Below are 144179 nucleotides of genomic sequence, written 5' to 3'. Positions count from 1 at the left end.
ACTTCCTTGGAACAGTCTAGATACCAGGAGTCATGTGGAAGGAAGCCACTAGAAAGAAATTCTTGAAAAGTTCAACACCCATATTTCAGACTAAGGCTGGCAGAGGAAGAAAGATCTGGCCACCCCTTGGAATTAAGGTATAAAACCTAGAGTTCCTGAAAGTACCTTCTGCCAAACATCCCAGAGGATACAGGGGAATCCACATAGTGTAACGAAGCCATGTGAGCACCTTCCAATCCATGTCAATGCAGGAAAGCATGTAGAAGGGGTACCTATTGAAAATAAGGAATTAACATGTTAAAAGCCACTGAATGCAACCCTAGAACGTCATTCAACAATAATTTCACAATTAGCCACACATGGCTTCTTCTTAGCAGAATTATAAACTCCCATCATGCTCCTCCCCCAATCTTCAAAGGATATGAATTCTCAATAACGGCAGACTAAGTTTAGGTCTCAAAGGAACCCTCTATGAAAAGGTTCAGTATATAGAACAGATGCTCAGAAGCATTTTGGCTTTATTCCTAGTTGATCTACATTCCAAGTAGGTAAAGATGACAGATACTTTGACAGACACTTTATCGCTGCATAAATGAACATTACCAAAATTAAAGTATACAAAAGACCTCTAATCTATAATCAGGAATACTCTATTTAAAAAGAGATAACATAAAAAAAAGTTGCTTCCTCCCAAACAGTAAAAGTTAATATTAAGTACCTATAATCTCTTTCGCCTTTGTGTTAAGTAAATTAGAGGATATACTGGGTGCCATGGGATACAGACTCCATTTAAACACAATCTAGGACTGCTGATGTCTTTTCTCCCTCTTAACTGTCAACTTTACCAAAATACCACCAAACCTAGAGCTGAGAAGTCAATCTGCAAAACCAACCCTCCACTTGACTGAAAAGGGAAGAAGTATGGAGTGTGTATAGTCTGGTAAAGAAGAACACATCTACTTTAATTGGATCTTTTTTTTTTTTTTTAAAGATATTTCTTCTATTGACAACTGAGAATGGAAGAATCAGATAAGAGGTCAATTCAAACTTCAGTAATCTTGTAGTAAAAGATTCATTTCTATCATCCCTTCTCGAAGGCTAGTCTTTACTACTTCCATCCAACCTGGGATGCTCCTTCAGCCCCATGTTTCTTCAGCCCTTTCAAGAATTTTTCCATGTGAATGAGTGCTCTCTTTCCAACAAGACAGCAAGATCCTGAAGGGTAAGATCCTTTCATTTCTCTGGATCTCTCCCTCTGCTCTCCAGTGCCCAGGCTGGTATTATGATCCATTGATTGTTTAAAAAAAAAAAACTGCCTCACCTTTACAGAGCACACAGATGCAGGTAGAACTCTCCACACATAGAACCTTTATCTCAAATCAAATGAGACTCTGGATAAGACAGCAACTCCCTCAAGAAGAGAGGTGCTCCTGAGTGGGAGAAGCACTCAAACACCATCCTGGCATTTCTACCCACCTCAAAATTTCAGCTGTGCTCCATATATAAAACACAAAGAAAACCACAGCTTTGTTTTGCATTTCTTCCATGGTGCCAAAGATGATAAACAAAATGAAGTTTCTTCCAAGAAGCTATTAAAAGGACCCAAAAGAGAGAAAGAAGTTTTAAAATATATTTTCAAAAAACAACATATAAATGTATTATCTGAAACGTAACCCCACTAAATTCAAGGTAAATAGAAAAAGACTGAGAAAACTTAGAACAAGTTTAAGTACCCAAGCCAGTATTTGTGGACGTGTGTGTGTGTGTGTGTGTGTGTGTATTACACACGTTCAAACACAGTTTAAAGAATACTGCCAAGTGAACATCTGCGTCTGCATAACACAAGTTAAGAAACAGAACGTTACCAGTGTGGCACACCCCCTCCCTCCCCGTAGTAAGTAACTACTATCTTTTTTTTTTTTTTTTTAGTATTTATTTATTTTTGGCTGCTTTGGGTCTTAGTTGCAGCATGCGGGATCTTTCGTTGAGGCATGCAGGCTTCTCTCTAGTTGTGGCGCGCGGGCTTAGTTGCCCCAGGGCATGTGGGATCTTAGTTCCCTGACCAGGGATCGAAACTGCGTCCCCTGTATTGGAAGGCAGATTCTTAACCACTGGACCACCAGGGAAGTCCCAGAAACTACTATCTTGTGTTAACCATTCCACTGCTTGTCTTTATAGTTTTACTACTTATGTATGTATTCCTCAACAGTATATTGTTTCATTTTGCTTGATTTTAAACTTTCTGAAATCATACTCTATGTATTATACTCTGACTTGCTTCTTACTCAATGTGACATTCCCAAGATTCAACCATGTTGGCGCATGTGGTATTGCCCAACTCCAAAAGGCTTCACTCACATTGTATTCTACACGAATAGCATGCACTGGAGGCATGTGATGTGATGACACCGAACCTATCTTGCCCTAGAAATTCTACCATGATGCTTATTTGTATCAGTCTTTGATATAAAAAAATATTATTCCATATTAGTGGGTCACTCACTATCCGCTTTTATTTTTTTGAACTAAACAAAACAACCTCTTTCCAAGGACAGAAAACCAAGAAATAACAAGGCTATTGTATTAACACCCTTTACCATGCAAGTGATACTATCAGAACACCAGAGCTGATATGCCAGAAAAGGGCTGAACTATAAAAACAGCATCCAGAAGAGACTAGCCAAGTCACCTGATTCCCCCTGAGTCTGGGTTGGTTGTATCTAAGAATGTGTAACTGCATATAGTTAGGGAACAAGGCAAGGAAGCCAAAAGACTTTGATGTCCCATTCCTGAGAGCAATCTTCCAAATATTAGGAAACAACCTAGATGTACTGGGGGTGGGGGGGGAACTCCCCACATGAGTCAGAAGAGCCACTTTCATACATGGAAGAAAGTCCAAAGTGAAGAGAGTTCCCAGGTATTACACCACCTTCATTGACCTGAGGTGGTAGGAGACCAGGCACACCCCTATCTAAGAAGAGGTTAGGGTTTTCCACTCCTGCCTGAGAATCAAGCTTCCCTAGTTTTAAAGCTCTTTTTATAACTTTGTGATATCACGAAGATATTATAAACAATAAAATAGGCCTGAAATGGCAAAAGTCTATTTTAAAAAATATCCCTCAGGTTTCACATTTTCCAACCTATTCAGATAAAACAATGCTATTCCTGTGCAAATAGGTATTTTTACTAACTGAGACTTCCCAGCAAAGTGTGGATACCTACTAAATAAACATTGAAACCTTTCATTCCCCACCCTCGAGCTCAACTGTTCAATACCTGGAAAAGAGAAGGTATCACTGGTGACTTAGTGACTCCAATTGCTGCATTGATAGCTTCCACAACTGCCAGCATCTGGCAGAAATACATCATGTCAGCCACGGTGTGGAACGTGTCATAAAAGGACTCTATGGGACAAATACACATTAAGGGTAAATCAACTGGCAAACTCCAACAGAAGTATTTTGCGAACTAGATAACTCTTTACACGAAAGGAATTTTAGGAAAAGTATAATAAACATCCAGTCAGAGTCAAGTTCACTATTCACCCCTCCATGGGCCTGAATAGTAAATTCTACTGTTTACCAGAAAGTTAACACATAAACCCTGTATGCCCTTCTCAGTTTTAAAAGGCAAGAAAAGACACATACCTAGACTTCACTCAGTTATTATATGCTGAAAAATCTATGTATCAAAGCACAATGATAATTCTTTTCAGATCCATTATCTCATTTATACATATATCAACTGCAACCTAGCCTTTTAAAGTCTCAAAAACTGTACAATCAAATAAATGGGGTCTTCCCTGGTGGCGCAGTGGTTGAGAGTCCACCTACCAATGCAGGGGACATGGGTTCGTGCCGCGGTCTGGGAAGATCCCACATGCCGGGGAGCAGCTGGGCCCATGAGCCATGGCCGCTGAGCCTGCGCGTCCGGAGCCTGTGCTCCACAATGGGAGAGGCCACAACAGTGAGAGGCCCGCGTACCACAAAAAACAAAACAAAACAAAACAAAAAAGAAATGGTATAAACCTAAGAGTATGGAAAGTTTGAGTAAACCATAGTATATCTATTTCATGGAATATTATATAACAATTAAATGATAGTTATTCCTTATATGAGGACAACAAATGTGGTATCAATTTGGAGTGCTCCATAATTTAATATCCTTCACTTTTCATACTGATCCTCACTTGACATCCTGCATTCGTACATTCCTCTTTGCAGTGTTTCTCAGCCAGGGCACCACTGACATTTTGGGCAAGACAATTCTTTGTCCTGCACATTGTAGAAGGTTTAGGATTCTTGCCTCTCTGCCTGTTAAAGTAGTGCCTCTAAGAAATGGCAGAGTTAGGCACCTTACCAACAAAGATGACACTGCAGACACCTCAAAAGAATACAGTTTAAATATCAAATGAATAAAACAAGCCTCTTGCAAAAACTAAAAAACTCTCTAATATTCTCACGAAAATGATCCACTTTACAATCCTGCTACAAAGTCAAACGCAAAAAAATGAAGAATGGTATATAGTGTTATTGCATAATTTTGCTGGAAAAATTCCACCAATAAGTAAGTTCAAAATTTGACCAATTCTTTTCTTTGAGGAAGTAATGCAAAATTACAATTTAAATTTTTCTATATATAAGATAAAAAATTTATTCATAATTTTAAATGTCCCTTGTCAAGACAAAATCCCAATCAAATCTTTTTGTTGTCATTTACAATGAAATTCTGGTATCCTTTTTCAGGGGATTCACTTATTAATTTCTTGGACAAATTATCTTTGAAAAATGAGGTTCTCCATTACTTTGAACTAGAAAGTTGTGACTTAAGATTCAGCATATGGTAAATAAAAATAAGATCGTGTTGCTTTGCCTCTGATTTTACGGGAAATTCATCCTGTTTCAATTCAGGAATAGAAATCTGATTTCTAAAATGACTTATAAAGAATATTAATAACATTAACATGCTTATAATACTTTTTTAAAAACAAGATGCAAAATTGTACGCACAGTATGACTATAATTTTTAACTGCAGGAGAAAAAAAAGACTAAAAGGAAACATATGGAAATATTAACAGTGATGGACAATGGCTTATTCACCTCCCCTTCCATCCCACCGCACCTCCTCTCTGGTTTTCTCCCATTTTCCAAACGTTCGTAAATCAGCCCAATTACTTTTATGATTCGAAAAAACTTTTTAAAAGTTCTAAAAGGCACTCATATGTTAATGGATATAGATTTAAATAGTGGTACTATAAAATAGTATACTCTTTCTGGGCAGTATAAATCAAAATCCTTAAAAGCAATCTGCCCCTAACACATTGTAAAGCAACTATACTCCAATAAAAATTCATTTTAAATAAATAAATAAGATAAAATAAAAATAATCTGCCCTTTAATCTCGTAATTCCACTTTAGGAACTGTTCCTATGAAAGTTATATGGGTTTAGAAAGATATACAACAAGGTGCCAAGAATCTGTTGCTCTGATAGATGGGATTATGGTAGGGCTTTTGTTTTGTTTTATTTAAGTCTTTAATTATTAACACATTTTTATAATTAGAAAAATTTTTTAATTTATTTAATAAAGAAGTATTAATAGAGAGAGGCAACAGTTTCTACATAAGCCTAAGAGTTTGCTATTTCCTTAGCATGAGAAGTTTAGCACATACATGTTTACGTGAAAAAAACAAGTACATGTGTAGAATCTGCCATTCACCAACATCCTTTATTCAAAAAGAGATAATTGCAAAGGGCAAACTATGACCCTGGGTACCAGGCCCAGGTCCTTATTACACCTTTGAGGACTGATAAGAGAAGAATTACACCAGCAGCTCCATTCCAGCAGGTGGTTTAGGATGGGGCTCAGAGCCAAAATAGAAATTACAAATCCAGGCAGCTTAAACACATGACCCAGATAACTTAGCAGCTTTTGGAGTGGATCCCCTAACAGCTAGCAGGCTTGAACATTCAGAATCGATCCAACTATGTTAGGTTAAATAAATAATTTATGAATTTGAATGTACCTAGTCATTCCATGGGACTTGCGATAAATTCATACTAGTAAGAGCTACAGATCTGAGAACAACTGTCTGAGACTTCCTTTGTTTCTTTAAATAACTCACCTGTAGACCTCTGGTTACACATGACTGTAAGATACTAGGCATTTGGGAAGTTTTTCACTAGCCTGCTACTGTGCTTTGCAGAATTCCAAGGTATTAAGAAGGCGGGAAAAACAACACGCACTTCTTTCACAAGATTCTGGAGCTAATTGCAATTCACCTTTACAAAACTCAGATGGGAAAAATTTAGGACTGAAGAGTAAAATAGTCTACAGGATTTTTTTCTCTTTTTAAATAGTTTATATTTTCCATTATGCTCATATTTTTCCTCATATTTACTTTATAAAATAAGGAAAAAATTTTAAATGATCCTTTCAAACCATTTGAAAATGGTGCCTTTTCTTCCAATCATTTCACATTTATTGGTTCAGTTTTTTTTCTCCTTTTTATATTGGTGTGATCAAACTGGAAAAACAAATTTATGTTACCTTTTTAGCCCATCATAAGTATTCTTCCGTATTATTACAACCTCTTTAAATACTTTATATTTGCTTTACAACATTCCACTGAGTGAACAATCTAAACCAATCCTTCATTGCTGGACATTTAGGTAGTTTGTAATTTGTCACTAATACAAATAATGTCATAATGTATATCTTTTTGAAAAAGCTTTTCTTGTGGTTTCAATTATTTCTTTAGAACGTATTTCCAGAAATGAAATAACCAAGTTCAAGGATATGAACAGTTAAGGTTCTCAATGCACCCTGCAAAATGATTTTCCCAAAGAGCTGTTGTACTTATGGACCCTCCCAGTAGCCACTGTTGTGTTTATTTTAGCATATGTTGTCTTGAATTAAGTGTCTTTTACAACTTTGCAAAATTGATACATAAAAAATAATATTTTTCATTTCCTTCACCATTACTGAGTTAAACATTTTGCTGTGTGCTGAATTAGTTTTATTTCCTCTTATGAACTGCCTGTACATGACCTTTATTTATCTACTGGGTGGAGTTTTCACATTCTAAAATCAATTTGTACAAGTTCTTTATATGTAAAACAAGCAACAACCCTTGCCGATATTTGTTGCAATTTTCCACCAACCCTGCCCATCCCCATTTTGCTCAACTCAATATGCTTTTAATCTTTAATGTTTTAATCTTTAATCTTTAATGTTTTGGCTGGATATTTTTACATATATAGAAATTTAGGCATTTTATGTAGTCAAGTACATTGACCTTTTTCTTCATGATTTCTTCTATCACTTTTAAGGTTAGAACGTCCTAACCCTCCACATATGATTTTATAAAAATTTACTTTATCTTCTATTATTACTTAACTTTTTGATATATGGCTCCTAAATCCTTTGGGGGGATTTATTTTTGTATACAGTGTGAGAAGAGTCAAACAGATTATCTGCCTCCCAAACCTAACCAATTTTTAGAAACATTTCCCATCTAATAAAAAAAAAATGATTGGAAAATACTTTCCTTTCCACTGATTCATGATTCCTTTTTTTATCATATCCATAATCTGGAGATATATATATATATATATATATATAAAAAATGTAAGACCTATTTCTGAGCCACCTATTCTTATGCTAGTGCTATACTATTTTAATTACATTCTTTCATGCCAGGTAGAGAAAGTCCTCTCCCATTACTCTTTCTTCCCTCAAATTTTATTATCCATTTATTGTTCACAATAAAATTTCAGAATACTTTAGATCACATTCTCAAAAATGTTCTGTTGTCATTTACTTTGGCCAGAATTCTGTTAAACATACAAATTAATTTAGCAAGAACTAGTATCTATTTTTTTAATATAAATTTTTATTTATTTATTTTTTGCTGAGTTGAGTCTTTGTTGCTGTGTGTGTGCTTTCTCTAGTTGCGGCAAGTGGGGGCTACTCTTCGTTGCAGTGCATGGGCTTCTCATTGCAATGGCTTCTCTTGTTGCGGAGCATGGGTTCTAGGCACGCAGGCTTCAGTAGTTGTGGCACAGGGGCTCAGTAGTTGCAGCTCACGGGCTCTAGAGAGCAGGCTCACTAGTTGTGGCGCACGGGCTTAGTTGCTCTGCCGCATGTGGGATCTTCCCGGACCAGGGCTCGAACCCATGTCCCCTGCCTCGGCAGGCAGATTCTTAACCACTGCGCCACCAGGGAAGCCCCAAGAACTAATATCTTTATGATAGTCTTTTCATTCAGTTTTACAATAGTCCATTTAGTCTACTTAGGCTCCAAAGGGGTGAGATCCCTTAAGGACTTGTATAACTTTGACACGGTGAGTATCACATCAATTTATTTAGTTATAAATGAACTATCAAGCCGTGAATAAGAAAGGGATGTCAGCCCAAGATGTACCCCTGGCTAGCTGTGTGGATGTGGACCATTTCTTTGACAATCTCCAAGCCTGTTTTCTCATCTGTTAAATGGACAGAACATCCAGTCTGCCTGTTTCACAAGGCCAAGGGAAGTGGAAGATGTGAGCATACAATGCAAGGCATGAAGTGCTACACAAATATGGTGGGGGGTTAGGGGGTGGGAGTGGTGGTATTGTTAATACCAAAGGCAGAGACTGTTACTTTTGGTGAACAGGGGGACAAACTACTGAAAAAAGAAAACTAGCCTTGAAATTTTGCACTTGCCTTTTCCCAAGATAAGGAACCGCACAGTCATGTTGACAAATATCCAGGAGAATCCCAAGAACTGCACTAGATTATACATGAACAGGTATCCTTTCTTCAAGCTTGCAAGAGCTGAAAAGCAAAGCAAGGTGGTAAGCTGTTAAAAGCAGTAGTCACAGCAGGAGATGGGTATGTGGGGCATACTTGAATGACTTCATCCCTCTTTACTACTTGGGTGCCCTAAGCTCCCCCAAAAATACCTGGCCCAGGTCTGCACCAACCTGGGCTCCTGGTCCCATTGAAAAACAGATAAGGAAAAATTATAAGGAACATTGTAGTCCAAGGTATGTGTTCAGCAGTCTTTCCCCTCACAGCATTGAAGAGTAAGTATACAGACTTAACAAATCCAAGAGGGAAAAAGAAAAATTACTTCTGTCAAAGAATGACTGACTAGCTAAGGAGGCATTAAAAGGAAATAAAGCTATACTCAGCTCTTGCTCTTGTCATCTTAATATAATCTACAGTTTCTTCTTTTCTAGAATGTTTTTAGGTCATGCAGGTCAAACTAGCTCAAAGAGATAGAAACTGTAATAAAAATTTCTGATATTTGCTCATATATCCATCTAAACAAGCATTAACTGAACACCTACAATATACAAGATACTGTGAGTAGCACTACTGAGATTCAAGGATGGTTAAGACATGATGCTGCCCTCAAAGAATTTACAATCTAAAAACCATGTTACAAGATTGAGAGTGACAGGTAATGTCTTGTGAAAATTTCAAGGTGAGAAAAATGACTTTAGGCTGGAGAAGCATGTATCAGGCAAGTCTGCATGGATGAGATGGTATCTGATCTGGGCTTTGAAAGATGGCAGAATGAGGATATAACCAAAGGAGGAAAATTACAAACCAAGAGGCAGGAAGGAGAATAAGGGACATTAATTTTGTCTGCAGCCTAAGGGTTTGTGAAGACAGAGCCAACTATGGAATTAAGGAAGGAGTAAGGAGCTTAGACAGAGTCATGGTTGAGTCAAAGGAGTAGGGCAAAGAAAAGGATAATTCTTGAGAACTACAGAGTTCAGGTGTTGCTGCTACGTATGTATTCCTACCCACATATTTTTGTAGCTACATATCAGTGTTGCTACAGAGATATTCTGCATAGACACTTGGCTGATGCTCAAATAATCACAATTAGTGTGGTCAATCAAAAATAGCCTTATCCTAGGGGGCTTCCCAGGTGGCGCAGTGGTTGAGAGTCCGCCTGCCGATGCAGGGGACACGGGTTCGTGCCCCGGTCTGGGAGGATCCCACATGCCGCGCAGCGGCTGGGCCCGTGAGCCATGGCTGTTGAGCCTGCGCGTCCGGAGCCTGTGCTCCGCAACGGGAGAGGCCACAACAGTGAGAGGCCCGCGTACCGCCAAAAAAATAGCCTTATCCTAAGGAGCCAAAAAAGTCAGACTCGTAGAAACATTTAACTAATTAAATTTTTTTTCTTCAAAACTACAAAAATTTATTACACTTCCCCATATAAAGAACTTCTTTCATCAGGAAACTACGAATTTTGATAAAACTGTTAAAGCTTTTTCTAAGATCCTAAAAAATCCATATATAAGAATTTTTACATATTTCAGAAGTTTATCCCTATAAAACACCAAAAAATTAACTCAGATCTCAAGGTGGCCTTTTTATATTGTTATTCTTCAGCTCCACTAATCCTCTCCCCTCCTCTGCTTTTCTAAAGCAGAAAATTCCTCTAAATTAGTGGTTATTCAGTTTTTTTAAAAAGCAATAAAATGTCTTTTTCAAAAGAAACTTTATTCAGAACCCTAATACATAAAACACAAAAGCCAAGCTGCTCTGATTGAAGTAGACCTGCTTGCTTGGTCTATCCCTCCAAAGCATCTCTGGAAACCCCTGGGGTACCATGGAACATAGTTTGAAAACCACTGCTCTAAAACTTTCCCCTTTCCTACTTATGGCATGTCAAATAAGTGCCACTAAAACTGAAAAAGTTCAATTTAGGACATACTTCGAACCCTTATTTTATTCTACTTTTCAGCATTAGTTTTGTATAGACCTGCATGGTCCTCCTACTAGAACAGAAGCTGTTTGAGCACAGGTGCTCTGATGGAGTCACTGTCTCCACATCTCAAGGGCCTAGTGCAATGCTTTCCATATGCCACAAATGTAAGATGGCTGCTGAACTTAATCTACGACACCCAGATGATAATACACTTACAGAGCTGCTTGCTTGGGCAGAAACAGAAATAGAACTGGATTTTTAAAAGGTTAATGAACAGCAGGACTATACAGAATACTTTCCATCTTTAAGGTTGACAACCAGAGCCATTATGATCTCAGTTGGGACAAGAACACCAGGCTGGAAGAAGTGCAATCATGGACCTATGCAATAATCTCCACAGCTCTGCAGGAATTGCTGCCACCTAGCACCCACCTATTAGGCCAGTCCAGGAGACTGACTTTCTTCCATTCTGCTTTACTAACCTTGGTGTACTCAGATGATGTTAGGCTCCCAACAGAAGGAAAACCTTAAAAGTAAGATTTTTGATGTGGGTGCGCACAGCTTAAGCACTGGACCTTAAGGATTTCTCATAAACTCCCCTACACAATGCGAGCACTCCTGTCATATCACACTCATCTATACCCCCATCTCTGTCACAAGTTAACTGGTAACTACCACAACAGCAGGGGCAACTTACTTTCAGGGGAGCCTTGGCTTTCAATTCTGAGTTTATTTAGGCGTTCTTCTTCCTAGAATTCAGACAGAAGTTTTCCAAGAACACAAGTTAGACTACAGTATAGCACAGGGAACTACATTCAATATCCTGTGATAAACCATACTGGAAAGGAATATGAAAAAGAATATATATATGTATAACTGAGTCACTTTACTATATAGCAGTAATTAACACAACATTGTATTTCAACTATACTTCAATAAAAAATAAATTAAAAAAAAAAAGAACACAAGTTAGAATTCCCAGATGCTTGCAGAAGTCCACATGCTGGATAAGTGATCTGGCTCCCTCAAAGCCACCTCCTTGCTTCCTTGGGGAAAATGTCCTAGCTCATGGTGCCAAAAAGCCTGACTCCTGACTGGGTAGCACTGGTATCACAGAATGCCCCTCCAATGCTCACAGAATTAAACCAATCAGCTGGCTTCCAAACTACAAAGTGGGCAGCCTTAAAATCCTGGAGCTGGAAAAGACATCCAGAAAATTTGTTATGGCTGGAGAAACAAAATAGAAATTTAAGGTGGGAAATAGATTGCTATTTTATCTTTAAGACCTCTATAATATAATTTTCCAGAAGCTAAAATCACATCTCCAACATCAGTGTGAACTTACACTAGGTTAATATAGATATAGATAGATTTATATGGAAATATTTATAGATAAGTGTATATGCATGGGCTAGTATACACACATAGATTTCCTTGTTTTATCAGCTGAGAGGGCCTAAAAGCAATGACACCCCAGAGGCAATGAGCGCACCTAGCACCCAGGGAATATACGAGATAAACCTGGCTCAGCTTATAGTGCCAGAAATTAAGGATTCATTTCTTTAGGGAAAAAAAAAAAAAAGGCCCATGATGATGGAGCTGTGTCAAAGGGACACAAGAGCCAACTGCAAGAGCTTCCAGTGGCCAAAGCTAGAACAATTTGAGCAACAAAATAAACAACATAGTATTGGATTATAACCCAAACTATAAAACAAATATTCATGAGTCCATACTGATATAAATAAATGACTGAAGAAATAAATGAGAGAGAACAGAAATAAATGAGAGAGAACAGAAAAATCTCCTATGCAGAAGAATTCCAAATAAAGTATACAGACACTCCACCCCAAGAATGTGAAGTATAACTCCTGACTCCTTAAGCGTGGACTATGCATAGTGACTTCCTTCCAAGGAGAACAGTAAAGGAAGGAGAGGAGTAACATTACAGTAGAGAAACCTTACAGTGGAGAAACCTGCCCAAAATTACCTCAACCAGATGATCAAGATTAATATCAACACTGATAGGTCATATTGATAGTACCTATTCTTGATATGACATGATAAGAATGGCACTTTACCTCTGTGGGCTTCCTCCCCAAAACCCATCGCCCTAGGCTAATCATGAGAAAAACGTCAAACAAATCCCAATTGAGGGACAGTCTACAAAATACATGACCAGTACTTCTATAAAACCACATCTCCAGGTCTTTCAGGGAATTTATAACTTTTTCCTTAGTCTATCAGATTCTGATAGATATCTGAGGTGGCCCAAATAACTTGGGTTCCTCATGACTTCTGTCTAGATCCTAAGGTCCTTACTGACCTTGGCTCTGAGCTCCATTTCAGCATCAGACTCGTCCAGCCAACGATCAAAGTCAGGGGCCAAAAACAGTGGGCGCTTCTCCTGCTTGGTGAGTCTCTCCCACCACTGGCTCACCTTCTTCTGTACCGTGATGTTCACCTGCCTCTGGGTCAGTTTGTAAACCAGCTAGGAGAGAAAGCAAGAACGTGAGAATGCCCTTCCACATCCCCCGCTCCTTCCCCTGTAACTGTACAAACCACTGTGGCCATACAGAGAAGCTGCACTGTATACTTACTCCCCTTCCTTCTTTGTTCCTAAAAGTCCTGAAGCAAAAAGAACATCTAGACCAAGGCTGGTACAAGGAAGAACTGGTAAAAACAGCCAAGTCTTTCTCTGGTTCCCCCCATGAATGACACAGGAGGAAAGCAAGATAAGAAAGGCAGATAGTTCTTGGTTATCCTAGCAGAAACTGGCATGAACGTCCTACCAGATCTACATCATGCAAGGCACTACAACCAATCACCTTCTCAAGTGCACCATTACCTTCCAAATTTTCCTCCCATGAAGATGACTCAATTCAAATGGTCAATGGTTTCTGGCATTGTTTTAGAAAGGCCTGCCTCAAGGCCAGAACTGTACTGTGTCAGTTACAACTTTTTCACAGGGAATCTTTCACTACAGAGTCTTCTCAACTAAACTCAAATTCTTAGGGGCTGTTCCAGCTCATTATTCTTCTATATGGCCTCTCCCTTTGCCTCCAAAGCAAGCCCCAGACAGATTCTCTACCCCTTAAACCACTGCTGACTATTAAGAATCTCAGAGCTGGAAGGAACCATAGAGATCACTTAACCCAATCCTTCACGTAACACATGAGGAAACTGAAACTCAAAGAAGTGAGGAGAATTATTCACGCCACTAATAAATGGCAGAGCCCAGATCCGACTCAGGTTCTCCAACTTTCCTCTTCCTCTGAAGCTAAAACCTGGGCTCTATTCCAAACAAAAGTATATTCTACTTTGGTTTATCTTCTTCTTCCCCACAATCTTTGCTCCCCATTTCACAAAACTACGAGTATTTATTTCTTAAAATGGACAGGGAAGTGAGGAAGGAAAGAACATACCTCTGGCTTCACAAGGTCTAAGAACTCCAGGTGAAATTCATAAACATTGTCTCCTTTGGCACCATGCCCCTGAGCTATAAAGAAAGAAATGTGGGTTACTGTGAACTTGTGCAGAGCGAGGCCATTCAAATGTTAGCTTAGTGCAGTTCTTTCAGGGGTATGCAAATATTAATGGGTCCTGCAAATGAGTGGGGGCTTGTGAGCAGAGCTACTCAACAGCTAGATAAGCTAAATACTGGACAAAAGTTTATCTCCTTATGTCTTTCTGGTGAGCAGTTCCAGAGTATTTACTTAATCTTCGAATGCGGCCTCAGTGATGCCCAGTACAAATAACAGGCAGGAAAAAGAACACAGAAAGCAAAGCCCAAGGTAACACATAGATATAAATTTAACTTTCACATTTACTTTGGCTCTGAATCCACAGCAGAGAAAAATCAAGTAGGTGTATTATCTTGACTGCGGTTAAGGAAAGCCACAGGATACATAGAAATGCTGGACTGTCTCAAAGAAAGCTGTAAATTTAACACCTTCCAACCAGGGGTAGACGATGGAGCAGCTGACTGTTCCTTTAGCACATCCCAAATGGAACAAAAAAGAAAAATAACATTTTCTCAGCTCATTCCTGAGAGGACAAACGGAAGTCGGAGGGAAGTCCTCAGGGTGACCATCATGCCATCCCTGTGCCTTGACATGGCTCCTTTCCCCAAAGCAAGCAGGTGCTGTGCCTAGGAGCCAGTGACTGCGGGACATCCCTGTCCTCTAACTCTCTCACTTGGTTCCCTCCTGCGATTATCTTTCTTCATCTGGCCATATGTGGTATGACTTGCCTAATACGTGCTACAGGTGGCTATCATTCTCTAAGACCATAAATTCCTTAAGGTAGGACAGTCTGTAAGCTTCATGTGCGGCAAGATACACTTTTATCCTTTTGTTCCCCCTCAAAATCTGAGCTGCTACCACCATTGCTCTCACCTGGAAAAGGAGATTCAAAAGCCAGGTTATGCTTTCAGGCAAGTATATTAAGGTAGATGGAGTCTCATGTAAAGCAGAAACTCTTCAATCTCCCATAATCGCAGTCACGTACTAATGACATTCCAAGGAACCAGAACAGAGAGAGAGCAGGGAGAATCCCACCCTATTATCACTGTTACCCTACTGGGTAACAATGAATCCAGACCTACCCTCTTAGGCACAGCAGAAAGTTTGCTGGTGAACTGAGGAGGAAGGAGATGGAGGCAGATTCACAGAATCAAAGACTGTCAAGAGCTGGAAAGCTTTTAGATGTCATCGAGAGTGCAGTGCTTATTAAACTGGTCTGTACATATATCAGGGAGCCACAAAGTCTCATTAAGAAATTTTCTATTTGGGGGATTTTGTTATAATATTTTTAAAAAGAGGCATATTCTGGGTCATCTAGATGGCTACCTTATAATCAAGTACTACCACAGGAGTTCAGTGTTTGCAACTGTGTTCACAGCTGCAATGGAGCTAAATATCACTTAGAGTGACCATATTTAATCCATAACACGTATCTTAATCTAGGGTCTATGGCCCTGGAGGATCCTGTGGACGTGTGTTCAGGTGTCCATGGATCCTCAAGTTTGAGAGACACTGATTATAACCCAATACCCTCATTTTATAGGTCCAGAGAAGTGAATAAGTTGTCCGAGGTGGTCACAGATTTAGAGCTAGAAGATATAAATCTATTTTCTAGCCCATGATACCTTTTCTCTATATCTACTGCCTCTCCCAGGGGAAAACAGGATATTAAACAAATTATTGACTTTTCTAATCATACATCTCAAAACATTCTAGCTTATCCCACAAGTATCAGAGTGGTGAGCATCAACAGAAAGTGAATAAAATAAACAGATAAAAATAAAAAGCAACCACCACTATGTCTCTTTAACTGTGTAGAGGACTGAGAACATTTGCCCGGATACTGACCTTTGAAATGCAGCACATTTTCAGTGATGCTGATGGCAGGATTCTGTAGAAAGAGACCAAGGATGCAAGAAGGGCATTTTAATGAGAAAAATGGAATTAAAACCAGGGGCTTACTTCCCTCCATCCATCTGCCTTCTTGGGCACTCAACCTCCTGCCCTGTGCTTCCCCCAGAGAATATATTTGGTCATTTATCCACATCTCTGTGCATCTCTATGTCTATCTGTACCCATCTGAGATTGCAGGCTCCTGCAAGAAGGACCCTAAACTGCTCTGCTGTGCAGAACAATCAGATACTGAGTCAGTCCATTGTGCTCATGGTAAATGGTACATGGTGCCGTGTGAGGTGCTACGGAGGAATACACAGATCTCTAAGACTCAGTCCCTCAGCTGTGGAGGCAGAGAATCTAGTAGAACAGATGAGTCATTTCCTGTGAGAAGAAACGATATAGTATCAAGTAACATATGCTCAAGACCAAAAGAGTAGTAAAAAGCAGTTAAGTGTTACAGTCATTAAGAAGAGAGCACAATGGGAATAGAATGGCTGGGGAGAGCCTCACCAAGGAGTGAGACCCATGCTGCAACATGAAAAATAAATTAATTCCTACAGGTTAAGGCAAGGGCTGCGGATTACAGGCGGTTGGATGAAAATGAAACATGCAGTGCCTCAGCCTCAGGCTCCACACTCTTAACCCCTATCCAAACCAAGACTAGAAGAGATGGAAATTCTCCAAATTGTTCATTTATTCCCAGAAGTCGCTACATGCCTTTTAGCAGCATAATTTAAAGTGAAACAACTGAACTCTTTTTTCAGCGGATGAGAAACAGTTTATCTCCTAACTCCCAGCTCAAAATTATAAGCAAGCAGCAGCCTGTTTCCAGTGCCATAGCTAGTTCATTTATTTTTCTCCGGTAGGCTCCACTGGCTGTGTTCCATCATGCATCAAAGGAAACCAACAAGACAGACAGAAGGTGAAGGGGGTGGTTTATACTAAAAGGCAGTGGGAGCCTAGATGCTCTATTCATAGCCAAGAGCATTAGGAAAAGGGGGAGCATGAAGGCTGGGTTGGGGGAGCATTTGAGCCAAGCTTTAGGTTAAGAACTTCCCAGGTGACAGTACAGACTTCAGGCTGAGAAGCTTACCCAAAGGGGCTAACAATCTAGATGATCTTCTCTGTGCCAGGAAGATGGAATTACGGAACCTCATCAAAACAGGCTACACTTTCAGGGGCATGGTTCCTCTATAAGGGAAACAGGGTTTTGGTATGAATATTATCATGAAAGCTAGAGTTCTGGCAAGTCTTGGTGGTACACTTCCTACCTAGGTCACTTCTTGCCCCACTCTGTGTTCCCCATATCTTAAATCACTTGGAAGGAAAAAAGGAGTTTGGGGGGCCCAGTTTATTCTCCTCAGACACAGATGTGTGAAACCAAGGTTTAAGCATCGAGCCACAGCACAGGGCCTGGATTTCACTAAGCATTCTGTGAGCCAGATTTCAGATGCTAACTCCTACCCAGCAGTACACTGGGCATGTCAGGTCCAGCTTCTCCAAAGGTGGTAATAGTTAAGGAATACATTTCAGTGAAAAAAAAGAAAGAAAGAATACCAGGAGATTCCTTGTCCTCTTTGCCCACTTTCCCGCAATGGTAACATTTTACAAAACTATAGTATAATATCACAATCAGGATATTGACATTGATACAGTCAACCTATCTTGTTTGAATTTTCCCAGTTTGACTTGTATTCATTTGTGTGTGTAAATTCTATACAATTTTATTACACGTATACATTCATCTACTCAACATCACAGTCAAGATACTGAACAGTTCCAGATCCCTTATGGTGCCCTTTTATAACCACACCCACCTCCTGCCCCCCTCTCTCAGCCCCCAAACTGGTCTTCTTTATTTCTTTTTGACTATCATTATGGACTTGTGGATTTCCTTTTTGATCCACTCTGCCAAAATCCAATATTATTCTTATTCTTTTTGGTGTTCAAATTCTTACAAATTTGGTCACAAATTGTCAAAAATTTGAAATCCCTTCAAACCAGCTCCTGTATTATTCTGATATGACCTTGTAGGCTTTGAGGATGTTGTACTTTCTCTGGCACAGACCTGGAATAATTGGCCGTTTCTTCAAGGGGCCTCATAGTTCCTCTACTGTGGAATGGTAATTTAGAAGCCATGATCTGGGCACATTGAGGTATACTCAATGCTCATCTTCAGTGTCTAGCTAGGACTTTAAAAAATCATGTTGTCATAACGAAATGCCCAATTCAAAATTATGGGACTTCCCTGGCGGTCCAGCAGTTAAGACTCCGTGCTTCCAACGCCAGGGACGCAGGTTCGATCCCTGGTCGGAGAACTAAGATCCCACATGCCGCATGGTGCAGCCAAAAAAAAAATTACATTATAGGGCTTCTCCTTATCTTGTTATTTAATATTTGTATTTTCTTATGGTGAATATCTTGGTTCCTAATAACATTAACACACTTACTTCTTTGATCCTAAAGGTTTCAGAATTACATCAATATTTTTACTAACAAAAAAACCTATAAAGTACAATATTTATTTGCAGTTCTTTTTGTCCTTAGAGTATATCTACTAAAGAACCAGAGTACTGTGTTCAAATGTTACTTGTACTAAGTTATTTATCTGTATGGTTATGTTATCAATTTGATATATAGTTAGGTCCTTTTGATTGTATTTAGTTTCAAGATTTTTCATTTTATCCTTTTTTATTGAATTTTAGTTTTTAATATGTAAAACATTTACATCATTCAAAAGTCAAACTTTACAGACAGGTATCTTCAGAAGTCCTATTTCCAAACCCATCCCCCTCCACCACATTCCCACTCACCACCCGTACGTAACCACTTCAGGGGCACCTGGTTTATCTTTCCTGTGTGTGTGTATATGTTTGGGAAAATAAATAAATATATTCAGACATTCTTATTTCCCCTTCTTTCTACACAAAAGATAGCACAGAATATACATTCTTAGGCACCTTGCTTTTTTCACCTAAATCAATCCTTACCAGTTCATAGAGATCTTACTCCTTCTTTTTTTTTTTTTTCACTCATTCTTTTTGGGTGTATATGACAGTACACATTCTCTTTAATCCCCTTTTTGGATCCAAATTCTACTTATACTTAAAAACACAGCTCAAGGTCCACATCCTTGGCCACAGTGATCTATTCTCTGAACTCCAAGACCACTGATTTCTTTGCTCATCCCTTCCCTCCACCAAGAAAAACTTCTTTAAAAGTTATCTATAATTGGGTGGTGGTGCAGTGGTTGAGAGTCTACCTGCCGATGCAGGGGACACGGGTGCGTGCCCCAGTCCAGGAAGATCCCACATGCCGCGGAGCGGCTGGGCCCATGAGCCATGACCGCTGAGCCTGCGCGTCCGGAGCCTGTGCTCCGCAACGGGAGAGGCCACAACAGTGAGAGGCCTGGGTACCGCAAAAAAAAAAAAAAAGTTAGCTACAATCATCTGTTCTTCCCTACCACAAATACTCTGAAATCTACTCTGATCTAGCCTCCATCCACACCACTCCACTGAAACTATTATTACCAAGATCATCAATAACCTCCACATTGCCAAATCCAATAGACACACAATCTCATCTTATTCAACCTCTAAGCAGCACTGGACAGAGCAGACCACACCCCACTGAAATATCCCTCTTTCCTGGCTTCGAGGACACTACAGGACACTGCATTGGATTTAATGCCTCATAGGCTACTCCTTCTCAATCTCCTCTGCTGGTGCTTTCTGCTCGGCTCAACTTCTAAATGTTTAAGTGTCTCAGGACGCAGTCCTGGGCTGCTTCTCATCTCTATCAGTTTGGGGGGTTTTTTTGTTTTTATTTAGGCTGCACTGGGTCTTAGTTGCGGCATGCAGGATCTTCACTGTGGCATGTGGACTCTTTGTTGCAGCATGCAGACTTCTTAGCTGCAGCATGCACGTGGTATCTAGTTCCCTGACCAGGGATCGAACCCAGGCCCCCTGCATTGGGAGCGCAGAGTCTAACCCACTGGACCGCCAGGGAAGTCCCTCTCTATCAGTTTTTAATATCTATAAGTTTTCTGATATAAATTGGCATCTTGGGCCAAACTGAACCCACAATATTTTATATGGCCTACAGAGAATATTTTTTATTTATTAATTTTAATTCACCACAAAGTACTTTGCACCTTGGAATTTTGCAGTAGCTGTTCCCTCTCCCTATAATATTCAGTCCCCATAATTTTGCACGGCTTCTTAACATTTACATATCTGCTCAAATGTCACCTCCTCCAAGAGACCTTCCCTGACTACCCAATCTGAAATAGTTCTCGTGATTCCTTCTCATATTTTTTTTCTTGCTTTACTTTCTTCATAACATTCATGGTTATCTGAAACTATCTGATGAATTTATCTGCTTCTATTGCCAGTCTTCCTCCACTGCCACCGCCACTCAGCATATAAACTTCATGAGAGCAGGGACCTTGTCTGCCGTGCTCATGCCCAAGTCCCAGAGTCTAGAAGACTACCAAGCACACAGTAAGCATTTATATATTTGTTGAATAAGTATAAAACTATGAGGTTTTTTCATTTTAAAAAAATCTGGATTTTCAGCTTCTTCTTCAAAAATTAGAAGAATTAGATGCCAACCTCAGATCTGCATTCTTGAATGACAATAGCTACCCCCTTAATATGAGCCCTATCCTCTCCAATTAGCCACTTTCCTCACCCAGCTCATTTCACTAACATTCACTGAACACTCACTATATGCCAATTATTTTTCAAAGTATTCCACATTACTATCACACACACATACAAAAACCCTATAAAATAGGTACTATTTACACAACAATTTTACATACAAAGAAACGGAGGTTAACAGAGATTATGTACCTAGTTTAGATTACAAAATCAGCAAGGGGCAAAACCAAGATTCAAACCAAGGCAAACAGCCCCAGGCTCCTAACCATGACACGTTTTGGGCATTGATTTGGTAATCTCTGATCCATACTCTCTTCCTGGTGATCTCATCCTGCCTCAGGGGTTTTAAATACTAAAACTTATTAACTGACAACTCCAAAATGAAATTAATATCTCATTAATTCTAAAATGTACATTTTTCTCACATTTAATATCTCTAAAATCAGGATACTTATTAAAATTGACAGCAGCACCTTACACTTGCTTGGGCAAAGTAGCAACCATGACATGGTTGTCACTGTCTAGCATATGGGAGCTTGGCTGTTATTCCAGATGGCATGACTACACAGCTGCAACTCAATATTTCAGTCAAACCACTTAAAAGCCATTTCAGGAAGTAGTATGACTCCTGGTTTGTGTCTCAAGAATGTGCCAGCATCAAAACTTATAAATAGGTATGGATGGCTTGAACGAAAAACGAGATAACAGTAGAGCGTTCTTTCAGAGATGCTGCATTTAGTGCTCTTAATGGTACAGAGGATGATACTATATGGAAAAACATGGACAGTGACATCTCTGAGTAGAAATATGATTCAGAAGACTGGATTCTGGGACTTCCCTGGTGGTCCAGTGGGTAAGACTCTGAGCTCCCAACGCAGGGGGCCCAGGTTTGATCCTTGGCTGAGGAACTAGATACCTCATGCATGCCACAACTAAGAAGTCCGCATGCCGCAACTGAAGATCCCACATGCCGCAACGAAGATCCTGCATGCCACAACTAAGACCTGGCAGAGCCAAAATAAACATTAAAAAAAAAAGAGTGGATTCTGAAATATGATGATGGTTTAGAACACCTCCACCAATTTTTCTGCTTATATTTTCATATTTATGTGTACAAGAGTGAGATTATACAGATAAAATGATAGATTTTATGATTTTTCTAATTTATTTATTTATTTTTGGCTGCGTTGGGTCTTTGTTGCTGCGCACAGGCTTTCTCTAATTGCAGCAAGCAGGGGCTACTCTTCATTGTGGTGCACGGGCTTCTCATTGAGGTGGCTTCTCTTGTTGCGGAGCACAGGCTCTAGGTGCGCGGGCTTCAGTAGTTATGGTACACGGGCTTAGTTACTCCGCGGCATGTGAGATCTTCCCAGCCCAGGACTTAAGCCCATGTCCCCTGCATTGGCAGGCAGATTCTTAACCACTGCACCACCAGGGAAGCCCAACCACTATTCTAGAATTGGAGTTTATCATTCCCACTGTATTTCTTTACCCATGTACAACATGTTGGGTATTCATTACAATATAAACTTTTATTTTACATGTTACATAAATGGTTTCATATATATAATATGAATATATATAATTCTTCAACTTGCTTTTTTTTTTTTCTTTTGCGGTACGCGGGCCTCTCACTGTTGTGGCCTCTCCCTTTGCGGAGCACAGGCTCCAGACGCGCAGGCTCAGCGGCCATGGCTCACGGGCCCAGCCGCTCCGCAACATGTGGGATCTTCCCGGACCAGGGCACGAACCCGTGTCCCCTGCATCGGCAGGCGGACTCTCAACCACTGCGCCACCAGGGAAGCCCCTTGCTTTTTATTTGATATATTTCTAAACTTTATCCATAGATACAGCTGGTTCTGTTTCATTTATTTTAGCTGTTGTACAGTGTACTGTTGTATAAATATACCACAGTTTATCCATTCTCCTGTTGATAAGTACTGAGGTTGTTTTCAATTTTTTTTTGCCGTAATGAACATACTGTCTCCTTGGGCATATAAGGAAGAGCTCAGTAATATGTGCCACAAATATCTGCCTCAAGCTTGTCTTAAATCTGTCATCTTTTTTTTTAGGGTTTATGTTTTTGTGTCTTAACACATTCTTCCCTGTTCCAGTATCATAAAGACAGTCTCCTATATTTTCTTTTAGTAGTTTTGCTTTATGCATTTAGTTCATTAGCCCACCTGAAATTGACTTTTGTGTACGGCATAAGGCAAGATCTTACTTTATCTTTTTGCCATTTAGATTACCAATTGTCCCACTATAATCTCCTGAATGGTTCATCCTTTCCCCTATTAATTTGTAAAGCCACCACTGTTGTTCAATAAGTTTTCATATATGGATAAATCTGCTAACAGCCTCTATTCTGTTCTATTGCTCTTTGTGCTTCTCTCTCATCTAAGGTTTAGTATCACAATAATAATCCCTTACACTTGAATAGCACACTAGAATTCACAAAGCACTTTCAAATCCATTATCGAATTTAAGCCTCAAAACAACCCTGTGAATTAGGTGTTATTATTCACATTTATTTGCATGAAAAGACACAGGCTTATAAAGGTTAGGTGAATAATCCACGGACACCAGATATTAAGTGGAAGAGCAAGGACCCAATCTCATGCCTTCAGTTACCACTCTTTCCACCAGACTCTCTATTAGGTAAGGTCAAAAACAGTATCTTTCAAACAGCTCCCAAACAGAGCTATGCACACTGCCCTCATATAACTGAAACAAACAAAAACCTTGATAAATGAACAAATGCTTTAACAACTATGGTTGTTGGCACAAATCTGTCCTTCATGCTTATCCTGAAAACAAACTCTATTCTGAAAGTAACCCTGCCCTAGCCCCACTGTCTGCAGCTTCAAAGACAGAGTAGAGATGTGAAAACCTGATGGTTCTCTGTGTCTCAGAAAGGGAAAGGAGCAGGGCTGATGCCCCCAAACTGGAATTCAGCATCAAAACTCATTTACACATATGCTTCAAAGAGCAGGGGAGGATAGAGAGCTGTCCAACAACCCAGTACCTAGCTTAAGGTGAGACAAAAGTAGGTGCTCCACAAACGGTTTTCATTAAACAAGTAAACGAATTGCTTCATCCCAAGCCAGAATCACCAGTTTCATAGGCCCTGAGAACAATTAATTGGGAAATTTTTTAAAAGGAGCAGCTCCTGACATTCAAAAGCTGGCCTGGCACTCCCAGCTAGAACACGTTATTCTGTTATTTATTGGACATAAACAATCTCACAGAATACCTTGATAAAATGAGGCAAAGGCCATTTCATAATTTTGTGTAAGCACAGATAAAAACATGGCCACAATGCCACTCACAAAATACGAGACACCCTTCCTTTCTTGGCCAAAATAAGTGACTGCCACTTCTCTACCAATTAGTTTTATTCTTGTTCTGGTGTCTCTTTCCTATATATAAGATTTATTCAGATACCCAACCATAGAATTGCCCGCTTTCTGACAGCATCTAATCTAAAGTGAATCCTTGCTTCCTTAGTCTGTCCCCCAATCACCAAAGTCCAAATTCTATAATCAATTTTGAGCAAACCCATGGAGTATGCTCTCCCTTGCTGATATGAGCACTAAACACAACTTGTTTAACTAGAGGTGTGTTCCTGGAACTCTTTGGCTGTAGGGCATTGACACGTACAACAAGTTGGACAATCTGAAAGTCTATGCCGTCCTCTTTCTGGCAAGTTCTCCCAGTCTCAGTTTGACAAGAATACTTCACCTTATTTCTGGAAGTCACCTCTAACTAACGAAAAGAGAGGTACCAAATTCCTTTAACACCAGGGACCTGGTCCAGTATTCAACTCCGACTCTACAAATAAACATACTCATGCACAAAACTTTTTGTTAGTATATAATATGCTTCCTCCTAGATAGAATGCCGTTGGAAAGCTGAGTCTGTCTGACTCATTTTTATAAATCTGTAGTATTTCACACATGGTAGGGGGTTTCTTTTATGAATGGTATTAACATGTTACTTTAAAACTAATGGTAGTTGAAATGGATGCCTCAGAATTACAGATGGGAAATCCGAGAAAAACCAAAAACTCAATTGAGGAAAAAGATTTATTTTTTCCCAAAGAATAAAAAAAGGATTTCTCTCTCCAAAAGAAAATTCCATTTTTCCCTCCACCGTTACATTTCTTTAACTATAATATATTCCAATCACATACTTTTATGTTTTAAAATATACCAAATATGATTAACACATGTGTTCATGTTTCTTAACTAAAAGGTTTAGATCTTTCAGGAAAAATTTAAGTATGATGCATTCTTTCATTTGCCCAACTAATTTCCATTTTTTCCACCAACACCACCCCACTTCCCCTAAAAACATCTTTTCTGTTTGTAGCTTCAAAAGTATCCCAGAATATTACATCCTTATTACAACTAGAGGGCCTGAGTTTATTTAATTGGTCTACACAATGTTTAACTGAATACTTGAGAGATTGCCATGACACAAGTTCTGTACTTTTCTTATTGACTGATGTTAGAGTCCTCTCTAGAAGGACACTTTGATCCCCATCTACAAAGATTTTGTTTGTTTTTTCCTTTTTTATTAAAACACCGTGGAGCAGAGTAGAGGGACACAGCAAAGAACATTTATACATCCTCTGACGCAAAAGTGTAATTCAGCCTGGTTTAACACATTAAATGACACAGGCTATTTAAAGGCATTCTGGTCAGTATTGTCTTAAGTTTCAATGGGAAAACAAGTTTATATTCCAGAAGAAAAGATTAAATTCAACAAATTCAAGTCCACACTCAAAGAGCACCTACACCTTGCAAGACAGTATATACCAGATGGGCTGACAGATCCCAACATAAACGCCTGACTCCGAGGCAGAGAGAGTTACGGGGAACGAAGGAGGTTACAAAGTGCCATAAATGTCAAGGAGAGTAGGGAGTAAGAATGTAGAAAGAACATTCCAGACTGAAAACTCCAGTTCCTCAAAAACGGGAATCCTGGATGGTTTGGACCGAGACAAAGGGGTACACAGGTCCTGAGAGCTCCACCATTTAGGAGGCCTCAGCTTGTTCTCATGAGGGCCAATGAGATCAAGCATAAATACTCAACATAACTTAATTTTGTAGTTATCTATGCAACTCAGCAAACCTGAGCTCACAGTCTTCAGAACAGGGTGGGGGTGGAAATCACTTCTTCGGGGTCTTATGGACTTTAGAACTAAAATTAACAAGAATTATTTCCATCACTTAATGATTGGGAGGTGGGTGTGACCCCTCCAAGGCAGCGGCGGGCCTCGTGAAGGTCCGAGGGGACCCGCTAGACCTCTCTGGCCAGCGCTAGACGTCCAGCCACGGCCCGGCAAGCCACTGTCACACTGCACCCCGGACCCAAAGACATCCCACGCCTCGAAGAGCTTCGGCAAACACGAACTCCGACGGCCAGGCCTTCCGGGCCAGGCTTGGGCTCCACCAGGCCGCAGACTGCGAACAAAGAGGAGGCCCGGAGTAGCCTCCGAGGCCCGCGCGGGGCTCACGCAGCACCCGAGGTACCTGAAGCCTTCAGGGGGTCGCGCCCAGGGTCTGCCTCCATGTGGGCCAGCTTTTGCTCGGGCCTGGACGCCGAGAGCGCACCGAGTCCTGGATCCCGTTGGCGCGCTACTGGCTCGCCGGTACGCACCCGGACAAAGGGGACTGGGGTCCCAGCGGTTCCCAGGAGCCGAGACCCGCGCACGTCCCGCCGCCCTGCCTTTACCTGCACGTCACTCAGCTCCACGCGCAGATACAGCTCGCGGTGCCGCTGAGCCCAGTAGACGTGCGGCGTCAGCACCTGATTCTCCATGACCACACTGACCAGGGCGCGGGGAGACTAGGCTCGCTGCCTCAGGCAGGTCGTGCGCGGCTGGAGCTGGCCGAACACAGGCCGCAAGACCACCTCGCTCCGGAGTGCCTGCAGCCCGCAGCCTCTATACGACCCACGCTCGCGGGACGCGCCTGCGCAGTGGCGAGCAAAGGAGGCAGCGGCGCGGGCTCCGGGCTTCAGGGCGAGCCGGGTGGGGGCGGGGCGGGGCGGGGCGGAGGCGGGAGGGGGCGGGCCCAGGAGCGTGTGACGCCCCTGCTTGCTGCTGCCGCCTCTGGAGTCGACAGGTGCTGTTCAGTTACCTCTCTTCTTCTGGAGGACGGTTAAAAATAAGCGTAAAAATTAAAAAACGCTGGAGACTGATGAGGAACCGATCAGCATGGAGAACGGGCTTGGATTGGTGTATCTGGAAGGTTCCTCCCATTTGTCATTCATTAATTCAACATTACTGAGCACCTGCTGTGTGCCCGGGCTTCAAAGCTAAGCACCAGAGCTTCAGGAGTAAGACACAGCACCTGCCGTCCTGGAACCCGTAGTCTATTAGAAGACGCAAGCAATTACAGACATAATAAGGATGATGACGGTTATAGGGGAAGCGGTGTGGGAGAGAATGGAAGAGTGTTCTAAGAGGGGAGAGTAAGCGTAAAGGCCAGAGATTTCCAGCGCTATTCCATAGAACTTCATACGATGATGGAAATACTCCATTCTGCGCTGTCCATGACGGTAGCCACTAGCCATATGGGGCTTCTGAGTACGTGAAATGTGGCTAAAGAAACTGAGAAACTGAATTTTTTGTTTCACTTACTTCTAATTAATTTAAATAGTCACAAATTAATAGCTATTCTATGGGACAGCACAAGAGACTTGTCTTCTTTGAAAAGGAAACCCAAACTATAGACAACACTAATTTATGTCTAATTTAAACTATCTCGTCTGTATCCACTTTCATCTCCAAGTCTGCTTTCAGTGAAGAATTTAATAGGAAGCAACATTACTGTGAAAACCAGAAATCTGGGACAAAAATGAACCTTATTATTCAGTTCTGTTAGCACCCATTTATTTAGCAAAGTTCTGAGCCCAGGGATCCAGAGATGAAATGATGCCAGCTCTCAGAAAACATTTAGCTCAGGGGGTAGGTCATATAAAATATAGAGGGTTTTAATATGGGGAATATACTGAGCTCAGAAAGAGGCAGGAAGGTAGGAGCTAAGGGTTGTAGGAACCAGTGGCAGACATTTGAGAGCAAATCCTTGAGAGCTGGACAGTGAAATGGAGGAGGAATTTGATAGAGGAAGAAGCAGAGGTAGGGCAGTGGATGCACAGGGCAGGAGACCAAAGATGAAGAGATATGAAATGTTCTGCATACTGGGGGTTAAGGGCATGGAGGGGAGAGCTTGCCCTGGGTCTGGTAAGACAGATAGGGAGTGGATTAAGAAAGTCTTTGTTTCAATGAGGTGTTTGTACTATATTCCACAGATATATGAGAGTCAAGGAAGTTTGTTACAGGAGATCAGGAAAATCAAATATGTGCTGGGCAAAACAACCTCTCAGTGAGGAGAAACTGGTAGTAGGCAAACCAGTTGGAGGTGATGCAATCTGCCTGTTATGAGATAATGAAAACGGTAACCCTGATAGCCTTGAATTTTAAAAATAATAATTTTTTGAAATGATAAAATTATTTTTATTACATTGCTTTTACTACAATATAGATGCTATATAGGGCACTTTAAAAAAATTGAAGTATAACTTATGTATAGGAACCAGGCAAATTTCAAATATTCCACTTAAGCTGAATTTTTGCATGTTTATACCTGTGTAATTAATTACTATCTAGATCAAGATCCGGAACATTTCCAGCATCCTACGGATCCTCTCATGTCAGTGTACCTTTGCCTCCCATCCCCTACACCCCAATAATTACTATCCTGACTTCAATCACCATAGAGTAGTTTTTGTCTATTCTTGAATTTCGTGTAAATGGAATCTACCAGTATGTACACTTTGTGTCTGGTTTCTTTCATTCAACATAATGTATTTGAGATTTATCTATATTGTGTGAATCACCAGTTCATTTTTTTTTGGTTTTGTTTGTTTTATTTCACAGAATGAATGTATCACAAATTATCCATTCTCCTGATGATGGACATTGCATTGTTTTCAGTTTTTAGCTAGGAACATTTATGTACTTGTCTTTTGGTGGATATATGTGCTTAATTTTCTTGGGTAAATACCTAGGAATGGAATTGCTAGGTCATAGAATATGTATGTTGAGCTTCTGTAGATACTGTTAGTCAGTCTTACAAAGTGTTTTGATCAATTTACACTCCCACAAGCAATATTTAAAAGTTCTAGTTGCTCCATTTCCTTGGTATTTTCAGTCTTTTAAATTTTAGTCATCCTGGTGGCTGTGTAATAAAGAAAAATAATTTCAGTTTAGCATATTTGAGCCCTGAAATTTATCAGCTGATCTCTATCCAAGGCGAATTGAGTCCAAGTCTATTGGTAAGCAAGGAGACTGAATGACATTTTGCCTCAGATGCTCCATAAGAAAAGTCCAATGGAAGGGGGTTTATCCAGCCTGGTTCAACCACCACTAACCTACTGGATGACTTCTCTGGGCCTGAGTTTCCATATCCATCAAATGAGAGAGTTGGACTCACTCCCCTCCAATGTTCTTATCAGTTATTCCTAAATTTTCCTGTGAGGACAGCTATTGTGGAACTCTCTCTCTATGAGAAATCCAGTTAAAAAAAAAAAAAAAGATATTGAAATGGAGAAGGGAAAGAGTAACATCCAGGTAAACTATAAAACTAAAAGATGGCAGAGGGTCTAAAAAGGTAGAGCACAAGTAGCCCTGCCAAGCTGAAACAGGTAGGGCTGATGGTTTTATGATAATGCCAGTCAAATTAAAATGCAAATGAAGCACTGTCTTTGTGTTCTCCCTTCCAGATGCAGCCTTCCCAGCCTCGTGTGGCCCAGGGTCACCTCTCCTTTCTCTGGCCATCAGAAGCATTTGCTGAGTGTTTCCTCTGGATGAAGCACATGCTCAGTGCATAAGTCTGTACTCCTGCCTTTGGCAAGTGATCATACACATTCTCCTTGTTCACCTTTTTACAGAATCTTTTATTCCTGGAAGAAGTTTTGGAAAATGAGCTGTAGAATTTGGCTGTTTTGTGCCTCACCCAGGATCACCCAGCCAGATATCCTTAACCAAAATCAGGTTACTATCTAGATGGCACAAAGCTGAGAGTGGAGAGAGACTGACAGATCAGCCCAGGCATCTACTGGGGAATTCAGGCAGCCAGCTCATATCCCTGTAACCTCCTAACTATGCCAGGAGAATGGTGAGCATTGCAGCCAGTCATTGCCAGAAAAATCTTCCCCTCAGCCTGTCAATACACAGTTCAGAATAATATGCAGAGATGGCCCCTTCCTTGAGCGCAGGGAGTAGCCTTTCCACCCTATCCAGTTTGACCTACCTGATAATTCTTGGCTTTCAAATACATGATTGCCAGGTACAGACAGTTGGCATGCTACCACTTATGTAAAAATAGTGGAGTAGTGGGAGGAATAATACATTTGTACATAAGCATTTGTTTATGTATCATAAAATATTACTGGACAGTATATGCAAGAAACCAATAACATCAGTTTCTTGTGGGGAAGGAAACTGGGTGACTGGAAGACCAGCATAGCAGAATATTTTTTACTATATACCCTTTTATTCAAAAACTTAAATACACAAAAGAAAATTAGCTGAAAAGCTCTTTTTTGTTATGGCAGCTTGGTTTATACTATGCCTCCAAAAGGTATAAAATATGAAGGAAGTGGAAAAACAAACTCTAGCCCATCGTACCCTGTAATCAACTGCTATTAATGTGTACATTACATGCTTGGGATCTGTTTCCTCAACTAGATTATAAATCTCCCTGGAACACAGATTGCTTCCTTTTGGTATCCTGTAGCATCGAGTACAATGTCTCAGAAAGTAGATGCTTAAAATATGCATGTTGATGATAATGCCCAGTGCTAGAAAAGTTTTAGTGAAATTGGCACATTCATGCTGAATGTAACTAAGGGCAATGTGAATTTGTGGAATCATTTTGGAATGCAGTTTTGCAATATGTAACAAGATAAATGGAGATGTTTATGCTGATTGGCCTTGTAATTCCCCTTTGGAGATTTTATTCTAAGAAAATAATTTCAAGGAAGGAAGATGTATATATGAAGATGTTCATGATGTTACATGTTGAAACATTGGGACTTACTCAGGAATGACCAAATGTACTGTGGTATAACAACTCAATGGAAAACTGTACAGCTGTGCAAAATGATGAATAGGAAACTAGCAATATTGAAAATGTTTATGATAAGAAATACAAAAATTTTGATTACAACTCTATATAGTGCTAAGATACTGGGGAGTAACTTGTCTTTTTGTTTTCTTCCTTTATAACCCTTGATCCTTCCCTACATAGGGAGCTAGCATGAGGCAACCATGCTTTCTGGGAGTTATAACTCTGGGATTAGAAAACAGACATCAGATTCCTCTCTTTTAAGCTCAGTTGCACATTCAAGACAGAAAATATTTGGAATAATATGCAGACTAAATAAAAATTATCCAAGCATAGGAGGGAAGAAAAAGTCATTTTACAGATGAGAGAAATAAAACTTAGAGAGGCCCAATATTAATCTGTTAGTAAGGAGAGGAGCCAGGATGTGAACCCAGGTCTGCCTGACTCCAGGAATCCGTGCTCTGATCCATGAGTACCTGAGCAAAATTACCACTGCCTGAAGATCGTGGAATGGTAGATGCAGAAGGACTGGGAGACAGGTTGGTCTCTGATGAGGCCCCATGTGAAAAGATGTCAGGTTCTCTAAAACATGAGGTCGGAACTGGATGAGGACCTGATTACCTCAAATAGGCACTGATTTCAAGATGCAGCCCAGGGTACCCTGGGAAGAGTTCTCACTTGTCCACCCTAGCTTTCACTCACACTTACCTGCCTGCTGTCCTTTATGTCAAAATATGATTGTTTCATGATGCTTTGCGATTTTTTTCAGTCTACAGCAGGGACGGATTTGTATCAACCCCACCATGCTATTTATTCAGACCACATGTGCTAGATAACTTGTCTTTTCCTGAGGAGTCACTAGAGTGTAGGGCAGCATAATATAGCTAAGTAGGCTTTGTCAAGCACACAGTTTGCTTGTGTTTGGCAAGGCCCAGGCCTGACTGATTCAGCCAGTAAAGATACAAGGAGCCAGTTTAGGGACTTCCATGGTGGTCCAGTGGTTAAGATTCCGCCCTTCCAATGCAGAGGTGAGGGTTCAATCCCTGGTTGGGGAATTAAGATCCCACATGCCACGAAAAACAAAAAACCAAGGAGCCAGTTTAGCCTCAGACAGTTTATTACTTACATGTATAACAAAGGGAAGAATGCATCAAGGTGCCAGTGGTCCTTGTCTCATGTATGAAAAAGGACACTACTGAAGCAAAAGAAGGGGCCAGGTGACTGCAATGTACGTTCTGGGATAACTGGCTTCTGAGGAGCCAGTTCTAGGCTGCAGCCAGTTCTAGGTTTTTATATTCTCAGCTCTATTCTGACGGGGGTGGGGTAGAAAGCCCACACCTCATCAGAACCTAGGAGGGTTCTGAGAGAACACTCCTGGCTGTCACAGGGGAGAACCCCAGGGGAGATTGCCTCAAGGTCTTCATAAGACTGTTCCTTTCCAGTTCTGGAAAGATCACAAAGCCTTCTGCTACAACTCAGATAACCGTTGGTTCCAGCCTTTGCCTAGGAGGCCTATGTGGATACATGCAAGGTGGCCAAGGTGCGTGATGGAGATGTTCCCCCCACAGATTTCTCAGGGTTAGAGGCTTTTTAACCCTGCCATAGAAAGAGAAAATAACACTGAAAACAAAGAAATCTGAATTCAAATCTAGTTCAGTCTGTCATTAGACATATGATTTCAGCACATCATTTACCTCTCTGGAGCTTGTTTTTTTCTTTTTTTTTTGGTGTTTTGTTTTCCCCTGAGGTTTGCTGTTAACCTCTCTCTTTTTTTTAATTTTTATTTTTTATTGCAGTATAGTTGATTAACAATGTTGTGTTCATTTCAGGTGTACAGCAAAATGATTCAGTTATACATATACATGTTTCGATTCTTTTTCAAATTCTTTTCCCATTTAGGTTATTACAAAATATTGAGCAGAGTTCCCTGTGCTATACAGTAGGTCCTTGTCAATTATCTATTGGAGCTTGTTTTTTGAAATCCATAAAATTATATTTTTTCTTTGCTTTTGGGGAGGTCTTTTTCCTCTTATTCAAATATAAACTGCACAAAGTCAGGAATTTTGCCTACTTTATTCACTGTTGTAGCACCAGTGCTTGGAACAGTGACAGGCACGTGGCAGAGATTCAGTAAACATTTGGATGAATGAAATGAAGTGCAAGATGTTTCATTGTATTTTGTTAGCATGTGCATCTGCATTCAAAGCCTTAAAACCTACTTTCGGGTGTTATTTTTTGTTTGGGGGTTTGTTTGGTATTTTTGCACAAAAGTCATAGAGGAATCCCAGTGAAAACATGACTGTACTTTTAGAGGAACTCAACTCAAAAAAAAAAGCCTGAGCAAAGACTCATTTAACCTCAGAGTGAATAATTGCATACTGAGGAGTAGAACATGGCACCCAGATGGATCTTTTATTACAATAAAGCCTAATTACACACACCTCTGATAAATGGGTCCTTGTAATAATATAAAATAGGGAAGGCCCAGCTTGTCCACTGTTTTGTTCTACACCTTCCACTTTCCCAGTCATCTCCCAAGTCTCCCCTTTTCTCTTTCTCTCAGCCAATGTATGGTGTAGAATAGGAAATACATTGCGGGTCAAGAGACCTGCCTCTGGTCCTGATAATAGCAAACCACTCACTTCCCTACCCTGGGCCCCAGTTCCTTCATCTTTAGGTGTTTGTATGACACACGTGGTTTTCCTTAAGTGCAATTAAGTGACGTTATTACATCTCTTTCACAGATAAAGAAACCATGGCTCAAAGAGACTGACCTGCTAAAGGTCATTAATTAGTACTAGAGCCAAGCTTTCTGACTCCAAGTTCAGGTTTCTTTCCACCATAACAATGAGACACCCAGAAAATCCCCAAGGTCCTGGTCCTTCCCTCTCAATGTCATCTCCATGAAGGGGCAGGGATTTTTGCCTGGCTTGCTCCGTGTTCTAATCTCAGTGTCTACAGCTCTGCCTGGCACATAGGAGGCACTCAATATATATTTGTCGAAGGAAAGAAATAGATGACTACGGACGTGCCACAGTTCGTCCTGTGATTTCCAGCAAGTTACTGCCCCTTTCTGGATTTCTTCTCTGTCCCCCACCCCCGCCCAGTTTCCTTCCCGCGCCTCGTTCGCTCCTCCGGCCACTAGACGGCACTGTCGTAAGGGAACCCCGCCGAGCAGAGAGCTGCGCTCTTCTTGGGTCCGTTGCGCCTCCCCCCGTTGAAGGGCAGCGCGCAAGAAACCGGAAGTGCTGGAGCCGCCGCCGCCGCCTTTAAGTGCCGCGTTCACCGCTTCGGTTACCGCCGGCGCCGTAGCCAAGGAGGCCGCTGCCCCCTGGTCGGGAGTGGAGGCCGCGCGGCATGAAGCGGCGCAGGCCCGGTCCTTAGCGCGCGTCAGGACGGTCCGGGCGGGGCCGGGGGGGGAAGGTGCAGTATCCGCCCCCTCTCCTTCCCCTTCGCCCGCGAGGCCTGCGCCTCAGCCCACTCGGGCCTCTCCGCCTCACGGAGGAACCGCCCGGCGCATTCTCCCGGTTAGCCCGCTCTGCGGTTTACCCGGCGCGCCGCCCTGCGCGGGCCACAGCCGGTGGCGGGACCCCACTTGCCGGAAGAGGAAGCCCAGGCTCTCAGATTCCGAGTCAGCCAACGTTCACTGGGCTCCCCCTGAGCGCTGGGTGCTGGCCTCTGGACTTCCACGTCCGTTATCTTAATTGAGCCTTGCTGGGGTTGGGAGCCGGGTATTGTCCGGGCTTACAGATGAGAAACGGAAGCCCACAGAGGCGAAGGGATTTGTCTAAAGTCCGACTGTGGCAGATCGGATTCGGACTGAGATTTTCTGGTTTCCCAGCTCGTGTTTTCTACTGCCCCACTTTAGGTCGATTCCCTCCTTGTTTACTGGCCTCTTCTCATTCTATTTCACCTACCTGGCACAGGATAGGTGCTTTTCTTTCCTTTTTTTTTTTTCCCAAACCTCTCCCCTCACACACTTTTCTTCTAAGCCTTGGCATCCCCCCAGTCCCCTTTCTTAATATTCGCTGCTACACCTCTCCTCTTCTTCCGCATTCTAGCTTTCAAGATTGTTGCCCACTTTGTGATAATGAACCTCTCAACTAGCTGACGAGTGAAATAGCTAGGTTTCAACGAGGCTTGGGGTGTTTAAGTGGACAGACTGGCGCCTGGATTAAAAATTAAGGAATGACATTTGAGTGGGTCCAAATTCAAAAGTCCTGAGGCTATTTTCTAACCTTACATGCTCTTCTCTGAATGAGGGGCTTAGTGAATGGGGAGGTGTCTTGACATCGTAGTCCGTTGTTGCTATGTTAGCACAACTTTTTTCCCTCCATTTGCCACTGAGCCACATCTCTCTCCATCACCTATCTGGGCTCTGAGAGCCCAGAATTAAAACCGATAACAAAGTGACAGGTATAATCACAGACCCTGCTTTTCTTCTTTTACTAAGCCAGAATTTCAACAAACTTAACACTTCCGTTTCTAGAGAAGTTACCTAGTTCAGTTATTTTCAGAGTATATGTGGAAAGGAAATAAGCAAAAATGGAATGCACTGAAAATGGGTAGTACATTCTTTATCTTGTGAAAATCTTGATGTTAACTGGAAGTTAGTTCTCTCCGCAAAAATGACCCTGTAGTTCTTACTGGTTATTCTGTTGAGTCTATTCTGTCTCCAGTCAGCTGAACATGTATTCTGTAAAATAATACAAATTAGTTATTATGTAAAAGGCAGAAGAACAGGACCAGGCACATAGAAATAAATTTTATTATTAATCATCTGTCATTTTTGAAGATTTGCAGCAGCCACTGAGTAACCTCACATCTGTATGCCTTTTATACTTTTAAATGTTCTTCCATAATTTACCTTTTAATGTGTATCCGGATGTCAGGATTTACACTACCGTTTGGATATTCTTTGGAGTAAATTGGGCTATACATTTCTGAAATAAAATCAGTTTATAATTTTCATAATTAAAGTGCAGATACAAAGTAATTCAGGCATTGTATGTTATATCAAAAAGAATATGCATCAGTTTCAAGTACTATTTGAGACTTTAGGCTTAATCTTTTTGGGCACATATGATCCATTTTAATAATGATCAACAGCTTTATATCTTATTTCATTATCCTGGTGAGCAGGATTGGATGGTGAGAAAAGGAAAGACTCCTGTGAGAAGAGAGCAGGATGAGCAGAGGGATCTATGCTTGAAGTTGAGTCACTTCAAAAAGATCTCTTTGAATGTGGAAGAGATCTGAACAGATGAAAATACAATCAGGTAGGCACCAGGGAAGGGCCTTAAGTGAAGAGGTAGGTGGGGCAGTGAAATAAATGCACTGTGCTAAGAACATGTACTGACCTATTTTCTAATTTTTGCAATTAGAAAACTCGGGTCACATATTTTGAGAATGTATTTGTATGTAAGGTGTTACGGAAATCTGGAAATTAAATCAGTTAGTTACACGTTTGTGTAAATTACTAAAATTATGTAATATCAGGTCTAGCCTAGGAAATGCAGGATATACATTGACCATAAAATACAGAATAGTGTCATTTGAACTGTAAAGTGTGTGTGTGTGTGTGTGTGTGTGTGTGTGTGTGTGTAGAGAGAGTCAGAAATAGTCCAGGGACCTAGTACAGTTTAGGAATACCAGATGGTTTTGCTTAAGTGCAAGGTAATGGCAACTTTTATGTAAGAGACTTGTCAAAATAATGACTCAAGAAGCTGGGCAGTAAGCTTGGGAAGTCTGTCTGAGCTTCCCTGTTCCATCCCCAAGCTCTATTGTTTCAAGTAGTGGTTTGGAGATGAAGTTTCAAGTTTAACGCAAGGGGAGTTGAGAAGAATGAGCCCAGTTTGTATATCTCCTTGTCTCACCTGTCCCTTACTCTGTTAGGAATCAAACTAGATCCATTGACACATTTGATAGAAAACAGACCCCCACCAGCTTTTAGATGGGCAAACAACCATTACTGTCATGTACTGCTACTTAATATCAATATGCTGAATACCATGTGAGCTAAATGACTTTTCCTCTGTTGAGCTGTTTGGATTTTAATCATTGGAGGTAAATGCCCAGTTGTAATAATATTACAAGTTGTATACTATAGAACTCTCCAGTAGATTTTCTGGCTGCTCTTGCTACTGTTATATTGAAAACGGTAGTGTATTTCACTGTAGCCTGAAAAAAAACACAATATCGTGGCCGTGGCCTCACAGTTCTGTTCCTTTCGAATGCCGTACAGCACACCTGATGGACTAATTCACAACCCATACCTGCTAATGACTTTTTCTCTGTGGTTGGTAGTTTTTACCACGAACTCCTGTTAACCTGTGAAATTAAGGTTTAAAACAGACATCATGTTAAATATACAGCCATGTATTGATTTTTGTTGTAGAAGTAGTTAATAATTACGTGAATTGGTTACACAAATGCAATCTAGTTTATCTCCTAAGTCCACATGTTTCGGACATTTATTAGTTCAAAAAGAGCAGGTTGCCCCAGAATTTTTGTTTATGTTGCTCCTTTTTGGTAGCGTTATGAATAATGCATGTCAGAATATCATACAGTGGCTTATAATAACACTTCTTGTTATTTTCTCTGATACTTTGCACCTGTTACATTTAAATATTGAAATAGATAAAGGAAAAAATTATCCTCTTCTGGATTTGTAAAATGAAAGAAACATCATTAGTAGATAAAATCTTAATACTGTTTTTGGGTTGAAGTGGTAAATTGGGTTTGAACTTTTATCAAAATATTGATATTACAAACATTAAATGTTTTGTGCATAAACTACAACTAAAGCCACTTTTTTCTCATTTAATCATAGAAGTTTTATAATCTGTAGTAATAGTCACATAAATTCCTTATAGTATAGAGTTACATAGGGGATCATCAGATAGTGATGTCTAGGCAAGAGCAAAAGACAAAGAAAAAATGTACCAGCCAGTTAGGTCTTTTGTTGTTTGGAGTCTCATTTAAAAGGAAACAGTATTTATATTATCTTGGGTAAGCTCCCTAGAAAGGTTATTAGAAGTACATTGTTTGCCACAATTTTATAACTGTTCTAATTGGTCGTGATTATTTCTGTTCTCTGAAGAAGTCCACATTTATCAAATGAGTTACTTTTTTTAAGTGCAAAAACACTTAACTCCCTTGGCACATTTAGCTTCACTATTGACATGCTCTTTGAAGGAACATAGCAGCCAACTGGCATATGGCCCGTTTCCTTCCAATGTGGGAAAGAAAAAGGAATTTTGGCAAGAGATACTTAAGGAGAGCCTTTTATAAAAGTTCCCCAAGAGATTTATAGTCAACTGTGAAATAGACATGACCTCAATTTTTTTTTAATCTCATTTTTAAAGAAAAGGGGGAGCTATTGCTTTTCTTACGAAGTTTAATTGCAACTGTACTGAAAAGCATTTTTCCCCCTTTTTGGGGGTGTTGGGGGGCCCTATCAGACTGTCATTCTGATTAATATAAGAGAAGGCAGACCTGTGAACTTCATGTGCCTTATTTTTCTAGGAAAATGCAACATGGCAGCAGCGATGGAAACAGAACAGCTTGGTGTTGAGATCTTTGAAACTGCAGAGTGTGAGGAGAATATTGAATCACAGGATCGGCCTAAATTGGAGCCGTTTTATGTTGAACGATACTCCTGGAGTCAGCTTAAAAAGCTGCTTGCTGATACCAGAAAATATCATGGCTACATGATGGCTAAGGCACCACATGATTTTATGTTTGTGAAGAGGAATGATCCAGATGGGCCTCATTCGGACAGGATCTATTACCTTGGTGAGTATGAAGTCATAGTTTCTGAAAGGAAATGCTTTCTTAATTCAAACAGGCTAGATGCAATTGGTACTCAAATTTTGGTGAATAAATAAGTGAATGAATCAGTGATGGTTCCACCAAAGGAAAAAAAAATAATTAAAAGAACTTCAGTTTTGGTGCTGTTTTCATTTTGTTTTGTCCCATTAACTTGATTTTCATTTGCACATAACAGATCATGAATTGATCATGATCTTACTTTCAAAGTAAAGATGCTAGATATTACTTCTTCCTAAAGCTAGTTCAAAATGCCTTTCCTTAGGAATGGTCAGATTAGGAACACAAATAATAAAAACAGTAGTTCCCACTCTCAACAGCTACTGCTTTCGTTTTTTTAAACCAAGGCTGGTTTTGGTCTCTTCTTCCTGAGCCCATTCACTCCAGGTTTAAGGTCTGTCTTCATTAAATGCACAATACCACTGATGGACATTTTTGTTTTTTTGTTTATGCACCTTAAATGCTTTACTAAGATGTTGTAGTAAAAGGAATAGGTAGTAAATTCTGAGCAACTATCATGCTTAGGCACAGCTTAGTATTGACTAACCTAGCACATATATAGACACAGGGCAGTGGATAAAGAGCTAGTCTTGGAATCAGAAGCCTAAGCTCTGGTATCCGCTCTTTGCTGACTCGTTTACCCTGTGGGTCTCAATTTCCTCATCTATCAAATGAGGGTTAATGTCTATCTCATGGGATTGTCTTAAGTATTAAACATTTTACATGAAAACATTTCCAACTTAAACCAATATTAAGAAACACAATACTGTTCTTGTACAGCCAAACCAAGTTTTATTGTACTATGGCTAGTTTGAGGAAGGAAACTAAAAAGGGAAAGAAAAAAAATTTGTAGACCCCATTCCCATCCCCCAAGCAGCTGTCTTCATTACAGTATTATTATTTTTTTTTTACAGTATTATTTTTTAGGATTGGAAATAATAGTTGTAAATTATAGTATGCTGCCTAGCATTCACCAGCTGGTAATTATTATTTGTATTAGCTTAAGTCCCAAAGGCCTATTCATTAATTGTCGCTCATTGAACACATTTATTGAGAGATGATGCTAAAATATTTAGGTAAGTCATCTAAGTAGGAAATATATATATATATCTTTCTCAAGAAACTTATGCTATGGTTTTTTTCGGAGGCAGAAAGTCAGACTTTCCTCAGATTGGAGAAGCAATATAAGAAAAGCCCATCCATACTTGCTAAATCAGGCAGCTTGGTTGGAAGAGAGTTTGGGCACAATTAGGGGAGGAACCCTTATATTTAGTATAATAGTTAAAAATAATAGCCATACCATCCATAATTCTTAACTATAAACAAATGTCTCACAAAAATGTTTATGAATTAACCATTAAAACTGCTTAAAGAAAGGGATTTCACTCCCAGTACAATAGTTGAAATGGAATCACAAGCCCATAAATTTTGGAGTTTCCTTCCTGTAGTCACGCTATTTTATTTTCCTAACCCAGAGCCTGAAGGCAATGAATGGTTGTTAGAATAAGGAAGAAAGGATGTGAGAGATGGGAACACTGGAGGAACTGAGGCCTGAGTTGAGTCCCACAGCTAGGGGTTGGGTGGGAAAGGAAGGGCTGAATAGCCAGAGATGTGTTTGAGGGCCGACCTGCTAATGTGCCTTTGTTTATTAAGTTTTTAAAAATAGGTTTTCTCCCCTCCTCCAAAGCTGTTTGACAATTTTTTTTTTTAAAGAGATATTCTCTGCATGAGTCCACATTAGTAATTGTAGATTCAATTTTTTTTAAGCAACTCCAGAGTATTCCATTATATAATTGTGCCATCTTTTACTTAACCAGGCCTCTAATAATGGGCATTTAGGTTTTTCTATTTTGGTATTAACAAAAAATGAGGGAGCAGATATCACTGTATTAGATCATTTTTGTACATATGTGAATTTACTTAATAGGACTAATTCCAAAGAGTGGAATTATTGGGACAAAAGGTGTACAGATTCTGAATTTGTATTGATATTGCCAAATTGCCCCTCCATTGAGGTTATAGAGTTTACATCCCTGCCAGCATTGTCTCAGAGTATTTCTCTACACCTGTACCAATAGTGAGTAATAAAACTTCTTTTTATCTTTCCCAGTCTGATTGGTGAACAGCAGTTCCTCACTGTAATTTTTTTAAATTATTATTGTTTTTTAATTGACATATAACATTATATTAGTTTCATGTGTACAACATAATGATCCGATATTTATATACATAGTGAAATGATCACTACAGTAAGTCTAGTTAACATCTGTCACCATACATAGTTATAGTTAATAAAAAATTTTCTTGTGATGAGAACGTTTAAGATTTATTCTCTTAGCAACTTTCAAATATGCAATATAGTATTGCTGTACATTATATCCCCATATTTCATTGTAGTTTTAATTTTCTTATGAGTGAGGTTGAGCATCCTTTCCCATATTTACAAGGCGTTTGTATTTCTTTTTCTGTGACTGATCTGTTTGTAATCATTGTCTATTTTTTATTGGGTTGTGGGTACTTTTCTTATTGACATAAAGCACTTTTTTGTACAAGAAGGGAATTAACCCATTGTAGTATTTTTCCCTGAGATTTAATGTCTTTTGCCTTTAGTGCCTTTTGCCCTTCTGTAGAAATCTGATTTTTTGTTTTTGGTAGTTAAATTTTTACTTTTTATGTAGTTTTGCATCACATCTAGAAAGGCTTTCTCAGCTCCAAATTATATTTTTTGAAATCTTTTTTACTTTGGACTTCGTTTTGTTCCATTGATCTGTCTGTCAAATCAAGTGCCAATGTTATGCTGCTGTTACTATTATTATTTTTATCATAACTTTAGATGTTTTACTATTTTATAGTACTAGTCACCCTTCATCACTCTTTTTCATACTTTTCTTGATTATTTTTGTTTGCTTGTTTTTCTGTGAGAACTTAAAATTAGATTAGAGCTCCTTTCTCCCAATCCTATTTATACTGTTTTAGGATTACATTATATTTATAGATGAAGTTAGGAAAATTGACAATCTTTATAAAATATTGAGCTTTTCAAGAAAGTTGTATGCCATTTCATTTGCTCAAGTCTTTTATATCCATCTGCATATCAATATTTTTCCATGTAAATCTGTTGTTTCAGAAATTTTAATATACTTCGGACACCAATAAATAGCAGTGTGTCAACAGGAAAGAAACAATGGGAAAAGGTCATTTTGTGTTTAACCAGAACTGGTGTGTGTGTGTGTACATAGAATGCATTGGAAATTTTTATTGGTCAAGGTTGAAGCCAAGGAAGGCATTATGGAACAAGGAGCAGTTTTAAGAGGAGCATTTGAAGTGATTGTGGATGGCTCTCATTTGAGGGTAGATGAGAACCAGCTTTTTCATATTTGCAGGTTGAAAGCTCTTAGAAGGAAAAGGCTTAAGGAGGATATGATCATATTTTGTAAGATTATGAATGGTATGGATAAGTGACTACAGTCTTAAGAATTATGTAACAAAGTAACTCTGGAATGTACAAAATAGATCTAAGGCAAAACTAAGTGCTGAAGTAAATATCAGCTGATACCTGACTTTTTACTCCAAAAGGCAACAAACTAAGAAAGGTTTAAGAAAAGTTTAGGATAATAAAAGGATAAAGGAATCTGTGGGTATTTGGAGAGTCATCCCCCACCTTTGCAAGGGTTAGCATGGAAGTTACCATGCCCTTCCACAGACTGCTTTCTCTGCCATTATCAGAAACACAAGGCTGAGGATTTGTTCCACTAGAGAGAGTTTTTGTTCTTCCTGTGTGATTTATTTTCTCTTTCCTTCACTCTCCCCTAGCTTTTTTGGAAGTGATACCTTTCTAGCACCTTTTAGAGTAGAAGGACTTTGTTTTACTTTGAGTTTTCTTTGGTTCACCTCTTCATAACCATGTTGTATTTCTATTACTTCTCTTTGGTATGTAGTTTATTCTACACTGCTGTGATCTTCCCATTCAGTTATTGTATGATTTCACAGAATAGACCTATCTTCTACATAGTGTAGACCTCTTTCTTTCACAATTCTCGAATAAAGGATAAAGAGACTTTTAACAAATCAGATATCAGATTCTGTGTTGTTTTAATATGAATGTACTTTCATTTGAAACTTATTAGTGATTATAGTGGTAGAACATTTATAGTGAAGAAAAACTCAAATTGTTAGACCTATGTATATTTCTAAGTAAATACTTTAAATGATTCATAAAAAGAAGAAGCTTGATAGTCTGAAGTTGTCACAAAGTACCCCCATTTGGAATCTAATGAGTCTATTGCCAACTTGTAAGACACTAACAATTAAAAAAAAAAAAAACTAAAAGTGACACTTATCCTTACATCATCTTATACACTTTTATGTTTATTTTGAGAGGGACTAAAATTTGAATATCAAAAGGAAACCTGAGGATTTTTCTGGGAGCCTGAAGAAAATTACTGTGGCATATGGCATGTGCATCTCCTACTTGTTAACATTCATTATAGGTCCCATAGAGTACAAAATTTTGCAGTATATAGGAGGCATTATATACTTACTGCTATAATTGTGGTAGATTGCTATTTTTTAAAATAACAAAAAATGATTGTTTCCTTTTATAGCTATGTCTGGTGAGAACAGAGAAAATACACTGTTTTATTCTGAAATTCCCAAAACCATCAACAGAGCAGCAGTCTTAATGCTCTCTTGGAAGCCTCTTTTGGATCTTTTTCAGGTAGGGTTAAACATTGTTATTCCTATGATTTTGTGTATGTTTCTAGATATTACATTTGTTTAGGGACAGAAATTCAATTGGGGTTTTATATTTGAAGTAGATATGAATCAAAAGGAATTAAAACATTTTTATGTTTTTGCATGTATGACCATGAAATTTCATTAAATTCTCAATATCTGAAACTAGGGATAGTAGATATTACAATTCAGATTTTTTTTTTTTTTTTTTTTGGCCGCCCAGTACGGCGCAGCATGTGGGATCTTAGTTCCCCGACCAGGAATCAACCTGTGTCCCCTGCAGTGGAAGGGTGGAGTCTTACCCAATGGTCCCTGGACCGCCAGGGAAGTCCCCAGATTGTTTTTTGGCTACCTTTCTCCCTGTTTAACTATCATTCTCATCTACAAACTTGCTAGTTATGTAATTCTCACATTTTGGTGGAAGAGTTATTCACATAAAAGAAGTAATGTATATTTCCAGAAAGCTTTTTATTCAAATCTTTAAATTGAATTTTTAGTTCTAATATTTAGTAACAGTACTAATGTAAGGGTTAAATAAAGGTACTAAGTTCAGTTTTTTTTTTCTAAATAGCATAATTCAATTTATGTAAAATCAAAGGTTAGGTTTTTTTTTTTCTTCAATATTTTGTCTTTAGACAATATGTAAATGGTTCAAAACATCTCAAAAACAAGATGATAGTTTGGGTGTGATTGTTTTCCTTTTTAGTTCTCATTTATTATTTTTACATTGAGTATTGAATAGAATATTTGGACTAGGAACTAAAATGTGATATTTCTCTTAGGAAGTAAAACAAAACAAAACAAAACCTTCCATGACAATCATTTTGACTGCAACTATTTATCAGGGATGTTGTTTCTTACATTGGTTTGTGACTTTCCTTTAAAACAAAAAAATTCCTTATTCTAAGAACAGTGTGTAGAACTGAAATAATGGTAGTTTTCTCATGGAAAAGGTTGCAAATTAGTGAGTCAGAGTTGTTTTTTTTTTTAAGCTTTATTATGGAAAATTTCAAACCATACAAAAGTAGAATCCTATGCAAACTAGTTTTAACAATTTTCAAATCTTTGCCATCAGTGTTTCACTGTAGCCTTACCAGTCTTCCCTCACAATCCCTATCCCCACTTCTCAGATTATTATTATTATTTTTTAGAGAGTTGGCATTCTTATTTATTTATTTATTTGGTTGCACCAGGTCTTAGTTGCAGCTCGCCAGCTCCTTAGTTGCAGCACATGGACTCCTTAGTTGCAGCAGGTGGGCTCCTTAGTTGTGGCTCCAGGACTCCTCAGTTGCGGCTTGCCGGCTCCTTAGTTGTGGCATGCGAACTCTTAGTTGCAGCATGCATGTGAGATCTAGTTCCCTGACCAGGGATTGAACCTGGGCCCCCTGCATTAGGAGTGCAGTGTCTTATCCACTGCACCACCGGGGAAGTCCCACATCTCGGATTATTTTTAAAGAGTTCCCAAATAGGTCATTTCATTCCTAAATAAGTCAGTATGTATCTCTAAAGAATATAGATTCTTTTTAGATATCATCACATCTTAAAAAATCATTGATCATTTCTTCATATAAAATATTCAAATTTCCCTGATTTTTAAATTTCTCTTTTTTTACACTTGATTTGTTAAATCAGAATCTAAGTAAGGTTCATATATTACAATTGATTGATAGGTTTCTTAAGTTTCTCTTACTTTTAATATATTGCTTTCCTTTCCATCCATTTTTTCCCCACTGCAGTTTATCTATTGAAGAAAGAGGGTCTGTTTTGCTGATTGTATTCCTGTGGTGTTATTTGATATGTTCTTCAGTCTCCTGTATTCTCTGTAAATATAAATAGGTAGTCAGATCTCAAAGCTTCATCAGACCCAGGTTTCCTCTTTTTTTCTCCCCCAATAATACTTTACAGATCAAAAGAATTGAAAGCAGGGCCTTGAACAAATAATTCTATACCCATATCCATAGCAGCACTATTCACAATAGGCAAAAGGCGGAAGTAACCCAAGTGTCCATGGACAGATGAATAAACAAAATGTGTCATATGTTGGGTTGGCCAAAAAGTTCATTCAGGTTTTTCCAGAACATCTTTTTTTTAATATATTTATTTATTTATTATTAATTTTATTTTGGCTGTGTTGGGTCTTCGTTGCTGCACGCAGGCTTTCTCTAGTTGCAGTGAGTGGGGGCTACTCTTCGTTGCAGTGCGTGGGCTTCTCATTGCGGTGGCTTCTCTTGTTGCAGAGCATGGGCTCTAGGCGTGTGGGCTTCAGGAGTTGTGGCACGTGGGCTCAGTAGTTGTGGCTTGTGGGCTCTAGAGTGCAGGCTTGGTAGTTGTGGCTCATGGGCTTAGTTGCTCCGCGGCATGTGGGATCTTCCCGGACCAGGGCTCAAACCCATGTCCCCTGCAGTGGCAGGCGGATGCTTAACCACTGTGCCACCAGGGAATTCCCTCCAAAACATCTTATGGAAAAATCTGAACTAACTTTTTGGCCAACCCAATACATGTGATGGAATATTCCTTCTTAAAAAAGAAGGAAATTGTGACACGTGCTGCAACATTGATGAACTATGAAGATATCATGATAAGTAAAATAAGCCAGTCACAAAAGACAAATACTGTCTGATTCCACTTATATGGGGTGCCTAAAGTAGTCAAATAGACTCCTAGAATGGTAGTTGACAGAGGCTAGGAGAAGGAAAAATGAGGAGTTGCTGTTTAATTAGTTTAATGGGTATAGGGTTTCAGTTTTGCAAAATGGGAGAGTTCTGGAGATGGGTTGCACAACCATGTGAGTATAGTTAACAGTAGTGAATGGTACACTTAAAAATTGTTAAGATAGTAAGTTTTATGTTATATATTTTACCACAATTAACAAAATAATATTTCATAGACGTTGTATGCCTCCATCAAAAGTCGTATAGAGCCTTATTTATCTTCTTGCAATGATAGCACTCTTTGATCATTACCTAGATCCATTATAAAACAGTGAAATTTTATCATTCCTTCTTCATTTATTAACTGAAAAACTTCTATAAAGAGAAAACTGCTATTCAACAACTATTCAGTTATTCTGAGTTCTAGTTCACAATAGAAAGGCAGGATGTTTCTTGTCCTTTATTTCCCATTTTTCAAATAATCTGTGTTCTACAGTCTTATATATGTGATCAGTTAGGGGTTTTGGAGGAGTTTTTGTATCTTTATAAACTTACAGTGTAAGCCTGTTTGGTATCTTTTGATCCATTGACAGTTATTATTCTTATTGTACAAATGTCTTATTTTTGGCTGTTGGAATCCCTTTCAACTTGACATGTCAAATCCTTTTGACGTGACCCTGGTAATAGATGATAGCGCTGTTGCTTTCTGCTGTGAAGATGTGTTATGATCATCTTTCACATTGCTTATCCCATGCTTAGAATCAGCCATTTCTCTCTAGTTCCTTTAGGGGAAAGTGGTGTTAAGAGACCATGATCTGGGTACTAGAGATGCTTATTATTATTGGGTTGTTAATCGTTTCTAGGTCTTTTTATTGGGCAAACTAGGGAATACATACATTGTGTGTGTGGGTGTGGGTGTGTGTGTGTGTTTGAAATGTACAGATCACCATGAAGTCATATCAATTCAGATAAGATATAAGGTCAGACTGATATATCCAGTTAAGATATTGCACTACAGGATTTTTCTTTAACCTCATTTATCCTACATACGAATTTTCTTTCTCTGGTGCCAAAGGTTCTGTTTTAAACAACAGTATGATTACTCATTTGCTTTACTCCATACTACACACAAAACAGTTTTAAAATAACAAATGAATCAGTGCTGATTACTTAACAGTAACTTGGAATTTGTCTTCTCTGTGTGGTCATGCTATCAGTTCTATACAATTAGATTCATTTGCTTCATTTTGTTTTCAAGTGTTAGGAATTCCTTTGTTTTTAATTTAATTTTTGTAGAAAATAGTTATATGGTTCCAAAGTCAGATCTACAAAACCAGAAGTATTCAGAGAAGCTCCTCATCTCCTCTACCCTATTTCTCCCCTTCTCCTTCTAGATAATCTTTGTGTTTTTAAATGGCTTATCCTTCTTTTTTAAAAAATATAAGTGACTACATAGATATTCCTATCCCCCATTAGATAAATAGTAACATACAGTATACATTTTCTCCACCTTGCAATTTTCAAATAACAATGTATCCTTCAAATCACTCCGTAAGAATATATAGTGAGTCCTCCATATCCACAGGTTCAGCATCCTTGGATGCAGAACTAAGCTGCATCCTTGGATGCAGCTGTACTAAGCCATTTTATAGTCTGAGGGACTTGAGCATCCACAGATTTTGGTATCCATGGGGGTGGGGGGTGTCCTAGAACCAATCCCTCACAGATTCTGAGGGACAACTGTATACATAATCTTTATTTCTTTTTACATCTGTGTTGTGTTGTACAGACAAATCATGTTCAACCAGTTCCCTCTTGATAGACATTTTAGTTATTTTCAATCTTTGTATTACAGATAGTAGTGCAGTAAAATGGCTTGGGCTTTTTACATTTTTGCCAGTGTAACTTTAAGCTAGATTCTTAGAACTGAAGTCACTGGACCAAAATGTATATGGTTTTGTAATTTTGCTAGATATTATCAAATTTTCTTCCATAGGAGCTGTGCCATTTTGAATTTCCATCAGTAAGGTATAAGTGTGCCTGTTTTCCCAGAGACTCTCCAACACAGTATGTGGTCAGACATTTGGATTTTTTTGCCAATCTGATAGATAGAAATGGTATACCAGTGTAGTTTAATTTGCTTTTCTTTTATAGGCAAAGTTAATCATCTTTTATCTCTAACCCATTTTTCTGTGGAGTGATTGGTCTTTTTCTTCATTTTTAGGAGCCTTTTATATACTGGAGATATTAATAACCCTTTGTCTGTGATATAGTTTCAGATATTTTCCTGAAGTTGTAATTTCTATTTTTACTTTATGGTGTGTGCGTGTGTGTGTGCGCACGCCATGTGGAAGATTTTTGTGTAATAAAATTTATCCATCTTTTTGGTATTGTTTCAAGAATTTGTGTCTTCTGTCATAGGACAGTTTTTCTACACCCAAGTTATAAAAGAGTTTATCCATGTTTTCATCCAGTGCTTTATATGGTTTCTTACATGGTTTCATTTTTTAAAGCTTTATTGAGGTATAATTGGCATATAAAAAGCTGCAGATATTAAAGTGTACAATTTGATAGATTTGGATGTATATATGATGTACCTGTGAAACCCTTACCTCAGTCATTACCCTCAAAAGTTTCCTTGTACTGGCTTGTATTCTCCCCTACCCACCCATTCAGGGATACAGGCAACCAATGTACCAGTCTTGCACAGTCCTTCATAAGATTTATCCCTAAGTATTTCATATTTCTTTATTCTATTGTAAATGGCTTTGTTTTCTAATTTCAGTTTCTGGTTGATCATTGCTAGTATTTTTTTTTAACTTTCTAAGTGCTTTCTCACTTTTGTTTTTTTTAATTGTAGTTGATTTACAATGTTGTGTTAGTTTCTGGTGTACAGCAGTGATATATATATATATATATATATATATATATATATATTCTTTTTAGATTCTTTTCCTTTAGAGTTTATTACAAGATACTGAATGTAGTTCCCTGTGCTGTACAGCAGGACCTTGTTGTTTATCTATTTTATATATAGTAGCTTGTATCTGCTAATCCCAAACTCCTAATTTATCCCTCCCCCACCTTTCCCCTTTGGTAACCATAAGTTTATTTTCTACGTCTGTGAGTCTGTTTCTGTTTTGTAAATAAGCTCATTTGTATCATTTTTTTTTATATTCCATGTATAAGTGATATCATTTATTTGTCTTTCTCTGTACTTCACTAGTGTGATCATCTCTCAGTCCATTCATGTTGCTGCAAGTGGCATTATTTCATTCTTTTTTTTATGGCTGAGTGGTATTCCATTCTGTGATGTATGTATATCACATCTTCTTTATCCATTCATCTGTTAATGGACATTGAGGTTGCTTCTATGTCTTGGCTATTGTAAATAGTGCTGCTGTGAACAGGGTTTTTCTTTTTTAATTTGTTAATACGGTAAAACAAAACATCACTTGATTGTTGCGTGTTAAACCAATCTTGCATTCCTAGGATAAAGCCCACTTGGTTCTAACTTATTATCCTTTTAAATATTGTTGGATTCAATTTGCTAATATTTTGTTTAGATTTTTTTATATCTATGTTCATGAGGAGTATTGGTCTGTAGTGTTCTTTTCTTGAAATTTGTCTGATTTTGGTAATAGTGTTATGCTAGCCACAGAATAAGTTGGGAGTTATTTCCTCCTTTTTAATTTTCTAGAAATTGTTTGGTAGAATTCACCAGTGATGCCATCTGGACCTGTAATTTTCTTTGTGGAAAGGTTTTTAACTACAAATTCAATTTCTTCCTTAGATGTAGTGCTATTCATATTATGTATTTCTTTTTGAGAAAACTTTGGTTGTTTGTGTCTATTAAGAAATGTTTCCATTTCATGTAAGTAATCAAATTTATTGGCATAAGTTTCATAATATTCCCTAATCTTTTCAATGTCTGTAAAATTTTTGGTGTTGTCCCTCTCTTATTCCTGATATTTTGTGTAATTTGTGTCTTCTCCACTCCCAGCCTTTTTTTTTCCTGATCAGTCTGGCTAAGGGTTTATCAGTTTGGTTTCATTTATTTTTCTCTGTCGTTTTGTTTTTTTCTCTTTCATCATTTTATGCTCTAAACTTTATTAATTCTTTTCTTATGCTTACTTTGGATTTTGTTTGTTTTCCTTTTTCTAGTTTCATAAGGTGGTAGCTGAGGTCACTAGTCTGAGACCTTTCTTCTTTTCTTATATAGGCACTTAATGTTATAAATTTCCCTTTAAGTACCACATTAGCTGTAGCACATACGTTTTGATATGTTGTGTTTCCATTTTCATTTAGTTCAAAATACTTCCTATTTCCCTTTAACCCATAAGTTATTTAGAAGTGTACTATATAGTTTCCAAATATTAGCATATTTTTCAGAAATTTGATTTCTAATTTAATTCCACTGTGATCCAAGAACATACTTTGTATGACTTAAATCTTTTCAATTTTTTAAAGTCTTGTTTTATGGCCCTGAATGTAGTCCATCCTTGTATGTATTCTGTGTTCACTTGAAAAGCATATATGTTCTGTTTTTGTTAGGTCTATAAATGACCATTAGATCAAATTGGTTTATTGTATTGTTAAAGTCTTCTATGTCTTTACTGATTTTCTATTTGTTCTATCAGTTATTGAGAGAGAATGTTGAAATCTCCAACCATAATTGTAGATTTGACTGTTTCTCATTGCAGTTCTATTAGTTTTTCCTTTAGTATATATTTTGAAGCTATGTTATTAGGGGTATAAGTGGATAGGATTGTTATATCCTATTCGTAAATCTACTGCTTTCTTAGTTTGAAATGACCTTCTTTATTTCAAGTAATATTCTTTACTCTGAAGTTTACTTTGATGTTAATATAGTCCCTCTAGCTTCCTTTTGATTACTGTTAGCATAGAATAAGCTTTTCCATTAAAAAAATTTTTTTACTGGCTTTGTTGAGATATAATTCAAATACCATACAATTCACTCAAAGTATACAATTCAATAGTTTTTAAGTGTATTCAAAGGGTTGTGTCACCATCATCACCATCTAATTTTAGAACTTTCTGTCATCTGCAAAAGAAACCCATTAGCAGTCATTCCCCATCCTTTCACCCTCTGTACCCCCAGGCCAAGGCAACCACTAATCTACTTTGAGTCTCTATAGATTTGCCTATTCTGAACATTTCATACACATGGAATTGTATAATATGTGGGCCTTAATGACTGGTTTCTTTCTCTTAGCACAGTATTTTCTGGATTCATTCACACTATAGCAGGTAATAATGCTTCATTTATTTTTATGACTGAATAATATTCCATTGTATGGCTAGACTACATCTTATTTATCCATCAGTTTATGGATAAAGTTGGGTTGTTTCAGCTTTGGAGCTTATATGAATAATGCTGCTTTTAACATTCAAATGCAAGATTTTGTATAGATTTGTTTTCAGTTCTCTTGGGTATATATCTAGGAGTGGAATTACTGGGTTATGTGGTAACTCTGTGTTTACATTTTTAAGGAACTACTAAATTGCTTTCCATAGCAGCTGCATCATTTTACATTCCCACCAGCTATGTATAAGGGTTCTAATTTCCTACATTCTCACCAACACTTGTTGTTGTCCGTCATTTTGATTATAGCCATCCTAACGGATGTGAAGTGATATCTCATTGTTATTTAATTTGCATTTCCCTAATGACCAGTAATGCTGACCATTTTTTCATGTGTTTATGGGCCATTTGTATACCTTCTTTAAAGAAATGTCTGGGGAGGGCTTCCCTGGTGGCGTAGTGGTTAAGAATCCGCCTGCCAGTGCAGGGGACACGGGTTCAAGCCCTGGTCCGGGAAGATCCCACATGCCGTGGAGCAGCTAAGCCCGTGCACCACAACTACTGAGCCTGCGCTGTAGAACCTGCAAGCCACAACTACTGAGCCCACGTGCCACAACTACTGAAGCCCGCACACTTAGAGCCCATGCTCCACAACAAGAGAAGCCACAACAATGAGAAGCCCAAGCACTGCAACGAAGGGTAGCCCCAGCTTGCTGCAACTAGAAGGAAGCCCACATGCAGCAACAAAGACCCAAAGCAGCCAAAAATAAATATAATTAATTAATTAATTTTTTAAAAAAGAAAAGAAATGTCTGGGGAATTCCCTGGTTATCCAGTGGTTAGGACAATGCACTTCCACTGCAGGGAGCCCGGGTTCGATCCCTGCTCGGGGAACTAAGGTCCGGCAAGCTGCATGACGAGGCCTAAAAAAGGTCTGTGCAAGTCCTTTGCCATTTCAAATTGGGTCTTTTTAATGTTGAATTGTAAGAGTTCTTTATGTATTCTAGATACTGGACTTTCTTTTCTCCCATTCTGTGGGTTGTCTTTTTATCTTTTTCTTTAATTGCAGTAATCATTAATTTATTAGTAGAAAATCAGTCATAATTACCTTTGGCAAGTATTTAGTACTATAATCATTAATTTAAATCTATACATTTAAACACATTTTGATCTCTCCTTTATCGAGATAAGACATTTTTGTTACTTCCCCTTTTTTCTATTCTTCATTTACCTTACTCTGAAGTTCTTATACCTTCATTTTAAAAAATTGTGGACATGATACACATAATATAAAATGTATCATCTTAACCATTTTTGAGTGTACATTAGTACATCAGTGGCATTAAGTACATTCACATTGTCGCAAGCATCACCACCATCCATCCACAGAGCTCTTTTTGTCTTGCAAAACTGGAATACTGTACTCATTAAACAATAACTTCCCATTACCTCTCTGCCAAGCCCCTGGCAACCACCATTCTACTTTCTGTTCCTATGAGTATGACTACTCCAGGTGCCTCATAGAAGTAGAATCATACAGTATTTGTCCTTTTGTGACTGGCTTATTTCACTTAGCATAATGTCCTTAAGGTTTATCCGTGTTGTAGCATATGTCAGAATGCTAAATATTATTCTATTGTATGTATATACCTCATCTTGTTTGTGTATTCATCCATTAATAGACACTTGAATTGCTTCTACCTTTTGGCTATTATAAATAATGCTCCTATGAAGATGGGTATACAAATATCTTTTCATGTCCCTGCTTTCGATTCTTTTAGGTATATACTCAGAGGTGGAATTGCTGGATCATATGATAGTTCCATTTTTATATTTTTGAGGAACTGCCATACTGTTTTCCATGCACCATTTTACATTCACACTAGCAGTGCACAGGAGTTCCAGTTTCTCCACATCCTTGCCAGCACTTACTATTTTCTGGCTTTTTAATAGGAGCCATCCTAATGAGTATGAGGTAGTGTCTCATTGTGGTTCGATTTGCTTTTCCCTACTGATTAGTGATATTGAACATCTTTTCATGTACTTATTGGCCATTTGTATATCTTCTTTGGAGAAATGTCTAATCAAGTCTTTTGCCCACTTTGTTAACCAGGTTGTTAGCAGTTTTTGTTGTTTACTTTCTTGATAATGTCCTGTTGTTTGAATAGGGACCACCAAAAGGATATGTCCAAGTCCTAAAAGTGTCTGTGAATGTGATCTTGTTTAGAAATAGGGTCTTTGCAGATGTAATTAAGTATCTAAAGATGAAATAATTCTGGATTTAGGGTGGGCCCTAAATGCAATCATTGATTGCAAACTACTGAGTAGAGTTTCCTGTGCTATACAGTAGGTCCTTATTAGTTAACTGTTTTATATATAGTAGTGTGTATATTTCAATCCCAATCTCCCAGTTTATCCCTCCCCACCCCCCTTACCCCCTGGTCACCATAAGTTTGTTTTCTATGTCTGTAACTCTGTTTCTGTTTTGTAGATAAGTTCATTGGTACCCCCTTTTTTTTTAGATTCCACATATAAGCGATACCATATGATATTTGCCTTTGACTTACTTAACTCAGTATAACAATCTCTAGGTCCATCCATGTTGCTGCAAATGGCATTATTTTGTTCTTTTTTATGGCTGAGTAATATTCCATTGTATATATGTACCACATCTTCTTTATCCATTCCTCTGTTGATGGACATTTAAGTTGCTTCCATGTCCTGGCTATTGTAAATAGTGCTGCAGTGAGCACTGGGGTGCATGTATCTTTTTGAATTATGGTTTTTTCCGGATATATAAACTCGGCTACTTTTATTTTTTTTATTTTTTAAATATTTATTTATTTTTTTTTTACTTTGGCTGCACTGGGTCTTTGTTGCGACGTACGGATGCGGGCTTAGTTGCCCCACGGCATGTGTGGATCTTAGCTCCCTGACCAGGGATCTAACCTGCGTCCCCTGCATTGGAAGGTGGATTCTTAACCCCTGGACCACCAGGGAAGTCCCTGAACTTGGCTACTTTCAAAGTATTAGTCCTTTGGGAGTTGCCTGGCAGTCTGGTGGTTGGGACTCTGTGCTTCCACTGTGGGGGGCCGGTGTTTGATCCCTGGTCAGGGAACTAAGATCCCGCAAGCCATGGCACGGCCAAATAAAATAAAATAACATAACATAACATAAAATAGTGTTAGTCCTTGGTAGCAGAAACCATGTCTGTTTCCCTTATTTACCATTCCTTTATTTATCCCCTTATTTATCATAAAGAACTCTTAGTGAGGGAAGATGTGGATGTAAATTTTTAAAACTAGCACTTATTAGATTTTTATATATATATATATTTAAATTTTATATATGTGTCAAATAATATTTTTAGTTTGGGAAGGTCCTTCTTCATCATCAATCATTGATTACAAATATTCTTTGAGGGAGATTTTAACAGATGCTTTAGGTAGGAAAGCAAAAATCAGATTCTGCTCTCAAGTTGTTTTTTTTTAATCTATTTCTAGTCAGAAATACTGAAAAAAAGTGAAAAACAAAACCATAGCCAAATGAGTAAAAGAGATAGTAACTCATATAAATTTCAAAGAAGAGATCACTACACCATAGTGCATCAGGAAACTTTCCTGGCCAATGTTGAATTAGGGCTAAGGTTTTGGGATATCAGTAAAACTTGGATGGATAGAAAGAAAAATGGCCTCGGGTCGGGGGGGGCGGTGATGGAACAAAGGCCAGGAGCAGAACACCGCATATTGGGTTTTACCTCAGTGGTGTGACAAGCCTGACCTAAGGTTTTATTAAAGCAGAATTAGTGGATTAGTGGAAAGGTACTAATGACAGCTGATATTTGAGAACTTTACTCTGTGCCAATCATTGTGCTAAACATTTTACATATTTTTATCTAAGTTAAATTTCACAAAGCTGAAGTAGATGATTTATTACTACTTCGAAAGTGAAGAAAGTTACTTTTGAAGAAATTAAACTACTTGCCCAAAGTCAGACTTCTAATGAGAGTCAAAGCCTAGATTCAAACTGCTTGACTTCAGAGTCTGCTCTTAAGTGCATGCAGAACTGCTATATTACATTTAAGTTGTAGAAGATCTTGAATGCCAAGCCAAGGTGATGAGACTTAATTCTTGCTCTCTAATGTATACAGTAATCGTCTAGGGACCCTTTACCAAGAAATTTTTCAGCAGACTTCCTGAAATTAATCTGTTTAAAGTTGCTGGCAAATTTTGGGATCACTCAAAATGTAAACCCAGTAATATTGGAGATGCTAGAATTTCAGTGCTAAAAGCAAAAAGCCACCTTTCAGAAGACTGGAATGTGAGACTTTCTTTCTGTATTAGGCAACACTGGACTATGGAATGTATTCTCGAGAAGAAGAACTATTGAGAGAAAGAAAACGAATCGGAACAGTTGGAATTGCTTCTTATGATTATCACCAAGGAAGTGGAACATTTCTATTTCAAGCTGGTAGTGGAATTTATCACGTAAAAGATGGAGGGCCACAAGGATTTACTGTAAGTTGATGTTACTACTTGATAAATCTGTTTTTGGGTCCTGAGGTTATTTGTGTCCAAATCAGAAAGGTAATTAAACAAACTAAAAAATTCTTTTCACTAATTGTGTACTACTAATTTAGTAGTAAAGAAAACAAGAAATATGGGTATTAATTTCCAATTTTAAGAATTAATAATTTTTTCAGTGACATTAGTATACAATTTTTAAAATGCTAAAAACACTTGCTGTGTAGGAAGAATTAATAAAGGGCATCAGTGCCATTTTTTGAGTAAGTGCTGAGGTGGATTTTCGAAGATAATGATATCACAGGGCAATCCCTCTGTGGTTCCCCTAAAAGCTTGATTCATCTCAGTAAATGGTTTTAAATGTTTGATTTTATTCTAGGCAATTTTAATGTGATATCAGAACTATTCTTCTGATAGAATTGTGATGATTCTAGCTTTCATTACATTTTTATGAGCAAATTATTTTATACTGGTAAAATTAATTAGAAATATTTAATAAGTGAAATAGTCAAATAAGTGTTTAATAAAAGCATGTAACAAACGAAATTACTCTGTTTAAACAGATTTGGACAACAGAATTTATGAAGTGCTCTTATTTTGTCTTTATTTCTGCTCCTGTTATGCTTATTAATTCATAGAAAAAAAATGAGTCCTCTCTTATAAGTTAAGGCATATGAAAGTACATTTTTCTGGAGAGCAGTTATTATAGTTGATATTGTACTTGGGATTATTATTCGTTTTATAGGAAGGGCGCTGGTAAACAAATATGTATCAGCCTGATACTTGCCTTTAAATGTTGTTTACTTTTCTAGCAACAACCCTTACGGCCCAATCTAGTGGAGACTAGTTGTCCCAACATTCGGATGGATCCAAAATTATGCCCAGCGGATCCAGACTGGATTGCTTTTATACATAGCAATGATATATGGATATCCAACATTGTAACGAGAGAAGAAAGGAGGCTTACGTATGTGCACAACGGTAATTCAAGTTCTTCAAATCTACTTTCCTGAAAAGTATTTTTAAAATTTAATTTGCTTTTGCTTACATTTTCCAATTGAAACTTCCTGGGTGATCTTTATATTTTAAACTTAAATCTTTAAAATGAAAAAAGACAAAAGTACAGTGGATAACTGGTATGTACCACCTATATAATGCTCCCTTGTTTTAAGGGTCATTTTCAGACAGCACAACAGTAGCACCTCTGATCTGGTTGTTCTTTTAGCCTAATAAGACCAGCAGAATTTTCCCCAAAACTGTTCTTTTTTTTTTTTTTTTTAATTTGTATTTTTGGTTGTGTAGAGTCTTAGTTGTGGCACACGGGATCTTCGTTGCAGCATGGGGATCTTTCATTGCGGTGCTCGGGCTCTTTGTTGCGGTGCACAGGCTTCTCTCTAGTTGTGGCGTGCGGGTTCCCTCTCTAGTTGTGGTGAGCAGGCTCCAAAGCGCGTGGGATCTGTAGTTTGCGGCTCACGGGCTCAGTTGCCCTGTGGCATGTGGGATCTTAGTTCCCCGACCACAGATCGAACCTGCGTCTCCTGCACTGAAAGGCAGATTCTTTACCACTGGACCACCAGGGAAGTCCCAAAACTGTTCTGATTAAAATAAAATTTAATTTTAAAAATTAATCTTGTTTTTAGGGAAACAAACAGAAAAATCTAGTACACACTATAAGAACTACTTAAAGATTTGTCTCCCCTTTTTGCAGAGCCTGCTTAGTTATTTTGTCCTAATAGGAAAAATAAAACTTTCTGTATTGTGGAAATATTTAATTTTTATTCAAGTGACTATAATAATGCTAAGCAGTACTGAAAGCACAGAAAAGATGTGTATGTTTTTCTCCAAAGCTTTTATACAAATGAAAGATGGGAAATAGTGTACTGCTTTTTTTTTTTTTGAACATGTGAAATAGACCATTTTTTTAAATTTCTAATTAATTTTTGGAGGGCTGCATTGGATCTTTGTTCCTGTGCGCGGGCTTTCTCTAGTTTTAGCGAGCAGGGTCTACTCTTCGCTGCGGTAACTTGCAGAGCACGGGCTCTAGGCGTGCAGGTTTCAGTAGTCTTGGCTCATGGGCTCTAGAGCGCAGGCTCAGTAGTAGTGGCGCACGGGCTTAGTTGCTCCGCAGCATGTGGGATCTTCCTGGACCAGGGATCGAACCCGTGTCCCCTGCATTGGCAGGCGGATTCTTAACCACTGCGCCACCAGGGAAGCCCTAGATAAAAAGGTAGGTAGAGGGTAAGCAACATCACTCTTACCCCTCTTATTCACAGTAGGTTTCCACGTGAAAGTCCCCTTTGGGGTGGGTGTAGTCGGTTGGCATGTGCATTTGTTTATTCTCTGCCTCCTATAATAGAGGAATTTAAAGGTAACTTAATACCAACCTCTACTCTCAAAGGACATATCTCATTGGGAGAACAAGATGATACCATTTATTCATCTAATTAATCTTAGTAATTGAGGTCTGTAGTAAGTGATAGGGAGATATAAATGAGCGATACATAGTCTCACATCTAAAGGAGAACAAAATACAAAGCAGTATGGAAGGTATAACTTTGGAGTAGTTGAAAGATCCAAGGAAACTGAGTGCTGGTTTTGGCTATATCATTAATTCCAAAATTCAGGAACTCTGAAAACTGAGGTTAGTTTTCATTAGGTTGGTGCTAAAACTCATTTGGTGGCAAAACCTGACCTGAACTGACCTGAGGATATTTATAATCTTAATCCTACTTAGTGTGCCTATTCCTAAATTTGCTGCAGGAATATTAGTATATTTGATTACAGGGTATTTGATTACCCTGCTGGAGAGTGACATAATTATGCGTAGATGTATGAATATGAAAAAATCCCCCTAATTCTGAGTTCGAAACACTTCTGGACTCAAAATTTTTGGATAAGGGGTCATTGGTTCATATTGCACATTTGTTTCAGACAACATACAGAAAATACAGATAAGAGAACATAATACAGTGAAACCTGCCTATAAAATTAAAATCACTGCGAGATATTACTACACACCCGTTAGAACACCAAATGTTGGAGAGGAATTTTCATACATTGCTAGTAAGAGTATAGAATAATACAGATACTTTGGAAAACTGTGTGGCAGTTTCTTATAAATTTAAAGATAAATTTTTTACAGTACCCAGCCATTCCAGTCCTAGGTCTTTATTCAAGAGAAAGGAAAACACATGTCCACATAGATTCTTACACAAGAATAATCATAGCATCTTTATTCATAATAGCAACTAGAAGCTGCTCAGATGTCCATTCACAGATGAATGGATAAAAGAACTGTGGTATACAATGAAATACCACTCAGCAACAAACATACTGTGTTTGTTGCTGAGTGTATACTGTATGATTTCACTTACATGAAATTCTGGAATATTCAAAACTAACCTATGGTGATAGAAATCAGATCAGTGGTTGCTTCTGAGGCAGGAATGGACATTGACTGGGAAGGGGCATGAGAAAACATTCTGGGGTGTTGGAAATATTCTGTGTCTTGATAGCGTGTGGTTATGCAAGTATATGCATTTTTCAGAGTAAACAGTACACTTAAGATTTTGTAAATTATAAAGCAATTCTTTTTAAAAAGGTTGTTCATAGTCTCACTATTTGGAGAGGACCACATTTTGATTTATATCCTGACACTTTAAAAAATATGTATTTGTATTACACTTTTATAAATGGAATCAGTATACATGTCATTTAGTAATATGCTTTTTTAAATTCAAGTATATTGTAAACATTTTCCCATGTCATGAAATCTTACATAATTATGGCTTTGTAGTTTTTTAGATTGACTGATTGATTTCGGCTGCGCCAGGTCTTAGTTGCGGCGTGCATGCATGTGGGATCTAGTTACCTGACCAGGGCTTAAACCCAGGCTCCCTGCATTAGGAGTGTGGAGCCCTACCCACTGGACCACCAGGGAAATCCCTAGATTTTGTTTTTAAAGCAAGAGTTCCCTTCAGACTATTTGCTGGAAACCTAGGTGTAAAACAGATAAAAGCTCATCTGCTTTGGTTAAATAAGAGGAAGGGGAGGGAGGAGAAATGGTGAATTACATGATCTGTTAGACCCCATTCTCGGTCTAAAGATGTGCTTCTCTGTGTAGGAGAGTAAAAAGTCACCATGACCCTTTACATGTATTCTTTTTCCCATGGTCCTAGCTAAATGGGAAAATAATAACTAACATTTATGGAACACATACTATGGCTCAGGCTTTTTTCTAAGTACTTTATGTAAAATAACTCATTTAATCCTCATAACAACCATATAAGGTAGGTTCTTATTCCCATTTATAAATGGGTACTGCAGTGGAACGTGATCAGGTGCTTTGTCCAGGGTCAGTCATTTAGTAAATGATGGAACTCAGTTTTGAATTCAGTCCATTTAGCTCCACAGTTCACCACTATACTATAGCTGCCTTTCAGAATAAATGGAATCATTCTGCTTTGTACCTATGAAAAGATAGAGAACTTCTGTGATAATTTTGCTTTTATGTTTGTCTAGAGCTAGCCAACATGGAAGAGGATCCAAGATCAGCTGGAGTTGCTACCTTTGTTCTTCAAGAAGAATTTGATAGATATTCTGGTTATTGGTGGTGTCCAGAAGCTGAAACAAGTAAGAGGCTTCAAAATAATATATTACAGGTCAATTAAAGTATTATGAGATTCAACTACCAATTAGTTAACTGCACAGATTCTTAAAATAGATTCTGAAGTGATGAAGATTGGATCCTACCAGTAGTTATTTAGAATATTCAGGCTATATCTCACCATAATGAGTTCTCATAAAAAACAGGTGTATTGTGGTTCAGTACCCCAAGTCCTTCAACTCTCCTTGCCAGTTTTTCATCTAGAAGCTGGTTGGTGGCAACATTGGTGGCAAAATAAAAAATACCACCCCTTAATGGGAGTTGCTATAAAAAACATAGGATTGACTAGAGTCTGCATGAACAGATGGCCAAATTAGTGTATGAATGGATCAGAAAAAAAGAGCACAAATTCCTCCTTTTTCTTGGTGTATTCACAAGGATTTTACTAGCTGAGAAACAGCTCTCTAAAGCAGTAGCTTTCAAACTTTTTGACTGTGATCTGGTTAGAAATTTGTTTTACATTCTAGCTTAATACATTGTACATATACTCTATACATAAAAGGCAGCATGTTTTATGTGTAAACTGTTTTTCGCTATGGGAGATATAATACTAGAGGGAATGGTCGATTATGATTACTTTCTGGCATAATTCTCCTAAATTTTCAATATTTAATTTCCTTTTAAGCTCCCAGTGGCAGTAAAATTCTTAGAATTCTGTATGAAGAAAATGATGAATCCGAAGTGGAAATTATTCATGTTACATCCCCTATGTTGGAAACAAGGAGGGCAGATTCATTCCGTTATCCTAAAACAGGTACTGTATTCCATTGGCATTTATATTCACTCATTCCTGCTTTTCAAACAAGATTCTTTCTGCATTCATCCAAAGGTATGGTCAACATGGATATTTTACAGATTTAGTAAGGATGGATTGTTTAAGTGTCTCTGAAGCAGGTTTTTTAATTACAGGCTGATCCTTTTTAATTATTTCAAAGGTGAGGAAGTGCACAAAACTGATTATTTCAAGAAATGAATAAAGAAGTACTTTTGCTAGGAAATAAAGATTTTTAAGGGATTATGTTCTTAATAAATTAGTAATTTTTTCCCATATTGCTATTTACAGCATTTCAATTGTGAAATGATACGAATTCCCCTTCATTACGAACTAACTCTTGATGTTTTTCAGCTTTTTTTTATAGCCATATTAAAAATTATGAATTGAAAAGGAGTTTTGAGATTCTTATGCAATAAAGTCCTGACTATATGCAACATTCCTCATTTGACTAAAGTATAAAAAGGATTGATCTGGCAAAATTCGTTTGAATAATTTTGGATATGCATTACTATTCATTTATGTCTCTTTCTAAAGGCACAGCAAATCCAAAAGTCACTTTTAAGATGTCGGAAATACTGATTGATGCTGAAGGAAGGGTAAGTATAAAATGTTAACTTTTTGTATCATTTGACTAGTCTGTCAGTAGAGATTTTAGATATGCTTTTTTATTTTTTGGACTTGTTGAACTTGCTGAGACATCTACAGATCATGATTTCAGGTTGACCTAATTTTCTACTTTGAAAACTTTCTGCTGGTTCCCAAGATAGGAATATAGGGATATGCATATTTACCACTCCTTTCCAGTATTTTTCCTCTTTGCCTGTGTTAATTCTCCAGATCAGTATTTCTTAAATAGTGGTTACTAACTGGTGAGTCACCTTCTGTGTTGAATAGATGTCTACAGTAGATTAAATATCCCTCATTTCTTTAATACTGCTACTTTCCATTTGGACAGATGCTTATAAGCTAAATGCACACAAAATTAATTTAAAAACAGTCTTCTCTGTTAGACTTTTTTAACAACTTTATTGAAGTATAATTACATATATATATATATATATACACACATACACACACACACACACAGTTTAAATATTTATTTATTTATTTGGCTGCACAGGTTCTTTTTAGTTGTGGCACGTGGGGTCTTCGTTGCCGCGTGCAGGATCTTTTTTAATTGTGGCATGTGGGATCTAGTTCCCTGACCAGGGATCGAACCTGGGCCCCCTACACTGTGAGTGCAGAGTCTTAACCACTGGACCGCCAGGGAAGTCCCTGAAATATAATTCACATACAATACAATTCACTCATTTAAAGTTTAAAATGGCCTTTAGTATATTCACAGAATTGTGCGGCCATCACCACAGTCAATTTTAGAACATTTTCATTACCCCTGAAAGAAACTCACATCCCTTAATCATCACCCCCAAACCTTTCCATGCCCCACAACCCTGGGCAACCACTAATCTACTTTGTATCTATGGATTTGCCTATTCTGGACATTTCTTATAAATGAAATCATACAGTATCTAGTCTGAGTTCTTTCACTTAGCATCATGTTTTCAAGCACTAATCATGTTGGCACCACGTAACAGCATTTCACTGCTTTTTATCGCCCAAAAATATTCCATTGTGTGGATATACCACATTTTATTTATCCTAGCCATCCTAGTGGATTTGAAGTTGCACCTTACTGTGGTTTTTTTTTTTTAATTAATTAATTTATTTATTGGCTGTGTTGGTTCTTCCTTGCTGCGTGTGGGCTTTTCTCTAGTTGCAGCGAGCAGGGGCCACTCCCCGTTGCGGTGCGTGGGCTTCTCACCGGAGTGGCTTCTCTTGTTGCAGAGCACGGACTCTAGGCGCACAGGCTTCAATAGTTGCGGCAGTGGGCTCAGTAGTTGTGGCTCACGGGCTTTGTTGTTCTGTGGCATGTGGGATCTTCCCGGACCAGGGCTCGAACCCGTGTCCCCTGGCAGGGGGACTCTTAACCACTGTGCCACCAAGGAAGCCCCCTTACTGTGGTTTTGATTTACATTTTTCTGATACATTTTTCTGATGGCTAATGATGTTGAGCATCTTTTCATGTGCTTATTGGCCATTTGTATATCTTCTTTGGAGAACTGTCTATTCAGATCCTTTGTCCATTTTTTTAAAAGTATATTTAAAATTGTGTTAGACTATTAAGGGAAAAAAGTTTGCTTACTCAGGACCATTTCACTAATATATTACAAAAATAGTATTTTAAGCTAAAATAAAAGGAACTACAGACTATTAGTTTTCTTAGATACTAGAGTCTATAAAGTGATTAAAATCTGATTTAACCAGTTATTATCATAAACTCACGGGAAAAGACGTTTAGACTATGCTGATTCTTGTAGTTAGAACTTTTTAGGTGTAAGAGCACCAGTATAGGTAACCCATGACTTACTGCTGGTTTTGTTAATCCTGTGTACCTAAGACTGAAAAAGTATGCTGTTAAAGATAGTGATTTAAGTAGACCAATAAGCTAGTTACTTATCTCAGTTTTCTATAACTAGATTCCTTTTTTCTTTTTTAATAGCTTATAGATGTCATAGATAAGGAACTAATTCAGCCTTTTGAGATTCTGTTTGAAGGAGTTGAATATATTGCCAGAGCTGGATGGACTCCAGAGGGAAAATAGTGCGTATGTTAAATTGCCACTTCTTTACAAATAATTTAGGACCCAGAACTGTCTGTGCTGTTAGGTTTTCCTTTCCGTTGGAGCTGCCTTCACATGTAAATTTGAAGTGTAGATAGTTCTGCACAAAGAATTTTTCCTGAACTAAGTGGACTTGTAATCCTATAATCATAGGTGCATTGCATTTTAATTCTGTCTCTTAGCCAGTCACAGTTTCACAGTGTTATTTGTGGTTAAATTGTATGACTTTTAGGCTCACATATAAGTATGTATTTTTTTAATTGAATAATTAAGCAGAAACATTTGTAGAGCCTTATGTGAAGATGATTACATGTAGTTCCTGTGTCTAATGTGGACAACAGGAGTTTCACGAGGCATTTATCGACATTAAAGGGAGAAAACAATTTCAAAGGCCATCTGTGATTTTGGAAATTTAAAGAAAACTACTTTTAAAAACTCTACTCAAGCTTAACTTTTAAAAATAAGTGTAGAATAAGCTAATACTTTTAATTAGCCGTTTGTAAGTGATAATTTAACATATACTAAAGCAATACTTTCATTGTGATTATAGAAATAACTGATGGGTGCTAGGGGAAAGATTAGTGGAATATTCATTTTCTGAAGAGTGTGCTTTATTTTGTGCTTTTCTTTTGTTTATTTAAATAGTGCGTGGGCTATCCTACTAGATCGCTCCCAAACTCGCCTACAGATAGTGTTGATCTCACCTGAATTATTTATCCCAGTAGAAGATGATGCCATGGAAAGACAGAGACTCATCGAGTCAGTACCTGACTCTGTGACGCCACTGATTATCTATGAAGAAACAACAGACATCTGGATAAATGTATGCATGTTTTCTTGTACTTGGTTTGAATATTTTCTCAGAATGCTAAAGCAAATGAAGCTCGATAGGAAACTATCCAAATGAATTTTTTGAGTTCAAAGTAACCTTGAATGTTATTTGCTTAGTTTGAACATTTTCAGATTGGAATGTTGGTTCCAGAATGGGTAATGGTTTGTACATAAAAGGTAGATGCCACTGAAATGACATCTCCCTGGCTGCAGAATTGCCCTTGTTTCTGGACACATCAGATAATGAAAACACAGCCTCATTAGTGCCTCTGAGAGGACCACAAGAATCCTGTCTAGAAAAGACTTGCTCTTTTAACTCTTTTAAGTTGGCAAACTATACCAAAATATAACAGTTTAGGATTGAATTTTTCATTTTCCAGTTTAGTGGAAAAAACTTAAACAAGATACAAAATAAATAAAGCCAGCTCACTCCCTGGCTGAATATAGGCTTCATATGATTCACCTAAAACAGATGAACATCTGTTTTCCCTTGAACTGTTAGAATATTTCTCTCTGGAAAAGAAAAGTAAAAGACATTTTTCCTCATCACTTCTGTAATAAGATTTATATCATTAAACTTCGTGCCGTGTTTCAAAGAATTTCAGAGATGGTGAGTAAGAAACAGCTTTTGGTCATATTTTTCTTTTTTCTCCATTTGGAAACATTTATTTCTCAATAGATGAAGTCTTTGACTAAAGTAAGAGAAACGTGAAAGGCCTAGGCAAAATCTCTAATTGTACATATACCATACACCCTAGCCTGACATTTATATTTCAGAGTATGTTTATCAAGTAATTCTTCTTTCTCTGGCTTAATTGAATTGTTTATGTAGTATTTTCATTAATGTGTATAGTAAATTAAGCTATTCATTTTACAGATCCATGACATCTTTCATGTTTTTCCCCAAAGTCATGAAGATGAAATTGAATTTATTTTTGCCTCTGAATGCAAAACAGGTTTTCGTCATTTATATAAAATCACATCCATTTTAAAGGAGAGCAAATACAAACGATCCAGTGGTGGGCTGCCTGCCCCAAGTAAGAAATCCTTTTTTATTTAAAAAGAGGAAAACGTTGGGGGCAGAAGGTGGGAGGGGCAGGGTAATGTAATGTCTTTTTTGTGTACTTTATAAGCATAGGACAAAGTTCTTGATGGATACATAATAAACTGTTAATAGTGGGTAATCTCTGGGTATTGGGATTATTTACTTTTACTTTCTGTTTTTGCCTTAACTATACATTTTGTTTAAAGTGAGCTCATATAATTTTTAGATTAAAAAGCTAGTTTTAAAATGTTACGAAGTTATTAGATATTTGTGCATACTAGATTTTTTTTATACTGTCTGCATCTACACTGAAGTTGATTTATAGGCATAGCTCTTCAGATTGATATAATTATGTTTCCCAAAGTGAAATTAAATATTATGTCAACTGAAGTTAGTTTCTTTTTAAAAAGTGATGGTTTTCCTTCTGGGAAATGTAATACAGAATGTGTAAGCCTAGGAAAAATGAAATGGTACATTGAATACTCCTGTGTTTTTAAAAAATTGAGTTATGGTTTTCTACTTTAATAATATAGAGTTTGTTTTGGAATAGTAGACATTTAATGATGTTATGTTACATGCTTTACTGCCATTTGTAACTTAACAGACTCAACATAGCCATTTTTAAAAAACTGTAGTAAAATATACAAACCAAAATTTATCATTTTAACTTTTAAGTGTGCGGTTTCATGGAATTAAGTGTATTCATATTGTTCTGCAACCATCACCACCATCCATCTCCAGAACTTTTTTCATCTTCCAAAACTGAAACTATCCAATAAATAATACCCGATTTAGTGGAAAATAAGTAACTTCTCATTCCTTCCTCCCCTCAGCCCCTGGCAACCACTTTCTGTCTCTATGAATTTGACTACTCTAGATACCTCATATAAGTGGAATCATACAGGTCTGTCCTTTTATGACTGGCTTATTTCATTTAGCATAGTGTCTTCAAGGTTCAGCCAGGTTGTAGCATGTGTCAAAATGTCCTTCCTTTTTAAGGTTGAATAATATTCCATTGTATACAGAAACACATTTTGTTTATCCATTCACCTATCCATGAACAGATGGGTTGCTTCTACCTTTTGACTGTTGTGAATAATGCTGTAATGAGCATGGGTGGATAGACATCTGTTTCAGACCCTGCTTTCGATTCTTTTGGGTATATACCCAGAAGCGAAATTGCTGGATATGGTAACTCTTTTTGTAATTTTTTAAGGAACCACCATACTCTTTTCCATAGCAGCTGCACCTTAGTACATTCCCATTAGAAGTGCACAGAAGTTCAAATTTCTCCACATCTTCGCTAACACTTGTTATTTTCTGGGTGTAGTTTTTTTTGTTTGTTTTGGTTTCATTTTTGTTTTGTGGGGGTTTTTTTGCTAAGAGCCATCCTAGTGGGTGTGAAATGGTATGTCATTGTGCTTTTGATTTGCATTTTCCTAATGATTAGTAACATTATCATGTTGCTTAGCCATTTGTATATCTTCTTTAGAGAACTGTCTATTTGAATCCTCTGCCGACTTTTTAGTGGGTTGTTTGTTTTTTCAACATGGCCTTTTTTTTTAATATATATATAAATTTATTTATTTATTTTTGGCTGCGTTGGGTCTTCGTTGCTGCGTGCAGGCTTTCTCTAGTTGCGGTGAGCAAGGGCTACTCTTCGTTGCAGTGCGCGGGCTTCTTACTGCAGTGGCTTCTCTTGTTGCAGAGCACAGGCTCTAGGCATGCGGGCTAAAGTAGTTGGGGCATGCGGGCTCAGTAATTGTGGCTCATGGGCTCTAGTAGTTGTGGCGCACGGGCTTAGTTGCTCCGTGGCACGTGGGATCTTCCTGGACCAGGGCTCGAACCCATGTCCCCTGCATTGGCAGGTGGATTCTTAACCACTGCACCATCAGGGAAGCCCTCAACATGGTCTTTTAAATATCATTCTTACTTGGGAAACAGTGAGCTACATCGTAGGACAGCAAAGTAAATACTGCCTATGACTTTGCTTCTTCTCTTAGCCTAATTTTTTTTTAATCAGACAGGAGCTTATATATCCAAGATGGAGATTTCTTCCCTAAGAACCTTAGTTTAACTTGGCCCTTAGCATGAAATTGCCCCTACCAGTTCCTCTGTTGTTCAGAAATTAAATCTACTTATGGAATTCTGGAAAGTTTAGTGATGAAGACTGGTCAAAGAGCTTGAATAGTAGTTAATTAACTAAAACAACATTCTTGGGACAGTGATAAAAAGATGATAACTTAAAATTTTATACTCCTGTTGAAGAATAAGAACTGTCACCTTAGCTAACATTCTTCTCAGAACACCTAGCTTCTTTTCCCTCTCAGTGTCTATTTCTGGGCCCCTCAGTTCGTCTACCTCTTCTTTCCGTTTCCCTCTTTTATACTTAGTCTTTCTTGCTCCAGATCTTCCTCCTTTTCTTGATGTCTATTTTATTTTCTTCTTCCCTCCTTTCTTCCATGAATGTCTATAATGTGTAACAATTAGTATTTTTTTAAATATTTATTTATTTATTTGGTTGCACTGGGTCTTAATTGCGGCAGGTGGGCTCCTTAGTTGTGGCATGCATGTGGGATCTGGTTCCCTGAGCAGGGATCAAACCCGGACCCCCTACATTGGGAGCACGGAGTCTTAACCACTGCGCCACTAGGGAAGTCCCAATTAGTATTTATTATATGTTAAATAATATTTATTTTCTGGTGATAAAATTTAAAGTACTAAGTTGAATTTTTGTATCTAAGAAAAAGAAAAGGAGTCTATTTTTTTTTTAACTTGAGTAGGACTCTACTTAAGATCCTGTATCATTTCACCATCTCAGCTTGTCCTCAGCTGTCACTCCCCAGAGCCAGAGCTGGTAGCAGCTAGGCATAGAGCAGTGGTTCCATTTTTTTAACTTTCTCCTTAGGCCACTGAGAGAGCCTCATCTACCAAGACAGAATCTTATTAAGATAAATGAGACATGTTGGTATGGACTATGGTAATACCCAATTTGTTTTTGGCAAATGAAAAACAGTTGTATTAAAATTTTCCTTTCTGGCTTCTTAGGTAGTTTGTTCCATTTCTGGAAGAAATGCCTTATTGACCCATTAGATTTTTTTATCTTTCTAACCAAGGGTCTAGGAATGCAAGTGCTTTTGAGTTCTTTTCTGTCTGCCGTAACAATCTATTTTGCTGTTTTCACTTTATTTACATGGATTATTCCATTATTATTATGAAGACTCATAACTTGGAATTTTTTTTAACTTTAGACTTTATTATAAGGTGAAATTCACATAACATTAACCATTTTAAAGTGAACATTTAAAATGAACTGTGGCATTTAGTACATTTACAGAGTTGTGCAACTACCTACCACCTCTATCTAGTTCCAAAACATTTTCATTACTCCAGACATAACTTTGAATTTTTCAGTGTTAACTTTTTGGAAAAAAGAGTTTAGAATACTATTTTTCATTGTTTCATTTGCTTGTAGTCTGGTGTAGAGTGCTGAATTATGATTATGTTTATCTTCAGGTGATTTCAAGTGCCCTGTCAAAGAGGAAATAGCAATTACCAGCGGTGAATGGGAAGTTCTTGGCCGGCATGGATCTAATGTATGTTCTTTTATTCTACTGATATATTTAGTCAACATCAGCTGTGTGTATGCAGTACTAAAAATCAGTAGTGCAACTTCCTATGACCCCAGTATTTTGAAAATATTTTTAGGGCCTAAAAGAACCCAGTTTGTTGGAAAAGAAGAGTCTTAGTTTAAATTATAAATCTTACCCATTTTATAACCCTAGTATTAGATGTAACTAAAGGTCACCATTTTCAAATACAGTGTTGCTACTTAATAAGGAAAGGGCTGGTCCATGCTTTTCGAGTCTAGCAAAAGTGAGTTATGATATAGTTTGAAAATTATTTCTAAATCTCTTATAGACTACTTGCGTCATTTCTACATTAGAAAATGCATTTACTACTTCTGAAGTAGTGATGCTATTTCATTCACCTGTTTATCTTATCTCACAAATTTGAAGTTTCATCTACCACCTGCAGAATTTGATGAACATTTATACAGAGCGTAGATTGATAAGGAAGAGGAGGGAAATCCACCCTCTGTTTCACTCTCGGTATATGGCTTTCTGTAGTAATTCAATGAATTCTAATTTTATTTCTTTTGCCTTTTATAGTACCTTGTGTTTGTTTCAACTTTCAGTTAGGTGGTCAGTTTCATGAGATCTCTAAGAAAGCCATCCTTTATGTGTGATACGTACAGTTAAGTTGATGTATGCTACCAGGATTTAGTGAAGGCCTGTGATTTCCTCAAATTGATTCGGAGATTTACTGAAGGATTATATATACTGGCTACTATAGAAGTCACTCGTAGTCCCCAAGGTGATTAAGGAGAAAGAATGAAGATCCAGGTCCCAGGTTTGTTTTTGTTGGTAAAAACTTTAGAATATAATAGGCGACCTTTAAAGTCTTGTTTCCACTTGAGAGTGTCACATGACCTTTTGGTTATATATTCAATATATTTTTTTCTCTTTGGGGACCTTGGATGTTATTGTCACCTGAGAAAAATCTTACAGTGTAATTCTAAGTTCTGATAATAAAAATTTACACTAATGTAAACTTCATGCTGTGTAATGGTTGGACAATACTGAGGGAATCCCCAAAATTGTATTTATGCAGATCTGAACCTTATTTGGGCAACCTAAGTGTCTTTCTACTACTTGCCATAATGTACATCAATTTTCTTCTTTATGTCATGCTTATTTATGTGATGTGGTTGTGTCTCTCTTTCTTACTCTTCTATTTTCTGTCTATTCTTGCTTTACTTTTTTTAAGTTACCTTTCCCTTCTTTACTTTTGCCAGTGACCTGTTCACACCCAAAGATTTCTAATGACCGTGATGAGTAAATCTTTGAGGCTTTTAAACCCACGTGCCCCTTAGGGTTCTCAAAGTGTGTTCTCTGGACCACAGAGGATCAGCATCACCTGGGAACTTTTTGGAACTACAAATTCTTGGCCCCCCTCGACCCCCAGACCTCCTGAATCAAAAAGTCTGGGGGTGGGACCCAGCAATTTGTTTCACAAGCCCCTCAGGCGATTCTGATATTCATGTGACGCTGAAACCCTCAGGTGTTTCATGTAAAGTTGCTACATGAAACAAAGAAAAGGGGAGTGAGGAATTAACCAGTTATTTATGCAGTTTTGAGAGGCCTGATTTCCAACTGCTAGGTCAAGAGCAGAACCAGTCCTGACGTTTTGCACAGATTAACACATACCTGTGAAGCTTCATGAATGTTTGTTCTGCCACTTCCTATCCTTTGTATTCTTTCTGTCTATGTCATATAGGTCTACTTAATGTCAACTGTGTTTATTTCTCTATCCATGCATGCTAAGAAAATGTTTATAATGACTAAGAGGAAACTTCTTGGAGAAAATGTGGCATTTAAAAATACTTGCTTTTAGAAATGTACTTGTGTTTTCTTTGCTGTATAAAACAGTTTGAATTTTTAAAATAAATTTATTTTATTTATTTATTTTTGGCTGTGTTGGGTTTTCGTTGCTGCACGCGGGCTTTCTCTAGTTGCGGTGAGCGGGGGCTGCTGTTTGTTGGGGTGCATAGACTTCTCACTGCAGTGCCTTCTCTTGTTGTGGAGCACGGGCTCTAGGTGCGCGGGCTCAGTAGTTGTGGCTCACGGGCTCTAGAACGCAGGCTCAGTAGTTGTGGTGCACAGGCTTAGTTGCTACACGGCATATGGGATCTTCCTGGACCAGGGATCGAACCCATGTCCCCTGCATTAGCAAGCAGATTCTTTTTTTTTTTGACTGTTTATTTTTTTTAACATCTTTATTGGAGTATAATTGCTTTACAATGGTGTGTTAGTTTCTGCTTTATAACAAAGTGAATCAGCTATACACGTACCTATATCCCCATATGTCTTCCCTCTTGCGTCTCCCTCCCACCCTCCCTATCCCACCCCTCTAGGTGGTCACAAAGCACCGAGCTGATCTCCCTGTGCTATGTGGCTGCTTCCCACTAGCTATCTATTTTGCATTTGGTAGTGTATATATGTCAGTGCCACTCTCTCACTTCATCCCAGCTTACCCTTCCCCCTCCCTGTGTCCTCAAGTCTATTCTCTACGTCTGCGTCTCTATTCCTGTCCTGGCAGGCGATTCTTAACCACTGCGCCACCATGGAAGCCCACACAGTTTGAATTTTACTAAACATCATTTGAGTAGGCTGCTAGAAGATTTTGAAAAGGAACAATAAAAGCCATTTATTTAGAATCTTACTGTAATTTAGGAAGAATATTAAGTGAATTCAGCTATGAGTGTACTTGCAGTTATTTGAGTTCTGAATGAAGGCTTAAAAGATCCTTCATACTTATTTATAAACTGTAAGTATTGAAACTGATTGAGTGATTGAGTTCAGTTATTCCCCAACCCAATAGATAAGAAATTTTTACAAATTTGTACAAAAAACTAAAGAAGCACTGCCTAAGATAATGCTGCACTGAGAAATAGGATGCTAAAATTAAACTCTTTTAAGTGTGCATGAATGGTTGACCTGAGCTGTAATATAGGTATTTTTTTCTCTGTAAAGGATTGTCATTTTAATGAAATAATTTTTGTATTTTAAGAAAAGTACACATTCTAACCATATAGGAAACTACCAGTAGCATGCAACTTGGGTATCCTTTTACCTTCTGGACAGGATCTATTCTTAGCTATAAGACATGAGCAAAACCAACTCAAGCTTATTAACATTGGTGACAGATTTTTTAAAGAGGCACAAGGCAAAGGGTGGCTCAAATGATTTGAATAAAATTGGATATTGTTTGTTAACTTACTGGTCTTGCCAAGGTCATACTAGCACTGATTTTTTTGTTGTTATTTTGACAGATCCAGGTTGATGAAGTCAGAAAGCTGGTATATTTTGAAGGCACCAAAGACTCTCCTTTAGAACATCACCTGTACGTGGTCAGTTATGTAAATCCTGGAGAGGTGACAAGGCTGACCGACCGTGGCTATTCCCACTCTTGCTGCATCAGCCGGGTATTAAGTCCCTGTTTGAAAAGGGTTTCCTGTCATATAAAAAACCCTCTATTCGGGCTTCCCTGGTGGCACAGTGGTTGAGGGTCCGCCTGCCGATGCAGGGGACACGGATTCGTGCCCCGGTCCGGGAAGATCCCACATGCCGCGGAGCGGCTGGGCCCGTGAGCCATGGCCCCTGAGCCTGCGCGTCCGGAGCCTGCACATCCGGAGCCTGTGCTCCGCAACGGGAGAGGCCACAACAGTGAGAGGCCCACATACCGCAAAAAAAAAACAAAAAAACCCAACCCTCTATTCATGTAATACTCCTTTTCAGTAATGTGAAAATTGGTGAAGTTGGCCTGCAAAAACCTTATACTTAACTTTAGAATTGTATATGTGTATAAATGGTCAGACTCTTACCATACTCCAGCTGTAGCATTAGTGCACGTGTAGCAACAGATAACCTTTTTTACTTTTCCCTGGGGAAAAGTAATTGTTTTTCCTTTCTCTAGCATTGTGACTTCTTTATAAGTAAGTATAGTAACCAGAAGAATCCACACTGTGTGTCCCTTTACAAGCTCTCAAGTCCTGAAGATGACCCAACCTGCAAAACAAAGGAATTTTGGGCCACCATTTTGGATTCAGCAGGTACTCATTTCCCTGAGCCTGATCTTAAGTAGGATTAGTACATTAGGGCACTAAACCTGTGTCATATGTCCACATTTCCTGAACAGAGTCTTCCCGTCTCTTACCACCACCTGTCCCTGAGCTGCTGGGTTCCTGATTGATCCCATCCCTCCTAGTCTATCAATTATCAAATAAGACTGGTTACCTCCTACTCCAGGCAGGAGCAAGTCTGGAAAGCCTTTTTGAAAATAAGATTAAAATAGTCAAGATACCAGCTAGGAAGTGATTTATTCACATGTTTGGATGAGTTCCCAGATAAACAACTGAATTTGAAGATAATATATACTGAACTAGTAAGACACTTGGGAAGGGAAGCTGCAGCTTTAAGGAATACCCAGCTGGTCACTTTCTTAAACTTCTACAGCACTTGTAATGGCCATCTTAATAAAAGATAGAACATTCATTCTGTATGCGAGTGAAGAGCACTGTGAATTACCTATTTTTAAAATGCTTGATTTCTTAAACATGAAGAATGGACTAATTTTTTATATCTTTTAATTCATTTTGTCCCCAAATCCTTTTTTCCTGTTAGGTATTTTCACTCATAAATACCTCCTAAGGGATTAAGAAATTAGTGCAAATCCACAAGGTATAAGTATGTTCTGATGTCCACAATCAGGATTTGTAATATGGTGATGATCTCTGCTTAAACTGTAACATCATCCAGTATACACAGATTTAGTATAGGTCTGTATCGCTTTGGAAAACCAATTAATTAAGTTAATTTGTGGTTTCAGTTTCCCATCAGGTATATGGCTTAACCATCAATAAGTTACACAAACCGAGCACAAAGTATTTGTGTTCTGCATGTAAATACCTCCTGGGCTCCAAGGATTATTCATAATACTTTGTGTCTGCTTCTCAAGTGGATAATTTGATATGTTCATTAGATTTCCTTTTTTAAAGATAACTTTGTGCTTGATTTCTTGCTTATCATCTGAAGGGGGGGAATGGTTAGTTATTTGTGTATAGGGTGGTGGGTTTATAGTATCTTTTCCTTGCTCTCAGATTGCTGAGCTCCCATAAGAACTCCTTATACAGACTGTGTTACCTCCTCTCAGGTCCTCTTCCTGACTATACCCCTCCAGAAATTTTTTCTTTTGAAAGCACTACTGGATTTACATTGTATGGGATGCTATACAAACCTCATGATCTACAACCTGGAAAGAAATACCCGACTGTGCTGTTTATATATGGTGGTCCTCAGGTGGGCATATTTACATACATATATGTGTGTGTGTGTGTTTTTTCATTTTCTTTTTCTTTTTTTTAGGTGATTTGTTTTTTAAATGTCTGGTCAATTGTTTCAGTTAAGATTTGAACATTGCTGAGCCTCTGCTATTATTGACTCTGGCTTATGCTCTAATTATCCAATTTAGGAGTTCAGGAAGCTGGGTTTTGTTAGATAGCTAACTCGAAAATCAGTGTCAATTTCTTCTTTTTTCTTTTGGCCACACCATGCGGTTTGTGGGATCTTAGTTCCCCGACTAGGGATCAAACCCAGGCCCTCACCAGTGAAAGCACAGTCTTAACCACTGGACCGCCAAGGGAATTCCCTCAATGTCAGTTTCTTAATTTACAGTGAGGACTATAACTGTCATGGAGAATGTAGTATGTCAGTAGGTAAATATGTTGTTTTGTAGGTAGAGAACTTGTTTTGGAAATGATTTTAAATAATTAAATGTCTTGGTAAATAAAGAGTCTTAACAGATATTTTTGAAAGCCTTGGTAGCCTAATGAATTCCATCTCTTCATTCTAAGGCCACATCTCTCAAGAAAGCTATAATACTTTTATCAGCTAGTTAAGGCAACTGCTATACTACTATTCAGCACTGTAAGAAGTTTACACCTTGATTTTCTTGTTTCCACCTTAAGTATTAGCATGTGAATATTAAGCAAATTTTACTGTCAGAGTAAAGTATTTTGGATAGGTGAGTTGGTAAATTGGTAATTTTTTTAATGTTTAATCTTGGTTATATATCTTACATTGAGACCCTGTAGAAATTAGAATATAATTACAATGTTTTTCTAATAGAACTCTCTTGGACTCAGTAAATATCCTTTATAATTATACCCAGTTATTCAGATCTGGAAATGTATCTAGATGTAAGGTTATCCAAAAAATAAAAGTAACTACATAAGCCATAACATCTCAGCAATAACCGTCATATATCAAGTTAAATCACTTTGCCATTGTTTAGTGTGTTTTACGAACAAAACGTGATTCACATTTGTATAATTGTCATCTACACATAAATTATGAAAGAATTAAATTAGACTTCTCTTAAAAACTTTGAACTAAATCTTTGTACATTTAAAAAAAGGTGTAATACAGGGCTTCCCTGGTGGCACAGTGGTTGAGGGTCCGCCTGCCGATGCAGGGGACACGGGTTTGTGCCCCCATCCGGGAGGATCCCACATGCCGCGGAGCGGCTAGGCCCGTGAGCCATGGCTGCTGAGCCTGCGCGTCCAGAGCCTGTGCTCCGCAACGGGAGAGGCCACAACAGTGAGAGGCCCATGTACTGCAAAATAAATAAAAATAAATAAAAGGTGTAATACAAAGAAATTCAGGAGACAAATTACAGGACACGCTCAGAAACTTTACATGTTTTGTTATATTATTTTGATATTATGACTAAGTAAGAAGGGTGTTTCTCCTTCCCAATGAAGAAATGATATATAAGATATGTGGAAAACACACTATAAAAACTAGCTGGTTATTTATATTTTTAATACTAAAGGACTCCTTATATTAGTAATTAAGTTTAAAAAGTCTAAACCATATGAAAAGGTAGTATCACTAAGCATTAGGGAAATGCAAATCAAAACCACAATGAGATACCACCTCACACCCCTTAGGATAGCTATTATCAAAAAAAAAAGGAAAATAATAAATATTGGTGAGGGTGTAGAAAAATTGGAACTCTAATATGTTGCTGATGGGAACGTAAAATGATGCAGCTGCTATGGAAAACAATATGGCAGTACTTCAAAAAGTTAAACATAGAATTATAATCTGATCCAGCAATTCCATTTCAGGATGTATACCCAAAAGAATTGAAAGCAAAAACTCAAACAGATACTTGTACACCAGTGTTGATTGCAACATTATTCATAATAGCCAAAAGGTGGAAGCAACCCCAGTGTCCGTTGATAGATGAATGGGTAAACAAAATGTGGTATGTAGAGGAATATTATGCAGCCTTTTAAAAAAAAAAAGGAAATTCTGACTCATACTACAGCATGGATGAACATTGAGCTCACTATGCTAAGTAAAATAAGCCAGGCACAGAAGGATAAATATTATATTTTTCCACTTGTATGAGGTACCTAGAAGAAGTAAATTCATAGAGACAGAAAGTAGAATAGAGGTTGTCAGGGACTGGGGAGGGATAGGGAATTATTGTTTAATAGGTTTGAAGTTTCTGTTTGGGATGATGAAAAAGTTCTGGAAATGGATAGTGATGATGGTTGCACAGCAGTGTGAATGTACTTAATACCACTGAATTATATACACTTAAAATGGTTAAAATGCATGTTTTACCATAATAAAGTCCTCGCCATGCAGTAAAAACAAAATTCTTTAATTGTTTGGAGTACTTTATGAATACAACTGCATTTTTTTGCACTTATAGAACAGTTTCTTTCTCAAAGTGTTCTTTGGAAGCATTCAGATTTGGTGAGGCCACAGGAGAATCTGCTATTCAGTTTGCAGGGAGATTTCCCCATAACACTTTGCATGATAGAATGCATTTGGCACTTCAACCCACTGGGAGGTCATTCATCCTTGTGTTTGATGACCATGTGGATTAGTTACGAAGAGGCTCCATAATGTAAGATCAAATCTTTCTAATAGCACACAATAACCTTGCAAAATTTGATTAAATCACATAAGTGGTCCAAACCTTTTTTTTCTTGGTGTATATTCAGGTCAAAGTGGGAATCTTTTTTTTTTTTTTGCGGTACGCGGGCCTGTCACCGCTGTGGCCTCTCCCGTCGCAGAGCACAGACTCCGGACGCGCGGGCCCAGCGGACACGGCCACGGGCCCAGCCGCTCCGCGGCATGCGGGATCCTCCTGGACCGGGGCACAAACCCGTGTCCCCTGCATCGGCAGGCAGACTCCCAACCACTGCGCCACCAGGGAATCCCCCAAAGTGGGAATCTTTTGAATAACAACAATGCCACAATTCATAACGTGAGGTGAATTACTTCATCGCTAAATGCAGCAACGTCTGTAGTCGGACAAAAGTGAAACCAAGGAAAGCAACAAATATTTCCCATTAAAGTCATCAAGGCTTAGTTCTTTAAACTTTTCATTGATAACAGTAGTGTGTTTAAAAATGTTTATTTAAAAAAAAATGTTTATTTAGCAAATATTTATGATACTTCCTATGTGCCAGACACTGTTCTGCAAACATAAATGCACAAGAGAGCAAGTTAAAATAGCAGAACACAGGTTTTGAAGAATTGATACTGAAGAAAACTTCTGAATTCTTAGTGCTAAAGGGCATTATGTTTAAGTACCTCCTTCTAAGAAGAAGCAGGCCTGGAGGCTGCAAAGGCAGACACACTGGCTCTGGGGGAGAATGTTGTATCAGGCAATTGAGGCCATCTTCTGTGATTGACAGCAGGCAAAGAAGTGAGTTATTTTTCTTATATGTTCATATATGTGTTCCTTGCCTAATACTTCTTTTTTCAGCTCCCTCCCTTTAAAAACAAGCACTTTTGCCCACCAAACCCCTCCTCCCGAGGTAGACAGGGAAAACATCACTCTCTTGTCTCTGTTTTTCATTCATTCAGCAAATAGTTACTGAGTTCCTATTATGTACCAGGCACTATTCTAGGCAGTGAGGATACCACAGTGAACAAGTCAGACTAATGTCCCACCCTCATGGAGATTAATGAGGAAAATAATAAACAAGCAGACATATAAATTATATAACTTCATATAATGGAAGTGTTATGAATAATTGTTGGGAAAGAGGATGGCAAAGTGACTAAAATGAGGGTTCTGACTGGAAGGTCAGGGAAGCTCTCTGAGGTTGCAGAGGATGAGAAGGGATGAGCCATGTTAAAGATCTGAGGGCAGAGCATTGTAGACAGAGGGAACAGTAAATGTTAATGTGTCCTGGGGTTAGAACCAACTTGATATAGTTAGTGGTAAGGTTAGAGTGCAGTGCTCAAGGGGGGAAATGGTATGAGATGAGGTCACAGAAATAGCCAAGAGCTAGATAATGTAGTGTCTCAAAGGCAGTGGTAAGGAGTTTAGATCTTACTCTGATCTAAACCCCCTGCCATTAGGAGGACCAAAGCTATAAAGTCATACCTGATTTACATTTTTAAACATCATCCTGTTGCTGTGAGAACAGACTATACGGAGGACAAGTATAGAAACAGAAAGACCAGTTTGACAGTTGTTGCAGTGGCGCTAAACATCCGAAAGTTCAAAAGGAGAAGGTTCTTTATACCGCCACTGCCAGTCTAGCCCATTCAATGCTCAGTAGGTATTTATTGAGTGAAGACAGCATCGATGTTTATTTTAACTCCTGGCTGGCTTGGTTTTCCGATTGGTTTCAGCCAGAGAACACTTCCTCAATTTTGCCAGAACCTTTTTTTGTTTGTTTATTATCTACCTTAGTATCCACCAAACCTTGAACTTCTGTAACTTTCTGCCCATTAATTAAAGTCTTCTTTTCACCAGAGAGTATATTTCTGGTAAAGCCCAAACTACATTTAATTTCTCAGTCATTTTGAAGTATAGTTTCTAGGGCAATAAAGATATTTAAGAATTATTCTACCTTTTGCACTGATTTGTGTAGCAGGAAAAAAGAAGCTGACTGGTCATAGTAATTCATTAAAATACTTCAGTTTTCCCTCTACTGGTCAGAGACAATCCCAGAAGAGACAGGTAGGGAGAAAAAATGATCTTATTCTGTCATTTGAATGATACAATTCTTCCTCAGGGTAGAAGTAATCATTTTAGTAATTTTTTCTATGGGGTAGGTTAAATCACTTACCTTGTATGTAGTTAGTATCTAGGTTATAATTTTAAAGTCTGTAGTTACTCAGTAATTCCTCAGAACTTTGAGTGTGAAGTTAAGAAAGAAAAGAAGTAACATGAACATGAAAAGATTTAATTTAAAAGTAAATAAGGGGACTTCCCTGGTGGTGCAGTGGTTAAGAATCCGCCTGCCAGTGCAGGGGACATGGGTTCAAGTCCTGGTCCGGGAAGATCCCACATGCTGCAGAGCACCTAAGCCCATGTGCCACAACTACTGAGCCTGTGCGTTAGAGCCCACGAGCCACAACTACTGAGCCCGCGTGCCACAACTAGTGAAGCCCACACACCTAGAGCCCGTGCTCTGCAACAAGAGAAGCCACTGCAGTGAGAAGCCCGCACACCACAACTAAGAGTAGCCCCCGCTCGCTGCAACTAGAGAAAACCCAGGCACAGCAACGAAGGCCCAACACAGCCAAAAATAAATAAAATAAGTTAATTTAAAAAATAAAAATAAATCAGGGAGGGCTTCCCTGGTGGCGCAGTGGTTGAGAGTCCGCCTGCTAATGCAGGGGACACGGGTTCGTGCCCCGGTCCAGGAAGATCCCACATGCTGCGGAGAGGCTGGGCCCGTGAGCCATGGCCGCTGAGCCTGCACGTCTGGAGCCTGTGCTCCGCAACGGGAGAGGCCGCAACGGGAGAGGCCCGCGTACCGCAAAAAAATAAATAAATAAATAAATAAATAAATCAGGGAGAGGGGGAGGAGGGGAATTGCTAATCAATGGGCATAAAAAATTCTTAATTATGCAAGATGAATAAATTCTAGAGATCTGCTGTCCAACATTGTCCTATGATTAACAATACTGTATTGTACACTTAAAATTTTAAGAGGGTCCATTTCATGTTGTGTTCTTGCCACAAGAAAATAATTTCATTTTCTAGGCAAAATAATGTTAAAAATTTAAGCTTTCTATTTTTTGCAGCATCCTGCCTCTCTTATGCTTTTGTATGCTGCCATATAATAAATTTCACTGAAGTTGTATTTCTTCCTCAGGTGCAGTTGGTGAATAATCGGTTTAAAGGAATCAAGTATTTCCGATTGAATACCCTAGCCTCTCTGGGTTACGTGGTTGTAGTGATAGACAACAGGGGATCCTGTCACCGAGGGCTTAAATTTGAAGGCGCCTTTAAATATAAAATGGTGTGTGAACATACAAACATTTTTCTTTTAAAGACATTTACAATTTTTGGTGCATTGTTTAGTGTGAAATCCCAGAGAAGGAGTTGGGGGAAGGCACTGTGAGTGTGTGTGCACGTGTGTGCATGTGAGCATGTGTTATGGTTTGGGGGTGGGAGGGAAGGTACAACTTGATATTCACTAGGCTATTCATGTCTACCTATATGTAAATTTGGGGAGCTGAGATAGAACCACTTTTATATAGAAACCCCCTCTCTTTCTATTTTTTATGTCCAGTTTAGCCACAAGCCAGTCCATTTAGTTTTCAGCATCCTGTACACTATTAGGAATAATTGAGATTTGTTCTGTCCTCTGTGAAGAGAGAAACCAACTGGTTAGTGCCTTCCTTGTGACAAGCCTCTTTCTCTCTACAGGAAGCTTTAAATGCTACCTTTTAGAGATGCCCCATGTCCTTTCTGCTGCTTTGGGAAATGATGAGAATCCGATGTTCCTTTTGCACAGTAAGGCAGTTACTGTGTTTGCCAGTGTATTGGACATGCTGAGTAAGACATGGGGATTTTCTCCCACAGCCAGTTCTTTGACCTTATGTTGTATTCTCATGTAAGTTTTTGTTTTTATTTTTGTTTTTGGCTCAGTGAAGTGAGATTGTGTGCACTGGCAGGCCTAGTAATACAGACAGGGTGGTGGCGATAGGAATTAGGACTATACAGGACTTTAAAGAAATTGTATGTTCAGTTCCTAGAGGTAGGTGATAGGGAAATAGGATAATGCGTCAAGAGTGATTCCCTCTGCTTTATTACATTAAGTTTTAAAAAGGAGAGGTAATATTAGTCAACCACTTAAGGGGGCTAATTTTTTATCTTTGGGTGTAGGAAGGCTTGTTACAAGGAAGATGCTGACCTCTTAGCAGACAACAGAACAAATGGAAATGGGAGATACCCATACGGCAAGGGACATTTTGGGTCACAGTAGGAAAGAACTCTATGACTAAGGGGTAACTAAACTCTAGGACAGGCTAGCAACAGAAGCTATAGGCTCCTATCTCTAGAGTTAAAAATTTTTTTTTCGAGCAACAGAATTTCCATTGATAATGAGTTCTTATCTAAAAAAACTACAGTAAACTACTGTAAAACTACTTACAGTTTAGTAAGAACATCTATCAGCTTTAAAAGCACTCTTATAATAAGATTTTTATTTATCAGAATCAGTGAAATGCTCTCCATTTTTTACAGGGTCAAATAGAAATTGACGATCAGGTGGAAGGACTCCAATATCTAGCCTCTCAATATGATTTCATTGACTTAGATCGTGTGGGCATCCATGGCTGGTCCTATGGAGGATACCTCTCCCTGATGGCATTAATGCAGAGGTCAGATATATTCAGGGTATGTGATTTCCTATGTACTTCTTTTTGCAATAAGCGTAGAATTTTCTATAAATTGAGATATGAGGAAATGCAAATTTTCTGAAGGTTTACAGAGTTGACAGTACTGTGAAATGTTAGGGTTTGTGTGTTTAATAGCCGTGTGAAATAATAGATATATCTTGTCAACTCGTGAGATATGTTTACGTATCTTTATCTACATTTATCTATATAAAATAATTGTCAACTTGATCAGTTACTGGCTATTTATAGACATATGCCAAAGATTATGGGAGATAGTCATGATTAGTAAAACACACATTCATATTGGGTTGTTCTTATTTGTGTAATTGTTGGACTACAACCTCTGAGGGCAGGGATCTGTCTGCCCTATGCTGTATCCTCAGCTGCCAAGCACAATGCTTGGCACATAGTCGGTCCTAAGTAAATCTGTACTGAATGAATAAACTATGAAATATGTAAACAATGATTCCAATTCTATAAACAGCTTCTTAGAAAAATATGTTACAAGAAAATATAAAATGATGCTAACAGTTGTTAAGGGAATGGGAATTATGAGTGGCATTTTTCTTTTTAATATTTCAATAACATTTTATTTTACAGTGAAAATTTTTTATTTTTTAAGAATAAAAACTATAGGGTTTTTGTTCTTACATGTATATTCAGATAATCTTTATTTATAATAACCACAAAATGAACTCTGAATACTGCCATAATTTTCCCAGGCTTGCAGCTGTCAAGAAAGTAATTACAGTATTTAAATCAATATTTAAATATAAAACTGTGTGTGGGAGACTTAAAATGAGGCAAGTATTTAGTGCTTAAATATATTTCATTCATTGTTTTAAATTCTGTACTGCCAACAGAAGCTAAAAAAAAAAAAAAAAAAAAAGACTGCTTTTTCCTATATAAAGCTGACACTTGTCCCATATTTTTTTCCCCAGGAGCAGGAATAAATTTACACTGAGGCATTCATATGTTCTAGTTCAGCCTCCCCTTTTAACAGAGGCCCATGTTTATATTTCATCTAGCCCAGGTTAAGGATTTGGTGTGTGGCACATCTGTGGAACATGAAGCTAACTGACTCACAAAGTATCAAATTCTTGACCTTCGCACTCCCCTTTGATTTTCTGAGTTGCCTGAGACCATGTATGCTCCAGTCATGGGGCTAAAGCCTAAGGATAATTTTAGCCTGTAAATTTGCAGTTACAGACTCTCAGTGCTAGCCATTCTTTTCTGGACCACACTTGACTGTCACTGTTATCTTATGCAGGTTGCTATTGCTGGGGCCCCAGTCACTCTGTGGATCTTCTATGATACAGGCTACACGGAACGTTATATGGGTCACCCTGACCAGAATGAACAGGGCTATTACTTAGGATCTGTGGCCATGCAAGCAGAAAAATTCCCCTCTGAGTAAGCTTAAGCTTTAAAATTAAAATTATAAATTTAAAATTGTATCTTTAAAAATTGTCTTTAATAATGAAAACTATAAGCATGACAAAACCAAAGCTAATATTTTATAGAGTACTAGAAGACATAGCTGTTTGTCAAAGCTTAATTATAGGCCAGTTCATATAATTTGGGTTTTTTTTACAAGTTATATTTGAAGCAGTTGCTTAAGTGATAAAAGAAGCTTAATTAAGTACACAACTGTTTCAAGGTGGAAAAAATTCCATTTCTGCTTACGTATATTTTGCAAGTAACATATGATTTTTCTTTTTCTAGGGACATGCTATAATTATTGATGTGTGCTAATATCTTGATAGGAAATAGAACACGATTTAATTAAAATATTTTTTCTTGGGGGGCTTCCCTGGTGGCGCAGTGGTTGAGGGTCCGCCTGCCGATGCGGGGGACGTGGGTTCGTGCTCCGGTCCGGGGGGATCCCACGTGCCGCGAAGCGGCTGGGCCGGAGCCTGTGCTCCGCAGCGGGAGAGGCCACGGCAGTGAGAAGCCCGTGTACCGCAAAAAAGAAAAAAAAAAATATTTTTTCTTTACATGTAGCATCTGGTTAATATATTACTAATTTAATATTGAAATGCTGAATCCTTTTTTTAAATAAATTTATTTATTTATTTATTTTTTTATTTTGGCTGCCCTGGGTCTTCGTTGGTGCGCGCGGGCTTTCTCTAGTTGTGCAGAGCGGGGGCTACTCTTCGTTGCGGTGCGCGCGCTTCTCATTGCGGTGGCTTCTCTTGTTGCGGAGCACGGGCTCTAGGCATGTGGGCTTCAGTAGTTGTGGCACGTGGGCTCAGTAGTTGCGGTTTGCGGGCTCTAGAGTGCAGGCTCAGTAGTTGTGGCACACGGGCTTAGTTGCTGCATGGCATGTGGGATCTTCCCGTACCAGGGCTCAAACCCATGTCCCCTGCATTGGCAGGCGGATTCCTAACCACTGCATCACCAGGGAAGTCCCAAAATGTTGAATCCTTATTCTAATATTACAGTATAAGGAAGTTAACGTAGTTAGTTGTGATTAGTTTTAAGGAGTTAAGTGGTTTTCCCAAATACTCTTATTTTGCCTAATCCTCTGATATTTCCATTTTTCCAGACCAAATCGTTTACTACTCTTACATGGGTTCTTGGATGAGAATGTCCATTTTGCACACACCAGTATATTACTGAGTTTTTTAGTGAGGGCTGGAAAGCCATATGATTTACAGGTGAGTTCTTTTACATTTTCTGATTAAAATAGCCATGATTAGTGATTGGTTACTTTGAAATATAATAAAGTATGGAGTAAGGTTGAATTTTCAGCTGTGGCCACTCTCTGCTTAAGAGAACTAAAATAATAGGCATAGTTAGTAGTGCCTCTAGTTAGATAAAAATTAAGATCCTGTGGAAGTCAGGATGAAAATTGTCCTATCAGATTACATGACTTGCGTATCTGTATCTGCTTTCAGTTTGTAATCATGGGCAAGATGACAGGAGTCCATTCACTATCCTCCTTTGCTTTTCTTCTTCCTCTTGGAAGGGTAAAGAAATGCTAGTTGATTTCATTGTTATAAAGGATTTTTAGGACCTGATTACAAGGTCTTTTAATTTTCTTCCGTTTTATATTGACATTGGAACAGAAACCAACAAGTTACTTACCTCCATTGCTCCATTACTCAAAAAAAAGCTTTTAAGAGAAATTTTTCCTCCTTTCTTCCTCGTTTCTACTCCTTACACAGATTGTTCTCATAAGAAATGAAAAATATTACTTTTCCCTTTTTTGTGTTTCAGTTGACATTTATGTAGGTAAACTATGAGATATTTGTCTATAGCAGCAGTTTTCAAGCGTTTTGGTCTCAGGACCCTTTTATATACCAAAAAGCTTTTGTTTATGTGAGTTATGTCTATCAGTATTTCTCATATAAGATATTAAGACTAAGAAAATTTTAAAATATTCATTTATTTATTTAAAATTAACAATAATAAACTATTACATGTTAACACAGATCACATTTTTAATGGAGGAGAAAATTTTTCAAGACAAAACAATTTACTGAGAAAGTTAGCACTGTTTTACATTTTTCTAAATCCCTTTAATCTCTGGCTTAATAAGAAATACATCTAGATTCTCGTATCTACTTCCACATACAATCTGTTGTGAAATGTTGTTTTGGCTAAAGTAAATGAAGAAATTTTGGCCTCACAAAATATGTAGTTAAGAAATGGGAGTAATATTTTAGCTTTTTCAGATGATCATGGATATTCTTCTTTGTTGCTACACCAAAACTGAACAAATGGTAGTTTCTTAAAGGTTAGTCTTAGTGTGGAATCTGAAACCATATCTGTAAACTTTTCATACTCTGCTACATTACAATCTGTTGGATCTCGTACTTCAAATGGATCTTTTACCCATGCATTGGTCATCTGGAAAATATTGGTTCACTTCTAAGTGTTGATCCACTTAATCATACAATATTTTTTAAATCATATACATTGATATTACCACTGATCTCAACAGAAAATTTTCCAAGTATTGAGAAGCTCATGAGCTAGGAGTGGTAGATGCAAGTTTTCCAAAACTCTAATTTTCATTTAAAAGCTCAAAATTTATCATTGGCAACAAATACTGTCAATGTTGTCCTTGAAGTGACTGGCTCACATCATTTTTAGAAAATGTTTGCCAGATAGCCAAGTCTGAATCACCATAGTTGTCATTCTTTCAAGTGAAAAATGGAGTTCCATTTAAAAACTCAGTTGTAGGGACTTCCCTGGCTATCTAGTGGTTAAGACTCCGTTCTTCCACTGCAGGGGGCGTGGGTTCGATACCTGGTCAGGGAACTAAGATCCCGCATGCTGTGCGGCGGGGCCAAAAGAAAAAACAAAACAAAACTCAGTTGTACAAGTCCTTTTCCTTGAGACATCGTGTAGCAGAAGTGCTTTATGCCTTCTTCCCATCTTATCACCACAGAATATAAAAAGACCTCTGCTTAAGGGTTGCAACTTAACAAAATTCTAATTTTTACTACTACTTAAGGGAAACTGGCATTTTTTCTTGTTTACTACAAGTGTATGTCACTGCCTTGATTCATGCTAAGGCACCAGCACTTTTACCCACCATTGCCTTTCATTATCAGTGCAAATGCCAACACAGTGAATAAAGGCAAATAATATCTTATTTTTGATCTGAAAGTAAATATGACCTTGTGTATCCCTGGAAAGAGTTCTGAGGACCCCAGAAGTCTGCAAACCACACTTGGAGAACCACTGATCCTTCTGTAAGCTTAGTGGTACATAGGGAATTATAAAAAGAGAAGGCCCTTTAGATAGGATATATGTGTATAATATCTTGGAGAAGCTCTGCTCCATGTTATTAATTCTGTTGAAAATCTCTGGAAAGCTTTGGAAGGAGATGTATTCCTAAATTCTTATTTTGTGTATTTTGATTTTGTTGTTGTTGTTTTTAAGATCTATCCTCAGGAGAGACACAGCATAAGAGTTCCTGAATCTGGAGAACATTATGAACTGCATCTTTTGCACTACCTTCAAGAAAACCTTGGATCACGTATTGCTGCTCTGAAAGTGATATAACTTTGACCTGTGTAGAACTCTGGTATACACTGGCTGTTTAACCAGATGAGGAGGTTTAATCAGTAGAGAATTGATCATCACATTTTGGTACCTGCCACATAACATCTACTTCTGAAAGTATATTTGGTGCCATGCAGGTGTTTACAGCTTGTAGATAGTAATCTAATACCTTAACCATACACAAAATTAAATGATACATATTTCTAAGGGACCCAGCAATACCATGAGAATTACTGAAAGAAATAAGACATTAGTACCATGTATCCATACTACCTTATTTTCATTTTTAATAGCATTATGAAACCTCATGGACTTAATTAGTGTATTTTTACAGTACACTTCTGAATTTGTTAAAATATGATATTAGTGATTGGTTTGGTTCAATTCCAGAATCTCTGACTAGTTACAGATTTGATAGCACTTAAATGTAATTGAATAGCTTATACTACATTGCTTGGGGTGTATCCAGCATGTTATGAACTAATCACTATTAAACCTATGGCTTAACCGGTCATTAATGATTTTTCAAGGATAACTTAGTAGCCTCCTAAAGACACTTAATTTTGTTTCATTCAGACTCTGACCAGTTTTTAACCAATTTAAACTGTATCTAGTATAAATAGTTCTCTTTGATGATATGACCGAGTGAGTTTTTCCTTTCACATAAAGGCAAGTAACTGTATATGTAGCATGGATTTAATTAGTCTTATAATATTGATAATTACAGACAGGAAAATTTTAATCAAATGATTAGAGCTTAAATATTTGCAGGCAATTTCTTTCACTTTAGGAAAAGAAAAAAGTACACATTCACTTGTATTTTTCAGAAAATTTAGTGGTGCCAGTTTCCATTGGGTATTTCCTCATTGAAATATTCCAGAGTTTTAGGGCAGTGGAGGGGAATTTTGGTGGGGTGGGGGAGACCAGAGTGTGGAGAACGGCAGGGAGAGGAGAAGGCAAGGGTCTGCTTAAGATCTAAGCAGAAGTATAATTTGACAAAAAATACTCATGAAAAAGTTTAGGAATTGAAATTTAAACTCCTAGAATATTAGTTAAGGAAACCAGATTAAGAAATCACACTCTTGCCAACACAGGTACAGACTAACATTATTCAGGGGAGGAAAAGTTCCTTAGAGTTACTTTTACAATTCTAATTCTAATTTTTTTAATTTTCTTCTTAATTTTGGAAACCTTACAAATTGAAGCTTTCTTTAACCTTTTTAAATTATTTGAATATTATTTAGATATTGTGAGCTTAAAGAGTTTCCAGACAACCTCTTTACCATAAACTGATCCCCAGCAAGGCATGGCTCTCTTTTGCAATGTTCAAAGCTTACAAGTGAGTTCTTGAATGACCGTGACATTTTTCTGGTTTAGCCCTAGCAGTTGACTATTAAGGGAGCTCATAGTGCCGATTGGGATCTGCCATCTTAGAATCTTAGGGTGTTAGATGGGTCACATTGGAGCCAGTGGCAGAGAAGGCACCTATGAGTTTGACAAGCCTCAGTGTTTGGAAAGTACTTCTAAACAACACTCCAAAAAAAAAATTACTCTCTTCTTTCTCACCACTACAGAGAGAGTAGATTTCTGCCCTAGAGAGCACAGCCTCCATTAGTAAGGATGGTGACTGTGCATGAGATGTGGACTTCATCACTAAGGGCCGCATGGGAGGTGGGGGAGGTCCAGAGATGGCAGGGTGACCTGGTGGTGCTGTCTGTGGAGGGGGATTGGGTTTTGCTGTTTTTGTATTTATACTGTATAATAGGTACCACACTTTTCCCTGTGTCTGTATATGTATTGATTTTCTTGTTATGATATTTTCCCATGCCAATATTTGTTTATATTTTTTTCAATGTTAAATTAAATTGATTTGGGTAACTTTTCTTCCCCAAGAAAGTATTTTCCCCCATGACTTAAGTATGTATCTGATTACTGAAGATGGTTTTTGTCTAGGGACTAGTGGCATCTGACCATCTAACCTTATATAATATGCAAAGTAGAAATGCTATACAGTGGCTTTTATACAGCTACTCATTTGAAACCTCTTACCCAACAAGGCTGTTTCTTCAAAATGGCATCTCATATTTTATCAAAACAAACCTTAAAGAACCTCATGGACTCTTGAATTCACAGGTGTTTTCCTTTTGCATCTTGCCTTCTGCTTTCCTCCCATCACAAGGAATGCTTCTGTTATAATTCCCAGTCAGTTAAATGCCATTCTCCTTCCATAGGGGGAAAAATACCTGACTGAATTCGCTTACAGAAAGACAGCTCAACTGAATTTGATTTTAAAATCAATTTTAAAGTCAATTTTAAAGTCAATTCAAGCAATCAGTAGAAATCTCACTAAAACTATTTGTACCCTGTGTTTGGGTAACAAACTAAAAGGCAAGAGTATAGCAGCATTTTTAGTGAGAACCAAAAAGCACTAGCTTAAACATCAAAGGGGAGTTTTGCAGGTTTGATAATTGGGTGCACTTGAACAACCATCAGTAGTTATGGTTGCTTCTGCGTTGTTGAGCAGTGGGACTCAAAATCTAAGATTCATCTGGGATGCTTATGAAAAGAAATGCAATCTTGAACCTCACTCTTAGAAATTTGGATTTTATTGATTTAAGTGGAGACCAGGAATCTGCATTTCTAACAAGCTTCCCAGGTGACTCTAAAGCAAGTCATTTGGGGGCTACTTTAAGAAACTCTTCTGCAGAGAATGAGTTGGATTAAGAAAATAATAGGTGATTTCTACACTGGACTGTTTGACAAGAACCTAAAACAATAGTCAAGATAGCTGCTCATCTGTGATGACTGTTGGCCCTTTTTTCACTCTGAAAAAAGCAGAAGGTATCATTAACTATATATCCCCTTGGTCTGGAGATTAATTTTGGAGTGAAGGTTTTTCTGTCTATGCCATTCCTGGCTTGTTTCCAAAGCCTCATACAAGAGGATGAAGTCACAATGCATGCATTATTTTTCAGAAGAATGAGATATAGATATTGATGCTTACTTTGCTTGTTTTACTTCTTACAGAAGGTGTATCCCACCTCTCTGTGACAGTGTTCTCTCTTTAGGTGGAATGATTCCTATGAGATCTCTCATTATTACAGAATTGTAAAACTTTCAAGCTGTTTCATCTTTGGTATAATCTGGTGTTCTCATTATTTAGAGGAGGAAACCTCCATATAGAGAGAGGAGAAAATATACCCATGGTCACACAGCCAGTTAGTGTTTGGTTGGTGCTAGACTCCATCCAGATATCCTAACTCATGGTAGTTAAATGATATGTAGAAAAGGCAAATTTTTAAAGAAGTATTTATTAATATATTCCTATGAAACATTTTAAAGATAACGTAAAATGGTTAATTTTTCCATTCTAAAGTAAATGCTAAGCATGCTTATTAATGAAGCAGTACTTCTAATTAGTATATGACATTCTGAAGTTAATTAAAATTGTTAACACTAAATGTGTCTTCCTTGGTGTAGTGGGGAGTTTGGGGATTGGGATATAGAGTGCTTGCTTAAGCCTGGGAGCCCAAATTATAGCTGTTTAAAGTAAGCAATGAGACATGGCCATATCTAAAGTAAGATATGTAAGGTGAGTGTCCATTCCCAGCAGACATAAAGGAATAAGGAAACGTTCTTGACTCCCACCTTCCGAACCCCAACCAGCCTCACCTAATCCATCTTGCAGCCTGAAATATGGAGACATGTTAGTGCAAGGTGCTGGCTCGTGCTTTTCTTATTTCGTCAAGAGACAGTTCTAGGTAATCATTTGAGAAGTCCCTCAGAGAGAGAAAAAGTATGTTTGTTTTTACATAGCCCAAATACAAATTTATGTTGTATTCAGCACAGTTGGAGTTCAGGTCTTTAATTTTAGAACATAAAGTGCCTGCTGTTTTAAGCATTGACTTATATAAAAAGAACTGCATGTCTCACTCCAGTAAGTTTATGGGTTTTCTTATTTTCAGCTACATGGCTTTTAATCATGTAAAGTGAAACATTAGTTTTGTTGCATTTTATTACAGGTTCTTTGTTGCAATAAAGATGCTGCTAAAATAATTGATGTAAATGTCCCTTTTTCCCCATTCCCCCATTTGTACAATCTTTGCCTTGATTAGTGGCAACTGTGAGTGGTTAATACACACGAACAAGGTCATGTGCTTGCAGTGGCCAGCGGAGACTGCAAGGTGGTTACATGGAGTTTCTAGTATAAACACTAACTAAAAATGCATCCAAAGCCAGAGGGAGGTGTGCAGAGACCTGCTTTGTACCTGTAAGTGGTTCCCGACAGCCAGCGTTGGTACTGCAAGGGTGGGTGGTGCTTGGAGCCAATGATTAACATAACCTCCCTGAGCAGCTAGGAGTTTGTCTGGAATGCCTCTTGGAGTTGACAGTGGTTTCTGCATGCTCCCCAGGAAATTTCAAGGGAGTTCAGTGTAATACTTTCTTCAGAGATTTCTTTGACAATTCTCTGGTCTTTTGAAGCTGTACTAGAGAAAGGGTAGGGGAAAGAAGCAGATGAACCCCTCTAAAACTAGTAAATTTGGGTTTGTCTAATAATCCAGAACAGACCCTCAATCTGGATTCTGTAATCCTCTAAAGTGGTATGCAGAATATTGCATGAATGAGTAGAGGTGCGTTCTGGGGAGAAGGGCTTTGGCATTATCAGATTCTCAAAGGGGTAATGATTTTTAAAAAAAACACTGCTATGTTATGTATTAGGGTCTTAAACTTTTAATTTGTATACAAAAATTCTTAGAAATAAAGATTATCTTTAAACAGGTTACTGCTATAGACCTATCCTTTTTACCTCATAACACATTAAAAAAAAAACATCTCTGTGACTCTGGGATAAACTGAGGTACACTGGGTTAACCTGTTGAGGTTGCTTGTCGCCAGAAGTGACCAGCCAGACTCGCCCAAACTGTAAAGAGATTAATACCTCAGCACACATATAATTCATTTATGGCACTCCAGATGGGAACATTTTATAGACTACTTTGGTCTCTTTAATTTAGCCAGGATTTATTGCTAATCAAAAATCAGCTTTCAGCTTTCAACCTGGCCATAAGCATCCTGCAAAGACTGTGCTGGCGGTACACACTTCCCAGTGGCTCTCGGGCTCCAGAGCCCTGTCAGAGCAAGTGTATGGTTTCGAGGCCTCTGGACGTCCCTCTAGCGTGACCTTACCCACGCAGTGGTGATGAGAAACAGGGATTGATCCCTTGGTGCTTTGGAGGGGAGCAGAGTCGAAACAACTGTAGTATGAGGATCCCATAACCACGACTTTATTTTGGGCTTGGAGTGGTTTGGGGAATCACCAGGATTTAAATAAGTTAATCAGCCTAGTTCCACGAATCTGGTACCCTGGCCCTGCCACCCTGGAAGAGGTTGAACTCCCATTGAAATGGATTAGATGGGATTCAGCTCTGACATAGGCAATGAGATTTTTGAGTTTGTGTGCTCCTTACTGAAAGATAACACGTTCTAAATTGGCTCCCAAACTTAAGTTCTTGAAATAGAAGTTCGGAAACAATTAAGATAGTTGTCCTTAGCCAGTTTCAGGAATCCACCCCCAACCCCACCCCCATCTTCACTAGAAAGGCACTCTGCAGAAGGGCAGAGTTTAACATTCTACTCACAGGTAACAATTATTTGCAGGAAGGTCCTCTGGCTGGGTAGGTTCTGGAAAACACAGTGCTCTTCTGTGAAATGGACTCTCCGTGTTGGCTTGGTTTCTGGGCATATGTATGGTCGTAGTTATATCCCTCAGCATGTGTGTGAGTGCCACTGTCTGTAGTTTCTTGGGTACTTAATGATGTGTTGCCTAGCCAGTTAATTGTTTTTCGTTGTCTCAACCGTCTATTCCTCCTTATTCCTGTCGCTGCTCCTACCTCAGTCTAGGACCTGTAATGTCATGCTGGGCTGCAGTAGAAGGTGAAGATTAAGAATTCCAAGTGACTTCAAAGAAGCAGTTCACAACTGTCATTCAGCAAATATTTAGTAACAATCATGTGCTAGGCCTGTGTAGGCCATGAGGAAACAAAGATGAAGAGGACACAGCCCTTGCCCTCAAGAGGTTCTCAGGACCAACTTCACCTCCCACCTCACTAGCACACCCGGTAGGACACCGACTTTTTTTTTTTTTTTCTTTAATGCTTTCATTTTATTTATTTTTTTATACAGCAGGTTCTTATTAGTCATCAACTTTATACACATCAGTGTATACATGTCAATCCCAATCACCCAATTCATCCCACCCCCAGCACCCCGCGGCTTTCTCCCCTTGATGTCCATACGTTTGTTCTGTACATCTGTGTCTCAACTTCTGCCCTGCAAACCGGTTCATCTGTACCATTTTTCTAGGTTCCCCATATATGCATTAATATACGATATTTGTTTTTCTCTTTCTGACTTGCTTCACTCTGTATGATAGTCTCTAGATCCATCCACGTTTCGACAAATGACCCAATTTCGTTCCTTTTTATGGCTGAGTAATATTCCATTGTATATATGTACCACATCTTCTTTATCCATTTGTCTGTCGATGGGCATTTAGGTTGCTTCCATGACCTGGCTATTGTAAATAGTGCTACAATGAACATTGGGGTGCAATATGTCTTTTTGAATTATGGTTTTCTCTGGGCATATGCCCAGTAATGGGATTGCTGGATCATATGGTAGTTCTATTTTTAGTTTTTTAAGGAACCTCCATACTGTTCTCCATAGTGGCTGTATCAGTTTACATTCCCACCAACAGTGCAAGAGGGTTCCCTTTTCTCCACACCCTCTCCAGCATTTGTTCTTTGTAGATTTTCTGTTGATGCCCATTCTAACCCACTCACTTTCTTAAAGGCATGATAAATTAGCACTTTCCTACGCCAGTCCCTAATCAAATTCAAGTTGTACCGGACATTCAAGGCCCTGTGTCACCTGACCCAGCCTCACTTTCCCTCTGGGCTCTTCATTCACGCACAAGCATCCTGAAGTTTTCCTCTTTCAATTAGCAGAACGCATGCTTTGAGGCCAGACCCAGGTTCCTCTTGGCACCCTACAGAGCTTATATGGGAATCTACCCCACCTGATGTAGGTGATATTGCAAAATGGTACCAGCATCAGCTTTGGAGCCTGGCTTCAACCCTTATGTCTGCTACTTGATAGCTTTATGGGCTTGTGCATGTTTGTTTACATAACACTCTGATCCTCTGTTTCCTTAGGTGAGAAATGGGAATAATAACAGAACCCTCCTCAGTGGGTTATTGTGAGGATGAAATTTGTTTAATATACTATAAAGCACTTGGTGCCTGGCATGCAATAAAAGTGCTCAATAAAGATTATCTTAGATTTAGCACTTTATTTCATACCATACTGTTTGCCACTGATTTTGTTTCTGCCATTAGATTACAGACTGTGAGAGTAGGCACTGTATTATACTTGGTTAATTCTCCCCATCATGCCTATTATAGTCAGATATGTAGGAATCACTTATTAGGTACTTGAATACCAAAAACACTTTTAAATGAAAAAAATATTTTGACCTCCCCGACTTAGGATTATCTGATTGATAGGTTTAGGTTCCTGAGCACCCACCTACCGATTCACTTGTAAGACTGAAAGAAACAAAATTCTCCCCAGATTTAAGCTTTTAGGATTCCTTCTCTGAAATGTCATTGGAATTTTTATTCTTCGTTCCCCACTGAGGCTTTAGGTCTGGAGGAGTGGTGTTTCTCAGCCCTGGTTGCTGTCACAGTTGCTGGGAGAGCTTATTAAAACACTAATGGGGACTTCCTGGTGGTCCAGTGGGTAAGACTCCACACTCCCAATGCAGGAGGGCCGGGTTGAATCCCTGGTTGGGGAACTAGATCCCGCATGCATGCTGCAACTAAGAGTCCACACGCCACAACTAAAGATCCCGCATGCCACACGAAGACCCGGTGCAACCAAAATAAATAAGTAAATATTTTTTAAAAATACAAATAAAAATGCTGATGTCTGAGTCCTTCCTGGGATCAGTTACATCAGCTTGGTGCGTGGGGAGGAGGTGGGCCATATTTTACTAATTTTTGATAAGCTCCTTAGGTGATTCTAATGTACAACCAGAGTAATGTACAACCTTTGAGGTAGAGCAATGAAAGACTGCATTCATGGAATGTAAGGGCCAGAATGGATTCTTAGAAATCATCTCATCTACTGCTTTACTTCACAGATGGAAAGCTGAGGCCCAGAGCTGGTAAGTGATTATACTGGAGCCATCCCAGCTGCTTAAAGAGAATCCACACTTGAGCCCAGGTCTTCTAGCTCTGTATTCACCTCCCAGAGCAATGTTCTCCCGAACCAGAGCTTAACGGAGAAATTTGCCAAAGTGAGGAAGCCGAGGCTGTGCTGCCTGGATGGCCCTGGCAGAGGTGGAGGGAGTAGAAGAGGCTATAGGGTCCCAGGCACCCCCACCCTTCTTTCATCCAGAGCAGCAACTTAGCTTTTCACTTATATGTGATTGGGGAAACTTGTTCTGCCGTTTAAAAGAAGAGGTCAAAAATCAGTGACTCCTCCCATCATTTTAGAGATGAGACTGAATCCCAGAGAGGACCGCAAAGCCACATAACTCTCAAGTGGCAGAGTTGGTACCAAAAATCAGGCCAATTCCTGGAGGTACAGGCAGGTAAAGTGGCTTCCACAAAGGCACAGAACCAGTTGGTAGCTGAGCGGAGACACTTGAATGCAGTCTCTAGGACTCCTACTAAATTTCCTAAAATCTCTGGGACTTCCCTGGCGGTCCAGTGGTTAAGACTTCACCTTCCAATGCAGGGGATGTGGGTTTGATCCCTGGTTGAGGAGCTAAGATCCCACATGCCTCGCAGCTACAAAGCAAAACATAAAACAGAAGCAATATTGTAACAGATTCAATAAAGACTTTAAAAATGGTCCACTTCAAAAAAATCTTTAAAAAATAAATTTCCTAAAATCTCAGATATTACCGTTGTTAAGATCTTCATATCAGAAATACAAAACTGAATAAGAATACATCTTAAAATCAAGGAAATATGGTATTTGCCTGAAATCTGAGTTCCTTCAAGGACCAAGCTCATGCTGAGCTCAGAAAGCCTGTACTGGGTGGGTCTTGGATATGAATCTCCCTGAACTTGCCCAGAGAAAGAAGGGGGAGCATGAGAAAGACTAGAGTATTTGAAATCTGATAGACTTGGGTTCAATTCCAGCAGTTGTGCTCTTGAGCAAGCCCTTTGCTTCTCTGACCTTGGACTCTAAAGTGGGGTTCTAATACCTTCTTCATAGAGTTGCGGTGAGGCCAATGTGTTGGAAGTGATTTATGAAGTCCTGATATTGATCTGACCTCATCTCCTCCAAGGAGTGCAGGGCTGCCAGTGGGAGCAGTCTGCTCTCCAAGACCTGAGCTGTTAGGCCCAAGCCCTGGGGAGAAGATGGATGCTGGGCAGGGAGAGGAACATGACTCAACCCCAGGGATCTTGGAAGAATAGCAGGTTCCGGGACATGAGTAAGGAGGGTGGGTACAGAAGCCTCCCATCGGGGTGACCAGACTCTGCCTTGACCTCAGATACTTCCCATCTGCCTGACCCAAGGCAGATCTTCCAGAATTACACATTACTTTGGATGAAGGCATAATTAACTGTAAGGCCCTTGTTAGGATAACATGTTTTACCTGTGAACAGGTGACACATTTCCCTCTGAATACCAGCTGCTAACATCTGTATGGTGAGTGCCCCACTGCTTATATTTCCTCATGACAGCATCATGTTCAATTTGATTTTCACAGTAAGCTATGAGACATCAGTTAGGCAGTGTTATTATTCCCCTATGGGTTTTTATTTTCTCCAGAGAAAGAAATGAGGGTTCAGAGAGGTTGTGTGCCCTGCCCAAGGTCACAGTGCAGAAGCAGAATGCTAATCCTGGCTTCACTCATCCTTGAGCAAAAGCAACATGAGTTGAGCAGCTGCCATGGCCTGGCTCACGCTGAAGGATTCAGGGATCTGGGGATGCTCAGAGAAGTCAGACACATTCTCTACTCTCAGAGGGTTCTCAATCCAGAAGTGGAGATAGATGTGTAAACCAAAGAGGGTCAGTACAAAGAGAGAGATGTTGAGTGCTGAGTCCTGTGTGAGTCCCCGGGAGGCAGGGCAGGACAGTAGTTAGGACTGTGGGCTTTGACCCAGAGAGTCTGTCCTCTTGACTCTCACTGAACCACTTCCTACTGTGTGGCCTTGGGCAAGTTACTTACCTCTCTGTGCTTCAGTTTCCTCTTCTGGAACATAGAATTAATAATGGTACTACTTCAAAGAGTTGCTGTGAGCTCCAGTATGAAAAACACATGCAAAACTCCTAATATCTGACATACAGCACTCAACAAACGAGCAATTGTTTTCTCTGGGTAGAGGAAAAGCGATGGTCAGGGAAGGCAGCACAAAGGAGACAGCTTTTGGATTAGGTGTTAAGAAATGAGTTTCTCCAGGTGGGGGAAAGTCATTCAAGGCAAGGAATACACACAGACATGAGGGGATAAAGGTGCAGAGCTGGCACACTGGGTGGCAGGAAACTGAGTGTGGGCTGGGCAGGGATATGAGAGGAAAAGGTGGGAGTGCTGGGATAGAGTGTGAGGGCCTTGTACGGTGAGAGTCGAGGCATACTCGACATCTGCCCCCCGCCCCCGCTCTTCTGGCTTCACCTCGACAGGCTTAGTTTGAGAGACCAGAGGAGAGGGTGGGTCATGGAATAGATACACTTTCATGTGGAAAGTGAGGAGAAAAAAGGCTGTAGGGTAGGACAGGCCCAGGGGGAGGACTCTGGCACCCAGTGCTGGGGGAGGACACAGTCTCCAGTAGGGAGGGTGCAGCTGCCAAAGATGGGTGGACAATGTGACCAGCATCACCTACCTTCAGTCCTCCTGAAGGCAGTGCTCCCATCCTGCCGTGGTCAGTGTGTCCAGCTGCAGGCAGAGCATCCAGAGACCTCGGGAGAGAGCAGGTCTCAGCCCACTGTGCCGGGTGTGCAGGGGCCCTCATAAAAGGGGACCAGAAAGAGCCACCCGAATCTCAGGCTTGCTGGGGCAAGGTGGCCTTGAGCAGAAGTGGGTGTTGAACAGCGGTGGTTCCGGCAGGAATTAGCTGTTCGGCTCAGCAAGGTGGTGTAGAGAGCTGTGGAGGAACGATGGTTCAGGGCTGGAGGGCATCCATCTAAACAATATAGAGACCTGCATCACCTTTTTTTTTTAAGTTTTAATTTTATCATGGTTACAGAGGCACATAGCTTAAGGAGTCAAGTTCTAAAACAAATCTCTAAATAACATGTTTGTAATATTACTCTATGATTTTTTTTCAGTTTTTATTCATTATCTAGTGGTACCCTACTGTGAAAGACTAGAATTTAGCTGTTTTCCCTCCCATTTCCACCAAACACACACACTCCCCACCCCCCCATCTTTTCAAGAGTAGTTCTATTGTAACTTTACATAGATTAATATTCAGTGTTTACATCATTATAACTACGTAAATGTATTCAGAGATGAGTCATGTAATAAGTTTTGAATCATTTTCATTCATGCAGAACTTTCTGTTTTATCTAGTTAATTATCTTTTTAAAAAAATATATGTATTTACCTCAGTCCCAAACTCAACCTTTCCACTGATTTTTCTGTTTTGTATAATTATTAGTATCTCCAATGCTTTTTTTTTTTTTTTTGCGGTACACAGGCCTCTCACTGATATGGCCTCTCCCGTTGCAGAGCACAGGCTCCAGATGCGCAGGCCCAGCGGCCATGGCTTACGGGCCCAGCCGCTCCGTGGGACGTGGGATCCTCCCGGACCGGGGCACGAACCCGCGTCCCCTGCATCGGCAGGTGGACTCTCAACCACTGCGCCACCAGGGAAGCCCTTCCAGTGCTTTTATTAAGTACATTTTCATTGCCAATATACATTCCAGATATTTAATGAGTTTAATAGTTCCCCAACCAGGGATCAAACACGCACCCCACCCTGCAGTGGAAGTGTGGAGTCTTAACCGCTGGACCACGAGGAAAGTACCTGTAGTGTTGATTCTTTAGGGAAATATGTTCTGATTTCCAGGCAATTGGTTTATAAATGTACTGTAGGCATGACTCTCTGTGTAATTCCAGTTTCTGCCCTCAAGGAGCTTCCAGTGTCATTTGAGACACACGACTGAGACAAATGAATCATGTAAATGAAGAAACCACTGTACAAGGCAGAAATAATCCAGTGCCTATTGAGTGGTACAACCGGATTGGTGAGGACTGGAAGGCAACCTTGAAGGAGCTGAGACTCAAGTAGAGTTTTAACGATTGTATGTATTTTTCTATTGTGGTAAAATATACATAACATAAAATTTACCATTTCAGCCATTTTTAGGTGTACAGTTCAGTGCATTCACATTGTTGTGCAACCATCACCACTGTTTATTTCCAGAACTTTTTCATCATCCTTAACTGAAATTTTTATGTATTTTTTTCCTAAGTTACATTTACTTATTTCTGTTTACAAAAATAATATGTGTTCGGGCTTCCCTGGTGGCGCAGTGGTTGAGAGTCTGCCTGCTGATGCAGGGGACACGGGTTCGTGCCCCGGTCCGGGAAGATCCTACGTGCCGCGGAGCGGCTGGGCCCGTGAGCCATGGCTGCTGAGCCTGCGCGTCCGGAGCCTCTGCTCCGCAACAGGAGAGGCCACAACAGTGAGAGGCCCGCGTACCGAAAAAAAATAATAATAATAATATGTATTCAATGTAGACAATTTTTTTTTGTACTTTATATTCTTTCCTTTATATACCCTTCCAGAGCCTCTCTTCCATTACCATTCTGTTTTGGTATGAGGAAGGGTTTTGGGTTTTTTTTTTGTTTTTGTTGTTTTGTTTTCTTTTTTTTTTTTTTGGCCATGCTACATGGCTTGCGGGATCTTTGTTCCCTCACCAGGGATTGAACCTGCACCCTTGGCAGTGAAAGCACGGAGTCCTAACCGCTGGACCGCCAGGGAATTCCCTCAATGTAGACAATTTGGGGGAAAAAAAAAAAAGCACAAAGAAGAAAATTTAAATATCCAATAATTCCACAAAACCATTAGCATTTGTTGTTAAGAAAGGGGTGAAAAGTCATCTCAGGGTGAGAAAAGACCCATCCCCCTGGCTCAGAGGATTTGAACAGCGGTATAGTGTGGGAGATGGTTTTGAATATGAAGGGTGAAAATATTCTAAACATATCTACCTTTTGTATCTTCCTCAAAGGGGGATGAATGACCAGGAAAAGGCAATAAATAAAAGCTAGAGAAACATAACAAATACATTCATTAAAAAAAAAAAGAGGGGGGTGGTGAATGAAAGAGGCAGCAAGTGGTTCCAATAGTGAACCCAACCCAGTAAAGACTCTAGCAGCTGTTCTGGTTATCTAGTAATAAAAAACAAACACCCCCAAACTTAGTGGTGTAAAACAACAACAAAGCCATGCGTTATTATTACTGTTGCTCACAGTGCTGGGGGTTAACTGGTGTCAGGGTCTCCTACGTGGTTGCAGTCAGACAGGGGCTGGGGCTGTGCACTGGGAAGGTTTCCTCACACATTTGGCTCCTGGGCTGGAACAGCTGGGGCTCCTCCACCACCTCTATCTCCACGGAGTCTCCCCACATGGTCCCTTCTCTCCAGCATGGCAGCGTTAAAGTGGCCAGACTTCTTACGTGGTGGCTCAGGGATCCAGAGCCATGTGTCTCCCAGAGAAAGCCAGGTGGGAGGTGCGGCTTCTTTTACGACATACCTCAGAAGCCATGCAGTCCCACCTCCATGACATTCAGTCCTTTAGAAATGAGTCACTTACGCCAGCCTCTGTCCAAAGGGAGGGGAAATAGACTCTACTTGAAGGGAGGAATGTCAAAGAACCTGTGCACCCTCCGTATCTGTGGGCTCCGTATCTGCAGATTCAACCAACCACGGATGAAAATTAAAAAAAAAAAAAAAAATCCAGAAAGTTCCAAAAAGCAAAACTCCAATTTGGCATGCATTAGCACCTATTTACATAGCATTTATATTTTACTTAAAGCTATTTTTAGGGTAATCCCTGGTGGTCCAGTGGTTAGGACTCTTGTGCTTTCACTGCCAAGGGTGCAGGTTCAATTCCTGGTCAGGGAACTAAGATCCTGCAAGCTGCGCGGCCAAAAAAAACAAAACAAAACAGTTTATTGTTTTGCATTTACATTGTATTAGGTATTATAAGTAATCTAGAAATATTTTAAAGTGTATGGGGAGGTTGTATGTACTTTATATGCAAATACTATGCCATTTTATATGAGACTTGAGCATCCACTGATTTTGGTATCCCGGGGGGTCCTGGAACTGATATCCCACAGATACCGAGGGATGAGGGGCGGCTGTACTTTAAAATCACTACAGTGGTAGATTCTGATATCTATTCAAGAATGATGTGAATGCCACAGATCCCCACAGCTCATCCTACAGAGCGAGTGGTTCATAAATTCTTGATTTAGGGTCATAGAGTCTACTGAGGTCTTAGAGATTACTCAGACAAACGCTTGCCAACACTATTTGATGCTCAAACCCCTTTCACAGTAATATGCTATTTGAGAACTCCCTTAGTGATTTAAAACACTCACCATTTTTGCATGGTATATGATAAAAGAGTAACTTTTTTAAAAAAAACATTCATTTAAAAAACATTCACCGAGCTCTTACTATATGCTGTGTGCTGTGCTGGATCCCAGGAAAACAAGAGTAAGCAAGATACACATGGTTCCTGCCACAAGGAACTTACTGTAGGACAGTAGAGCCAGACAATTTAATGAAGTATATTATAATAAAGTGTGTTAGATGCTCTGACAGAAGTACCAACTCACTAAATAATTTCTCTGGTTCTGATCTCTCTGTTCAGATCAAAATGGCATTTCTAGGGTTTTAACATTTTTCACTTGGTTGCCAGGCCAGGCAGACACGTCACACTCAAGATGTTAAAAGAGCAAATTGTCTCCCCTCTTCTCTGTCTGGCTCTTCCCTCTGTTCTCTTTATTTGATAATGTCCCATCCACCTGGTCAAACTAATAAAAACAGCAGTCTTCTAGCCTTTTCCCAGTTTCTAGACCCCTATGTTGACCTGTTCCCAAGATGTTACCTCTCTATTAGACTATCTCAAAGAAGTTATTTTAAGAAAAAGAATTATAACAGTATATTGTTAATTGAGGACAATTTTAACATTTAATTAAACTGAGTTAAAAAACACTCTACCCTATTTAAGAAGTGATGGGTGCTGATTTTAGTCAGCAAACAAAACTAAATGGGGACCAAATGCAAGTTGAAATTTCATCCTATGTTGTAGGATAAAAAATAGACAAAAATTGCTTTCATTTTATGATTGTATTTTGTGCTAAAGTGAAAAAAAAAACCTAAAAATTTTGAGTTTTATTTCTGAAATGTGAAATATAAGATTTTAGGATCTATTGCAGGGGTCCCAAACCCCCGGGCCGTGGACTGTTAAGAACCGGGCTGCACAGCGGGAGGTGAGCAGCTGGCAAGCCAGCGAAGCTTCAATTGCTGCTCCCCATCGCTCCCCATCGCTCAGATTCGTCCATGGACAAATTTTCTTCTGTGAAACCGGTCCGTGGTGCCAAAAAGGTTGGGGACCACCTATCTATTGGGAGGTACTTGTCAACAAATAACATATTACAGATACAATCGGTCTGACTTTCTGGTAAATAAAAACCCAGATTAGATTGAATTATCATTAGACTTTATTTTTTTAAACACTGGCTTTTGACATATGAGTCACTAATGACTTTGTTGTTGTTGTTGTTTTTAACATTTATTTATTTGGCTGCACCAGGTCTTAGTTGCGGCAGGCAGGCCCTTTAGTTGCAGCATGTGAACTCTTAGCTGCAGCAGGCATGTGGGATCTAGTTCCCTGACCAGGGATCGAAACCCGGGCCCCCTGCATGGGGAGCGTGGAACCCTATCCACTGTTCCACCAGGGAGGTCCCTCACTAATGGCTTTTGATTAGAAGACTATAACATTCTTTTCTGATGATGATCAACCACAGGTAAATTTGCAAAATTATTATTCTTTCCTCAGCATTAGAGTTTTGTAGTTTAGCCATCAGTACTCCTCATGCTTCCTGTCATAGATCTCGTGGTCCAACGTGGCTATTAATTAAACAACCTATAAATAACTAAGACTGAAAAAAATTTAAGCTGTTTAATGGTAGAAACCGTGACAGTGTCCATCGGCCCTCCACCCATGAACCCCCCCGCACCACACATGCACCTGGAGGTGTTCCATGGTACCATTTGAAAGGGGAAAATAATAGAATACTTTATTTATTTATTTTTAATATATTTGTTTATTTGTTTTTGGCTGCGTTGGGTCTTCGTTGCTGCGCGTGGGCTTTCTCTAGTTGTGGAGAGTGGGGGCTACTCTTCATTGCGGTGCTTGGGCTTCTCATTGTGGTGGCTTCTCTTGTTGTGGAGCACGGGCTCTAGGTGCGTGGGCTTCAGTAGTTGTGGCACACGGGCTTAGTTGCTTCACGGCATGTGGGATCTTCCCGGACCAGGGTTTGAACCCATGTCCCCTGCATTGGCAGATGGATTCTTAACCATTGTGCCACCAGGGAAGCCCTAGTGATTGATTTAAAAAGAAAGAAATTAAGACCAGTGCCATATCCACTTTTAATGGTATGAACTCTTTGGAACTCCTGGTTGGAAATGTGCATCATCCCCCAGCCCTCTTATTTTTCTCAGTGATGCAGCTGAGGCTCAGGGAGAGGAAGGAAGTTGTCCAAGGTCCCAGAGCAAGTGTGTAACAGAGGAAGGACGAGAACCATGGCTCTTATTCCTTACACTGGGTTTGGCTGGCCTGAGCCTGTCATACCTCACACCTGCTCCCCGCCCATAGCCTGTGTGCTAAGATATGAATGCAGAGAAATTAATTGGATTTGTGTGTGTGGCTTATGGAATTAGTGACACTCTTTATGTGGTGACAGATTGTTTGTTCATTTATCCATTCGATTGATCAACTGCTTTCTAGGCAACATGCAAGGGACTGCTCACCCAGCCCCGGTCTCCCTGTTTGGCTTCACCTCCCACCCCTGCCCTCCTGCCCAGTTCACACCTCCTACATTCTGCTTATACTGGTTCAGGTATTTGTTTCCTCCAGAAGCTTTCTCTGCCTTCCCCAAGTTTGGCCTGGGTGCCCTTCCTCCCTGCACCCCGTCCCAGCCTGTATCACACAGTATTATAGTTGCCTGTCTACTTATCTACAGGCTAAGTAGGCTCACTTCTCGGACTAAGCACCATGCAGGCAAGAACCATCTCGTTCACCGCCCTGCTCCCAGTGCCCAGGGCCTGACCCATAACAGGTGACCTGTGAATATCAATGCAGTTAATTATTGGCTCTGCCATTTCCTGTGCCCTCATGCCACACACAGGGCCTCTGCAGAGGGTGTTTCTTCCCCCACCATCAGTGCTTCCCTCCTTAAATTGTCAAGACCTAGGTCAAACATCTAAAACAATCAACAATTCTGTAAAGACTTTTCCCTCAACAGTCCCCTACCACACACGGTTAGTCCTTCCTTCTCTTGCTCCCATTCTCCCTGCCATCTCATGCCACTTAGGACACAACTGTCCCTGTGAGCAGTGACTTGTATCTTTTATGCTGGCCCCCTGGCACCTACACAGTGTCAGATACTGGTCAAGATGCTTAGAATTCAGCAGTGAACCCAGCACACAAAAATCCCTGTCCTTGGGCTTCCCTGGTGGCGCAGTGGTTGAGAGTCTGCCTGCCGATGCAGGGGACACGGGTTTGTGCCCCAGTCTGGGAAGATCCCACATGCCGCGGAGCGGCTGGGCCCATGAGCCATGGCCGCTGAGCCTGCGCGTCCGAAGCCTGTGCTCCACAACGGGAGAGGCCACAGCAGTGAGAGGTCCGCAAAAAAAAAAAAAATCCCTGTCCTTACAAAGCCCACTTTCTAGTTGGGAGGGCAGACTACAAATAAAATAAGTAAAACGTAGAGCATGTTAGGAAGACGGGACTAAAGACTGTTAGAGACTTCCCTGGTGGCGCAGTGGTTAAGAACCCAGGAGACCTGGGTTCGAGCCCTGGTCCGGGAAGATCCCACATGCTGCAGGGCAACTAAGCCCGTGTGTCACAACTACTGAGCCCGCGAGCCACAACTACTGAAGCCCGCATGCCTAGAGCCCGTGCTCTGCAATGAGAAGCCCTTGCACTGCAATGAAGAGTAGCCACCACTCACCGCAACTAGTGAAAGCCCCTGCGCAGCAATGAACACCCAAAAAAAACCACAAAATAAAAGTCGAGATATGGCGGTGGGGGATGGGGGGAGTTGTGAGGATATGAGGGGTGGAGGACAGAGCTCCAGACCTGCACTAGCTGGGCAAAGGTCTAGAGGCTGGTGGGAGGGGACTGACTGCTATCAAGTTACAGCAAGGAGGCTGGTGTGGCTGGAGAGGCAGTGAGCAAAGGGGATGGCGTAGAAGGTGAGGTCAGAGAGGTAAAACAGCCCTCCAGATCACATAGGCTTTCCGGTCATAAGAAGGACGTTAGCTTTTGCTCAGAGCTAAGAGGCACTGGTGGGTTTTTAGCAGAGAAGTGGCATGATCTCGTTCCCATTTTAATAGGATCACTCGATGCTATATTGAGAAAAGACTGAAGTGGGAGAATGATATAAACAAGTGAGGGGCCTATTATGACAATCCAGGTGAGAGGTGGTGGTGCTTGGATCAAGGTGGTAACAGGAAGGTGAAGTGTGAAGGATGTGAAAGTGAAGAGTTAAGAATGGCTCCAATGATTCTGACCTGAGCATCAGGGAGGATGGAGCTGCTACGATCTGAGATGGGGGAGACTGTAGAGAAGCAGGTTTAATAGGGAGGATCAGAGCTCAGTTTGGGACCTGTTAAATTTGTTTTTGTTTTTTAAAATTTTTTGGCCAAGCTGAGCGGCTTGCAGGGATCTTAGTTCCCTGGCAGTGAAAGCACGGAGTCCTAACCTCTGGACCACCAGGGAATTCCCTGGACAGGTTAAATTTGAGATGCCTATTAGCCAATGGAAATGTTGAGCAGGTAGATGGATACACAAGTCTGGAGTTCAGGGGAGATGGTCCAGGCTCAGATACAAACGTAGGCATCTTCAGCATAAAGATGTAATTTAAAACCTTGATGACCAGATGAGACCACTAAGAGAAACAAGTAGGAGTGATGGGCTAAGTCAAATGCTGCTGATGGGCCTGGCAATGAATGAATAAATACCAGATCCCTTTAGACCCGCAAAGTGCTGGTCATTATTGAGGGTTAGCTAGCAACAGATGGGTAAAGTACCTTCTGGGTACAGAGACAAAATGGCTGTAAGCCATGGGAACACTGGAGATAGAGGGGATGCAGAACCATGGCGTCTTGGTCTTGGAAAGGACATTAAATAGGTTATTCAATCTGTACTCTTCTCCCTACACTTTGCCTGATCATTGAACCCCTGGCTTTAGAAAAAGAACTGTTTGTGGGATACTGAGACAACCAGTCTGGTTAGGACAGAGAAAGCACAGTTGAAAAATGAGTGGGAAATGACCTTCTGGAGTCAGAAAATCAGGGTTCAGGTCCTGCATCTGCTGCTCCCTAGCCTTGGGTCCTTAAGCAAGTCACTTCACCTCCTCCAGCCTCAGTTTCCCTGCATGTAAAGATGGGAGTAATCAAACCTTCCTTGTCTCTCCCAGGGTTGCAGAGAAGTCTGAGTGTGGCAGTGCTTGGGGTAGAGTAAATGCCCTGCTGCGGTTGGTTATTCCAAGAGCAAAAGAAGCAGGTCCAGAGAAGCCATCAGCTTGGAACGGCGAGGTAAATGGGGATGAGGAGGGAACTGCCATGTCCTCAGCGGGTCTGCAGGTGGAGAAGCTAATGAGGATTCAGGCCAGGACCTGGGCTGGAATGGACTGGCTCAAGTGGCAAGATGGGGTCATCGGACAGAAACCCAGGCCTTGAATCTGCCTCCAGTGAGCCTGGAACCGAGATGTTGGAGACCCTGAGGCAGCGGCAGAGAAAAGAAATAGAGACACCGAGGCAGAAAGAGACCCCGAGACAGAGAGACGAAGAGACAGACCCAGAAACAAGCTGCCCAAATGGGGGGGCCCATGGCGATCCGGAGAGGGCGAGGCAGAGGGGCGCAGACCCCAGCAGAGCTGAGACCCTGCGCGGCGCAGGTCACAGCGCGCGGGCCGGAGTCCCCTGCGGGGCCCGACCGGCCGCGCCCGCTGGGCGCCCCCGTCCGGGCTGCTCGCCCAAGATGGCGATGGAGGGGCGGGCGAGCCGGCGGCAGCCCGGGCCCCCGCGCCGGCCCCCGCTCGGGCCGGGGCCCCCGAGGCCGCGCCCCCGCCCGCGGCGCCGCGCCTCCCCGGGCCACTGAAGCCCGGCGCGCCCTCCCCCGGCAGCGGCGGCTGAGGCGCGGGGAGGAGGAGGCGGCGGCGGCGGCGGCAGCCCGGGCCCGGCCCCATGGCGCGGGGGGACGCTGGCTGCGGCGGCAGGCTCCTCGCGCTGACCTTCTGCCTGCTGGCCGCTCGCGGTAAGGGCGGGCGCTGAGGCAGTGGCGGGAGCGGCTCCGGGGTGACTGTGCGTCGGCACCCGGGGCTGCGCCGGCTGTGGGGCCGGCGCGTCCCGAGTCCCGAGCGAGCGCTGGGGCCGGGGGAGGCGGGGGGGGGGGGGGGGGGCGGGCTGCGCGTCCTTGTGCCCGCGATGCGTGCGCTCTGGGGTCTGCGAGCCGCGGCCGGGGACGTTTGCGGCGCGTACTTGTCCGCAGGGGGTGTGTGTCCTTGGTCTGCGGAGTCCGGAATGAGTGTGAGTGTGTGTGTGTGTGTGTGTGTGTGTGCGCGCGCGTGTGCGCGCGACCGCGTGCAGAGAGTGGGGAGGGGGCTTCTGTGGGGCGTACGTGTCCGCAGCGCGTGGCCGGTCGCGGCGTGGCATCGCGGGCCGTAGCTGAGGTGCCGGTGGTTTGTGCGGGGCGGGCTCTGCCTTTACCGCGCGTGTCTCCGGGTTGGGAGTGTAAAGGGGGGTGTGTGTGGGGGGGTGTCTGCACCTCCATTTGTGTGGCGAGAGCGTGTATAATTGTGTTTATGGGGCTGAGCTAATATTTGGCCTTGGCTTTCGGAGAGTGTCCATGCCCTTGGTGGGGGGACAGAAGCATGAGATTGCGAATTGACTGGGAATAGTGGTGATAAAATACTCAACTTTGTCCGGTGGGTGTGGTCCCTGAAGCTGGGTGGGGCTGGGCGGAGGGGGTGGGGAGCGCGGGAGTGTTGCCCGCTCCGAACCCGAGGCCGGGAGTGGGCTGGGGGAGGGCGCAGGAAACCAGTTGCTTTCGTGGACATGTCCGACACCCGCTCTCAGGATGGGACGCGTGTCACTCCTGCCCCACCCCCAGGGGCAGATCTGAGAAGCGTGGACGGGGTCAGCAAGGCCTCCTCCAACCCCCCACCTCAGTGCGAGGTGAGGGTGGGTTAAAGTCAGAGTTGCCCTCGCTGGAGAGAGGACTGGGGATGGGGTGACGGAGTCCCAAGCGTCTCTGCCTAGGGAGCCTTCTTCCACCCCCAGCCCTCTCCCTTTCGGTCCTGTGTGCGTTTCGGGGCGGCCCGTGGGCTAGGTGGTTGGTAGGGCTGGGGAGGGGGATGGGCTGCCCGCTTTGTTCGCCTAGTTCTCGCCTTCCCAGCCGAGGGGGGAGCTGAGGATGTGTCCGGAGCCAGTCGGGGAGGGACTTGATGGTGGGGGTGGGGAGGGGGATTTCTCTCCAGCTGCTGTGGCTTTCTAGAGAGACTCAGCCAGGCCACGTGGGAAGGAGGCAGGGACGGCGGAGGGGGGAAGGAGCCTCCGCCTGGCCCGCCCCGGCCCATCTCCAGGAAGCCCAAACAGCGGGTGGGAAAGTCTCGGGAACTACTCGGACCCCCTCTCTGCCTACAAAGACACGCCCCTTTTCAGACCTGACTGCGGACCCGGCAGGAGGCCGCCCGGGGGCGGGGTCCCGGCGGCTAGGCTAGGGAAGTGGGGGGCCCGCGGTTGTCAGGTGGAGGGGGAGGGGAAGTGCCAGAGAGGCGTCTGTCCTCCTGGAGGCCAGGGGATTAACGAATAGTTGGGCCCACCCTCTTCTGCTCTTCTGAGAGCTCCGGACCGGGCTCGGGGTCATCTAGCAAAGCGGAATCAGGACTGGGAACTGCACTCACTCGGGCATTATGGAGTATCGGTGGGGCCTCCCTACGAGGGTCTCAGTTTTCTCTCTGGGGTTCCCGAGTGCCCAAGGCAGGGGCAGGGCCCGAGCTGGGGCTCCCTTGGCAGCAGTGTGCATGGCTGAAGCAACTACTCTGCTCGCCCTCCGTCCTAAATCCTTTGAGTGTGCAAAGCTCGTCAGGCTTGGGGACACTCCTATAGAGTTCTGACTAGCCTCCCCGATCTGGACGGAGGCCATTTATTCATTCATTCAACAAATATTTAGTGAGTACCCTTTTCGGCTAGCACGTGACTGGTGCCTGAAATATAGTAAATAAGGAGGAGACTGACAGGTAGTCTAGAAAGGTCAGGAAAGGCTTCCTCCAGGAAGCGGTAAATAATAGAGCTCAGTGCAGAGGGTCAGTTGGCCCTGCAGGAGAGTGATGATGGGGTGAGTTTTTCAGAGAGAACAGCATGTGCAAACGCTCAGGGGTGACTTCGTTTAGACCACTGAATGAAGCTAAATCTGGCTGGAGTTTAGAGCACAAGGCAGGAGGGTGGGGCAGGTTAGAGAGGAATGGGACAGGGGCCACAGAGTGTCAAAAGAGAAGGCTGAAGATGGAGGCTGGACCCAACTCATGAAGGGGCTTGTAAGCCCCACCAAGGTTTCTGGCCTGAGAGGCTGCATGAGCCCTTGGAGGGTTTTAAGATCAGCTTTGCATCAGCTCACTCCAGCCGATGTGGAGAATGATTGGACAGGATGGAGGCAGGAAGCTGCAGCTTCTTGGGAGGCTGTGGTAGTAGTCCAGAAGAGAGGATGTTGCTGGCAACTAGAGTAGTGGCAATTGGGATGGCTACAGTAGATTCTAGAATATTTAGGAAGTAGAATCGGCAGGATGTGAGGATAGATTGAGTTTGTAGGGAGTGAGGGAGAGAGAAGTAAAACATAATAGACACTTCAGCAGCCTCGACATGGCAAAATGAAGGGCTGGTGTTGGAGTTAAGATAGTGACTGCCCATCTCCCCTGAACACTGCTCTTGGGCCAGGGCTTGGGAACTGGGGAGATGTATGCGAATGGGACTCCTGTCTGGGGGTGGTGGTGGGATGCCAAATGCTCTGTTTTCACCACATGCAAGAAGTGGGGTTCTCCCTTCCACCCAGTCAGAATTTGGGGGGTGGTGATGCCAGAGGTCAGTAGCAGGAGGGCTCTAAGAACAAGAGAGCTGCTTTCTCCTCACCGGGGAAACTCCCCCCTCCATCCCTTTCTCAGCCCAGAAGCTCAGAGACCAACTTCAGTTAGTTGGGGTGTTGGGGCCCTCTCTGACCTCATCTTGGAGGTTAGGAACCAGGTCAAATATATTGTCTTGGCCAAAAAGTTCGTACGGGTTTTTCCATAAGAAAAATGTTACGGAAAACCTGAACAAATTTTTTGGCCAACCCAATAGTTTCTCTTAATAGTGAATCTAAATTATCCAGAAGTTATCTAAACCTTCATTGATCCTGTATGTATTTTCATGGCCCAAGTAATCATACATTATGTGTAAATCAGCATTTCCTTTCTTTTCTCCTAAAGGTACATTGTTTCAAGTTGAGTAATCCCACAATTAGCGTCATTGAATGTCAGCACTGAGGGGAACTTAGAAATAATTTTAGCATGAACCCATTTTACAGATGAGAAAACTGAGTGACTTCCCAGAGTTACATGGATGGGGACTGAACTGGGACTGGAACCAGTCTCCTGGCTCTTGGAGCAGCCGTACTTTCCCGGGATTTGGTACACATGAACGCAAGTTCAGTCTCTCTTCACCCCCTCCCCCTCACCTGAGAAGTTATCAACAACTTTGGGCTTGGCCCCCCTCAGGTGGTGTGTTTGGGTCTGGGCTCTGGAATCCACTCTGCTCCACCCATCCCCACCCACCGCATCCTGTTCTGCCTCCGCTGTTTCTGAGGTACAGAAACCAGACTTGACACAGAATTCCAGATGCAGAACAGATGTCATTGCCAAGCAGGCCTGGGGGCTCCCAGCTCCCCGGGTTGGGGGGAGGGAAGAGAAAGAGTGGTTCTGATGGGGGAGGACCCCAGCCCCAGCCTGGTCAGAGGTGGGTGACGGCACCTGAGGGGAGAGAAGAAAACCAGAGAGAGGATGACCTAGGCCTGACGTCCTTGTCCTCGGGGCTGGCTGTGCTGCCAGCTAAAAGTGCCTCACTGCTGAGGCTGAGGCATTCCTCTGGAATTGAGGGGCTGTGGGGTCACTGTGGTCCGGGAAGCCGAGGCTCAGTAAATTCTCTCTCAGGTGCAGACCTGAGCATGGACGCTGATGCAGAGCCAAGACTTCCAGATGGTTCCATAGGGGCTCATTACCTTGTCACTTAGTTTGGAGCTCTGGCAAATGAATGGAGCATAGAGAGACAAGGTTGGGCACACAAGGAAGGTATTTTTTTTTTATACATCTTTATTGGAGTATAATTGCTTTACAAGGGTGTGTTAGTTTCTGCTTTATAACAAAGTGAATCAGCTATACATATACATATATCCCCATATCTCCTCCCTCTTGCGTTTAAGGAAGGTACTTTTAATCAGACCATCCGTATAGCAGAAGAGGTGAGGTCGTGAGCTCCCCAGTCCTGGTAATGTTTAAGTAGAAGAGTTTCTTTCAATGTGAGTTTGCTGTTCTGTCTCGGTGCTGCTTTTTTTTTTTTTAATTTATTTTTTGGCCACGCCAGGCGGCTTGCGGGATCTTAGTCCTTAGTTCCCTGACCAGGGATGGAACTTGGGCCCAAGGCAGTGAAAACGCGGAGTCCTAACCACCAGACCACCAGGGAATTCCCCGTCTTGGTGCTTTTTAAGCATTTTGTTACGTGTCTCATAGGTGCCACATAGTGTGCTAGGCAGTTTCCACGTATACTATCCACATCATCCCCAGCCCTGAAGGGAGTTCCTATAATTTTTCCAGATAAGGAAACTGAGGCTTGGCAAAGCATGAGGGGCTCTGTGTCTTATCTTTTTGAGTGTCTCCGCATGTCCACTCATCTTTTCAAGAACTGTTTATTGAGCGCCTACTATGTGCCAGACAGTGTTTTAGGTCCTAGGGAATTAGAGTGCTGACTAGGACAATAATCTTGGGCTTGTTGCCTCGCTGGCAGAAAGGCAAGTCAAAAATCTAGAGTGCTAATTGCAATGACCCAGGTGCCCAGGGTCCTATGGGGCAGAAAAAAGGAGAGGCGTCTAAATCAGACCCCAGGATGGCACAGCTACTGAAGGAAGAGGGAGCAGCATAGGCAACGCATGGAACAGCAGTGTGCTTTCAGAGAACGGGAAGTGGTTTAGTCTGGTGGGGACCCAGGGTGACAAGGAACAGGAGGTAGGCAGGTCAAGCTGAGTGGCTTTGCTCTCAAGTCTGCTGAGGCTGAGCCTGTCTCCTGAGGATCACAGACGAAGGGAATGCTGCCTTTCCTGTGTCCCAGGCAACCGTCCCAAGTTCTCCTTCCAGCTGTTGTGGGAGGGGCTTAGTGTGTGGTATGGGAGGTGGCCAAGGTGGGGGGCGGGGAAGGAGGTTTCTGGAAGAAACTGGCTTGTGTCTCCTAGGAGAGGAGAGTGGTGATGGCGTCGTGGAGAATTGCCCGTGTGGACCGAAAACAAGTTGTAAATCTGGTGGGCCCTGAGATTAAAAAATGACAAGGCATTGATGTTTGTGGCAAGTTCTTGGCTTAATGAAGGAGGCATCTCGGCTTTGTTCCCCACCCCATCCCCCAGTCCCAGGAACTCTCAGTTCCTGAGAGTTCACTGAAGAATGGAGCCCTGGCTTATGCCAGGCCCGCACTAGTCCCACGAAAGAGCACTGAGCTGGCCCTGGGGCTCAGCAGCGAACCTCCTTTCTGTCTGGGTTCTAATTGGCCTCATAAAATCTAATTTATCCTGTAAATGGGTAAAATAATGTCAGAAGGAGGAGATTGAGAGATGGCCCTGGGGCTCCTAAGCATAGAAACTCCACGTCTCTGGCAGGGTCCCACCGAGGAGACTGAGGAGAAGGGATTGTGGGAGAGGGAGTTCCCCTCGAGGCAGAACGCTGGCCAACAGCAAGTGTCCGCTATGTCCACCCAGTCCTTAGGGGGAGCACTGAGAAGTGCTCCTGGGAGGGCCTTGATGGTCCGCCATGACAGGGGATGGGGGTGGTGGTGGCAGGAAAGGGACAGCCACGAAACCACTGGACAAACAAGGGCCACTCCCCAGAGCATCACTTTTCCAAAAAGATTTGGTGGTGTAGGAACCACATTTACATTAAAACAAACACTGCTGTGTAATGGAATAGGATGCAAAATGTGCCAGAGGTTTCAAAATAAAAACGTTTCAGGTAGTCAGCAAGCCTCCTGAGTACGTTCTCCTCTGCCGCTGGGAGAATTTTGGTGAAAATGAGAAATGTGGCAACTCTTCATTTTAAGACTGGGGAAACCGAGGCTGAAAGGAGGAAAGCGGACCCAATGTCATACAACCCATGATGGACCCAGAACTCTGACCCCAGGCCAAGGCTTGTCCCGCCACATCCCATGGTCCGCCTTAGGCAAGAAGGCAAGAGGAAGAATGGCTAAGGGACCTCCAAGTGGCTACATGATGTGAGACCCAGGAAAACCCTTCTCTGGGGAAGGCAGGGGCAGCTTCACGGAGGGATGTGGCACCTGAGGTGAGCCCCTAAGGATGCACGTCCTGGGCACAGAAGTTGGTTTGGGTGCTGGGGCAGAGAGAACCCTCTTATTTGGGAGCAACTGTCTCCTCAATGCTGGGTTCACGCCCAGGATGTCCCCAGACTGTCTCCCAGAGGGGTGAGAACCTTCCCTTTGGGGCCTCGGTTTCCCCATCTATAAAATGAGCAATCTCAGGCTCTGCATACGTTTCCATCAACGTGGGCCGGCTTGGGCTCCTGGCACAGCCCTGTACCCCCCCAGGGATCCCGGGTTCTCCCCACATCTACATCCCTGTTGGTTTCCCATTCCCCATTGCCTTGTTGGGTGCTGGGCTCCTCCGAGGTGGGGCAGCCAGACATCTGCTGATCCATGAATATTCAGGAAGGGAATCGGAGCCTCCTCTGGGCTCCCCAGCAAGCCCCGGCCCCTCTGGCCGCCGTCCTGCCCGCAGGAGCCCAGGCTGCTGACAGACCCAGCAGCTGCTCGGGCCCCAACTGTTCACATTGTTTGTTCAGCGCAGCGGGGGATTTTCCAAGCCCCGGACGTGCTTTGGGGGGTAGGGAGGCTGCCGGAGGGCTCAGGGATTCGTGTCATGTGGGGTTTTTCTCCCCTGAAACTCAAACCGACTGCTCAGCGGCTGGAATGGGGCAATTGGAAGCCACTGGGCTGAGAGCCCGGGCTGGCCTTCCCCCCACCGTGTTTGCATCAGAATCTAGGGCCTCAGATAGAGAAGGGACTGGATGTTAAGAATAGCGATTTGCATTTGTACATCCCTTTCCAGTTTACGAAATGCCTTTAAAGAATGAGCTCCCATTCTTTGACTGATGCCCGTTAGGCTCTGGGCTGGAGACCTGACCCACATCATCTAGTTTAATCCTCACAGGCTCCATAGTATCGCCTTCATTTTTACAGATGTGGAAACTGGGCCCCAGAGAGGTAAAGTGGATGGTAGGTGGAGCAGCAAGACTGGAACCTTGACCTTCTGCCCCAAGGTCAGATGCTCTTTCCACCCCAGCACATGGCCCTCAGTGATGCGAATACCAGTTTGGTTTCCCCAGTTAGACTGGAAACTGAGTGAGGGCAAGGGCTGCCTTCTCCTCGCTGCACCCACTAGTAATGCTGAGCCCAGCTGTGTAGCTGGAGGTGCCAGTGGAGCCTTTAAGAAAGGCAGAGGCCTGTTCAGACCCTGTCTGTCTGTCCTTCCCACTGTGGTGTCAGAGGCCTGGCTTCTGCCCTGGCCTCCTTATCTCAGCCAGTTAGGACCTCTCTTCTCCCCTCAGTCTTGATCCTCTTCAGGGGTTTAAGTGTTGGCATATATGTGTGTCCAGGTGTTGATGAGTGTGGCAGAGACGGGGGGAGCACGTGTTTAGGTATGGCAGGTCGTGTCTACAGTTTTGTGTGTGTGTCTAGATGATGTTCTGTATCTGTTCAGGAGTAGGTGAGTCCAGCTCACTGAATAATCCTACCATCATAGAATCTTCGACATCACCCACTACATTGGAGTAAACTAGAGCCCAGAGGTGGAAGTGACTGGCCCAAGGCCACACAGCTAGACTGTGACAAAGCCGGGGCTAGAACTGAGGGTCGCCGGAGTCCTTAGCCGTTGTGCTTTCTGCATGCCCCTGACAGGGCTCTGTCAGCCCTGGCCTGCCTTGTAATGAGTGTCCTCACCTCTGTCCCTAGCTCACTCTCAGACACACCACTGTGCCTTTAAGCAAGGTGTCAGGCCAGAGGATAAGAGGGCACCTCGGGCCATTAAGCTTTTATGGGACAGGAAGGCAGCAGGTCAACCGTCTGGAAGATAAAACTGGAAGAGAACCAACTATTTCTCTATGAATAACGGTTACTGGGCCTTGCTGAGATGTTGGTTAAAATGATAAACTTGTCATTTGTGTGTTTTTGCCTTGACCCTGGGATGGCATTCCCTTCCTCCATTATTCTCCTGCTCTTCCCTTTGCGGCCAGGGCAGTGTTGGAGCTGCAGGCTCTTCTGGGGCATCTGGAGAAGGTCAGGGACTGGGTTCTGCACTGGCTTGCTGCGTGGCTTTGGGGGAATCAGCTGCAGGAAGGAGAGCTTACCCCTCCCAGTCACTGCGGCAGAAGTGGTTTGGGTGATAGTGGTCAGGACGATCTGTGGGATTCCAGGAGAGGGAATGACATTACTGAGCCCCAGTCCTGTGCCAGGCCAGCCACTGTGCTGTACTCCTTTACCACACAGCATCTCATTGAGCGCTCACAACAGCCCTCTGAGGAAGGAATGACTATGTCTTTTTAAATTGAGACGCAATTCACATACCACAAAATTCACCGTTTAAAGTGTACAAATCAGTGGTTTTAAGTATATTCACAAGGTTGTGCAACCATCACCACTATCTAATTCTAGAACGTTTTCATCACCTAAAAAAGAAACCTTCGATCCCTTCGCCATCTCTCCTCACTCTTCCCTCTCCCCAGTCCCTGGCAACCATTAATCTACGTTCTGTCTCTATGGATTTGCCTACTCTGGACATTTCACAGAAATGAGATCATACAATATGTGGCCTTTCGTAACTGACTTCTTTCACTTTGAGGAAAGTTTTCAAGGTTTATTCATGTTGTAGCAAGTATCAGTACTTCATTTCTTTGGATGGCTGAGTAATATATTTATCTATTCATCAGGTGATCGGGCATTTGGGTTGCTTCTACTTTTTTGCTAAGAACTGTGTTATTTTGTGGATGAGGAAGCTGAGCAGCGGGGTAAGGATTGGGAACGAAGTGCAGCCGTTGGCCCAAGATCACAGTTAGTCAGAGGCAGAGCCAGGATCCAGACACAGGTCTCTCCGTGAGACCTCTTTCTCTGAGGTTTTGCCCTCCTCGACCCGGGGTGGGTGACTCGGGCTCCGGAGGCTGTGGGATGTAGGAGGACACACACTGATGACCCTGGTGACCCCTCCTCGACGCAGGGGAGCAGCCGTTGCCCCGGAAGACGACCGTGTCGCTGAGCTGTGGAGCAGGGCCGCTGCAAGTGATCCTGGGCCCGGAGCAAGCCACGGTGCTGGACTGCGGTCTGGGGGCGGCTACTGCAGGACACCCCCCCAGCGTCACGTGGAGCAAGGATGGAGGCATCCTGCCCGAGCACAGCCACCTTCGCCTGCTACCCAATGGCTCCCTGTGGCTGTCCCAGCTGCCAGCTCCCGACGGCACTGACCCTGGGGCTTCAGAGGTCATTGAGGGCAGCTATTCCTGCCTGGCCCGCAGCCCCGTTGGAGTGGTGGCCAGCCAGGCTGCGGTGGTCAAGCTTGCCAGTAAGTGCTACATCTTGGACTGAGCTGAGGCCTATAAGACGTGGGGTGTGGGAAGTGGGGTCTGCAGTTAGATACTTGCACAAAGGTTTGACTCTGAGCCACGCCCCCTTTCCCTGCCTCCTTTGCTGCTCAGTGGGTCCCTTCCTGGTATTGTCTGCCTCACTGTTCAATAGTCTCACTTCTTCCCTGCTCTTCTGTTCCTCCTCCTTTTCCTTCCCTGTGAGTTTGAGAGTCTAGACTTGTGCTCTCCTCCAGGAAGCCTGCCAGAGAGGTTTATAAGCACGTCAGGGGCACAAAGGTGCTCCCCACCCCCACAGCAGGTGGAGTGTGTAGAGCCGAGCTGTGTTGTCCAGCTCACTCACTCTTCGGGGGTTCTCAGGAGGCACAGATCACCATGAAACAATTTGGGGGCCAGAAGAAATGCACATCTTACTGTAGTCCAACCATATGGTGATGTAAGGCAGGGGGACTTTGGAATTCATTCTGCCTGCAGCATCTGACCAGTCATCACCACTTCTTATTCTCCGACTGCCTCTTTCCAACTGTGTCTCCGTCGGTCTGAATTCTTTTTGCATGTGTTTCTGTCCACCTGTGTCTCTCTGTGTCCGTGTGTGTGTGTGTTTCCTGTCTGCTCGCTGTGGCCTCCTTTCTTGTGTTCCTCTCCTGTCCCTGCGTTTTCTCACTGTCCTCATCCCCAGCACTTGCAGGTTTCTCCCTGCACCCGCAGTCTCAGACGGTGGAGGAGAATGGGACCGCTCGGTTTCAGTGCCACATCGAAGGGCTGCCAGCACCTGTCATTACTTGGGAGAAGGACCAGGTGACGGTGCCTGAGGAGCCTCGGTGAGTGTCCTGTGGGCAAGAGGAGAGTGGGTCCCAGGGGGCAGCCAAGGAGGGCTGTGGGATGTGCTCAGGAACTGGGCTTCTTAGAGTCAGGGTGGCTCCGTTTGTCCAAACTGACTTAGGAGCCAACCACCACCTGACACTCAGCCCATTTCTGGTCCCAAAGAGAAGCTGTGTCAGAAGTTTTTGCTCCCTGGGAGGAAAGCCACCCACCAAGCTGTGGGGCTTGGGTAGAGAGCAGTTATCGAGTCCTTCAGAGCATATGTAGTCCAACCACTTGCCTTATTGAGAAGGAGACCAAGGGCCAGAGAAGAGCTGTGCTTTAACCAAGGCCACACGGTGAGCCATTGGCAGAACGTTTGTTGTTTGTTCCGGGCCCAGAGGGTTTCCCTTTGCAGGTCCCTCTGGAGTTTCTACCTTGGATGCATAACTTCTCTTCTTCTCTCAGTTCCACTCAGTGGGGTGCAGCATCTGATAACCAGGTTGTGGAGGTCCTTCCTGTTTCACCCTCCTCTCTCCCCATAAAGGCAATGGAGCAATCCTAGGGAAGGGTTTCTAGGGCAGAAGAGAAGCAGAGGCTAGACCCAGGGCCTGATCCCTACTGCGGCCTCCTGGGAAGGCCCAGATGTACACACAGCATGTCCAGAAAGCACGAGGCTCATTTGCATCTGTGTTCTTGGAACTGGACTCATGGCTCGGCTGCCACCACATGGAGTCTTACACCTTTGGAAATGTAGCTCCAAAGGCCTTTCCCAGCCACGCTGCCGTCCTCTCCCTGCATCTCTCTAGCTGTAGTTACCAACTCACGCTCTCCTCTCCCAGCAGAGGTGGGATTCCTTAGGCTCAGAAACACTGGTTTCCAGATCTCCCTGCCCTGGAACTAACCTGTCTTCAGTGTATTGAGTTGTCCCATCTCCTCTGACTTTTGCCCGTGTCTAGGTAGGGGTGAGAGTGTAAGAGAAACTTCTAGGGGTGAGAGTGTAAGAGAAACTTCTAGATAGAAGAGCCCCAGGCCACATCTCTGCAACAGTTGTAAGTGAGGAAGAAGGGTGAGAGAGGTCAAGATATAAGTGATCCTGTTGACTTTGGTGATCAGTCAGCCCCACTGGTCCAGTGGGTTGGATTAGATCACGGTTTCCAAAGTGTGTTCTTTTTTAGAACGTTAGTCCCTAAAGATGATTCTTGAAAAAAAAAAAAAAGTACTCCACAGTCAAATAAGATGAGGAAACTGCCTATAAATCTCCCTCTTGGAGTCGACAAGGCCCTGAGAAGCCCTGTACTGAGAAACCTGTTTAACTTGTTTAACCAAATGCTTCCTAGACTCATTTGCCCAGAGCCCCTCTTGCAGGAACACTGTTAACATCCTAGGAATGAGCATTCCAGGGAGGAGACCTTGGGAATGCTAACCCAGCCTTCCTAGCGCTGACATTTTAAGTTCTATGCCTCTTTTTTTTTTTTTTTTTTCTGGCCCTGCCGCATGGCTTGTGGGACCTTAGTTCCCTGACCTAAGGGATCGAACCCGTGCCTCCTGCATTGGGAGCACAGAGTCTTAATCACTGGACCACCAGAGAAGTCCCAAGTTCTATGCCTTTTAAATGTGGAGCCTCTCACCGCTGTGAGAGAGTTGTTGGATGAGAACCAGTTGAGAGTCTACTCCTGGGACAGTCCCCAGAGAGGGTGGGAGAGAGCAGAATACTCTCCCCGCGTTAAAAGTCACAAGAGGCTTCACTTCATTAGAGCTGTGTTTTCTCACTTAATCCTTCCCATGATCCTTCAAGGTAAGTGTTCCTTATTTTTCATATTTTCCTCTATTTACTTTTAGTTTATATTCCTATTAGATACATTTTTCAAATTCATATAAACAAAAAAGAAGAAACAAAAATGGCTCATCCTCTTATCACCCATAGAAAGCCTCTGTTAGTTTTGATGTCTGTCCTCTGGACCTTTCCCCTGTATGTTTATAAATATTCTCTTTCAAATTTTGGATCATATTGTACATACTGGGTTTTTTGTTCAATCACCTTTTTTTAGAAAACAAAAATGGGATTATATTGCAACTTCTTTTTTTTCACTTAACACATAAGGAACCCCCTTCCAGGTCTATCTGTATGGCTGTGGCAGATACTGTTATCTGAATTCTTAAATGAGGGAACTGAGGATCAGAGACAGAAGTCACTTGCCCCAGGTCACACAGCTAGTGCTGAGAGTATCTGACAGCGGAGCCCTGGGGTGGATGATTTGGTGGTTGGAGTGGGGAAGCCACAGGGTCTGAAGAAACTCCTGTTGCAGGCTGGCTTAGAGTTGGAGTGGTCCAGCTGTGCTCAGAGCAGAGAAGTTACTTCCCCAAAGTTTCTCAGCAAACAGAGGAGTTCCCTCATCTCCCAACATCTAGTTCAGGCCTCTCCCAGGAGGCTGGAGCTGCCAGTTCCTGGCCTCTGGGAGTGTTTGCCCCCAAGTCCTCTGAAAAGTGATCCTCATCTATAAATAAGCCAGGCTCACATGTCCCAGCACATTGTGTGTGGGGGGGAATAAAGAAATATCTAAAACAGCAACTTGATTATGCCCAAGGTATGTATTTTTACATATACCCAGATAGAGTTCACATAGAAATATGCTATTCATAAACTCAACCCAGTGATTTGAAGGAGACCATATGCCTTGGTGTAGGCTGTGCGCATGTGCAATTAATAAGCACACTCTGTCAGGGTCTATGTTCATATTTTGGGAACTGATGGTAAACACTAGACCCTGAGGCAATTCCCTGATACTTATACTAATTTCTAATGATAGGGGATAATTTTTCTTCCACGGGAACCAGTAATCAATGAGAGCAAAGTTTCCCAGATCGCAGGCATTCACAAACCCCTGTCATATTTTTGGCCATCCCTCAACCATTTATACAACACTTACTTAATACATTTCTTCAAATCAGCTCTCTCTTTTGTAACTTTAACACATACTAAAAAGGAACAGTATCTCACTGCAGTAAAATGGAAAACCAGCAGCACTGACCTTAAATAGAAGGTAGCCATAAAAATGAATATATAACCACTGGAATAAAAACCTGTGTCTAGATCCACTTGAAATCATTTTGTTATCACCATTCACTCACACTTTAAAACCATGGCACTAATGGATTTAATTACTGCAGTCCTCTGCCCTACCCATCTCCTAGGGTCCATCGTGTCTGTCAGCCTCATGTGACCCTCGGCTAGTGTCCCTTTTCCCTGGGTGGATCTCTGAACGGCTCAGGGTGGAGGCTCCTTGGCCCTCAGGAAATTCAGAGCAGCTATCATTTCTCCTCTGTTCTTGAATCTCTGGGTCCAAGTGGCCTTTTGCGGGTACGGGCAGCAGGCTGAGGCTCAGGCTTGGAAAGAGAATGGTCCCTTCCTTTTAGCTAGAGGTTGCTTTTCATTCTATAAGTAGCTATTTTGTTTTATTTTAATTCATTTTAAAATGATAAAACATACTAACTTAAAGGGAAAAAAGTCACCTACAGACTGAGCACAGATAGCTGTTACCATTATCTAATGAGAGCTTATGACACATTAACAGGGTCGGGGTTGTGAAGTAGGCAGGAATTATGAAACCCATTTTTCAGATGAGAAACCTGAGGCCTGGACATGTGATGTCACTTGCTAAAAATCACATATGTTGGAATCAGTTCTCTCCTCTATGCCACAGCTGCTTTTATATTAGAGCCAGGAGTTACAAAACAAAGTGTACAAGGGCACATGCTTTTTTCCATTTAAATTTTTTTAAGTTTTATATTTCCAAACTAATAAATGTTCACTGTAACCAAGAAATTTAAAAACGCAACAAAAAAGAGCCCCACAGTAACCCCACTCCCAGAGAAAACCTCCACGAATGACGTGAGCTTTACCACCCTTGACTTTTTCCACGCACATCCTAGCATATCATTTATCTATTTTCCAAAAATAGAATTGCTTCATAAACACTGATTTGTGAATTCTTTCCCCCCACTAACCAATATGTCTTGGACATTCTTCCAAGGACAGAGCTTTTTAACACACATTTTAACAAAGCAGAAGAAATTTTAAATGAAAGTGGTTCCATTTCACTTGTGTTGGCTCTAGCAACAGCACCACACCCGCATTCATTCATTCAACACACGTAATTAAGGCAATGTCAAAGGAGGTATTAGCTCTTGGATACCTGGAGCACAATTTCCCTGGAAAGAGTGAGAAACTTTGGGGTTAGGAAGTGTGGGCAGCTCCTGGCGTGAATCCTGCTGACAACAGCTATGGAGACTGAGGAAGGAGGAAGGGTCTTAGAGGCAGAGAATATTAGGTGGAGGAGCCGTGGATGGGGATGGGGGCCTTGTTTCTGAGATGGGTCCTGCTTGTCCTTCCCCACTTGTCATTTCCCATCAAATTTTCCATGGCAGCAGGCTGGGTCCTGGCCCAGGATTTTCTCTCCAACCACCCTGCCCCTTCTGGTCCCCTCTCCCAGCACTGATGTGGGCAGTTCTTGGAACTGAGGGTAAGACTCTGGGGCAGAGATGGGTTTGCCTGTGGGCTGAGGGAAGGAGTGATGCAGGTTTATGTTTTTTCTCTAAGTCTTTGGGCCACAGCAGATTTCTAGGCTCATGGTCAGAATTCTCTCCCAACACCCTTGAGCTAGTTCTTTTCTCCTGTGTTTAGATTTTTCTCATACCCTGCTTTCCCCATGAGCCAAGGGGTCTTCACCAAGTGCACAGCTGCCCCATTCCCTCCCTGACCTTGGCCCAGCCTACATCCACAGGCCACTTGCTCTAGTGAGAAATTAGAACTCTCACCCTCGAGCTGACCCTGCAGGGATCACAGCTAGAGGATTCAGGAAGACCCACTGCCTCCCTGCTTGGGCCAGAACCCATTCTGCTTCCCACCACCCTGGCTCCCATGGGCACTTCCCTGCCTGGGATTGCACTGTCTCTCAAGCAAAGTCTCTGGGCCCTTCTAGCCCAAACTGCTTTCCAACCCTCACCAAAAGGGCAGAGAACACCACTCTCATCCATCCTGCCCCTCCTCAGTAGTGTACGTGTTGACTGGGACTTGCTGGAGACCACGTCCCTTCCACTGGCATTCTCGGCCATCTAGTGGCTGCTGAGACGAGCAAGTGAGAAGAACGTGGGATTTGGCACCAGAAGCCCTAGGTTCCAGTTTTAACTCTGCTCGAGCTGTGAGACCCTGGGAAAATACCCTACTCCCTCCAAGACTTAGTTTTGTCACCATTAAAAGGAAGGCTGTGATCCCCTCTACCCCTTGGGCTTGTTTCGAGTTTCAGATGAGATAGTGTGAATAGAAGGGATTTTATCAGGGAGACAGGAGGTAATACAGGCAGGGGGTAAACAAATTCAAACTATACAGAAGGTTATTTAATGAAAATTAAATCTCCCACTGACAGGTCTCAGGATCCCAGGTCCCCTCCCCAGAGATAGCCACTATTACCAGGGACATTCAGTGCAAAAGCATATAAGTGTACGCGTCACACACACACTATTCTGTACCATACATATTTTGGAGATGGTCTTACAGCAGTACACATTGAACGGTCTCCTTTTAACAGCTGCCTAGCATTCCATTGTGTGAATGTACCCAGACCAATTTAGCTAGTTCCCACCCTACAGATGGACATTTGGACTGTTGCCAGTCTTTTGCTATTACAGACAGGGCTGGAGTGAATATCGTTAGACATACGTTTTTGTGTACATGTACGAGAATATCTGTGGGATAAAGTCCTTGAAGTGATGTTGCTGGTTCAAAAGGCACATGCAGGTTTGATCGTAAGATATCACCAGCTTGCCCTTGAAAGAGGGTGTATTGATTTGGCATGACCACCAAGAAGACAGGACTGCCTTCCCCCATTCCCTCATCCACAAAGGGTGTTATTAAACCTTTTGATTGGACAAGCTATGTGGCCCCCCCAAAAAAGAAGAAAAAACAAAAAGAAAAGAAAACAAAAACAAAACCTTTTGACCTTTGGGACTTCCCTGGTGGCGCAGTGGTTAAGAATCCGCCTGCCAATGCAGGGGACACGGGTTCGAGCCCTGGTCCGGGAAGATCCCACATGCTGCGGAGCAACTGAACCCGTGCACCAAAACTACTAAACCTGTGCTCTAGAGCCCGCGAACCACAACTACTGAGCCTGCGTGCTACAACTACTGAAGCCCACATGCCTAGAGCCTGTACTCCGCAACAAGAGAAGCCACTGCAATGAGAAGCCTGTGCACCGCAATGAAGAGTAGCCCCCGCTCACCGCAACTAGAGAAAACCCAGGCACAGCAACGAAGACCCATCGCAGCCAATAAATTAATTAAAAAAACCATTTTTGACCTTTGCTAATCTGATAGGTGAAAATGGTATCTTGTAGTTTTAATTTGCATTTCTTTTATTATGAGTGAACCTTGAAAGTGAACTGCTCTAGGTATTTCAGGCCAGAGGGGAAGGTGGGTCCAGGACTGTTTGGGCGTGCTACCCTCCCTGAGGAGCTCCTGCGCACCTCACAGGTGCCCTCTCTCTTCCAAAGGCTCATCACCCTTCCCAATGGGGTCCTCCAGATCCTGGACGTTCAGAAAGGTGATGCAGGCTCCTACCGTTGCGTGGCCACCAACTCAGCAAACCAGCGCTTCAGCCAGGAGGCCCTCCTCCACGTGGCCCACAGAGGTAAGGGGGCTGCCTGGGTGCGGAAACCTGGGGGTTTCTGGAGTCGGCCATTTTGGAGCTGGGCGGGGCCTCAAGTAGTCCAAGGCCTGCCTTCAAATAAGTAACTGGCAAGGCGCTAAAGCCCAGAGAAGGCAGTGCCCCCCAGCAAGTCAGAGATAGAACTGGGGCAGGAACCCAAGACTCCCAGTTTAGGGCTCTCTTCCTGCGAGGCTCTGTGTTCTCTTGAGTTGGGTGGAGCGTCCAGGGGTGGGGAGGTGAGGCGTCCGTGGAGGAGTGTCCGTGCCCTGAAGCCCTGGTCCCCGGCCCTCTGTGTGCCCTGAAGGGGATTCACCCTGCTGCTGCTTGCTGTGCATCTAGCTCCTGATGGTCTGGGGCTCGTGTTCTCTCCATTTCTCTGAAAATCTCCCGTCCCAGGGTGATGCAGTAGGAAGGACACAGGCTTTGGGGTCAGAACGACCTGGTTTGAATCCTGCCTTCTCTGCTCACCATCTGCGTGACCCTGGGTTCCTTATCAAATGTCCAGTTCAGGGAGGTGGTGAGAATCGCTGAGATAAGATTGGGAAGTGCCTGCTGCCTAGCAGGTGCTCAGTAGATCTCACTCCGGGCCTCCCACAAGGGCCTCTCCCTTGCCTCCCTTTGCCATGGCATCTTCCCTCGACCCGCGCCCCTCCGTTCTTCTCTTCCCATCCCCCTCCTCATCCCCTACACCTCCACTCCTACCCTGCTTCCTAGGGCTTAGCTGACGCGCTGAGTCTGGTTCGCGCTCCCTCCCGTGCCCGGGGTCTCTGCCTCCACCTGCTGGACAAATCGGGTATTCACCATGTTGACCCAGGGACCCAGGGTCACACTTGAGAACTTGGCAGAGAATTAGTGCTCAGGGGGCTGCCAAGCTGGCAGAAACTCGAACCCATCCCCTGCCTTTCCCACGTGGGAATCGAGGCCCTCTGGAGAACGGACTTGCCAGAACTAGAAACTATAACTGTTGACTCCAAGTCCAGACTCCAAGTCTACTTTTTTTTTTTCTTTTGTTTTAAACTGGGGTATAGTTGTTTCCAAGTCTACTCTTGACTCTGCTGGTTCTCTGCCCGGAGGGTGGCTTCAATCTGACAGGGGAGAATGGGGGTGGTGTGTCGGAGGTCAGGTTATTCCTCTCCTGGCTCCCAGAGAAAGAGCTCTGAGTTCCAGTCCCAGCTCTGCTGAACTATGCAGCTGCTTTCCCATCTGTCAGATGGAACCCTGGTTGCTCCCTGCCCCACCTGCCTCACCAGGTGACTGTAAGCATCAGGTGAGGTGCTGCATGTGAAGATGCCTGATGGTAAAGCTGCCTGCTGGCCTGCCCTCTCTCCAGGGTCCCTGGCATCCATCGGGGGGCAGGACGTGGTCATTGTGGCAGCCCCGGAGAACACCACCGTGGTGTCTGGCCAGAGTGTGGTGATGGAGTGTGTGGCCTCTGCTGACCCCACGCCTTTCGTGTCCTGGGTCCGACAGGGTAAGTGGAGGGAGGGGACCTGAGGGCATGGGAGAGGAAGGGTGTGGCATCTCACACATCCCCAAGTCAAGGAGCTATAAGGGTGACCATGCAATGGTCACCGACCTTTGGTATGGTAGGAACTAACTCCTGTCCCAGGGCTGAGTGTGGGTAGGGAGCCTGGACAAAATTAATCATCAATCCGTGTAGCAAGTTTCCTTTACGAAGCGCACTAAGTCTGCCACTCACAAAATCACTCTTGAGACCTTACTTGGCGGGTGGGGCACTGGGCTCGGTTTTCCACACTATGTTTCCAGTCCTCACAACAGTGAATGTGTGAGAGCTGGAAAGGGGCCAGCGAGTCAGGTGGAACTTGGACCCTCTGCTGGTCTGTTTAACTACACAGCACCTCCTGGTCCACCCAGTGTGCTGCCGCCTTCGTGTGCCTGGCTTCATGCTGGGCACAGTGAATAAAAAAGGGGGGGGCCTGCCCTCTGAACTCACAGTCTGTTTAAGGGAGATAAGCACACATCCGTGACAAGACGCTTGACAGTATCAGGCAGCAAGTGATGAGTGCCAGGTGGGAATGCGTTACAGGAGATGCTATTGATGCTATCAGGGTAATGAGGGTGCCGGCCAAACGTCACCTTGCAGTCTACTGAGCATGCAACCTACTCTCCTGCTGGAGCCCTTGGAGGAGGGTAGGGGCCAGGGCTATTATTCCCAGAGGGCAGATGAGGAACCTGAGGCTCAGAGAGGAAGGTAGAAAGCCAGGACCCAAACTTTAGAGCCTGTTCTCTTTCTGGTACACCACCCCTTACAGCCCTGTATGGAAGAAAAGCAAGGATTATTTTTGTTTCCATTTGAGATAAGTGACTTGTGCCAAGTTGATGGCAGAAGTAAGTCTTAAACCCAGCTCTTTTTTTTTTTTTTAATTTATTTATTTGGCTGCGCCCAGTCTTAGTTGCGGCACACGGCATCTTTGTTGCGGCATACGGAATCTTTTAGTTGTGGCATGTGGGATCTAGTTCCCCGATCAGGGATCGAACCCGGGCCCTCTGCATTGGGAGCTCAGAATCTTACCCACTGGACCACCAGAAAGTCCCAAACCCAGCTCTTTTTACCCTTTTTCCCCTGGTTCAGTATACGACTCCACACTGCCTTCTTTTTGTAAGTTTGTATCTCACATTCAAGACTATGTCGTGATGAATACATAGAGTTTAAAGAAAAATAATAACCCAAATGACTACATACCCCCACCGAGCTGATGAGAAAGAACAGTGCTGGTATCTGTGCCTCCCTGACCTGTCCGGCCTCCTTGGACTTGTGACACTTGCCTAGTTAGGGGGATCCTGGGGCCAGCAGGACCCTCGTACTATTATTGCAGTAAGCCTGTTGTGTCACCCAGAAGTTCTATTATCAGTGTTTCTCAAATCCTGACCAGGCATCAAGATGACCCAGGGAGCTTCTTTTTTTTTTTAGTTTTTAATTTTTAAAAAAATTTTTATTGGAGTATAGTTGATTTGCAATGTTGTGTTAGTTTCAAGTGTACAGCAAAGTAAATCAGTTATACATAGACATATAGCCACTCTTTTTTAGGTTCTTTTCCCATATAAGTCATTACAGAGTATTAGGTAGAGTTCCCTGTGCTATACAATAGGTCCTTATTAGTTGTCTATTTTATATATAGTAGTGTGTACTATATGTCAGTCCCAATCCCAGGGAGCGTCTTAAAACTGCAGACTCCCTCCATGTATGCCTGGAGAGTCATGACCCAGGATTTTTAATGCTTAACAAGTGTCTGAGGTCCTTCTACAGAAAGTGTGGTCTTTGGACCTACCTCCTGGCCATAGTTAGAAATGCAGAATCTGGGGTGCCCTAGGCCTCTGCATCTTAACAAGGTCTCCTGAGATTCTGTGATTTGTGTACACAGTAAGGATTTGAGCATTGCTGTCCCAGAGGGTCCTGACACCTGTGGCTCTGGGATCTCACTTGGAGAAACTCTGCTAATAGCACTCCTGGACAGAGACTGGGAAGAGAAGCTGGAAATGGACTTCATTCCTGCCCCTGGGCACTGTTCCTTTTCTAGGAACTTACTCAACTAAGTCTAGGAACTTACTCAACTAAGTCAGAGGGGCATTGCTTTTTTGTTTTGTTTTGTTTTCTTCTGATGGCAAAAGTTGTACGTATTCATTGTAGAAAACTAGGGAAAAGGAGAAACAGAAAACATCCCACCACTCGGAGATTAAAATTGTTAACATATGAGCATATTTTCTTCCAGATTTTTTCTATGCACATGTACATTTTTCCCCAAAATTGAAAGTGTGCTTACTTACAATTCCAAGTCCTATTTTCATTCAACAGTATATCATAAACATCCCCCCATCTTTAAAACTTTTTCGAAAATAATTTTAATAACTATGATAGTCCATCATTTGAATGTCACCATAATTTAAGTTGCTAGTTCCTGCTATTGAATTTTTAAGTCCTTCCCAGTTGTCCACTATTACAGTTAACACTGCAGTGATCAGCCCCGTTCACAGCTCCCCACCACAGAGTGCCCACAAGTGGAATCCTGGCTTCAAGGTCAAGGTGGAGCCCCTGTTAGCCCTATCAGCATTTACCCTTTCTCATACTATTTTTAAAAACTTTCCCAATTTGATGGGTGAAAATGAACATCTGTGTTTTGATGTGCATGTCTTTGATTTTGTGAAGTTGAACACTTTTTTGTTTATTGGCCATTTGCATTTCTTCCCTGGATTTTCTGTTCAGGTCCATAAGGGAAGGGCTTTTAAAATGGTTTTCACTTCACATCAAGATAAAAGTCTGCACAGATTCAGATCTTTGGTTCTGGTCCAGACCTTTCCAGCCGTATGTTCATCATAGCACTGGGCTAAGACCATATGGGAGGAGTGTCCTTCTTGAGAGAAATGAATTTAATAATAATGGTAATGGTAATAACTGACCGGTGTACTGAGCACTTCTTATGTGCCTGCATTGTGCCGGCCAGTCCCACAGACTTTATTCGTTACGCTCTCAGAGCAGCCCTTCCAGCGAGGGACCATCTCCCCATTTTACAGACAGAGACACTAAGGGCTCAGAGGAAGTCATCGGTCTAGCAAGTGGAGGAACTGAGATCCCAGCCAGCGACTGTTGTGTTCTCTTAACCCGGGTGTAGAGGGTCTCCCGAGGTCCGGAGAGTGGATGGAGGGGCAGCCCTCAGCTCCCCCCTCCAGCGCTCTCCCTCCTCCCGCAGATGGGAAGCCCATCTCCACCGATGTCATCGTCCTGGGCCGCACCAACTTACTAATCACCAGCGCGCAGCCCCGGCACTCCGGCGTCTACGTCTGCCGAGCTAACAAGCCCCGCACGCGCGACTTCGCAACCGCAGCCGCAGAGCTCCGCGTGCTGGGTGAGGAGGGGAGGAGGGTGAGGGAGGGCGAAAGACCGCGGAGTAGGTGTGAGGGAGACCGGACTGGGGCGGGTTAGCTAGGGCGGGGCCGGGAGGAGAGGGGAGGGGGGTAAAGGGGCGAGTGGGTGTGTCAGAGGGACTGAGGGGCGGTGCTGGAGGATGAAAAAGGGATAGGGCGGGGGGTGGGGCATTGGAGGGGACAGACTAGGTAATTAGAGGAGAGGAAGTGGTGGAAAGAGATTGGAGGATGGAGTGGGGGCAGAGGGGAGGGGTGGTCTGGGTGGGACCCAGGTAATGTGGGGAGGGGTGGGACTGAGGTTACTCGGGGGAGATGGAGTGGTCTGGGAGGAGAAAACTAGGGGTAGGGTTGCTCAGGGCTGGCTGAGGGGTAAATCTGATAGGTAAGGGATACTGGGAGGTAGGGGAGAAGGAAATGGTAAGTGCGGGAGCAGGGTTTGATCCAGGAGGAACCAGGGTATTTAGGGGAGGCCGAGGAGGCCTGGGGACAACTCGGAGAGAGAAAGAGAATGGTCAGTGTGGGGCTGGGGTAAAAGGCGGAAGAGAGCTAGAGCTGCACTGCCGAGGGTATTTTGGGGGGACGGGTGAGTCAGGAAGCGGTTAGAATGAGTGGAGAGGATGCGGGAGTCCGTCGGGGTGTCCGTCGGGTATTGGGGGCGGGAGCCAGTGCCCCTGGTGGCCGGAGCGCGCGGTCAGCGTCCCCCTCCCCTCCCCCAGCCGCCCCTGTCATCTCGCAGGCGCCGGAGGCGCTGTCACGGACGCGGGCGAGCACCGCGCGCTTCGTGTGCCGCGCGTCCGGGGAGCCGCGGCCCACGCTGCGCTGGCTGCACGACGGAGAGCCGCTGCGGCCCAACGGGCGCGTCAAGGTGCAGGGCGGCGGCGGCAGCCTGGTCATCACGCAGATCGGCCTGCAGGACGCCGGCTACTACCAGTGCGTGGCCGAGAATGGCGCGGGCACGGCGTGCGCCGCCGCGCCTCTGGCAGTAGTGGTGCGCGAGGGGCTGCCCAGCGCTCCCACGCGGGTCACCGCCACGCCGCTGAGCAGCTCCGCCGTTCTGGTGGCCTGGGAGCGGCCCGAGCTGCACAGCGAGCAGATCATCGGCTTCTCCCTCCACTACCAGAAGGCACGGGGTAAGTCTCCCCGGGGCTAAGAGGCCCCAGCAAAGACCTACTGGGGGCTCTGGGGGGCGGGGAGAGGCGCGGCACAGGCTGGATGACTGAAGGGTTGCCTTTGGGGATAGGATAGAACGGGATGGGGTGGGAACCCACAGGAGAGACCTGTGTAGAAATGGGTTAGTACATTTCTCCCTCAGCCACAGTTTGTTATAAGAGAGGAGGGAGAGGATGCTTCTCCTCCCAGGGAAAGTGGCTTGGCATTCCTGGAGCCAGCTTGTTAATTGCAGCAGGAGTCACTTCAGTTAGAGGCTAGAAGGGACTTCCTGACCAGTGGAGGAATTAATACAGTGGGACTAGAAGTCAGGGGAGTTTATACTCTCCCACTGAGATTATCTGGAATGATTTAGCTGTAAAGAGGCTATTTTAGGGACTGGGACAATATAAAGGATCCCTAGACAGCTTCCAGCTGGCGAGCCCTCGGGGGTTGCCCTGTGACAGACTGTCCTCTAACCCTAACCCACTCAGGCATGGACAATGTGGAATACCAGTTTGCAGTGAACAATGACACCACTGAGCTACAGGTTCGGGACCTGGAACCCAACACAGACTATGAGTTCTACGTGGTGGCCTACTCGCAGCTGGGGGCCAGCCGCACCTCCACCCCAGCACTGGTCCACACACTGGATGATGGTAGGACCTCTGCACCTGCAGTGGGCACCTTGGGGCCCAGAGAATTCCCTGGGGATGGTAGCTCAGCTTCACTTTACTAGTGTTCGCCAAGGCACTTTTACCTGCCTTATGCCATATTTTGTGCCCTGTAAGGGAGTGGGCGAGGGTTCTTCTCCTTAATTTACAGTTGGGAAAACTGAGGCCCAGAAAATTAGTGACTTGCCCAAGGTCAGTAGTACAGCTGGGACTTGAGCCCTGGTCTCATGATTGCCTGTATCAGATGGCCCTTCTCCCCGACACCCACGTACCATCCAGTCAGACAGGAGCCAGTGACGATCCATCGGATGTAGATGATTGTGCCCCCAACCTTATTCTGGCTTCAGGGTGGGAAGGATGTCCCCTCATCTCCAGCTTGGGGCTCCCCTGAGAGGCTCCCTTTCCTCCCTCAGATCCTGGTCCTGGGCCTACTTCTGACTTGCTGTGTGACCTGGGCAAGTCTCTGACCGCTCCTGGGCCTCACCTTCCACGTCGGTGGAGCAGAGCTCACGTAGATGTTCTTCTGTCTCAGTCCCCAGTGCAGCGCCCCAGCTCTCCCTGTCCAGCCCCAACCCCTCGGACATCAGGGTGGTGTGGCTGCCCCTGCCCCCCAGCGTGAGCAATGGGCAGGTGGTGAAGTACAAGATAGAGTACGGTTTGGGAAAGGAAGGTGAGTGGGGGCAGGACACGGGCTCCACCTGGCTGGGAATCATTGGTGTAAAGGGTTGATCAGAGTGGCTGGGGACCTGAGCAGAGCTGTGGAGTAGGGCAAGGTGAACCTGGAAAGGGGGAAGGTGGGCTGGGGGTTGGGAGGGCAGGAGAGAAAGGGAAGGCGAAGAGGGCTAGCTCAAGACAGGGGGAGGCCTGGGGTCTAGCCCCACCTCCTCTACGGCTGCAGTGCGTAATCCTGTTGAGTCCCTGCCTCAGTGTCTTTGTGAAATGAGGCAGGTAACCTAGGTAATCCCTGGGGTCCCTTCCAGCTCAAAAAGCAGATGAGGGATAGGGAGGTGGAGGGTGTGCTCGTGGGATTGAGAGAAATGAGGCATGGGGGCGTGTGTGTTAGGACAGATGTCAGGAATCTAGGGGAGGAGGTGTGAAAGGGATGGAGAGATTGGAGAAGGCAAGTGGCTGGGGGCCGGGATGAGGGTGGGGAGGGAGGGAAGGGTGAGGAGGGGGGCTTGGGTTGTTGGCAGGGCTCCGGAAGGTAGGTGGTGCTTGATGGCCTTCACAGCCAGTGCCTCATGCCAGCACCCTGGTGTGTGTGGGAGGGGTTGGTTACTGACAGCTCCTGGGGCGGTGGGGAGTGTGTGCCATGATTCTTCCCGCTCTGAGCCGAGGCTGATGACTGTGTCAGCCAGAGTTGGAGGCCCAGGAGTCAGCCCTGGAGCATGGAGTCCGTCCGGGCACTGAGGGTTTTAGGCTCCGATGGGCCCTGAGGAACCAGGACCTGAGGTGGAAAAGTCGGTGTAGGGGAGTTTAGGAGTCCTGGTCCTTAGGCGGCCACCCAGAGCCAGTCTCTTCTGTCCCAGCAGATCAGATTTTCTCCATCGAGGTGCCAGGGAATGAGACACAGTTTACACTGAACTCGCTTCAGCCCAACAAGGTGTATCAAGTGCGGATTTCGGCCGGCACAGGGACCGGCTACGGGGCCCCCTCCCAGTGGATGCAGCACAGGACGCCCAGTGTGCACAACCAGAGCCACGGTACGGGGTCAGAGGGGACAGTTGGGGTGATGCGTGTGCCTATGTATGTATGTGTATGTTTGCCCTTGGAACCCAGACCCAGCCGCCTCCTCCATCAGAGACGTTCCATGGCTCCCCCTGCTCGATGGGCAAGGGAGGATGGGCGGAGAGGCGAAGGGCTAGCTTTTGCAGACACCCCTGAGCTCCTGTTTCCTTTCCATCTGCTGTGTGACTTTGGACAGACCATTCACAACTCTAAGACTTCATTTACTGCCAGGTGTGGCATGAGGATGAATTAATGTAAACAAAATGTTTAGTACATAATTAGAACTTGTTAAATAGTAGCTGCTTCCATGATGATGATCGTGGGTTTGGCGGAGAGGCCCAATAGTAGAGTGGTTAAATGCACTCAAAATCTGGCGCACATACTATCTGTGTGACCTTGGGCAAGTTACTTTTACGAGCCTCAGTCTGCTTATCTGTAAAACAGGGATAATAGTGCTTTTGTTATTTTATAGGGTTGTGAGAACAGCATCAGACACATAGTGAGCTGCCCCACTCTTAGGCTTCCAAGTAGGGCTCCCTACTTCCAATGGCTCCATCCCTCCTTCCCGGGTTTAGCAATCCCTGGGATCCCCTACCTGCCGGTACTCATGCATTCATTCCTTCAGAAGAATTCTAGAGCCCTGCTCCAAGCGAGGTGCTGTCAGCCCTGCCCCAGAGGTGCTCCTTGCTGACCTCTTTGCAAATGCCCGGGAGACATCCTTGCATTCCCAGCACTTGTGGAAGAGTGAGGTGTGCTCTAGAACGAGCCTGGGCCTGGCCCTTAGGCCGGTGGCTGAACGGTGATGCACTGGGAGAAGGCTGGCAAGGCTGTCACTCAATGCTGTCTTCCTGCTTTTTGCTTCCTCGTGTCTCTTCCCCCCTCCCTTCCTGCGCCTCTGCCCGCAGTCCCTTTTGCCCCCGCAGAGCTGAAGGTACGGGCAAGGATGGAGTCCCTGGTCGTATCATGGCAGCCACCCCCTCACCCCGCTCAGATCTCTGGCTACAAACTGTACTGGCGAGAGGTGGGGACAGAGGAGGAGGAGGCAGATGGCGAGGGCCCTCCAGGGGGCCGTGGAGACCAGGCTTGGGATGTGGGTCCTGTCCGGCTCAAGAAGAAAGTGAAGCAGTATGAGCTGACCCAGCTAGGTGAGGAGGGCCAGGTGGGGAGGGATGAGATGGACATAGCTCCAGTGGGAGACTGGACAAGCGGGGTCAGTGGCTGGAGATGACCCCAGAGGTTCCTCTAGCCAGTGAGTGACCCCCATGACCTTCCCCAGTCCCTGGCCAGCTGTACGAGGTGAAGCTCGTGGCATTCAACAAACACGAGGATGGCTATGCGGCAGTGTGGAAGGGCAAGACGGAAAAGGCTCCCACCCCAGGTGAGGGGGCTGGGGAAGCGGGGGAGGAGGTCTCAGTCAACAGGATGGCCTCCTTTCCCTTTCCTCTGGGCCAGCTCTGGTGGTCAGGTTGTCTGGAAGCTTCAGCTACCCACACACCCATTCTACTAGGCTCTTCTAGGCTACAGAGAGAAGCTCCAGCTTGTGCACTGTCTTGTAGGTCTGCTCACCGTGTTTTCATTATCCATGAACAGTGCTAATACGGAAGGTTTGGACAGAGAAAAACCCCATGGTTCATCAGTGACTTCTGACTCCAAGTTTGACCTTTAAACACTTTTTAAAATACATCCACCTACATTGCACCGTCTATCAGATTATTCCTCTGCTCTAGGGAGGGAGGGTATCCCTTTGTGGCCCACCAGGAAACTGAGGCTCAGGATCTTAGTTGGGGCTGCTGCAACAAAACATTATAGACTGGGTGGCTTGAACAACCAGTTCTGGAGGCCGGGAAGTCCAAGATCGAGACCCCAGAAGAGCCAGTGTCTGGTGAAGACCTGCTTCCTGGTTTGTAGACCATAGGCCATCTTCTCGCTGTGTCCTCACATGGCAGAAAGAGGGTTGGAGAGTTCCCTGGGGTCTCTTTTATAAGGGCGCTGTTATAGACTGAAAATGTGTGTCACCCCAGAATTCATACGCTGAAACCCTCCACTCCAATGTGATATAATAGGAGGTAATTAGGATTAGATGATGTCATGAGGGTGGAGCCTTCATGAATGGGATTAGCACCCTTATAAGAGTCACAAGAGAGCTTGCTTCCCTTTTCTGCTCTGAAGATACAGTGAGAAGTCAATTGTCTATAACCCAGAAGAGGGCCTTCACCAGAACTTGACCATGCTGGCACCCTGATCTCAGACTCCAGAACTGTGAGAAATAAATTTCTGTTGTTTATAAGTCACCCAGTCTACGGTTGTTTGTTATAGTAGCCTGAACAGACAAAGGCAGGCACTAATCCCTAAGACAGGACCCACCATATGTTCAAATATCAACATATGAACTTTGGGGGGACACAGACATTCATTCCATGAAACTTTTCTATGTCCTTTACAAACATTAACTAATTTAATCCTCATAACAACCCTATGAGGTGTTGGTACTATTATCTGCCCCACTGACAGAATGGGGAATGGAGACACAGAGAGGTTAATTAACTTCTCCATAGTCACACAGCTACTAAGTGGCAGAGTTGGAATTTGAATCAGGGCAGCCTGGCTCCAGAATCTGTGCTCTTAATTGCCATGATTTGCTGTCTCTCTCTATTACATTCCTACATACTAGTGTTCCACGGTCTGCTATCTGTATGCTCTTGGCAAAAATCACTTGAATTCTTGGGAGCCTCAGTTTCCTCATCTGTGAAGTGAGAATGGTGCCACCCAACTCACAGGATCAAAAGAGACTGGGTAAAAGCAAGTGCCCTGGGAACTGCAAACCACTATACATATTGAGGGATGAGTATCCTCCCTCCATTCCCACACTCTAATTTTCACCCTCCAGACCTGCCCATCCAGAGAGGGCCACCCCTGCCCCCCGCCCATGTCCATGCGGAATCAAACAGCTCCACATCCATTTGGCTTCGGTGGAAAAAACCAGACTTCACCACAGTCAAGATTGTCAACTACACGGTGCGCTTCAGCCCCTGGGGGCTCAGGAATGCCTCCCTGGTCACCTATTACACCAGGTGGGAAGAGGGGCTGATGCTGCGAAGGGGGAGGAAGAGCAGACGGTGGGGAAGAAGGCAGCAGGTGGTGATGAGGAGAGGGGACCTGGGGGTTCAGGGACATTTCATGACTCATGTGTTAAACTGGGGGCACATTGAGGGTCTGATGACCAGATGGTGCCAGATGGAAAAGGGGCGTCCATCCAGTCCCATCCCCTCACAGGAGAGCCTTGTACTCAACCCTAGGAAATGTCACGCAGGACAGACCTATTTCTTCAACTTCACGTGACGGGGAAGAGACAGCCCAGCTGCTGTCCTGAGAGGTCCCCAGTTAGATGGGGAGACAGAGACCCTGACCTGGGGAGCTGTTTGTTTGGCAGAGGAAACAAAGCATAAAAAGAAATAGATATATACAGTGGCAGCTGAAGTAAAATTAAGTCAAGGAAAAGAAGCATCAGAGGTGGTCCCTTGGGTAGAGAATGATGTGGATTAATCCAGGAATGTTTCCTGGAAGAGCGGCCTGGCTTGGGGATTGGACATGGAGCCTGATACATCCAGACCCCTCTGCAGGTCCTCTGCATGGTGTTAGTGGCCCCCGTGGGGCTGGGGTAGGGGAGTAGATTTGGAGGGCCCTGCCCTGTTAGGAGGGTGTGCCTGAGAGCCCTGGTCACGTTTCTTGCCTTGGCAGCTCTGGAGAAGACATCCTCATTGGCGGGCTGAAGCCATTCACCAAATACGAGTTTGCGGTACAGTCCCACGGCGTGGACATGGACGGGCCTTTCGGCTCCGTAGTGGAGCGCTCCACCCTGCCTGACCGTGAGTGGCCACCAGTCCGTCTTTCAGGGAACTCCTTCTTGCCCCAGCATCCCTCTTGTGAAGCGCCCCTCAGAACCCCATGAGTGTCCGTCATTTGCTCTGCATCTCTGTAGGCAGTCCTGTGCTGGTCTTAACCGTTTGCTCACAGACATCATAACGTAAGATTTAGAGGAGTGGTTTCTTTTAAGAGGCTGTGCGAAGACCTCAGCGAGCTGTGTGGGGGGCCAGGTCTGGAGGCAGGCGTCCTGGGTTCTGCCTTTGGGTCCCCGTCATCCCCCTGACACACACTGAGACTTAGGCAGTCCCCTTCCCCACGAAGGGCCTGTGGGTCCTCATCTGTCAAAAGAGAGGATGGGACCATTCGCTTTGCAAGTCTGTGACTCTGGAACCCTCTGGAAATGCATCTGAAGACAAGTGGATTTTTTTTTTTTTTTTTTTTCGGTACGCGGGCCTCTCACTGCTGTGGCCTCTCCTGTTGCGGAGCACAGGCTCCGGACGCGCAGGCTCAGCGGCCATGGCTCACGGGCCTAGCCGCTCCGCAGCATGTGGGATCTTCCCGGACCAGGGCACGAACCCGTGTCCCCTGCATCGGCAGGCGGACTCTCAACCACTGCGCCACCAGGGAAGCCCGACAAGTGGATTTTTGTTCTCACAGCAGAGGCTCTTTGGTGCTTCCAGTCCTAAGACTGCTCACCTTTCTATTGACAGACCTCTGTCCCTGACCTGAAATAGGAAGACACGTGTAGGGTAGGGTGGGGAGGCCCTCTACCCTAATGGATTCACTTTTTTAAAAACTGCTTGCAAGTTGTTTCTCACCCATGCATGACTTCAGTTCTTATGGTCTTAAACTGCGTGTGGAGTTTAGGGAGACACTGGTGTTTTCTCCAAGGAGACTGTATGATACTGGATCCTCAGCACAACTGACCAGGCTATAGAGGGGGGAATGTTTTCTCCTTTCGCAGGTGGGGAGACTGGAGCCTGAGAAGCAGAAAGTCACCTAGGATCAAGGAGGGTTCTGGCAGCCCGTGGTGCTGTGGCTCTGTTATGCCTTAGAGCCCTGGGTCCCCATCCCACCCTCTGTTGGGCCTCGAAAACCTGAGCCCCCAAATCTCTGTCCCTTCCCAACACACCAGCCACCTTGTGTCCCTCCTTCTCCCCCTTCCTCATTCACTCCCACCCCCCGGGATCAACTTCTTCTCTGAAAAAAAAACACAAAGCCTTCCAAGGTGCCGCTTCTCCCACTGCGGTTCCCCAGACCCTGAGGACTTGTGCCAGGGGCAGGCGTAGAGGCTACCCAGGGCATCAACCAACTTTACTTGAAGATTTTGGGTGGCAAGGGAAGTTAGGGGAGTTAGGGGAGTTAGGAACTTTAAAGTATTTCAAACACTATTTTTATATTAAATGTTACCACGGAATAGATGAATTTAAAAGAAAAGGTAAGCCTTCCAAAAACTTCTGAGCTCTGCCCCCAGGTCCCTAGAATACCAAGGGTTGAAGACAGTGTCTTCAACCCTTGGAAGTATTTGGGTGTGGAAGTTTGAGGAGCTCTGCTCCAAGGAGTAGAAAAGAGTTTCTGAGAGGGGAGGAATGGTGGTGAAGCCCCCTCCTCGACTGTATTCCAGAAAGTCCCCAGTGAGAGACCAGACCTCATTCTGCTTTGTGGTTTGTTCCAGTGAAGGAGGAAGCAGGGAGGCTATGTCCTTGTGCCCTGGTTCCCAGCTGCCCCCAGAGCTGGGGCTGTCAGTGACCCTGCCTCTCCCCGTCTCCCCTCCTGACCCCCAGGGCCCTCCACGCCCCCATCTGACCTGCGCCTGAGGCCCCTGACGCCATCCACTGTTCGCCTGCACTGGTGCCCCCCCTCGGAGCCCAACGGCGAGATCGTGGAGTATCTGATTCTCTACAGCAGCAACCGTACCCAGCCTGAGCACCAGTGGACCCTGCTCACCACCGAGGGTGAGGGCTCGCGCCCCACGGCATCCGAGCAAGAGTTTCCCCACCCTCTCCCCACTTTCCAGCCTCCCCAGTGGCTGGTTAGTAGTGAGCTTGCCGCTGAGGTTTGTTCTAGGAGGAGCAGCCAGAAGCTACCGCCTGAGCGGGAGAAGCAGATTCTCTCAGGGCCACTTCCCAGCCCATCCTTGCAGCCCACCCCGACCCAATTCACCAACCCTGCTCTCCCTGCCTTCCCCACGCCCCCCCCCCGCCCCACCAGGAAACATCTTCAGTGCTGAGGTCCACGGCCTCGAGAGCGACACTAGGTACTTCTTCAAGATGGGGGCGCGCACGGAGGTGGGGCCTGGGCCCTTCTCTGGCCTGCAGGATGTGATTACTCTCCAGGAAAAGCTTTCAGGTAAGAGGCAGGAAGGGGTGGGGTCCATCCTGGGGCAGCCCAAGCTCTCCAGAGCCCCCCCCCCCCCCACACACACAGTTGACTTCTAACCCTCAAGCCATCTCTTCCAAGGTCCTGCCTCTGGGCATGACTACACTTTCATTGTTTTGGACAAGTGCCCTCTTCACCTGGTGTGGAGAGGACAAATTTGGAGGGAAGATGGGTGTGGTTCAGTGGTGATTCAGTTGAGAGGTCAGATTTGCGAGAGACTGGCTTGGTTTCTTTAGGAGATTGCTTTGGAGAACTGGCTTAGAAAGGTGATGAGATTTATGGGGTGGAGGTCTTGGGCAATGGGACTGGCTACGTAATCAGCAGGGCCTGGTGTGAAAGGAAAATGTGGGGTCCCTTATTTAAAAAGGGGGAAGAACTTCCAGATGGTGACAGCAGAGCATTAAACCAAGCCCAGAGCCCTTCTAAGCATGGGCCACGTGCCCCTGCAGGTGTTGCACACCTGCAAAACCAGCCCTGTTAGGAAGGCAAGAGGTGTGTTTCACTGAAAGGCCAGGCTGACGGGGAGGAGCCACAACTTCCGTATGTCCAGTGAGAGGGAGTAGTGGTGGTCTTTGTGAGTCCATGGCGCCCTCCTGTCCTGCATGAGAAGATTTCACATGTCCAAAGGGTGAGGCTCAGGCCAGGGGTCTCTGGAGGAAGCCGCAAGTCCAGGTCTACGAACCCTGGGTTCTCTCCCGTCCTCCATCTGTTCTGTTCCCTCCCTCTCCCCCGCCAGACTCTTTGGACGTGCACTCCGTCACGGGCATCATCGTGGGCGTCTGCCTGGGCCTCCTCTGCCTCCTGGCCTGCATGTGCGCTGGCCTGCGCCGTGGCCCCCACCGGTGGGTGAAGGAGCCAGTCTGACCGCACAGAGGAGAGGTTTCCAGAAGGGCTGCAGAGATGAGGGAGCAGGGAAAGTGGCCATGACTTGCTCTGGGCACTCCCAGGAGCCCCATTAAAGTTGACTCTGGGATGAAGGGGTTGGGGGTGATGACCTCATGAGAGTAGGGGGTGGGTTTAGGGAAGCCCCCCAGCATATCCCCTCAGCAAGGGCAGGCGTAGGTAGAGCTGCCTCTCTGCCGCTTCCTTGGTAGCCGCCAGCATCTTGCAGAGGGGGACCCCAAATCTCCAGATGCCTGGAGCCAAGGGAGGAAGGACCCCAGTGTAGTGTCCCAGCTGTTTTGAACAATCCCAGAATTTCTTATTCGTTGCACAGACCGGGAAACTAAGTCTCAGAGATGGGTAGGAACCTGCCCAGGGATACAGGCTGGACTAGATACCAGTCTCACCCCCACCCCTCTCTTTGACCACTGTGCTGTCCCCCATCTTCCCTTCCAGGGAAGCCCTCCCGGGCCTGTCCTCCACGGCCACTGCTGGGAACCCCACGCTGTACTCTCGAGCCCGCCTTGCCCCCCCCAGCCCCCCGGCTGCCCATGAACTGGAGTCCCTTGTGCACCCCCGTCCCCAGGATTGGTCCCCACCGCCCTCAGACATCGAGGACAGGGCTGAAGTGCACAGCCTTATGGGTGGTGGCGGTCCTGACTGCCGGGGTCACTCCAAGAGAAAGGTGAGCCTGGGTAGGTCCGAGCCCCACACTGTGGCTCATGCCCAAATAGGACACCAGGGGGCGCGAGAGCGCAATGTGTGACCCCGTGAGAGAGCCCCTTCCCTCCTCCCCCCTCCCCTTCCTGGGCCAGCTGCAGAAGAAAAAGCATACTCTCCCTCCTCCTTGAAAGGGTTGGGAGGGCAGGGAAGCAGATGGGCCTCCATCCCCGGCAGAATAGGTCAGCCTGGTTCTCAGGAAGGAGGGGAGGGCCCCCGATGGGCTGTCTGCGGTTGACTCGGGATGGCCAGAACACCAAGATCCCTCCTCATCCTGGGAGCTGGGGAGACCTCTAAGACCCGGCTCTCCCCAGTATGGGAAAAAGAGGCTGGTCAGTTTGGAGGTGGTCAAGTGGGACCGGGATCCGGATAAGGTGGGCCCACACAGGGCAGGTCCCCTCCATCCTAGCAGTGGTCGCTCATCCTGCATTCCCTGACCAGCCAGCTCAAACCCCTGAGTCATTCCCCATCCTTTCCCTGCCTCTGTGGTGAAGGAGACCCTGCCTGGCTCAGAAACCTCTGGGCTTTTCTGCAGGAGGATCTTTCTATCCTCAAATTCACCCCCAGACTCTCAGCCCATTCTGTGCTTCTCCCTACAGCCTTGGGGAGGGAGGTAGCAAGGGGGCCAAGAGAGTCTGTGAAGGGAGCTCCATACACTTCCCTCTCATACTTCACAGTCAAGCTCTCAGTGCTCCCACTTTTCTTCCTGTGCAGATCTCCTGGGCTCAGCACGGTGGGCTGAGCTGGGCAGGTTCCTGGGCAGGCTGTGAGCTGCCCCAGGCAGGCCCCATGCCCTCTCTGACCCGGGCGCTTCTGCCTCCTGCTGGAACCGGGCAGACGCTGTTGCTGCAGGCTCTGGTGTATGACGCCATAAAGGTCAGCGTCCCGGGAGGAGCGGGGAGGGAAGGAGAGGAGGGTCCCCGCGTTTGTGCAGAGCAAGTAGTGAATCCTCTGGAGAGCCCTGGTGGTAACTTCCCTGGGGCTAAAAGTCTAGCCAGCAGATCCCTGGAGCCTCTAAAGGTGAGTGGATGGAGGGCAGGCCAGTTTGGGAGAAGCTGTATTTCTCTGGGTTGGGGACAAGCCTTCCTCTACCTAGACGTAAGTGGGCCACAGCAGAATTACATGGATCTGACGGTGCACCCGGCCTGAGTGCACTCAGCCCTTCCCCCTGTTCACTGAGGCCCTGACTGAATCTAGTACTTCTGGAACTCCTCAGCAAGGGCAAATGCGTAGTATTTCCCTGCCTTCCCAGGGATCTGATCATCATCTCTTTTAGGACAGTCACCGTTCTTCCTTTACTAGCTCCCATGTAATGTATAACGGGCTCTGGGCTGGGGGTCAGTCTCTCTGCATCCCAAGAATGATGGCTGTCCTTCTGATGGTCACTCTCAGTGATGGTTTTGTGTTCTCTTCTCTGACCAGGGCAATGGGAGGAAGAAGCCGCCCCCAGCCTGCAGGAACCAGGTGGAGGCCGAGGTCATTGTCCACTCTGACTTTAGTGCATCCAAAGGGAACCCTGACCTCCACCTCCAAGACCTGGAACCCGAGGATTCGCTGCCTTCAGAGGCTGCTGACCTCACTTTGGGTGTTATGAATCTCAGGCAAGGGGCAGACTGGCTGGACAGGGAGCTGGGAGGGTGTGAGCAGGCAAGCCCTGGGCCAGACAGACTTACCTGCCTGCCAGAGGCAGCCAGTGCTTCTTGCCCCTACCCGGATCTCCAGCCCAGTGAGGCTCTGCAGGAGGCCCCGGGGAACAGCTGCCAGCCAAAGGCCCCCTGCCCTCCAGCAGCCAGCCCAGGCCTGCCCAGAGCCCCAGTCTCCTCCTCTGCTTAGCTCCCTCGAGGGCACAGTTTGGGGCAGGCTGGTATGGATCGTGGGACATGACATGGGTGGCCACACATGTACATGTGTCTGCCTGCAGGTACTGACCATCATCAAGCCCTTTGGAGCCTCCTAGGGTGCTCTGGCTCAGGGGAGAGGAAGAAGTGGGTTGTTCACTCTTCCCCACCCATGCTCTGTGACACGTGTGGTAGGCGAGAGACACGTGAAGCACAGCTATACGTGCTGTACACGTGTGAAGCGCGTGTGCGTGTGCTGGTTGGTGAACTGGGAAACCTTGGCCCGGGCAGTGGTCACTACGGCCTACTCCGTCCTCCAGGTCAGGACAGTGCCCAGCCCTGTGGGCCCCCACCTCCGTCACCCAGCCTTTTATTACACACTCTGAGAGTGTCTCCAGTGCCCTGTCTGACAGAGACAGCCCCAGCCCACTTCCTGTCTGGCTGGGCTGAGTGCAAGCAGGCTCTGAATGCCTAACGCTTTAGCTGCATCACCTCTGCCATGTCCCCGGTGCCCAAATTGAGAGGGTGACTCTGGCTCCCCTCAGAGCAGCTCTGCATCTAGTGTTGTAATTGGGGAAGTGCCTGGTTTTGAAAATCTGCTTTCTCTTGCTCTCCCCTCCTTCCTCCCCGCTCACTCCTCTAGTGCCTGTCTCCCAGTCGCCCTGCTCTCCCAATCCTAGCGCCCTTCTTTTCCTCCCTGATACCCTTTCCTTTCCTCTCTGCGCTTTCTCTGTCTCCTCTTTCCGTCTGTCTCTGCTGTCTCTCCCACCTCTCCCACACTGTGTCATGTGGTTCTCCTGCCTGGGTTCAATCTCTGCATCCTCCCCTAACAACATGACTACCTCATGTCTGTTCAAGGCCAGAGCGTGACTCCTGTGTCTGCCATCCACTTCAGCCATCATCCTCCCACCCCCTTCCCATCTGTGCCTCCATAGGCCCCCTCCCCAGGCAAACTGCCTACCCCCAGTGCAGTTTGGAAAAGACCTTTCAGCTTCCCTTGCATCTTTCTGCCTGTGATTGAGATTGGAGGGTTCTCCTTGGAGGGGATAAATGCAAGT

The 144179-nt window shown here is 42.9% G+C and overlaps 3 protein-coding genes and 1 non-coding gene across 17 annotated transcripts in view; 2 read left to right on the top strand and 2 right to left on the bottom strand.

The window, feature by feature from the left end:
- HACD3 (3-hydroxyacyl-CoA dehydratase 3) overlaps positions 1-26775 on the bottom strand; it is a 32509-nt gene extending 5734 nt beyond the window's left edge. Inside the window, exons 1-9 of one of the 2 annotated variants that reach the window (XM_027123357.1) lie at positions 26534-26775; positions 16083-16125; positions 14136-14209; positions 13037-13201; positions 11411-11462; positions 8709-8819; positions 3277-3404; positions 1477-1589; positions 166-272 (exon numbers count right to left, since the gene is read on the bottom strand). In XM_027123357.1, coding sequence (XP_026979158.1) covers positions 166-272; positions 1477-1589; positions 3277-3404; positions 8709-8819; positions 11411-11462; positions 13037-13201; positions 14136-14209; positions 16083-16125; positions 26534-26620 — 880 coding nt within the window. In that variant the 5' untranslated portion in view covers positions 26621-26775. The remainder of the gene's footprint in view (positions 1-165; positions 273-1476; positions 1590-3276; positions 3405-8708; positions 8820-11410; positions 11463-13036; positions 13202-14135; positions 14210-16082; positions 16126-26533) is intronic. The other variant, XM_027123358.1, reaches the window with a different exon arrangement.
- A 7404-nt stretch (positions 26776-34179) lies between these two features.
- Positions 34180-91364, top strand: DPP8 (dipeptidyl peptidase 8). 11 transcript variants are annotated; one of them, XM_027123348.1, is made up of 21 exons: positions 34181-34356; positions 36076-36212; positions 38461-38730; positions 43368-43480; positions 55818-55991; positions 56810-56978; positions 60519-60629; positions 61289-61417; positions 61973-62034; positions 63999-64099; positions 64764-64941; positions 65827-65986; positions 69511-69590; positions 72890-73042; positions 73534-73669; positions 74770-74915; positions 80762-80908; positions 82138-82290; positions 83563-83705; positions 84841-84952; positions 87189-91364. In XM_027123348.1, exons 2-21 carry the CDS (start codon positions 36176-36178, stop codon positions 87309-87311), a joined length of 2697 nt encoding a protein of 898 aa, XP_026979149.1. In that variant the 5' UTR covers positions 34181-34356; positions 36076-36175; the 3' UTR covers positions 87312-91364. The 11 variants fall into 11 exon arrangements, 10 of the variants coding, with proteins under 10 accessions (XP_026979154.1, XP_026979157.1, XP_026979149.1 ...); XM_027123350.1 differs by having other exon boundaries at positions 34181-34460; XM_027123349.1 differs by having other exon boundaries at positions 34181-34623.
- Positions 44853-44925, bottom strand: TRNAR-CCU (transfer RNA arginine (anticodon CCU)). Its single transcript has one exon. It is a non-coding gene; the product is annotated as a tRNA-Arg (tRNA).
- A 16242-nt stretch (positions 91365-107606) lies between the features above and the next one.
- On the top strand, positions 107607-143853 carry IGDCC4 (immunoglobulin superfamily DCC subclass member 4). Of its 3 annotated transcripts, none has more exons than XM_027123344.1 (20): positions 107607-107892; positions 117145-117486; positions 118185-118326; positions 124855-124991; positions 126340-126480; positions 129716-129871; positions 130607-131020; positions 131531-131695; positions 132243-132380; positions 133243-133413; positions 134344-134583; positions 134715-134816; positions 136326-136509; positions 137177-137304; positions 139087-139257; positions 139514-139651; positions 140418-140523; positions 141020-141248; positions 141998-142159; positions 142706-143853. In XM_027123344.1, exons 1-20 carry the CDS (start codon positions 107823-107825, stop codon positions 143114-143116), a joined length of 3747 nt encoding a protein of 1248 aa, XP_026979145.1. In that variant the 5' UTR covers positions 107607-107822; the 3' UTR covers positions 143117-143853. The 3 variants fall into 3 exon arrangements, with proteins under 3 accessions (XP_026979145.1, XP_026979147.1, XP_026979146.1); XM_027123345.1 differs by having other exon boundaries at positions 107730-107892; positions 118194-118326; XM_027123346.1 differs by lacking the exons at positions 134344-134583; positions 134715-134816 and having other exon boundaries at positions 107727-107892.
- The last annotated feature ends 326 nt before the right edge of the window (positions 143854-144179 follow it).

This window comes from Aethalodelphis obliquidens, unplaced genomic scaffold, assembly GCF_003676395.1.
Source record: "Aethalodelphis obliquidens isolate GAN/ISIS:26980383/991018 unplaced genomic scaffold, ASM367639v1 scaffold26, whole genome shotgun sequence".
NCBI classification, from domain to species: domain Eukaryota; kingdom Metazoa; phylum Chordata; class Mammalia; order Artiodactyla; family Delphinidae; genus Aethalodelphis; species Aethalodelphis obliquidens.
Note: the sequence above shows the minus strand (reverse complement) of the source record. Positions and strands in the feature narration are given on the sequence as shown.

What these genes read in the sequence shown, in the direction of transcription:
- IGDCC4 (XM_027123344.1), top strand. Translation starts at nt 107,823, where the DNA reads ATGGCGCGGGGGGACGCTGGCTGCGGCGGCAGGCTCCTCGCGCTGACC. An exon ending in CCTCCACGTGGCCCACAGAG is followed by an intron (nt 124,992 to 126,339) that starts GTAAGGGGGCTG and finishes CCCTCTCTCCAG; the next exon opens with GGTCCCTGGCATCCATCGGG. An exon ending in GGTCCACACACTGGATGATG is followed by an intron (nt 131,696 to 132,242) that starts GTAGGACCTCTG and finishes CTTCTGTCTCAG; the next exon opens with TCCCCAGTGCAGCGCCCCAG.
- DPP8 (XM_027123348.1), top strand. Translation starts at nt 36,176, where the DNA reads ATGTGGAAGAGATCTGAACAGATGAAAATACAATCAG. An exon ending in GCTTACGTATGTGCACAACG is followed by an intron (nt 56,979 to 60,518) that starts GTAATTCAAGTT and finishes ATGTTTGTCTAG; the next exon opens with AGCTAGCCAACATGGAAGAG. An exon ending in ACTCTTGCTGCATCAGCCGG is followed by an intron (nt 73,043 to 73,533) that starts GTATTAAGTCCC and finishes TCCTTTCTCTAG; the next exon opens with CATTGTGACTTCTTTATAAG.